The sequence below is a fragment of the Pan troglodytes genome, chromosome 16 (assembly GCF_028858775.2).
Source record: "Pan troglodytes isolate AG18354 chromosome 16, NHGRI_mPanTro3-v2.0_pri, whole genome shotgun sequence".
Lineage (NCBI taxonomy): Eukaryota > Metazoa > Chordata > Mammalia > Primates > Hominidae > Pan > Pan troglodytes.
The window spans coordinates 71995975-72117870 of NC_072414.2; the positions used below are offsets into that span (position 1 = coordinate 71995975).

At 40.4% G+C, this 121896-nt stretch overlaps 1 protein-coding gene across 9 annotated transcripts; it reads left to right on the plus strand.

The window, feature by feature from the left end:
- Positions 1–36657: 36657 nt before the first annotated feature.
- ZFAND6 (zinc finger AN1-type containing 6) lies at positions 36658–121449 on the plus strand. 9 transcript variants are annotated; one of them, XM_063794029.1, is made up of 9 exons: positions 38284–38314; positions 40768–40874; positions 51621–51685; positions 81407–81569; positions 103400–103570; positions 104791–104899; positions 105774–105874; positions 114252–114365; positions 120537–121449. In XM_063794029.1, exons 5-9 carry the CDS (start codon positions 103417–103419, stop codon positions 120683–120685), a joined length of 627 nt encoding a protein of 208 aa, XP_063650099.1. In that variant the 5' UTR covers positions 38284–38314; positions 40768–40874; positions 51621–51685; positions 81407–81569; positions 103400–103416; the 3' UTR covers positions 120686–121449.
- Positions 121450–121896: the final 447 nt, after the last annotated feature.

Below are 121896 nucleotides of genomic sequence, written 5' to 3' on the forward strand. Positions count from 1 at the left end.
AAGGCAGCCAGGCACGGTGGCTCAAGTCTCCAATTCCAGCACTTTGAGAGGCCGACGCAGGAGGATTGTTTCAGGCCAGGAGTTTGAGACCAGCCTGGCCAATATGGCAAGACCCCGTCTCAACAAAAAACATTAGCTGAGTGTGGTGGTACACACCCATAGTCCCAGCTACTTGGGAGGCTAAGCAGGAGGATCCCTTGAGCCTGGGGGGTGGAGACTGTAGTGAGCCAGGATTATGCTGCTGCACTCCAGCCTGGGTGACAGAATGAGACTTTGTTTTATTTAAAAAAAAAAGAGAGAGAGAGAGAATGACAGAATATTCTTATATATTTCAAAATGGTTTGTTTTCCCCTCTCCCTGCTAGAAGCACAAGGGGATTTTTCTCTGATAATCATTGTGAGAACCTGTTAGAACTCCTGGAGGTAAAACTCAAAAGTATGGCGGCCCCCCTGAATGAGTCTTCCTGGAATTAACTGTCAAACTTGCCACTCTGAGTCTCCAGCAATTCTTGAATTACAATTCAGATTTTCCTATCCTGGTACAGGTTCCTGTGGAAGTTTCTATTACAGTAAATTGTGATTCTCTGCATTTGCCTATCTCTCCAATTTGGGGGGCAGCAGTTTGCTATGTGACCTTACTTTTCTAACAGAACAAAAGAAGAGATGTTATTTTTTTTTCAGTTTGTTCAGCTTTTTACTTGTTAGGACAGAGTGCTGACTTCCAAGTTCCATATGTGTCGGACTGGAAACCAGAAGTCAGGAGTCAGTTTTTTAAAAACACAAGTGCTTCTTTTAAAAAAAAAGATTGTCTTTATTTAGAAAGTGTATGATGATTGAAATGTTAAAGCTAGAAAGAATTTATAAATGGGGAAATTGAACTCTAGAAAGGTTGTAACTTACTTATCAGTCAAGGTCTTGGTGGGAAACAGATGGTATGCTTTATTTTATTTCATTTTTATTTATTTTTGAGACATGGTCTCATTTTGTCTCCCAGGCTGGAGTGCAGTGGCGCAAACACAGCTCACTGCAGCCTGGAACTCCTGAGCTCAGGCAATCCTCCCACCTTAGCCTCATAAGTAACTGGAACTACAGGCACATGACACCATGCCCAGCTAATTTTTCTAATTTTTTGTAGAGATGGAGTCTCGCTATGTTTCCCAGGTCAGTCTCAGCCTCCTGGGCTCAAACAATCTGCCCACGTTGGCCTCCCAGAGTGCTGGGATTACAGGTGTGAGCCACTGTGCCCAGCCCTAGATGGTGTATTTTAACAGGGCAATTTGAGAAGAGTTTAAAAAAGCAACTATATATACAAAAGGTATGAGCATGGTTTAAGAAAACATACAAGGCACAAGTAGTGCTGTATGCCAGGGCCAGTAACAGCCTGGAGCTATTACCCCCACAAAGGCTGAAGAGGCAAGGGTGAAGGACTAGTTATCAGAACACAGGAAGGGTATCAAGAGGAACAACTGTTAGAAGCTATGACCCCTAAAAGGATGCAGCCAACTCACAACAATATGGTAGGAAGGAAACCTCCCACCTTCCCATCTCCTGCCAATATTGTCCACTGACCAAGCCCAACCAGGAGATGAAGGGCAAAGGTGCCACTGTTGCCACCCATCCAGGTTGGCCTCCTGGGACACAGAGCACAGCAAAGTGGAGAGTGGATCTTCATACTGTGATATCCTTATCTCCCAGAGAGGTATGCTTAAACCAGGATATTCTTTGCAATAAATAGCATTCAAAGTCCTTATTTTGGTCACCTCTGTTACTTTTAGAGAATGCCTAATTTGTACTCCCTGGAGGAAGGATATCTTATTTAGTCCTGGAAAAGTTGTTCTACCCCCACCCGCCAAAAAGGGCAAATGATTTCTTCTAAGGAACATAAAGATAGGAAGGAAAAAGGAGGAAAATTATGGCCAAACATTTATATGCTATTACCCCACAGCTCTTTTTCCCCTCTGAAGCCCTCCATTCTGCTGAGGTGGCAGCAGAGGTAAGCTCGGGGTACAGGTCCCTGGTCCAAGTCTTTTTGTGTCAGGGGTCTAGCGGCAGGCAGGGAGGCCAATCAACAGGTGCTTTCCCACTTCTGCCAGCATCACTGAGACCCTTAGGAAGACAGTCTGGGCTCAGGAGCTGGGCCTGGAGCTCCTCCAGGACCTGCTTCTCTGGTAAGTGTAAAGCTGGTGACACGAGAAACTTGGGCCATATGGACCAAGAATCCTACTCCCCATATGCCTTGCAGAGGCTGCTGCAAGCCCAGGTTTAAACAGTGATGCAATGTAGCCTCCACTCCTCCCTCCCCAGCACTCCCACATTCAACCATCACCAAGTCTCGTCAATTCCAATTTCAAATAAATTTCAAATTCATCCACTTTCCTTGATCCCTCGTGCCCCAATCCCAGTCCACAGCTCTTTTGCACTTTTGCACTTGTCTTCCTGTTGTTCTTCCTGCTCCCATTTTGTCCCGTCTAGGCTTTCTCATTACTTTAAGGAAGAATTTCAAAATCCTTAAGATGACCTTCAAAGCTTTACGTGATCTAGTCCTGCCAGTCTCTCTGGAGCCATCTGATGTTCACTTTTTACTCCTGATCTTTCAGCCATCCTAACCCTCTCTTCTCTCCTCTAACACAACCTCCTTCCTGCCTCAGGGCCTTTGCACATGTTATTCTCACTTAGCTCATGCTTCAGGCTTTAGTTTAGTAGCCACATCCTGTTTTCTTCTTTTTTTTTTTGAGACAGAGTCTTGCTCTGTTGCCCAGGCTGGAGTACAGTGGCGCGATCTCGGCTCACTGCAACCTCTACCTCCCTGGTTCAAGCAATTCCCTTGCATCAGCCTCCCGAGTAGCTGGGATTACAGGCACACACCACCACGCCTGGCTAATTTTTTTGTATTTTTAGTAGAGACGGAGTTTCACCATGTTGGCCAGACTGGTCTTGAACTCCTGACTTCAGGCAATCTGCCCGCCTCAGCATCCCAAAGTGCTGGGATTACAGATATGAGCCACTGCGCCCGACCCACATCCTGCTTTCTTATATTGACATAGTAACCTGTAATGTTTTTCTTCATATAATTTGTCATATTTTAAATTATATGTTTATTTTTTTGATTATTTGTCTCATGTCTGTCTGCCCTACTTATACTTGTTTTTTGAGATGGAGTCTCGCTCTGTCACCCAGGCTGGAGTGCGATGGTGCGATCTCAGCTCACTGCAGCCTCCGCCTCCCAGCTTCAAGCCATTCTCCTGCCTCCGCTTCCCAAGTAGCTGGGACTACAGTCACGCGCTGCCACGCCTGGCTAATTTTTGTACTTTTAGTAGAGGCAGAATTTCACCATGTTAGCCAGGCTGGTCTCGAACTCCTGACCTCAAGTGATCCACCTACTTCGACCTCCCAAAGTGCTGGGATTATCAGCGTGAGGCACCGCACCCGGGCTGCCCTACTTATTCTTTGTGTGTGTGTGTGTGTGTGTGTGTGTGTGATGGAGTCTTGCTCTGTTGCCCAGGCTGGAGTGCAGTGGCGCAATCTTGGCTCACCGCAACCTCTGCTTCCCGGGTTCAAGCGATTCTCCTGCCTCAGCCTCCCGAGTAGCTGGGATTACAGGCTCCCACCACCACATCCTGCTAATTTATGTATTTTTAGTAGAGACGAGGTTTCACCATGTTGACCAGGCTGGTCTCGAACTCCTGAGCTCAAGTGATCCACCCACCTCAGCCTCCCAAACTGCTAGGATTACAGGCATGAGCCACGACACTCAGCCTGCCCTACTTACACTTCTTAAAGGCAGCTCCAGTGTCTGATTTGCTCATCACAGCATTCTATATTCCTAGAATTGTGCCTGGCGTTTAAGAGGCCTAAACAGACATTCTTTAAATCAGGGGTTCCCAGCCTCCAGGTCATGGACTGGTACTGGTCCACCATCTGTTAGGAACCAGGCCACACAGCAGGAGGTGACTGGCAGGCAAGCGAACAAGGCATCATCTGTATTTACAGCTGCTCTCCATCACTCGTATTCCCACCTGAGCTCTGCCTCCTGTCAGATCAGCAGCGGCATTAGATTCTCACGGGAGCACAAACCCTATTGTGAACTGCACATGCGACAAATCTAGATTTTGCTTTGAGAATCTAATGCCTGATGATCTGTCACTGTCTCCTGTCACCCCCAGATGGGACCGTCTAGTTGCAGGAAAACAAGCTCAGGGGTCCCACTGAATCTACGTTATGGTGAGTTGTATAATTATTTCATTATATATTACAATGTAATAATAACAGAAACAAAGTGCACAATAAACGTAATGCACTTGAATCATCCTCAAACCATCCCCTGCACACACACACGCCATCCCTAGAAAAACTGTCTTCCACAAAACCAGTCCCTGGTGCCAAAATTGTTGGAGACCGCTGCTTTAAATGGATGGAATGAATGAATAAAGGTGCACTTTACAATGTAGGTTTTATTATTGTTTAGGTATGGCAAACCCAACAGACAACTGCCATTGGAAAGATATTTTGTTATACTCCCAGATCCCATAAGAAGGGGGCATGCCAGCTGGGCGCAGTGGCTCACACCTGTAATCCCAGCACTTTGGGAGGCCGAGGCAGGCAGATCATGAGGTCAGGAGATCGAGACCATCCTGGCTAACATGGTGAAACCCCGTCTCTACTAAAAACACAAAAAATTAGCCAGGCATGATGGCAGACGCCTGTAGTCCCAGCTACTCGGGAGGCTGAGGCAGGAGAATTGCTTGAACCCGGGAGGTGGAGGTTGCAGTGGGCCGAGATTGTGCCACTGCACTCCAGCCTGGGTGACAGAGCGAGATTCCATCTCAAAAAAAGAAAAGGAAAAAAAAGAGGGGCATGCCACACCATGGGGAACACACAGGAAAGCACCAGGGCTAGGCTGAAGGCAGAGGGAGAGAGAGAAAAATGTGGACAAGAGCCTTTGTTGTGGTTTCTATAGGAAGGAATCAGGGAGACAGTGTTGGAATTGGCTGCTTTGAATAATTACAAGGGGTTCTGGGGTATAGGGGCTATCTTTAGCTATTTGGTACCTGGCCCTGGAGTTATTAGGACAGGGAGTGTGAGAGTCCAGTAAAGGAGATGGTTGGGAGGGGGGACTCTGGATTGGTTGGTTTGTATTTGAATAACCCTAGGAGGGCAGTCCCTCTAGAGTCAAAGAGGACCCAAGATGTCAAAGCATCAGAATACAGAAATAAAAGACATGGTTAATATAAGGGGCAAGACCCAGTACTTCATTCATACAAATGCCCCCAGGGATTGGTCTTTCATACACACACATGTGCACACACAGACACACACACAGACACATCCCTCCTAATCATGGGACTGCTGACTCAGAGAAAGAAGCCCCTGGGCAAGGGTTATCGAAAGAGGTATTCAAGTATGGTTCTCTACTTTCTTTCTAGGAACAGCATGAACACTTCATCCCTCTTGTTTCCTTTCTAACAGGGATATTAGGAAGAGTAACTACCTCCCCAGCTGGAAGCTGGTATATCTCCCAGCAGGGCTGGGCTTCTATTTCAGAAAGAACACGGCCACTTTGCTGGAACCAGAGCAGTGGCACAATCCGAATCCTGGCGGAGGGCAACAAGTCAGCTTCATGCTCAGAATGTGCTTCTCTGAAGGCCTCTGAATTACCAGGAAGAATCTAAGTACAAGCAGACATATTTCTCCTGGGCGTGGGGTGTGGGTCAGCGTTCTCAGTTGCAGACCACAGAATCTGCCCCAGCTAGTTTAAACAGAAAGGTATTTATTACGTGTTAAAGACAGATCACAGAATCACTGGAGGCCCTAAAGAAATAGACACTAGAATGAACCTTCCGGAAGGACTCCCAAAACCACAACACAGAACTGTGCAGCTAAGGGACCTTCTGCTTCTGCATGATCAAGAAGCTTCAGAAGCAGGAAGCTGCCACCCCAGCCACCTCCACAAACTACCTCCCAAACCAGGAAATCACTGGCAGCCTCCAGTTCCATACAGCCTCTACCACCATTGCTGCCACATTGCTCTCCCTACAAAATTCAACACCACATGCAGGTACATTTGGTTGGTTGAAAGTAATTGCCATTTTGTACGGTAGCTACAAGGGGGTATGGAAATGCCATTTGTAGTCCTAGCCTCTCAATTAGAATGGATGTCAGTATACTAATCCATGTGTATACCACACATGGTTTGGTCCTTTCCCTGGGCCTGGTGTGTCCTTAGAGGATCAGAACATGTTTACTTTTTTTAAAAAAATTGTGAATTATTCAACAAAATTCTGTCCCTAAATCTCAGTGGCTATGGCTTGGCTGCCCATGGTCCAACTTTCTAGATATTCAAGGCCAACCTGCCTAGATGTCTAAAGGTTACTGTGCTCCTAGCTCCTGTTGGCATACACCATGGCTTCTTAGAACATACAGCCAAACATTTATCCAAACTTTGGCCTGGCACAGTGGCTCACACCTGTAATCCCAGCACTTTGGGAGGCTTAGGTGGGCGGATCTCTTGATGTCAGGAGTTCAAGACCAGCCTGGCCAACATGGTGGAACCCCATCTCTATTGAAAATACAAAAATTAGCCAGGTGTCGTGGCAGGTGCCTGTAATCCCAACTACTTGGGAGGCTGAGGCAGGGGAATCACTTGAACCTGGGAGGCAGAGGTTGCAGCGAGACGAGATCGTGCCACTGCACTCCAGCCTGGGCGACAGAGTGAGACTCCGTCTCAAAAAAAAAAAAAAAGAAAAAAAATTGTCCAAACTTCAATGAGAGATTGGGATTTCACAGTATTTTTATCTAGAACATAACATTTCCCAGTTAGAGTAATCAGTACTGTTTGCTACGCCAGTGCAGGAGGCTTAGCAACTGTTCTTGATTTTCTCTGTTCCCTGAGGCTTAGTAAATAGTTCTCATAACTGGGAAGAAACACAGGTGGGAAATACCTTGTTGGTTTAGATAAAGGCTTAGAATTTATAAGCAAGAGCCCTAAGTTCAGATTCTGACTCTCCCATAATTTATATGTGTAATTTTGGTCAAGTCATTTATCTTCATGAAATATACATTTTCTCATCCCTAAAACGGGCCTTTATGAAGTAGCAACTACTTCATAAAGCTGTTGAGAAAAGCAAAAGAGATAATGTATCTAAAAATGTTATGTAAACTGAAAAAATATTGTCCTGAGCTAGTAATCAGGCTCTATCTCATGAACTAACTCTCATGAATTTTTTAGAGCTGTCTGGAGAACTGTGTTGAGAAGGATTCTGAGGGGTACATCCAGGTTTATTGGGAAAAAGTACTACTGTTGGGTAAAAATGCCTGCTGTGATTACCAGGGTTTGTTGGCATTGGAAGGGCACTGGTAAAGACGGTGTCACATATTTGACATTACCACTCTAGATAAGCAGGTGTTGTAATTAGCATCATAATGACAGAAGTCATCTGGAGCAGCCCTAAGAAGACAAAGAAGCAGCAGCAGCATTCAAGAAGCGGAATATCAGCTAAAAGAGAATGTAGCCTAAAGAAACAAATGACCTATTTTGCTAGATGAGGAGTTGGTTTCCCAAACAGCAAACTCCAAGCTGAGCCTTGGTGGGTTAGGAATAGAGCTGAACATTTAGCTCCTTCTCTACCTCCTTTGTGAGTTCCCATTCATCTGCCATTTCTCAAGTGTCCAGGCCAGGTCCTCTTCCATTGTCATGATGCCAACTTGCAGAGTAATCTTTTTTTTTTTTTTGAGACAAAGTCTCACTCTGTCGCCCAGCCTGGAGTGCAGTGGTGCAGTCTCCACTCACTGCAACCTCCGCCTCCTGGGTTCAAGCGATTCTTGTGCCTCAGCCTCCTGAGTAGCTGGAATTACAGGCACCTACCACCATGTCCCACTAATTTTTGTATTTTTAGTAGAGATGGGGTTTCACCATGTTGGCCAGACTGGTCTCAAACTCCTGAACTCAGGATATCCACCTGCCTCGGCCTTGGGATTACAGGCGTAAGCTACCGTGCCCAGCAGCAGAGCGGTCGTATCCACTCCCATGGCTTTAACCACCTCCATGAATATCTCTGCCCCAGATTTCCTAAGCTCTACAACTGCATATCCAAATGCTATCTGTACATTTATACTTCGCCTATATGAGACCAAGTGTCTAGTTGCAAGCAACAGAAAGCAACCTTCGTGAATTTACACAGAAAAAAATGTTAAAAATATTAAATAGTTCACAGAATCTCTGAAAGGACACCAGGCAACACAGCAAAAAACGTCAAAGATCATGCCACAGAAGTGTCATCAGTGGACAAAGTCATAGAATCCTGGGCCACTAATATCACTGACATTGAATACTAGATGCTGCAGCTGGAATAGGTGCCATGCCAGCCTCAGAACACTGGCAGGATAAATTCTCCTGCTGCCCCCCTCACCTGAATGGATTCTGTATGCCATTAGCTTCCAAATCAAAGTCTGAGGGAGAAGTGTCTGAATGACAGTGACTAGGCCATGTGCCCGTGCCTTGGACGCAAGGAAATCTGAGAAAGTATGAGTTGGGCATTTTTCGCTTTATGGTGGGAGGTAGGCTCTGCCTTATAAAGTTTGGAAGAGGGTTTAAATGCTAGATGGCCCTTTTGGGCTAAGATGATATGGTGGAGCCACAAGAGGGAAGGAGTCTGGTCCCCTAAACCACCATGTCACCTTGTTGCCATGCTGATCTGAAATACCTGCATCGGACTGTCATGTGGAGCAAAACAAAAATAAAATAAAATAAACCCAAAACATCTATAGTGTTAAGCCACTGAAATTGTAGAATTTATTTCTTACGGCAGATAGCAGTAGTATCTTAACTACCATAGTGGCCCCAAATCATTTTAAATTTCCACTTGATTGCCTCAGCAGATTCTTAAATTCAGGAGTCATCCTCTTTATCCTACACCTCCAGATTTGCTCTCCTTTGTTTCCAGCCTCCCTAGCCCTCAGTCAGAAGCTTGGCTGTCACCTTGCACTCCTCCCTCTGCTTCACCCCTGACATTCAATCAGAGACCAAATTCTGCAGATTCCTGCTGTCAATTCCCTCCTCAGCTTTTCCACTTTTACTGTCTTGGCCCATTCACCAATTCTCATCTCTTTTCTGCTCTGACTACGGGATCAGTCTCTGAATGTGTCCTTGCCTTTACTCTGCCTCAGCTCCTGTTCATTCATCCATTCATCCATCCATCCATCCATCCATCCATCCATCCATCCAACCATCCATCCAACCAACCATCCATCCATTCAACCATCCAAGCATTCATCCATCTAAACATCCAATCATCCATCCCATCCATCCAACCTTCCAATCATCTATCCATCAACCTATGCAATCATCTATCCATCAACCTATGCAATCATCTATCCATCAACCTATGCAATCATCTATCCATCCATTTATCCATCCATCCCATCCATCCATCATCTATCCATCCACTTAATTTATATGTATTAAATACATTACCAGGGGTTAGACAGTATAAATGTTATAATAAATGAGTCCTTGACAGAGGACCAAGTGTTGGGGAGATCAACGCTAATGAAATAGTCTCACTAATAAATATGTAATTACAGGTGCTATGAAAGAAAATTACAGGTTGCTGTGAGAACATCATAATGGGGCTCTGAACTGGTTAAGAGGTCAGGGACATCCTCCTTGAGGAGGTGACTTTTGAGCTGAGGTCTAAAGGCTAGAGGAGGTAAATTGGTCAAGGAGATGGGGACTATGATCTTTCAAGCAGAGGGAACAGTGAGTGTGAAGACTCTGAGGCAGGGAGGAGCTGGACACATTTGGGAAGCCAAAAGTCCAATGTGGTAGAGGAACCAGTCCTTTTTATCATGGTATTCCCAGGACCTAGCAGGGTGTCTGACACATAATAGGTGTTTCAAGAGCTTGTTGAAGGAGCCCATGAATGAATGAAGAGATGGGTGGTGGAGACAGATGGATAAAGAAATGGAACTGTAATCATGGCACAATGTACCACTGAAAAACAGAGCTGCAGCCTCCTTGCTGGTCTCCTTACTTCAGGTTTGGCCACCTCCAATCCCTACTCCACCCTATGGCCCCAGGAGCTTAGGCCATTATAGCACTTATCACACTGGATATAATTGACTGGTTATTGTCTCCCTCCTCCTCCATAATGAGCTCCACAGAAACTTGTTTACCAATAGAGTCCCAGCACCCAACCCACTGCCTGCAAAGAGGAAGCATTGCATATAAAAATTTAATGCGTTGGTAGGCATAGGAGGCAAACACCCAGCATCAAAGTCAATTGGGCAGGAGAGGGTGGAGTTGAGAATGAGTAAAACACAGTCAGCTGCCAGTGTCAGCCAGCACAGGAGGGGCTGAGAGCCAAGTGGAGCACTTACATGCCAGTGGCATTTGACAGTCATATATAGAGACAAGCCTAGAGCCTGCAGAGATGAGCAAGAAAGCAGGTGCAGGAGATGCAAGGAGGAGCTGCAGGGCAGGCCCACGTCAAACAGGGGATGGCATCCTTCTGGCCTTTAAAGAGCTTGGCTTACACCTGTCAGGTCACACAACGCCCTTCAAAAGAAGGCACCCATACCTCCTGACACTTAACTTCTTTTGTTTTTTTTTTTCTTTGAGACGGAGTCTCGCTCTGTCACCCAGGCTGGAGTGCAGTGGCACGATCCCGGCTCACTGCAAGCTCTGCCTCCTAGGTTCACGCCATTCTCCTGCCTCAGCCTCCCAAGTAACTAGGACTACAGGCGCCCGCCACCACGCCCGGCTAATTTTTTTGTATTTTTTAGTAGAGATGGGGTTTCACCGTGTTAGCCAGGATGGTCTGGCTCTCCTGACCTCGTGATCTGCCCTCCTTGGCCTCCCAAAGTGCTGGGATTACAGGCGTGAGCCACCACGCCCGGCCTTAACTGCTTTTTCTACTGCATCTTGGCTGTGTGTGTGTGTGTGTGTGTGTGTATAATGCATCCCCTAGGGGGACATCCTGTTTCTAGCCTCTGCACCTTCCCAGTGCCCAGCCCAGTGCCTGACTCAGTGCCTGAGTAAATGTGCGTTGGAGGAATGAACAGCCAGCAAAAGAGAGAAGACATTGGGCCTGGCAGCAAAGCAGCTGGAAGGGAGGCCCCTAAACAAACAGAGCCTCTGCCAGGAAATCTAACAAACAAGGCCCCATGGACGATTGTGAGTTGTTGTTTGAATGCTTCCTGTTTGCTGGCTTGAAACCAGACTTCCTACAGTGTCTATTCTGGTCCTCTCACTTTGACTTACCGCTTTTCAAAATGATCAGTTTCACCATTCATTCTGCCCTTTTGGCTCCTAGTTTCTGCAACAGACAGATTGAATCTTCATGCATTTATTCATGAAACACTTCTGGAGTCCCTATTATGTGCGATACACTAAGTCACCAGACTCAGGATTCTATGAGAGAACCTGGTGGGAAAGACAGCTACAAATAAAAATTCACAATCTAGAGTGATAAGAGAACGAAACACCAGGGTGACACTGGGGAGCAGACACTCACACCAAAATAATATATGATTGTGTTTTTCCTGAATTCATTTCCTCATATATGAGTGACTAATGAACAAGATTGGAGGTATTTGGGTCAGGAATGCCACTAATTGTTTCCCAAACACCCAGCTGTGTGGTCATTCAGGTCAGCTGGGAACAAACACCAGCCCAACAGTGTTCAAACTTCCAAGGACCAAGCCTGGGGGCTTTGCCACAGCACCAGCAATTACTCATTTGGCATGCGGCCACTCCTCACTCAGCCCCAAGGACCTCAGTCCTGCACTAGAGGGGTTTCCTGGGACAATGCTAAAACCAAACCAGTTCTGGGCAAACTGGGACAGTTGGTCACACTGAAGTCTGTGTGCTTTGCTGAACTTGCAGGTCTGCACACACGCCAGGACAGCTGGTCTGGATCGGGGATAATAGAGGGAGAGGCATTAACTGCTGTGTGGAATCTTAGCCTCAGCACCTGCCTCTCTAATCTGGCACCCTGCCAGCCCCAGCTCCTAAGATGCAGGCCACTCACACTTCCTGCCTGCTGACTCAGCCACACCTCAGCTGCTTAGTTAGTCCTGATGGAGGCAGGACAAGTGGCCTTGAGTCAGTGAGGAGGGTGGAGACCCTGCTGCTCTTCTTCATCACTCTATCCTTAGCAGCTAGCATGGTACTCCATGGAGCAAGGGTTCACTAATGAATGAGTTAAGAGTGGTCTTATGGCCGGGCGCGGTGGCTCACGCCTGTAATCCTAGCACTTTGGGAGGCCGAGGTGGGTAGATCAGGAGGTCAGGAGTTCGAGACCAGCCTGGCCAAGATGGTGAAACCTTGTCTCTACTAAAAATACAAAAATTAGCCAGGCATGGTGGCGCACGCCTGTAGTCCCAGCTACTTGGGAGGCTGAGGCAGGAGAATCGCTTTAACCCAGGAGGTGGAGGTTGCAGTGAGCCGAGATCGTGCCATTGCACTCCAGCTTGGGCGACAAGAGTGAAACTCTGTCTTAAACAAAAAAAACAAACAAAAAAAAGAGTGGTCTTAGTCTCTCTCTGTTCAGTGGGGCTTAAAGTCTCTGACTCCTGCCATGTACTCCCCTCTACCCGCCTCCTAAATTCTCTTCTGTTGCAACTGAAATACGGGACACCAAGACCCCAGGGACCAACCCAGAAAATGCATGCTGCCTGAAACCCAGCCGTTTCTCACTTTCCCACTCCATGGGGACTCTTTTAAGGCTGCCCAGGCCCCTTTGGCCAATATCTGACTGCCACCTGCCCCCTTCCACCCTGAAGTGGCCTTGCCTTTTGCCTGCCAGACTTCCCATGTGCTGGAGTTTCCTGGGCAGATCTCCGGCATGTTGGCTGATCCACCGCCCACAGCCTCGGGTCTGGCAGCTGCCTAGATGGGGATCCTATGTTTTACATACGCCTCCTGGGAAATCTGCATGCTGACTTTTCTGAACTTCTGAGCTGACAATGCTTTTGGGTTCTATCCCCACCCCACCCATCTGCACCCTCAGGGTCAGTCACCATCAGTCGGGTGATGAGGGGAAAACAAGGTATTAAGGGAAGTTCCAATCTTTTATTTTTCCCCCATCAACACATTTACCATCAGCTAGCACCTGAGTCCCTGGAGAGCTGTGAGGAGGGTGTAGGAGGATCACGGGGCTATTTGTAGACACAGCCTCAGAGCTGGAGGGAACTGTCTGGGTCATTGAGCCCAGCCTCCCACCTGAGCAGGAAAGCAAACTTGCTGTACTCTGTTGATAAATGGGCCTTAAGCTTTTGCTTGAATCTGCCTTCATGGGTCGCTCACTCCCTTTCTGGGGTGTGGTTCATGGTTAGATTGTGCCTACTGTTAGGATGTTTTCCCTATATCTCTTGCAGTAAAATGAGCCCCTTGTTGTACATGTCAAATTCCAATGTTGCACTCCTGGATTCTGGTAAGCTTACCCTGTCGGTACCACTGTGGGTTGAGATGAGATCTCCCCCTAAGGATGGGACGTTTCCCATCATTGATCCATTGTATCAATCAGGATCCCGACAGGTGCACTCAAGTTAGGATAACATGAGGAAGATTTATTTTCAAAAGGACTACTTACCAAGTTATGGGTGGGACAGACAGGAACCCCAGAGACAGTGCAGTGATCTGCCTTCACTAGCAGTGGAGATCTTACTTGTTAGGCCTGATGGATCAGGGGACAGACTGGTAGTTTCTGGAACCCACAAAGTGGAGTCATGTATAGGAGCTGTCTATCAGAACCACCTAGGGGCTTTCCAAATGCACTCTCCACTCCCAGACTCCCCAGGAGAGTTTCCTAGAGCAACTACAGGGAATGCAGGCTGGTTATCAGGGCCTGTGAAGCAAAGAAGCTGCATTTGTCACCAGATGTGAAGGCTGAGTTTGGGGCTAAGAAAGAGCAAAGTTGGAGGGGTTAGGACTCAGGCAGGCACTGGCCTGGGGCAGGGAGCCTGGGCAAAGCACAAATGTGGCCTGTGAGAGGCCCTGCAAATGAGATGAGCACCTGGGGCCTATTGTTGCGGTTGACCTCTGGTCTGGCCAGGGCCTGTGTTGCTCCCCAAGATTTCTTTGCCACCCCAGACTCGGGATCCATTTCCTTGAGTAACAGACGGCTCCTATTCTCCTCACTTGAGAGTTCTTTTGTCTGACTGGACTCTTCCCTGTTTTTGTCAGTTCAGATGAGTGACCTTGTTCAGCTGAAGTCTTTTCTTTGGGCCTGGGGCCAACTTTTCTTGGGGCCCACCTGCTGCCCAGTTCCTCTATGATCCAGCTCTAATGCTTCCCAAATTATAAGGTGAATAAAAATCCTTAAGGACCTTGTCAAAATGACCACACTGATTTAGTAGGTCCTGGTGGGCTCAGAGATGCTACATTTGTAGCAAGCACTCAGATAATACTGATGCTGCCCGTCCACACACCACACTTTGAGTAGCAAGCCTTGAACCCAATGGTTCTCAATTCTTGGCTGGAATGAGCTGGAGCTCATCTGGAGCACATGGTGAAAACACAAAGGCCCAGGCCCTTGTGTACTCCAATGAGCTTGGACCTCAGCCAGCTGCATTAGCTCTCAAGGTGATTCTCATATACATTAGGGTTTCAGAACCATTGCTGGGACTCTAGTGTGTTGCAGGTGGCTGGCCTGATTGGGTAGCATTGGTTGCCAACTGCATTTAAGGCCCTGGCACAACTCCCTGCCAAGATTTCCTGGAAGGCTCTTTCCCTAAGGGTGGCTTTATGTTGTCACTCCTTGACATTATGGGTCTCCTGTAGTCCCCCTCATCACTCTCCAACAATAAGTCCCTTTCCTTAAAGCTCCAGGCCAGTGCTGACACTGGTTGTCCCCATTGCCTATAGCAGTGTTAGCAAACTATGGCCCACAGGCCAAACCAGCTGGCCACCTGTTTTGTAAATAATGTTTCATTAGAACAGTCATGCTCATAAATACAAATACAAAAATGCTCCCATCCCCTTTGCAAATAGCATGATCAGGAAAATTGTCTCCCTTTGAAATATAACTTCCTATGAAGCTCCTATTAACCAGAGCTTTGAGAGCATGGCATGTGCCCAGTGTTGAGGATACAAGGCTAGGCCACAGATAATGAACTCTTCCCCAGCAACCCCTGCAATGACCCTCCTCCCTGGGGGTCTGTGGATACTTCCCCTGCCTCCTTCTCCCCTATTTACATGCCAGGGCTAAGAGGGTGATAGACAAGCGTGAAACAAAATTACTTTCCACGTGAAACAGGCTAACCTACTTTGGCTGCCAAATGAAAATGCGAAAAGGTTCAAAAATACAGTTTCTTGATGGATTGAAGATTGTGGAAACGGTGAGAAGGAAATGAGGCAGCCACTAGGGAAGCCCAGAGGAGATGTGGCGAGGCACCTAACATCTCCCTCTTCTACAAACCTTCAACCCCAGCTGGGATGCACAGTAAGAAAATTCAAGCTTCTTGGCCGGGCACGGTGGCTCACGCCTGTAATCCAAACACTTTGGGAGGCTGAGGCAGGCGGATTACCTGAGCTTAGGAGTTTGAGACCAGCCCGGGCAACACGGTGAAACCCCGTCTCTACTAAAATACAAAAAAAAAAAATTAACTGGATGTGGCAGCGTGCACCTGTAGTCCCAGCTACTCGGGTGGCTGAGGCAGTAGAACTGCTTGAACCCAGGAGGCAGAGGTTGCAGTGAGCCGAGATCGCGCCACTGCACTCCAACCTGGGCAACAGAGCGAGACTCCGTCTCCAAAAAAAAAAAAAAGAAAATTAAAGCTTCTTTTAGGCCTCCCGTCATTGCAGCAACTGCACTGTCAAAGCTACAGCATCATCATCTGACCCAACAACCTCCAGCTAAGATATAGCAAGGATCCTCAGCCTGGGACTTGGCTCCATCCAACGCTTTGGAAGGGGAATCTGGCTTGACATTACAGGTCTCCTGCAGGCTCCCTCATCACTCTCCGATGATGGGTCTCCTTCCTCAAAGCTCCAGGTCATTGCTGACATTGGTTGACCCTGCTGCCTAGAGCAAACTATGACCCATGGGCCAAACCAACCATTTTGTAAATAATGTTTTACAATAATGTATCTACAAAATAGCACCTATTTTGTAAATCACGTTTCAATAGAATACAGTCATGCTCATTTATTTACATCAGACCACCCTCCCCCCAGTTACATTTTGGGTTGTGACAACTGAGGAGTGCTACTGGTATCAACTGGGTAGAGACTAGGATGCTGCTAAATATCCTACAGTTCACAGGACAGCCTTCATAACAAACAATGATCCAGCCTCAAATGTCAGCAGGCCAAGGTGGACAATACCTTGTGTATTGTTTATGGCTGCTTCTGAGCTAAAATGGGAGAGTCGAGTAGATGTGACAGAGATCATATGACCTGCAGAGCCTAAAACATGTTCTATTTGGATTTTGTACTAGTCAGGGTTTTCCATAGAAACAGAACCAATAGGATAGAGAGAAAGGAAGACAAAAAGAGAGAGAGATTTAAGGAACTGGCTCATGTGATTGTGGAGGCTGGCAAGTCCAAAGTCTGCAGGGTGGACTGGCAGGCTGAAGACCTGGGAAGAGCCAAGGTTGCAGTTTGAGTCTGAAGGCTGTCTGCTGCAGGATTGCTTCTTCCTCAGGGGAGGTCAGTCTTTGTACCATTCAGTCCTTTGACTGATTGGATGAGGCCCACCAACATCGTGGAGGGCAACCAACTTTACTCAAAATCCACTGATTTCAATGTTAATCTCATCCAAATGTACTCTCACAGAAACATCCAGAATAATGTCTGACCAAATATCTGGGTACTGTGGTCCAGCCAAATTGACACATAAAATTAACCATCAAAGCCAGGCGCCGCGGCTCACACCTGTAATCCCAGCACTTTGGGAGGCCAAGGTGGATGGACTGCGAGGTCAGGAGTTCAAGACCAGCCTGGCCAATATGGTGAAACCCTGTCTCTACTAAAAATACAAAAATTAGCTGGGCGTGATGGTGCGCACCTGTAATCCCAGCTACTTGGGAGGCTGAGGCGATGAATCACTTGAATCCGGAAGGTGGAGGTTGCGGTGAGCTGAGATTGCATCACTGCACTCCAGCCGCGACAGAGCAAGACTCTGTCTCAAAAAAAAAAAAAAATTAACCATCAAAGGCTTTTACAGAAAAAGTTTGTAGAACCCCCGGAGTCACACCTCACCAGAGCTGAAGACTTGTTGGATTGACCTCATGAGAGGATTTTAGGTGGGCGTGACTTTGTATGTCAAGGAGAATGGAGAGTAAGCTGTGATCAGAACGCTGTGGTCATGCCTCCATGGCTCTAGCTGACTCCCCCAAGGGCAAAGTCCACCCTGACCCTCCCCTATGGACACAGTCCTTAGTTTACAATGTAATTTCACAATTTTTTAAATTTGAAACGGCCCTTTAAGGTAGAGTCTGGGGAGATGATACTGTTTTACTGATAAGCAAACTGAGGCCCAGAGAGGTGAGGTAATACCACACAGGGAGTTCGGGTGAGAATGGTGATCTCCTGGTTCCCAGTTTGGTGTTCTTGGGAATCACAATTCACTCTAGGGTGACCAACTGTTCTGTGTTGCTGTTGTTGTTGTTTGAGATGGAGTCTCGCTTTGTCACCCAGGCTGTAGTGCAGTGGCGCGATCTTGGCTCACTGAAACCTCCGCCTCCTGGGCTCAAGAGATTCTCCTGCCTCAGCTTCCCGAGTAGCTGGGACGACAGGCATTTACTACCACGCCCGGCTAATTTTTGTATTTTTAATAGAGACGGGGTTTCACCATGTTGGCCAGGCCAGTCTTGAACTCCCCACCTCCCGACCTCAGGTGATCCGCCCACCTTGACCTCCCAAAGTACTGGGATTGCAGGGGTGAGCCACCGTGCCCGGTCCTGTTCTGGTTTTTATAGGCCCAAGAGATTTCCTGGAATGCAGGATTTTAGGTGCTAAAACTGGGGAAATCTGAGGCAAACTGGGACAAACTGATCACCCTACTTTGCCACCTCAGGGATGTCTGACCTCAGTTACCCTAGCACTAAGTAGAATTAGCCAGCCAGGAGCTCAAGGCCCTGGGGAGACCCCTCAGTTAGGTGTGATGTGAGCAGACTGCCAGCACGGGCACCGACCGGTGTGTGTCCCTTTTCTCCAAACTTGAGAACAGAAACATAATGGCGGCTTGAAGGGGGCTGGAAGGAGCTCTAGAACCCAGAGGTGAGACCTGCCCCAGCCTGCACCCCCTTTAGCAGCCAATGCCCCTGCTTGCCCCTAAGTTTCTCCATCTCTAAAATGATGATCTTTGGGTGCACCTAATAAATACTTACATTTTTAAATTATACTTTCTTCTAGCACCGGAACTAATATTCATTCATTATCATAGACTTGGGGGGAAAAAAAAGAGGAAAAAAAAGTTTTAACATCTAAATTTTCACTAATTCTAGTTTTTTGTAGATTTTTTTTCCATGTACAAAATTTATGCTTACTTTCACTCACTAGTGATTATACTATACAATTTTATTAGGTTTTTCCTTTTTTTATAACCTTTTCATTTTTAAAAAAATTCTTGCTAGATTATAAAATTGGTGAAAATATGAAAAACACATGAATAAAAAAGCCAATAGTAATCACCTATAATGCCACATATGTAAATATATATACACATATATAAATATATACACATGTGTATATATAAATATAAACACATGTATATATAAATATAAACATCTATTTTCCTAGGCATATATGTGTTTACATTTACACATGTGTATGTGTGTATATATTTAAATATGTATATATATTTACATATATTTACAAATAGGAGATATTTATAGATATTTTTAAATACACATATATATACACAATACATGTGTTTATATAAACATACTTTATGTATCTGTTTATAATTTATTTTTATTATAAAATTAATATATCTTCATTAGAAAAAATTCAAACACTCATAAATAAGCTTTCTCTTAGCCTCAAACCCATCCCTCAGAGATAATAACCCCTATTTTCAATTTGGTATCTATCTTTACAGGCATTTATTTCATTTGTAGGTATACATGTGTCTACATTTTTAACACAGATAGGATCTTAACATAGTACTGTTCTGTGACTTGCCTTTTCACTTAAAATATTATTGGCATATTCACAGAATGTTCTCTCCTGCTTTATTCACTTAACTTTCAAAGATAACTTCTAGACTTTTTATAAACTGAAGTATTTTACTGAATGGCTATAGTTGTTAAACCTCACTTTGGCACTTCTTTGTTATTTCTGATTTTAACTTATTTTTTAAATTACACAAGTAGTATGTAGATACATTCACATTAAAAGAAATTCAAACTATAAGGAAGAGGCCAGGCGCAGTGGCTCACACCTGTAATCCCAGCACTTTGGGAGACTTAGGTGCCTGGATCACCTGAGCCCAGGAGTTTGAGACCAGTCTGGGCAACATGGCGAAACTCCATCTCTACTAAAAATACAAAAAAACTAGCAGGGTATTGTAGTACGCACCTGTACTCCCAGCTATTCTGAAGGCTGAAGTGGGAGAACTGCCTGAGCCCGGAAGGCAGAGATGGCAGTAAGTTGAGATCCCACCACTGTACTACAGCCCAGGGGATAGAGCCAGACCCTCTCTCAAACAAACAAACAAATTCAAACTATAAGGAAGAAAAGAGAGCAGTTTGCCTTCCTCTTTTCCCCACCTATATTCCTGTCCAGCAACAGCCACTGTAACAGTCTCTCTTCTATGCATTTACATATATGAACATATTTATCTACTGGAATCACACTGTACCTATTGTTCTGCAACCTGCCTTTTACATACATGTAGAAATCTACAGAGCCTTCACCGGCCTATTCAATGCCTTTACTGGATTTAGAAAAAGGCACTCCTTTATCAAATAAATATTTTTTAAGTTAGCACAATCTGATTAGCTCTGCCAAGGGTGCTTTCCAGAGTGTGGCCTGGCTCTGGCATGGCCTGGCTGTGCACACACTCTCACCCACTTATACTCTGAACTCCCTGAATGCCAGTGTGCTTGAGCCTCCAAAGAGGGCACAGTCCACCTCCACATGAGGAATCCATGTCAGATTTGGAGTTAGGCAGGAGGCAGGGATTGGAGCAGCAGGTGAATAAGAGGAGACTTCAGTGGGCTCCTAGAATACATGTGGGACTGGTTTTAACTACATATGCATGTGTGTGCTGGTGAGTGTGAGTGCATGCTCTGCTGAGTGTGTGCATGGCTATGTGTGCCGGTACTAAACTACATGAGCACAAGCAAGCTCTCACGTCTTGGTATATGTCTAAGATGTCAATGAAGTTCCCTTGTGCAGTGAACAACCTAGACAGCAGTAGGCAGCATCCCTGGAGATGGACTTGTTTTTAACAGCTACATAGCAATGCATTAAATGGCTGTATCATAATTTAGCTAGGTGTTCCCTTTTTGATGGATATTTAGCTTCCCTCCCTCCCTCCCTTCCCTCTTTTCCTCCCTCCTTTCTTCTCTCCCTCCCTCCCTCTCTCCCTCCTTTCCTACTTCCCTCCCTCCCTCCTTCCTTCCCTCCTTCCCTCCCTCCCTCTCTCCTTCCTTCCTTCCCTCCCTCCCTCTCTCCCTCCTTTCCTACTTCCCTCCCTCCCTCCTTCCTTCCCTCCTTCCCTCCCTCCCTCTCTCCTTCCTTCCTTCCCTCCCTCCCTCCTTCCTTCCCTCCTTCCCTCCTTCCTTCCCTCCTTCCCTCCCTCCCTCTCTCCTTCCTTCCTTCCCTCCCTCCCTCCTTCCTTCCTGTCTACCTACCTGTCTATTGTTATTACAAACAATGGTGTTAGGAATTTCTCTGCACTCACTTCTTTGAGTATTTCTGTAGCCTAGACTACTAAAAGCACAATTACTAGGTCAGAGGTAGGTGCACTTAAATTTTAAAAACTATTGCCTTCTAGTATTTTTGTGCCCCAAACTGAACGACTGACAGTCCTTGTTTCATCATGACCTTTCTGGCTTTAAGTATAGTTAAAACAATTTTCTAGCTTTGAAGCTAAGATATGGTATCTCATTGTTTGTTTCCTTTGCATTTCTTTGCTTACTAGCTAGATTGAACATGTTTACCACTTTGTTTGCCAATTACTTTTGGTTGCTTGCTAATCATCTATTTGTGTCCTTACTCATTTATCTATTGCAAAAGACCATCTAATTTTAGCCATGACTGGATTAGATAACTAATTAGATAACTTATTGTTTACTAAGCATTTTTTTTGTGCCAGACACTATGCTAAGCACTTTGCACAGACTATTTTTCATTTAATTAACTTAGCGAAGAAGATATTGTTATCTCCACCTAAAGATAAGAGACTAAGGCTTAGAGAACTAGAACAACATAGATCACTCACCTGGGTAAGTTGAAGGTGCCACAGTTTGAGCCCAGCACTGACTACTCAGTCCTCTAACCACTCAGTTGTATTGTCACAAGGGTGTCTTGAAACTTCTTTAACATGTGATTCATTGACTGATTCATTCATTTAATGAACACTGATTTCCCACACTGGGGCAAGCACATATCTGCCTGGCACCCAGGCCACAGTGGGTTTGCAAGGTGCTACCTATAAGCTCTACACATATAGTGTGGCATGAATGCTAAGCTTTGGACTGATAGGGACAAGCAGAGGGAGCTGTTACTAGAACCTGGAAAGAGTGGCTGGGTGGAAAAGGCCATTGACAGGAGAATGGCTTTGGTAGAAGAGTGTCACCAATCTTTTATGACCAGCAGCACTAGAACCAGAATGAACACCTATCCTGACACTCCTCCCTCCCTCCCATCTCCTGCCAGTGCTTCCCATGCACCAGACACCACTGGAAGCTAAAGGACAAGCATACTCACTGAGGAAGTCCATTTGGGTCAGCCTCTCAGGGTACAGAGTTGGGGAGGGCATGATAAAATATATCTAGGCTGGTTGTGGTGGCTCACGCCTGTAATCCCAGCACTTTGGGAGGCTGAGGAGGGCGGATCACTTGAGGTCAGGAGTTTGAGACCAGTCAGGACAACATGAGGAAAACCTGTCTCCGCTAAAAATACAAAAATTAGCCAGGCATGGTGGGAGGTGCCTGTAATCCCGGCTACTCAGGAGGCTGAGGCACGAGAATTGCTTGAACCTGGGAGGCAGAGGTCACAGTGAGCCAAGAACTCCAGCCTGGGAGACAATGAGGCTCTATCTCAAAAAAAAAAAAAAAAAGAAAGAAAGAAAAAGTATATCTAGAGGGACAAACAGAAGACATCCATCACCTCGTCTTCTGCACGTGTGGTGGATTCCCAGCAATAGCTGGGGATCCAACCATTTTGCTCACTGGACCAGGTACACCTTAATAGTGGCCACTTGTGGGGTCTACCGGGCCAAGGCCTAGACAAGGCAGGTCACTGATGCAAGTTCATTGGAGAGAAAATGGGTTTGCAGGGGTGTTTATGGGGTTACTGAGAATTTTACTCTTTTAATTTATTTTAACTTTTAGGTTCAGGGGTACATGTGCAGGATTGTTATATAGGTAAACTCACGTCGCGGGGGTTTGTTATACACATTACTTCATCACCCAGGTACTAAGCCTAGTACCCAATAGTTATATTTATTTATTTTCGAGACAGGGTCTTGCTATGTTGCCCAAGCTGGAGTGCAGTGGCACAAACATGGCTCACTGCAGCCTTGACCTCCCGGGCTCCCAAGTAGCTAGGACCTCAGCTCCCAAGTAGCTAGGACCACAGGTGTGTGCCACCATATTTGACTAATTTTTTAATTTTTTAATTTAGCAATATGCATTTAAATTCATCCATCTTTTCACATTTTGATAGCTCACGTCTTTTTATTGTTGGATACTATTCCATTGTACAGATATATCACACTGTATGCATCCATTCACCTATTGAAGAGCAACTTGGTTGCTTCCAGTTTTTGGCAATTTTGAATAAAGTTGCCATGAACATTTGTTTGCAGTTTTTTGCAATGGATAGACATTTTCAAATCAGTTGGGTAAATACCAACAAGCGTGATTGCTGGATCATACGGTAACTCTATGTTGATCTTTGTAAAAAAATTGCCAAACTCCCATTCTAGGTGGCTGTATAATTTTGCATTTCCCATCAGCCATGAATGAGAATTCCTGTTGCTCCACATTTTTGCCAGAAACTTGTGTTTTAGGTTTTTGGATTTTAGCCATTCTAATAGGTGCATAATGATACCTCTTGTTTTAATTTGCATTTCCCTAATGACAAATGATGTTGGACATTTTTTTCCATATGCTTATTTGCCATGTGTATATATTATTCTTTGGTAAAGTATCTATTCAGATATTTCACTCTTTTTTTTTTTTGGAGACGGAGTCTGGCTCGGTCGCCCAGGCTGGAGTGCAGTAGCGCGATCTCGGCTCACTGCAAGCTCCGCCTCCCGTGTTCACGCCATTCTCCTGCCTCAGCCTCCGAGTAGCTGGGACTACAGGCGACAGCCACCGTGCCCAGCTAATTTTTTGTATTTTTAGTAGAGACGGGGTTTCATTGTGTTAGCCAGGATGGTCTCGATCTCCTGACCTCGTGATCCGCCCACCTCGGCCTCCCAAAGTGCTGGGATTACAGGCGTGAGCCACTGCGCCCCGCCTAAAGTAGTATTTAAATCAATTAGAAGCCATAAGAAAGAGTAGAATTGATAAGTAAATACAAGATGGTGGCTGGGTGTGGTGGTTCATACCTGTAATCCCAGCATTTTGGTAGGCTGAGATGGGAGGATTACTTGAGCCCAGGAGTTTACGACCGGCCTGGGCAACATAGGGAGACCTCGTCTCTACAAATAAAAATAAAAATAGGCCGGATGCTGTGGCTCACGCCTGTAATCCAAGCACTTTGGGAGGCCGAGGCAGGCATATCAGCAGGTCAGGAGTTCAAGACCAGCCTGGCTAGCATGGTGAAAACCCGTCTCTACTAAAAATCCAAAAAATTAGCTGGGCATGGTGGTGCATGCCTGTAGTCCCAGGTACTCGGGAGGCTGAGGCAGGAGAATGGCTTGAACCCAGCAGGCGGAGGTTGCAGTGAGCCGAAATCACACCACTGCACTCCAGCCTGGGCAACAGAGTGAGACTCCGTCTCAAAAAAAAAAAAAAAAAAAAAAATATATATATATATATATATATATAAATAAAAATAAGTTACCTAGGCAAGGTAGTGTGAGCCCGTGGTCCCAGCTACTCAGGAAGCTGAGGTGGGAAGATCACTTGAGCCAGGGAGGTCGAGGCTGCAATAAGTCGTGATTGCATTACTGCACTCCAGCCTGGGTGACAGAGTGAGATCCTGTTTTAAAAACAAACAAAAAAAAAGATGAAACTTTTTTTTTTTTTTTTTTGAGACGGAGTCTGGCTCTGTCACCCAGGCTGGAGTGCAGGGGCGCCATCTCGGCTCACTGCAAGCTCCGCCTCTCAGGTTCACGCCATTTTCCTGCCTCAGCCGCCCGAGTAGCTGGGACTACAGGCGCCCACCACCACGCCCGGCTAATTTTTTGTGTTTTTAGTAGAGACGGGTTTTCACCATGCTAGCCAGGATGGTCTCGATCTCCTGACCTCGTGATCCACCCGCCTTGGCCTCCCAAAGTGCTGGGATTACAGGCGTGAGCCACCACGCACAGCCTGAAACATTTTTAAAAAGATAACATAAACAGATAATCCTTTGAATCCTAGTCAAGGAGCAGGAATAATTACAATTAGAATGAAGAAAGGGCTATACGATTAGGTATAGGATAGTTCTATGTGTTGAGAATAGCTAGCCTGGCCATCACAATAATGCTGTTAGATGTCCTGCCTGAATGAACCCAGTGGGATGTTCCCTGAGAGGCATTATGGGGCAGCATTCCCTATCCTCATTTGGTTACTGTATCAAGTGCTCGGTTTTGCATCTCAGAATGCTGATTTTGTCATCAGATCCATTTCTCACAGGCAGACTCACAATAGCCAAGTTCATAAGACTGATGTATAAATCCAAGTACCAATTTATAAATTAAAAATGAGAAATATAACTGAGGCTGGAAAACAGCCCAATCATATTAATCACAACAAAGGAAGTCTGTTAGATAAATTGAGCATTTCTAATAATAAGACATCCTTGTGAAGAATGTAAACTAGATAAAAATGTTCATTTTACAATAAGGATCACCTTGTCAGCTGGACCAGCATATGTGAAATTCAGCCACTGAAACTGCCTATCCCCTGGACCGTGCTGAGATGAACACTGCTGATTATTGCATCTCTGACTCTCCTTTGTCTCTGTTTCTATGAGGACCAACCTTACCCTCTTTATGATTGACACTGGCTTGTTTCAGATAGGTCAGTGCATTCTAAAGGCAAATGAACAATGGCAGTCCTAGGAGCCACTCCATCATTTTAGTTACAGAGCTCATGGACATAGATCCATGGTCTGCAGACAGGTTCTGGGAGATACGGGAACTTTCTAAACTAGATGGAAAGCTTTACATATAGTTTTTGCAATTTTCTAAGGAGAGAATCTACAGGCTTCATGAGACCCTCAAAGAGGCCCACAAACTAAAAACAACAATTACAATCTTCAAACATCTCTACTATGATCTTTTTGAGTTGGGTTTGCAGTTTAATTCTCAGTAATTTTATCCTCATGCTCAGAAGAAACTCACATTTGCCCCGGAGTGCTGACAGCACAAGTATATATTAACAAATAAATTTGAGGCCAGGTGCGGTGGCTCATGCCTGTAATCCCAACACTTTGGGAGGCCGAGGTGGGCAGATCACAACAAGGTCAGGAGTTCAAGACCAGCCTGACCAACATGGTGAAATCCTGTCTCTACTAAAAATACAAAAATTAGCCGGTATAGTGGTGCACGCCTGTAATCCCAGCTATTCAGGAGGCTGAGGTAGGAGAATCGCTTCAACCCGGGAGGCGGAGGTTGCAGTGAGCTGAGATCGCACCACTGCACTCCAGCCTGGGTGACACAGCGAGACTCCATCTCAGAAAAAAAACAAAAACAAAAACAAAACAAATAATTTCAATGAAATAGGCAAATTTCTATAAAAATACATATTATCAAAATTGATAAAACATGGAGTGAAAAACCTGACTGGACCAGTAAGTCAGGCAGAGACTGAGAAAGTTTTCAAGCATAATATTGGAAAGCAATCTCACACATGGAAATATGTAGTATGGAGAATGCAAGCATCATGGGGAAGACTGGAAATCATAAACATACTCATTTCTGGAACTGTCCATGGGCCCATGGGGCAAAGCAATGGGTATGCCTGCATCCAATCATCTTAAAGTATAGGGGGAACTTGGGACCTGGAGAACAGGGGAGAAGGATTTAGTCCAAGTGAGCCTTTGAGTCCATCTTGCCTCGCTTGCTGCTGGTGGAGGGAGAGTATTTGAATACTAACCCTTTCAGGAGCAGATCTTTTCAGCCCCTTCCTGTCTTGCCCAGAGGAACTACTGCTAAACAAGAGAACACAGATGAGTAAGACTGCCGGGGACACCAGCGGATGAAGCAACAGAACTAACAACGAAACAAACAGCATAGACTCCCATGCTGACTTAGTTGGCATTCTGGTTTTCTCTCTCTGAGCATAAGTATCCTTTGGCCTGAGTAAATTTCCTGGAATTATCATAAAAGGGAGGATAAAAGAGGGTAAGGGAAGGTAAAATGGGAGTTTAGAATCACTTAACGTAAGCTCATTTGATACTACTGATGAATTGGGCTATATCAGGTAGATATAGATGAAAAATCTAAACTAAAACATTAGCAGATGTAATTAAACAACATAATGAAAGAAAAACTCACTATAGTTGTGCTAAGCATATCAATAATACAAGAAAAATTCAATAAGTAAGCCTATTAATATACTACTTTAAAACTATAGATCAAATATAAAAATGATCATCTTTGGCCAGGCATGGTGGCTCACACCTGTAATCCCAGCACTTTGGGATACTGAGGCAGGTGGATCACAGGGTCAGGAGTTCGAGACCAGTCTGGCCAACATAGTGAAACCCTGTCTCTACTAAAAACACAAAAATTAGCCGGGGATGGTGGCACATGTCTGTAGTCCCAGCTACTCGGGTGGCTGAAGCAGGAGAGTTGCTTGAACCCGGGAAGCGGAGGTTGCGGTGAGCCGAGATCGTGCCACTGCACTCCAGCCTGGGCGACAAAACAAGACTCCATCTCAAAAAAAAAAAAAAAAAAAAAATCATCTTTATGGAAGGGGAAAAATCAGTCAATACAACTCAATAGCCATTTCTAACAAAAATTAATTATAAAAATAGATGGTACCTCTTTAGCATCACTTTTTAAAAAATTGCAATAAAATATACAGAGCCCAAAATTTACCATCTTAACCATTTTTAAGTGTACAGTCGGTGGCATTAAGGACATTCACTTTCTAGTGCAGCCATCACCGCCATCTATCTCCACAATTCTTTTCATCTTGCAAAACTGAAACTCTGTACATATGAAACAATGACTGTCCATTCCTCCCTCCCCTCAGCCCTTGGCAACCATCATTCTACTTTCTGTCTCTATGAATTTGATAACTCTAGGTACCCCATCTAAATAGTCATACAGTATATGTCTTTTTGAGACTGGTTTATTTCACTTAGCATAATGTCCTCCAGGTTCATCAGTGTTGTTGTATGTGTCAGAATTTCCTTCCTTTTTAAGGTGCAATAATATTCCATCTCATATATATACACCACATTTTGTGTATCCATTCATCTGTCAATGGACACAGGATGCTTCCACCTTTTGGCATTGTGAATAATGCTGCTTGAATATCCGTGTATAAATATCTCTTTGAGACCCTGCTTTCAGTTCTTTTGGTTATATGCCCAGAAGTGTAATTGCTGAATCATACAGTAATTCTAATTTTTTGTGGCTGTACTATTTTACACACCTACCATCAGTGCATAAGAGTTCCAATTTCTCCACATCTTTGCCAACACTTATTGTTCTGTTTATACAGTAGACATCCTTGGAACACATTATTATTATTATTATTATTTTGAGACGGAGTCTTACTCTGTCATCCAGGCTAAGTGCACTGGCGCAGTCTCGGCTCACTGCAACCTCCGCCTTCCGGGGTCAAGCAATTCTCCTGCTTCAGCCTCCCAAGTAGCTGGGACTATAGGCGCACGCCGCCACACCCAGCTAATTATTTTTGTATTTTAGTAGAGACGGGGTTTCACCATGTTGCCCAGGCTGGTCGCGAACTCCTGAGCTCAGGCATTCCGCCTGCCTTGGCCTCCCAAAGTGCTGGGATTACAGGCGTGAGCCACCGCGCCTGGCCAGAACACATTTTTTTTTTTCTTTTTGAGATGGAGTCTCGCTCTGTTGCCGAGGCTGGAGTGCAGTGCCTGCGATTTCGCTCACTGCAACCTCCGCCTCCCAGATTCAAGCGATTCTCCTGCCTCAGCCTCCTGAGTAGCTGGGACTATAGGCGCGCGCCACCATGCCCAGCTAATTTTTGTATTTTTAGTGGAGAGGAGGTTTCACCATGTTGGCCGGGATGGTCTAAATCTCTTGACCTCGTGATCCACCCACCTCGGCCTCCCAAGGTGCTGGGATTACAGGTGTAAGCCACCATGCCCAACCCAGAACACAATTTTTTAAAAAGACATTTATTCCAAATAAATCAGCATTTGCCAGAAACTAGTCTATAATGGAATGTCATATCAATATTATCATATCAACAACATGATATAATATATCGATCAATATTGTCATATCAATAATATCAATATTATTTAATTTTGCTTTAAAACTCTGGCTACATCAGTAAGACATGAAACATAAATAAAAAAATAAATATTTTAAAGAAAAAGAGAAAGTACTATTTTAGTTATATTAACAAAAAACAAAGCAGGCTGGGTGCCTGTAATCCTAGCACTTTGAGAGGCCGAGACAGGCGGATGGCCTGAGGTCAGGAGTTTGAGAACAGTCTGGTCACCATGGTGAAACCCCGTCTCTACTAAAAATACAAAAAAAAAAGCCGGGCATGGTGGGGTGAGCCTGTAATCCCAGCTACTCGGGAGGTTGAGGCAGGGGAATTGCTTGAACCAGAGAGGTGGAGGTTGCAGTGAGCTGAGATCGTGCCACTGCACTCCAGCCTGGGCGACAGAGCAAGACTCTGTCTCAAAAAACAAACAAACAAACATACAAACACACAAAAACAAAGCAATCAACTGAAAAATTATTTAAAATATTTTTTAAGGATGGGGTGTGGTGATATACATCTGTAATTCCAGCACTTTGGGAGTTTGAAGCAAGAGGATGTGCTTGAGCCCAGGAGTTTGAGACCAGCCTGGGCAAAACAGTGGTAGCCCGTCTCTACAAAAAATTTTACAATTAGCTAGGCATGGTGTTGTGCACCTGTAGTCCCAGCTTCCTGGGAGGCTGAGGTTGGAGGGTTGCTTGAGCCCAGGAGGTTGAGGCTGCAGTGAGCTATGATTGTGCCACTGCACTCCAGCCTGGGAGACAAAGCAAGGCTGTCTCAAAAAAAAAAAAAAAAAAAAAATATATATATATATATATATATATATATACATACACATACACTATATATATATATTTTTTTTTCTAACCAGTTTAGTGGTTAGGTATACAATAGATATACAGAATTAAATAGCGTTGTAATATATTATCAATGACTAGCTTGAAAATATAAAAAAATTTCATCCACAGTTTCAACAAATCATAAGTGAATTATTAACAAAAAAATAATGCTCATAAGCATTTCTCTTTAATATTTCACTGTTATATTAAGTTAAGGAAACAAAAATATGAGAAATGTTTTTTTTTAAAAGCTGAATAAATGAGGAAAAAAGACAGCAGATTTCTTTTTTTCTTTTTTTTGAGACAGAGTCTGGCTCTGTCACCCAAGCTGGAGTGCAGTGGCGCGATCTCGGCTCACTGCCACCTCCGCCTCCCAGGTTCATGGCATTCTCCTGCCTCAGCCTCCAGAGTAGCTGGAACTACAGGCACCTGCCACCATGCCTGGCTAGTTTTTTTGTATTTTTAGTAGAGACGGGGTTTCACTGTGTTAGCAGGGTTGGTCTCGATCTCCTGACCTCGTGATCCGCCTGCCTCGGCCTCCCAAAGTGCTGGGATTACAGGCGTGAGCCACCGTGCCTGGCCCGACAGCAGATTTCTTAATGGGCCATCCAGATACTGTGAAGATGAAAATATTTCTCCCTGCTCCCCCAAATTGTTTTTGGCAAATGCAATTCCAATTAAAATCTTGGCAGGATATTTCTTAAACAACTGATTAAAGTATTCTAGAGTTAACCTAGAGGCATAAACAGATCAGATTTTCAAATAAAATTCAGAAAAAGAGCAATGGATAGTAAAAAGACAAGCTCTAGTAGACACTAAAGCATATTATATAGCAATGAGATTAAAATGTCATGGGTCTTGAATAAAAACACGCTGTTGAAGCAAAAATAGCAAGAATTGTGGAAAAACTCAGATCTAGAATTTATTATGTATAAAAAGTTGACATATGCTAAAGAAGGCCTCACACAAAACCATGGGGAAAAGGAGAGTTGATATATTTGTTAGAACAATTGATTAGAGATGGCCAGGTGCAGCGGCCTGTAATCCCAGCACTTTGGGAGGCCGAGATGGGTGGATCATGAGGTAAAGAGATCAAGACCAGCCTGGCCAACATGGCGAAACCCTGTCTCTACAAAAAATATAAAAATTAGCTGGGTGTGGTAGCACGTGCCTGTAGTCCCAGCTACTTGGGAGACTGAGGCACGAGAATTGCTTGAACACAGGAGGCCGAGGTTGTGGTGAGCCGAAACTGCACCACTGCACTCAAGCCTGGGTCACAGAGAGAGGCTCTGTCTCAAAATAAAACAAAACAAAAGAACAATTGGTTAGAGACTTGGAAATGGAGCAATTTACATGCTTATCATATACCAATTTTTTTTTTAATCAAACTTCAGAAAAACAAGTTTCTAGTCTAACTAGGGAAGAGGCAAACAAATTTCATTCTTTCTTTTCCTTTTCTTTCTTTTTTTTTGAGACAGAGTCTTGCTCTATTACCCAGGCTGGAGTATAGAGGCACAATCACAGCTCGCTGTAACCTAAACTCCTGAGGTCAAGTGATCTTTCTAACTCAGCTTCCTGAGTAAGGCATGTGCTGCCATGCCTGGCTAATTTTTTTTTTAACTTTTAGTAGAGAGGATATGTTGCTATGTTGCCTAGGCTGGACTGACAAATTTCAATTTAACAAGGGAAGTACTATTGCAGAAGGAAGAATAAAGTGTGTGAAACACAGAAGAGGGGCGTCCTAATTATGGCTAGAGGAATCAAGACAGCCTTGACCAATGAGCAGGCATTTATACTGGGTTTTGAGGGATGAATGGGAGTTTGATAGGGATAAGAGAGAATACCCGTACAAGGGTGAGGTCATAAAAAGGCCCAGCATCCTGAATGTAACGAATAGAAGGAGGTGGGCAGAAGCATGTCCATGAGTTGAGGGAGCTGCTTGCCTGAACGCCTACTACAAGTGTAGTACTCTTTCAACAATTTTAAGACACCGTGTCAACATGATGGTAGTTTAGACCAGCAGTCCTCAAAGTGTGATCCATGAACCTCTGGAGGCCCTTGAGATCCTTTTAGAGGGTCTGCAAGGTCAAAATTATTTTCATTGTAATGTTAGGTCATTATTTCTCTTTGTCATGAGCGTACAGTGGAGTTTTCTAGAGGCTACATGATGTGTGATATTGTAACCGATAAAATGTAGAGGCCCGGTGCGGTGGCTTATGCCTGTCATCTCAGCACTTTGGGAGGCTGAGGTGGGCGGATCACGAGGTCTGGAGATTGATACCATCCTGGCTAACACGGTGAAACCCTGTCTCTACTAAAAATACAAAAAATTAGCCGGGCGTGGTGGTGCATGCCTGTAGTCCCAGCTACTTGGGAGGCTGAGGCAGGAGAATCGCTTGAACCCTGGAGGCGGAGGTTGCAGTGAGCCGAGATCGCGCCACTGCACTCCAGCCTGGGCAACAGAGCAAGACTTCGTGTAAAAAAAAAAATGTAGAGGAAAATAGGAGACTCAATCAAGCTGTCTTGTGCTGAGCCAAACATTAAGGAGGGCCTGTGAAACCAAAAGTTTGAGAACTTTGATTTAGACTCTGATGAAAAGCTATTAGAGGAAACACTATTAACAGAAGTCAAGTCCGTGAGAAGTTTTTCTAAAAGTAGCTCCTTCCCCATTAACCAGAGCTTCAAATTCTGTTTTGGTCCTATCCTTCCCTAGAGTTATGTTAGAAGTGGGTGTGCCCTTGGAGATAGTTTTGAAAAGGTAAATTGGAAAAGTGGATTAAAACCATCAATTCTTTGCAAGCTCCCTGTTTCAAAAGATAGAATTTATCTCCCTACCCCTTGAATCTAGGTCAGTCTTATATCATTCTTTCATACAATATAGCAGAAGTGTCATCATACGACTTCCAAGGAAGACCAGGCTCATGCTCCTGTATTCCTGAAAGTGCTGTGCTCTGAAAGACTATGAGGGAAGAGAGGCCCCAGCTAAACAGCCATCACAGCTCATCTGTCACCTACAGCTTCTCCATGAGAGAGTCCAGGCAACACTAGCAGCAGGATTGCCCAGTCCACCCACAGAATCAAGAGAGATAATAAACTGTTGTTTTAAGCCACTAGGTTTGGGGTGTTTCTTACGGAGCAACAGATACTTGATAGAGTTGGGGACTAACTGCCTGGCCTCAAATGCAGAAGTATGTATTTTATCTCCTGGACCAGGGTTTCTCAACATGACATGATTGACATTTGAGGCTGATAATTCTTTTTTTGTTTGTTTTGAGACGGAGTCTCACTCTCTCGTCCAGGCTGGAGTGCAGTGGCGCGATCTCGGCTCACTGCAAGCTCCGCCTCCCGGGTTCACGCCATTCTCCTGCCTCAGCCTCCCGAGTGGCTGGGACTACAGGCGCCCGCCACCACGCCCGGCTAATTTTTTTTTTTTTTTTGGTATTTTTAGTAGAGATGGGTTTCACCGTGTTAGCCAGGATGGTCTCAATCTCCTGACCTCATGATCTGCCCGCCCGCCTCGGCCTCCCAAAGTGCTGGGATTACAGGCATAAGCCACCGCGCCTGGCCGAGGCTGGTAATTCTTTGTTGAGGGGGGCTGCCCTGTGCATTACAGGATGCTTAGCAGCATTCCTGCTGCCACTAGATGACAGTGACAGCTCCACCCAGTTGTGACAACCAAAAATGTCTCCAGACATTGCCAAATGTCCTCTGGGGGACAAAATCCCACCCCCCGCCTTTAGAACCATTGTCCTAGGCCAAACCATTCTGAGAATAAGAATCACCTGGGGGGTTATTAAAACTAGATTTCCAGACTCCTCCCCTAGAGATTCTTATTTATTGTGTCCAGATTATGACCTGCAATGTGAATTTTTTAAATGCTCAAGGTATTCTTATCAGAGGAATGTGAGAACTGCTACAGCAGAGACGAGGAACCAAAAGAGGTCTGACCTGCTCATTTTGTGTTTCAGGAAGATCCTTCTGGAAGCGGTTGGAAGGTAAATCGGGTAGGATGTGGGGGGATGTAGAAAAGAGAATAGAATTGGAGGCTATTACTTAAATTCAGGTGAGAAATAACAAGGGAGTTGTATAGGGCAGTGGTGGGGGGGGTGCATTCCAAAGATATTTCTAAGGCAGAATCAGTGAAATTCATGACGAATTGGATATTGGGGAGAGGAGGGCTTAAGAAAAAAAAAATGAGGCCAGGCGCAGTGGCTCATGCCTGTAATCCCAGCACTTTGGGCGGCCGAGACAAGCGGATCATGAGGTCAAGAGATTGAGACCAGCCTGGCCAACATGGTGAAGCCCCGTCTCTACTAAAAATACAAAAATTAGCTGAGTGTGGTGGCAGGCGCCTGTAGTCCCAGCTACTCAGGAGGCTGAGGCAGGAGAATCACTTGAACCCAGGAGGCGGAGGTTGCAGTGAGCCAAGATTGCACCACTGCACTCCAGCTTGGTGACAGAGAGAGACTCCATCACAAAAAAAAAAAAAAGAAAAAAAAGAGCAAAAATTAAAGAACTTTTATACTTCAAATGATATCATCAAGCAAGTGAAAAGACAATATGCAAAATGGGAGAAAATATTTGCAAGTTACATATCTGAAAAGGGACTTGTATCTAGAACATGTAAGAACTCTTATGACCAACAATAAAAAGACAAACAACCCAATTAAAAAATGGGCAAAGATCTGAATAGACATTTCTTCAAAGAAGATACCCAAATGGCCAATAAACACATGAAAAGATGTTCAACATCATTAGCCATTAGGGAAATGCAAAGCAAAACCACAGTGATACACCACTTCATACTCACTAGGGTAGTTATAATCAAGAAGATTGATTATGACAAATGTTGGCAAAGATGTGGAGAAACTGAAACTCTCACTCATTGCTGGTGGTTATGTAAAATGGTGTAGTCTCTATGGAAAACAGTCTGGCAGTTCCTCAAATGGCTAAACAGAGTTACCATATGATGCAGTGTCTACCTACTCCTAGGTAGATACCCAAGACAAATAAAAACAGGCTGGGCGTGGTACACCTGTAATCTCAGCACTTTGAGAGGCCAAGCTGGGAGGGCTGCTTAAGCCCAGGAGTTTGAGACCAACCTGGGCAACATAGTGAAACCCCATCTCTACAAAAAATAAAAAAAATTAGCTGGGCATGGTGGTGCATACCCGTAGTCCCAGCTACTTGGGAGGCTGAGGTGGGAGGATTGTTTGAGTCCAGTAGTTGAGGTGTCAGTGAGCTATGTTCATGCTACCACACCCTCACCAGGGTGACAGGGTGAGACCTCATCTGTTAAAAAAAAAAAGTCCCTATAAGAACTTGGATAAAAATGTGAACAGGAGCACTATTCACATAATGGGCAAAAAGTGGACAACAACCCAAATGTCCATAAATTAATGAATAAATGTGTTATATTAAATATCAATACAGTGAAATATTCAGCAATAAAAGGAAATAAAGTGCTGATACATACTACAACACGATGAACTTTGAAAACCTTATGCTAAGTGAAAGTAGCCAGTCTCAAAAGACCACATATTATATGACTACATATTTATGAAATGTCCAAAACAGGCAAAACTAGCCAGGCATGGTAGTTTGCACCCATAGACCCAGCTACTCAGGAGGCTGAGGCCAAAGGATCACTTGCAAAACTTAAGGGACACACAGTAGCTTAATGGTTGCCTAGGGGTGGAGGTGGGGCATGGATTGGGGGAAAGGGGAATGTGACTGCTAATAGGTACAAGGTTGTTTTTTTGTTTTTTTTTGAGATGGAGTCTTGCTCTGTCACCCAGGCTGGAGTGCAGTGGCGTGATCTCGGCTCATTGCCACCTCCGCCTGCCGGGTTCAAGTGATTCTCCTGCCTCAGCCTCCCAAGCAGCCGGGACTACAGGTGTGCACCACCAAGGCTGGCTAACTTTTGTATTTTTAGTAGAGACAGGGTTTCACTGTGTTGACCAGTCTGTTCTCTAACACCTGACCTCAAGTGATCCACCTGCCTCGGCCTCCCAAAACCCTGGTATTACAGGCATGAGCCACTGCACCCTGCCAAGGTTTCTTTATAGGGTGACAAAATGTTCTGAAACTGATTTGTGGTGATAACTGCACCACTGTGAATATACTAAAAACCACTGAATTGTATAATTTCTTTCATTTTTCTTTTTGTTTTTTCTTTAGTAGGAGACAGAGTCTTGCTATGTTGCCCAGGCTGGAGTGCAATGGCCATGATCCCATTACTAATCAGCACAGGAGTTTTGACCTGCTCTGTTTTGGACCTGGGCAGAGTCCTCTTTCTTAGGCAACTTGATGGTGCCCCCCACCCTCTGTGGACACCAGTGGGTAAAGTGCACTACTGCCCAGAACTCCTGGACTCGAGCAATTCTCCCAGCTCACCCTCCTGAGTAGCTGGGACCACCGGCATGTGTCACCGCGCCCAGCAAATTGTATTCTTTAAAAATGGGTAAGTTGTAATGATACGTGTGTTAAATCTCAATAAAGCTTGAGTTTCTAGCTTTAATAACTGGAAACATGGTGTCACCATTAGCCAAAATTGGGACTACAGGAGGAAGAATATGTTTGGGGGAAAATAAGCCTTGGACATATTGAATGGCTGTGATAAGCACACAGTGAATGTCCTGCTCTGGAACACAGGAAAGAAGATGGGGCTGGAAATAATAATGCAAATACACAATCATTTATTGAGCACCTGTTACATACCAGGTGCTGTGAATATGTTGTTTACGTACACTGACCGGTAGGTTGCATATGTATACTGTTTATTGTTTCTGCTCCCTCTCTTCCCCTGTGTAAGTCAATGAGAGGAGGGCCTTCATCTTTCTTAATGCTGTCTCCAGCACCTACAGCACAGGCTGGCAGAGAGTCGGCATATAGCATTTACTGGGTGAATAGAAATGCAGTATCTTTTAACCCTCTTAACAATCCTTTGTGGTAGGTTTTTGTTCCCATTTCACACAATTTTCTTAAGAGCGCAAAGCTAGTAAGTGACAGTGGTCTGTCTGCATTCCACGTCACAATGCAATACTATAATCTCTCAATCTCCCAGAACGAATCTGGAACAAAGGAAAGCAGTAAAGGTCATGTAAACCCAATTTCTGCAAATTCATAATAACTGTATATGAAAATCCAACTGGGTTAGGTGCTGGAGTTAATACAACGACAAACTGGACAAGAATCGGAAGAAAAATACATTTAAGACAAAATCCGTAAGACTTGGTGCATAACCTTGCTAGTTCAAGAAGCTCTTTCACACATATTATCTTATTTAACCCCCACAAATAGCCTAACAAGTAGGTTTTATTACCATTCCAATCAGGCTTTTGTCCTCCACTTAAACTGTACTCCCCAAGGTGACTTCTGTGTTGCTAAATGCTCAACAGGTACTCACTTCAGGCACAACATTTAAGGGAGCACCAAAAAACTAAGTGATCAAGATGAATAACATTTTTATTTTTTAAAATTAAAATTAATGCAAAAAAATCCATGAATAACAAAATACCAACATTTAAAATAAAGAGGATTCTCAGGACTGGGCTCGCCTACCTGGATGCCCCAACGAAACCCCTCATTCACAGTAGGATTGAATGACCTCGAACTAAAGTGTCACGTACTTCCTGCTCGTGATGCTCGTGAGCCCGAACGAAGGCTGAAAAACTTCAGGGGGAGCCATTCTGCCTATCACCCCTAGTTCCAGCGCAGCAGCCCAGCGTGCACCACGCAGGTGGGAACTGACCCCGTGCTTTTGGAACAGGCTGGAACTGGGGGTGCTTGTGCCTATGCATGTATGTATTGCACACGTGTGCATGCACGCTTCTCGTCTTGCTTCTATTTCCAAGTCCCAGTTCAGGACAAGGCAGAGAACTGCTTTCCAGTATGCGCCCTGAGCTCGGACTTTGCGCTTGCAGACTGAGGCGCCGGCCTGCATGGGAAGACAGAAGCTCAGAATTCCTTCCTGCACAAGTGGCAGGTGGAGTGCAACTCTTTTTGGTGCCTCAGTCCGAGACAGGGACACGCCATTCCCTGCGAGGTAGCAAAGGTACCTGAACCTACATAACCAAGCCCTTAAAGTCTCCGCGGCACCTCTTAATCGCCTTCCCGTAGCTATTGGAGGTAGAGAAACCGCGGCGGGAAGCGCCCCCAGAGAGGGCAGTGGAGCAAGGGACACTGGAGGTGCAGAGGGCGGAGGAGCATCTCCTTTCTCTCCGCCCCGCCTCTTTTCCTGCCTCCGGCCAATTGCCGTGCGCTCCGAGCCTTGACCCCGCCTCTCCCCGCCTCCTCCGGCCTGCGGCCCCGCCCGCGCCGGTAATAATTAGCGTGCGGGCGGGGCCCGCCGCGTCAGCCCCGGGAGCCGGCCAATCCAGTGGCTCTCCTCCGCGGTCGCGTCATAGCCCGAACAACCAAACAGAAAAGTTTAATAAACAGCGGACGGAGGGGCCGGCGGTGGCGGAGCCGGAGCAAGCAGGGGTTCGGCGGCATTACCTGTACCCATTCACCGGCGGCTACCGGCGACGGCGGGCAGCGCGTCAGGCGGAGAGAGCCGCCGCCAGGTGAGGACCGCGGCCCGCGGGGCCCGGCTTGCCCGGCGCTGCCCCTCCCCCGCCTGCTCCCTTCCCCCATCCGGCTGCAGCTAGGCGAGGCCCGCCCCCGGCCCCTCCCGGCGCCGGAGAGCCGGAAGCGGAGGGCGGCCGGCCGGCGCAGCAGGTGGTGGGCCCGCGGGGGCCGCGGGCGAGAGGGCGAGGACCGCGGGCGAGAGGGCGAGGACTCCCGGCTCCGGGGGTGGGGGCCGGAGATCGGCGGGTTCACCTCAGACGGCGCGCGGGCGCCCGCGGCCGCTTCCTGTCAGGGTGGTCGCGCTGGGGTCGGGAACCTCAGTTCTTCAGGGCCGCGGAGGCCGCGACGCGCGCCGCCCCGAGCGGGTTGCGAGCGGGTGGCTGGCGGGGGTCGGAAGGGCCCCGGGCATACTGGGGCGCGTCAGCTCCCCGCCTCCTCCGAGTCTCAGGTCCTCTTCGGGATGTTTTTCCACCTGCGGTGTTTTTCAGAAACCAGCCGGAGGCAGCCCGGTGTCTCCAACTCCTGACTGGCACCGGGAAGGGAATTGGTCTCTTTTTTTCCTGCTTGGGTTTAGCTTGCTTAGGATTCTAAATTTTTTGTCTGCTCTTTTGAAATAGTTATATTTAAGTTTTAGCTACCTAAAAAAGTATGAAAGAATATTGTGTTTGAAATATTTTTAACTTGGTTTTTAAGTCATGTGCTAACTAACCCACACAGTTGGGACGCTATGATTTACCTTCACATCTCGGAAGTTGTAACCAGTTGTGAGGAAGTTAGGACCTTGGGGTTACCTAAAGATAATTTATATTAAGTTGTTGGGCCATAAAAACTGGGCAGAATTGGCCACGCGCGGTGACTCAACGCCTGTAATCCCAGCACTTTGGGAGGCCGACGCGGACTAATCACGAGGTCAGGAGATCGGGACCATCCTGGCCAGCATGGTGAAACCCTGTCTTTACTAAAAATACAAAAATTAGCTGGGTGTGGTGGCGGGCGCCTGTAGTCCCAGCTACTGGGAGGCTGAGGCAGGAGCATCGCTTGAACCCGGGAGGCGGAGGTTGCAGTGAACCAAGATCGCGCTACTGCACTCCAGCCTGGCGACAGAGGGAGACTCCGTCTCAAAAAAAAGCCGGGCAGAATTAATGATTTTGAAGCTCCGAGAAACAGGATTAAATTCCTCTTTCAAACCGATATCGGAATTTGATTTTTTAAAAGTGTAAAATACCACAAACTTTTAAGGTTAGTTGTTCAGTAACCATGTCACCAATTTTAAGGCACTTTCTGAGTTTTGTATAGTTTCTCCAGAGCCCTAGGGGAAATGTTTTGCAAAATATGCACGTTTAGCTTTCCAAAACAAGTTGTCTTTTTTATTTTTACTTTTTTACGTTTTAAAATGTGTTTAAAGGGAGACATCACCAATGTGCAGGAGAAAATACAGGGGTCGGTGGATTTATTATCTTGTAGTGATAACTTTTTGGGTGTATGCGTATGTCAGAACTTACACGTTTTACACTTCAAATATGTGCAGTTTATTGTCAACTATATGTCAGTAAAGTTTTTAAGAAGTAACCAAAATATATTTAATACTACAAAAAAAAACACAGTAAAGTATAAACAGATAAAAACATCATAAATCCTTGACGACTCCCCCCAAACCCAAAACTGGAACATTACTAAAACTTGCATTTGTCTATGAGTTTCTTATCTGTGCAGTGGATTTTGTGTATGTCACTTCCTTGACTTTTTGAAAAATAGTTTTATCATATGTTTGTATGCCGAAACTGTGTGGCATTTAATTTGTTTTTCTTTTGAGCTTTATAAAAATAGTATGTGGCTGTAGTTTATTTCATTGCTTTATGATATGTTAATCTGCCATAACTTACGGGCACTTCGACCGTATTTTTATTGTTTTTTATTTTGTTTTGCTATAAGCAGTCTTGCTCTGTGAACATTTCTTGTTTCCGGCTCTTGGTACACAAGTACAAGAATTTCTCTAGAGTAAATACTTAATGTGGATTGCATTCGACGGTATTAGGTAATCAGGACTAGAATAGATTGAATTACCTAGAAATAAAATGAATGAAAAACATTAGGATTCTCTATTATGTTTAAATAGAAGATTCATAGCCGTAGTGATTGAACTAGTTCAACCTAGTTGAACATTTGCATGAAAACCCAAAATTCCTGTTAACCTATGTATAATGACTCTCTTACTTTGAAGTCACATTGTAAAAAGTCTGGCACTGTTTGGTATCTCCTTTTCAATGCAAAAATAGTATAGTAGAAAAAACGCTGGATTGTATGTAAAGTAAATTATCCTTTCTGCTGTTCCTCTCCTCCCCTCTAATCTCTAGCAAATTACTTAAAAATTTCTCTTGTGCCTTAGCATACTCATGTAAAGGAAACTTGTCCTAAGCTTATCCTTCCACTTTTGCACAGACTTTAATTAAGGAAAACACCTGTCAAATGTCACACCCTTTAAGGGAAAGCATTAGGACCAAGGTGTTATTCTGTGGAATTAAATTTTGTATCCTTTGGAAGATTTTTGGAAAAGTTGTGTGGTGGTTCAGGATTTGTTAACTCCATATTTAAATATGTTTCAGATTAGAGAATGCCCACAAGGTGTGTTTCCCGAGGATCTGTTTCATTATGCTAACAGGAACACAGCGACAAATTAGGGAATAGTATCTCCTTACTATCCTGAAGATAGGTGTGTTTTTATGTGTTTCATGTTTCATTCATGTATGTAAGTGAATTTACATGTAATTTTGAATAACCTTTTTGTTTGAAGGCATGGGAGTAGAGATGGTTTCATTTTTTTCTGTATGTAGCTTGCAGACAAATATCAGGATGCTTTGTTTTGGTAGGGCTGTATTCTGCTTTTAAAAACCTTATTTTTTATTTAATTATAAGGACAATGTGTATATGGGGTTTTCCCTCTCAAACTTGAGAAAGAATAGAAAGTTACTAAGAAAAGCCACCTATAACACCATGATAGATAACTATTGTTAACATTTTGTCAGGTATACCCCTGGTCTTTATGTGTGTATTCTTAATATCCTAAACTATTAAGAGTCCATTCTAAACACTCTCAGCCTGGCTCTTTCTTAAGAACTTACCGAAATGTAATCTGCCTCACCATCTTATTTCATATAAGATGATAATAGAAGTCATCTGTTACCATTGCTTCAACTTTTCTACTCTTCTGCTTCATTTAAATGTGTAAATTTGTAAATTACAGTATCTTACTCTCTGACTCAAAACCTCCCAGTAGCTTTTCAATATACCAGATAAAATTGAAACTTCTTACTGTGGCTTATATACCTCAGACCAGCAAAGTCCACTAGAAATACAACGTTAGTCACAAATGGGAGCTACATTAAGTAATTTAAAATTTTCTGGTAGCCACATTATGAAAAAAAGAGAAACAGGTGAAAATACGTTTTATTTAACCCAAAAAATATTATTTCAACATGTAATCAGTATAAGAAATTGTTGATGGGATAGTTGTCTTTTTTTAGACTGTCTTTATAATTTGGTGTGTATTTTCCACTTAAAGTACATCTCAATTCAGACTAGCTACATTTCTTTTTTTGTATTTTTTTTGAGACAGAGTCTTGCTCTGTCTCCCAGGCTGGAGTGCAACGGTGCGATCTCAGCTCACCGCAACCTCTGCCTCCCAGGTTGAAGTGATTCTTGTTCCTCAGCCTCCCGAGTAGCTGGGACTACAGGCGTGCACCACCAGGCCCAGCTAATTTTTTTTTTTTTTTGAGACGGAATCTTATTCTGTTATACAGGCTAGAGTGCAGTGGCACAGTCTCGGCTCACAGCAACCTGGGTTCAAGCGATTCTCCTGCCTCAGCCTCTCCCCAGTAGCTGGGACTACAGGTGCGTGCCACTACACCCAGCTAATTTTTGTATTTTTAGTAGAGAGAGGGTTTCAGCATGTTGGCCAGCCTGGTCTCAAACTCCTGACCTCAGGTGATCCACCTGCCTAGGCCTCCCAAAATGCTAGGATTACAGGCGTGAGCCACTGCACCCGGCCTAAATTTTTATGTTTTTAGTAGAGACCGCGTTTCGCCATGTTGGCCAGGCTGGTCTTGAACTCCTGGCCTCAAATGATCTGCCTGCCTTGGCCTCCCAAAGTGCTGGGATTACAGGCGTGAGCCACCATGTCTGACCCAGACTGGCCACATTTCAAGTGCTCAGTAGCCACATATGACTAGTGGTTACCCACATGGACAGTTCCATCTTATAAAAGTACTATAACCTAGTTATCTGTTGGGTGTAACTTAAGTTAGTTTATTATTTTTTTCTTATTATTATAAGTAGTGTGATAAATATCATACGAGCTACTACTGTGTATTTGTCATTGTTTCTTTCGGATCTAGACTGTCTTACAAACTGAATCATAGCATATGAACATTTCTTAAAGTCTTTTCATAAATATTGCCAAATTTTGTCCTTAAAAGTTTGACTAACATCAAACTTTAATATCAAATTTGACTAAAAATGTGACAGAATACACATTTCTTGTATATCTTTACCAGCATTATCTGTCTATCCATCTACCCTCCATCTTTCCTTCCCTTTCTATAGGAATCATCATATATTTCTTTAATTAATTATGATGGTAAATAAACCTGGATATTGGACATCTTCTAGTTTATCTTTTGCCCATTTTGGCTGGTGTTTTATATTTGTGATACCCTTTTAAACCTTTTATATTTTTAGGGTTTAGGATAGCAACTCTGCTATATACTGCAAATATACATATACACACAAATATATATACACATGTATACGTACACACACACACACACACGTATGTTTGGTTTTTTTTAAATGTTTTTTGAGACACGGTCTTGCTCTATAACCCAGGCTAGAGGGCAGTGGTGCAGTCATGGTTCACTGAGGCCTCTACTTCCTGGGCTGAAGTGATTATCCCACCTCAGCCTCCCGTGTAACTGGGATTACAGGCGTTCCCCACCATGCCTGGCAATTTTTTGTGGAGATGGGGTTTTACCATGTTGCCCAGAATGGTTTCAAACTCCTGGGCTCAAGCAATTCACCTGCCTTGGCCTCCCTAAGTGCTGGGATTACAGGTATGAGCCACTGGGCCTGGCATGCAAATATTTTTCCTGGCTCTTCATTTACCTAACAGTGTTTTCTTTTCTCTTGCTCTCTCTCTCTCTCTTCTTTTTTTTTTTAAACAAAACAAAACAAAAACAGGCAAGGGTTTTTACTTTTTAAGAAAATTAGGTTAATACTTTCTTTTATGGCTTCTACTTTGCTTTTATATTTAAAGGCTTCTCCTACCCAGTTAAGTTTTCTTCTAGTTCTTTTACGGTTTCATATTTCACATCTGTCTTTTTCTGTTCATCTGGGATTTATTTTGACATATGTGAAGTGAAATAACCTCCCTTATTTTTCCTTAAAAATTTTGGCCCCACTAAAAAAAAAAACAACTTGTTGCCTTTAAATAAAGCTACCTTTATCATATGTTAAATGCACATCTTCTTGGTTCTTTTTAGGTTTTATTGAAATATCAATGATTTGGTACCAGTGCACACTTGTATACATGGGGCATGGTATTTTCATTTTGTAAACAAGTGTGTTTCTGTTATTAAGTCTCCCCCCCATCCCCCTTTTTTGGTTGTTGCTTTGTTAGTCCTCAGATTTTTTTAGTTTATTCTTTTGGGGCTTCAAATTAGTTTTGGTTTTGATTTTTTTTTTTTTTTTGGAGACAGAGTCTTACTCTGTTGCCCAGGCTGGAGTGTGATGGCATGATCTTGGCTCACTGCAACCTTTGTCTCCAGGTTCAAGTGATTCTCATGCCTCAGCCTTCTGAGTAGTTGGGATTACAGGGGTGTGCCACCACACCTGGCTAATTTTTGTGTTTTTAGTAGAGATAGGGTTTCATCGTGTTGGCCAAGCTGGTCTCGAACCCCTGACCTCAAGTGATCTACCCACCTCGGCCTCCCAAAGTGCTGGGATTACAGGCGTGACCCACTGTGCCTGGCCAGTTTTGAGTTTTTTAACTTAAAAAAATTGCAACTTTTACAATATTTTATGTTTTATAATGAAAAAATGTAATCCTATTGAATGTTCCTCTGAGCATAGCTTTAGCTATATTACTTAAATTTTGATGAGTAATATTTTTATGTTTATATATTTAAAAACCCCTGCAGTTGCAGTTTTTATTTTTTCAACAAGTATTTAAGCACCTGCTCCATCTAGACATTCTGCCAAGTGCTGAGGACACAACTATGTACAAGACAAGGTCTCTTGCCTTCATCCAGTTACAGTCTGTCAATATAGACAAACCAACGAATAAAGAATTTTCAGATTTCGACAAGTGTCTAGGAAGTAAATAAATAATAGAAGGTGCTAATTGGATGATCTGAGACTGTCTCTCTGAGGATGTCATGTTTAAGTTGATTGGTGGTACCAAGGTGTGTATGGGAGTTTCTTTAGCTTTCCCAATCTATCAAAACATAAAAAAAAAAAAAAAAACGGAGTCTCACTCTGTTGCCCAGGCTGGAGTGCAGTGGTGTGGTCTTGGCTCGCTGCAACCTCTGCCTCCTGGGTTCAAGCAATTCTCCTGCCTCAGCCTCCTGAGTAGCTGAGATTACAGGCATGCGCCACCATGCCCAGCTAATTTTTGTATTTTTAGTGGAGATGGGGTTTCACCACAGTGGCCAGGCTGGTCACAAATTCCTGAACTCAGGTGATCCACCCACCTCAGCCTCCCAAAGTGCTGGGATTACAGGCGTGAGCCACCACGCCCAGCCGAAATGACTAAGTTTTTTTGGCAAAATATTTTGTGAAAATTGCTTTGCAGGCCTGGCTGAGATCACTTGATGTCAAGAGTTCAAGACCAGCCTGGCCAACGTGGCGAAACCTCATCTCTGTTGAAAATACCAAAATTAGCTGGGCGTGGTGGCCGGTAGCTGTAATCCCAGCTACTCGGGAGGCTGAGGCAGGAGAATCACTTGAAACTTAGAGGCGGAGGTTGCAGTGAGCCGAGACTGCACCACTACACTCTAGCCTGGGCGTCACAGTGAGACTCCGTTTCCAAAAAAAAAAAAAAAAATTGCAAACAGTTTGAAGCCTCTTCCCCATCTTCCAGCTGGATCGCTGCTCCAAAGCTTGTCCTGTGTAGAAAATTTGGAACTTTGATTCTGAGTTCTAAAATCAAGAAGTTGAAGGTAGTTTCCCATGTGAAGAGAACTGCTGGCACAAATGGTACATATGCAAAGTGCTTGACTTGACTTTGAATTTGACAGAAGATTAGAATGACTGGTGTTTACTGAGGGAGGACAGTGGGACAAGCTTTGTTTCAGGACTTGTTTGGGAGACTTTTATTTTTTATTTCCAAATGGTAGGGCTGCTTCCACCCCTCCTGCCTTCCTATGGAGTTTTGATTTTGTAATCCAAATCGGTCTCCTACAAATAGCATATATTATTTTACCCCTTGTTACTTTTCTTCATTATTTCTACTGTGTTTTCAGTTTTCTCTACTCAAGACCTTTGCATATGCTTTTGTTTTGCTTAGTTGTGATTTCCTTGAGGAATCCTTCCTTGATGCCACAAAATAGGTTAGGTCTTTCTCTTGGCTTCATGTGCTCATTTTATATTGGGCTTTTCTTTCATAAACATTTGTAACAACTCCAGTTCATTAAGTTTGTGTGAATTGTTTTAGCGTCTATTTCTTCTTCCAGATCCATACAGTCTGGTAGCTACCATCCACTTGTGGCTATTTAAATAAATTTAAATTTAATTTAATATTAAAAATTCAGTTCCTCATTTGTATTAGTCACATTCTAGGTGCTCACTCAGTGGCCTTATGTGGCTAGTGGCGATTGTGTTGGACAGCAGAGATACAGTCTTCTGCAATAATAGATATTTATCTTAATTTATAGTCCTGTGGCTAATGGCTACCATATTTTATTTAAATAGTCACATCTGACTATTGAGATATGGCAAGTCTGAACTGATGTATTAAGTTTGAAATAGGAACTTGATTTCTAGTACAAAACAATATCTCAATTTTTAAAATATTACATATTGAAGTAGTGATATTTTACATGTATTGTGTTAAAATATACTATTACTGTTAATTTTATTTCTTAATTAAAAAAATTTTTTTTTCTTGAGACGGAATCTTACTCTGTTGCCCAGGCTGGAGTGCAGTGGCACAATCTCGGCTCACTGCAACCTCTGCCTCCTGGGTTCAAGTGATTCTCCTGCCTCTGCTTCCCAAGTAGCTGGGACTACAGGCGAGCACCACCGCGCCTGGCCTGTTTTTTTTTGTTTGTTTGTTTGTTTGTTTGTTTTTGAGACATGGTGTTGCCTTTGTCGCCCAGGATGGAGTGCAGTGATGTGATGTTGGCTCACTGTAGTCTCAACCTCCCTGGCTCAAGGGATCCTCCCACCTCAGCCTCCTAAGTAGCTGGGACTACAGGCGCGCCACCATGCCCGTATAATTTTTTAAAATTTTTAAAATTTTTTGTAGAGATGGGGTTTCACTGTGTTGCCCAGGCTGGTCTTGAACTTTTTTTTTGAGATGGAGTCTCGCTCTGTTGCCCAGGCTGGAGTGGAGTGGCACGATCTCGGCTAACTGCAGCCTCCACCCCCCAGGTTCAAGTGATTCTCCTGCCTCAGCCTCCGGAGTAGCTGGGATTACAGGCGAGTGCCACCACGCCTGGCTAATTTTTGTGTTTTAAGTAGAGACTGGGTTTCGCCATATTGGCCAGGCTGGTCTCGAACACCTGACCTCAGGTGATCCGCCCACTGTGGCCTCCCAAAGTGCTGGGATTATAGGCGTGAGCTACCGCGCCCAACCGGTCTTGAACTTTAGAGCTCAAGTAATCTGTCTGCCTTGGCCTCTGAAAGTCTTGGGATTACAGGCGTGAGCCACTGTGCCCAGCCAATTTTTAAATTTCAATGTGACTACTAGGAAATAGAAAACCACATGTGGCTCTCATTATGTTTCTGTGAGACAGCACTGGTCTGACTCGACCATAAGTTTCTACAGTGGTAGGGACTATATCCATTTTATTTACTGTGGTATCTTCAGCGCATAATAGACGTTCAAAAGATTTGGTGAATGAATAAACTAACTCTGTTAACTTTTGAATGTTATTGCATAGTTTACAGAGAATGTTACCTATTCAGCTTTTGCTTTTCAGAATTGTTTTCTTTGTGACTGATTAAAATGGTTGAGAAAAGCTCTTTCAGTAGCTATATAAAGAATGAGTCTTCGTCTTTTATGTAATATTTTATTTATTTTTTTCTGGTTTAGGCCTCCAAGGAGAGAGAGAATTTAAAGTTGGCCAGTCTATTTTCTCTTAGTTTTTCTATGTCTAGCACTTTTTCTTAGATGATCTATGATATGTTGTTTGGCACATGAAAATTTATGACTTAAAATCTTAATAGTTGAGTATTATAAATGCCTTCTCTTTTACTTTCGTCTCACTATTGTGATCCCTGTTTCTTTTTATTTTGCGTTAATCAGTGACCTTGTTTATCCCTTGAGACCTAAAACAAAGCAATGTACTGTTTTTTTGTAGAAAGATACCTTATCCTATCAGCTTGGTTTATGCTTGCTTATCTGTATGTTTCCTTAATGTTTCCTTTGTGTTCAGTGTTTGACCGCATAGGCCATTCATTCAGACTCCCCAACTCCTCATACACACCTTGTAATCTTTTCCCTAAGGAGTCAGGAGAGATACACCAGGAATTGCAAGCTCAAATATATCTTACTTTTGTAGGCAATGTGTATTGGCCAGGGAAATATTTTTTTATTTTTTGTTTTTTATTTATTTATTTATTTAGAGACAGAGTCTTACTCTATAGCCCAGGCTGGAGTGCAATGTCTGCTGCCCGGGTTCAAGCAATCCTCCTGCCTCAGTCTCCCAAGTAGCTGGGATTACAGGCGCCTGCCACTGCACAAGGCTAATTTTTGTAGTTCTAGTAGAGACGGGGTTTCACCATCTTGGCCAGGCTGGTCTTGAACTCCTGACCTTGTGATCCACCTGCCTCTGCCTCCCAAAGTGCTGGGATTTACAGGCGTGAGCCACCACACCTGGCCATATTTTTTTATTTTTTATTCCCCATTGAGGTGTTTTTCATAGTTTATCCTTAGTGATCCCAGTTATGTTTTGCTAATGTCAGGGTGGTCTTTTTATCAACTACTACAATAAACCACCAGTCGTGCCAGAGAAAATGCCCAGGATTAATTTCTTTTGTAGGAAGAGCAGTTTGAACTATTATGGAATCCTTCAAAATTCTAAGAAAGTGTTTGCCCTGTTCTGTATATATTCTGCCAAAAGTTGTTCCTAATAGTCTAGATATTGATTCTTTATGTAAGCAGGGTCTTTTTAATCAAAAGTGAAGTGGGACCAAATTGTTCAGTGGCTTGTTCTCTTCTAAATTGTTTTTAGCTGATAAGATTTGGGAAACTTTCTGGGCTTCCACAAATAATATACAATACATCCTTTGAATACTTGATGCTTAAAAAGTGTTGTTACTGCATGCAGTCAGGGAGCTCCAGAGCTTTTTGCAGGCTCCTTGTTCCTGAGAAGCAATATTGTTTTCATATTATCTCGGTTATAAATTTTATGATTGTGACATTGCTTTCTTTTTGTTTTTGCTGTTGTTTTCTGCTGCTGCTGATTTAGAAATGAAATAAGCTAACTCTTAATTTTAACCTGTTTGCTACCTAAAATGATAATCATCTTGATGTTCTTTCAAGCAGGTCCCAGAGATCTTAAAACGATCCGGAATCACTGAGTCCACAGTTCTTTTTTCTCTTGGTTATGTATAGATGGAGAGTGGTCTTGGTGTTATATTAGTGTATGATTCGTATTTGTTTCATAATTAACTTTGAAGTGAAAAATTGATGCGAGAGCAAAGGTTTATTTGGTTTCCATAACTATCTACTAATTTTATGCTTGCCAGATTTTAAGATTAAACTGTTTGCCATCTCTCTTTTTTTTTTCTTCCCATAAAACCTTTGGCCATCTACAGTCACTTTTCTTCAAATCTTATGCTGTAATTCAAGCTGTATATTCTTTTTGCTGATTGCTTCTGTACCTCCTCTGCTTCCAGTGTTCTTTTGCAACAGTGTCCACACAGTGGGAAGAAAACCTGAACTTGACTCATGAAGTGCGGGCATTCAAAACAGTGAATCCTTGCAAAGGATCTTGGGAGTAGACCCCTGTGAATTGGTTCTTTCAATTTGTCCACTTAAAGGGCATAATAGATTATGCAGCTGTTTGGGCTTCAGCAGGGTATTGCTCCATATTCATGTCTAGTTGCAATTATGTGAATTTTCAGTTTGTTACAAAGACTTCCCTTTGTATTCAAAACAATTTTGTTGGCTTTGTGTTCTAATATTTGAATTTTCTCTGAGGAAAAATAGTTGCAAGATTTTGAACTTTGAAAACTTCAAATTAAAATGTTTAAAGGTTTTGTCACTTTTTCTTTTCTGATGCAAACCATACATTGAAAGCATATTTTAAGAAGAAGTCACTCTAATAAGCTTTAATTTCGAGTTTATGAATCACAGGATTTTTGGTAGAGGTAAAAACTATACTTACACCGTAAATTAGACATTGAATGCCATTTAATCAGTCAGATAATGATTAATGTTAGAGTAATGTTTGATGGGCCAAGCTGCTAAAACGTAAGCAGTTCTAATTAAAATATATAAACTTATCACGTAAAAATAGCAAACTTAGTAATGTATAAAGTGACAGTAGGTCTTTTTTGCTTAAAAATCAGAGTTCCTGTGTAGTGTCTCTTCAGGATCTCTGTAGTAAGAATATTATTTAACGTAGCTTAGTGAGAAGTTTAAGAGGAGTATACCTTTTACTTTAGGGTGCCCATGCCACTTTGAAGTTATGGAGTGCAAAGTAGTTTCCACACATTAAAAAAAAAAAAGATGAAAAAAACTTAAACTTTTCTAAATTTTATACCTGAACATGTCATTAGAACATGTGCCTTTTGCTTTTAGATCTCTGTTTGCCAATGGTTAAGCATTAACCTTGGCAAAATACTCACGTCAGATCTGTTAAATGTAATAATATTTCTGCCCAGTATTTTCTTCAGTTTTAAGTAGAAATATCAACCTTTGATGTCACTGAAATTTCTACTCTGTTGTGATACTGAGAACATAAATGTCAGTGAGTTTGATAGACAGCTTAGAAATGAATCTTTTGCATTCAGTATTTTAGTGCTGTATATTTTCACTGAAGTTATAGTTTTCTCTTTAAGTCTTAGAAAAAAACATTGGTTTGTTCCTCTTAGCAACATATTGTAATGGATTTTCTGTTGCCGTTTTACAATTTTCAGGTAAAATGTGAACTCTATTAAAAATAATCTGTCTTTAAAGCATAACTTCACCTTCATTGCTCCATAAAAATAAATGATTTAGATTAAAAGCATTGTATTTTAAACAATTGGTCACAGCTGCTTCTGTGAGATTTTCATTTATGTTACTTAGTTTATTTTTCACCTAGACAAGGGTGAGCAAACAGTATATGATGGGAAAACTGAAACCTTATGTACTGTTTCTTTAAGAAACCAGCTTATCCAGGGGGTTTTAGTGTGTCTAACCTAACCTGCTAGCAAGGAAAAGTTCTTTAAAATAATGGATATTAGCCGTATCCAATCACAATTATCAGTTTCACTAACAGGGAGGAGATTTTACTCTTCAGCCACTAGAATTGGAGAAGGTGGAGCTTGGTATTCAGGTTTGGTTGCTTTGGAGTACAGCTTCAAGTGAAGTTAATCTGAGGTGAAGCAAACAGAAAATTGTGGAGGTTTTGTTGGTAGGATTTTTGTTCTAATCTTTTTATGATCCTTTATTTTATAATTTTGCTCCTTTATGATTCTGTGTGTGCTAGGTTCTGTCATTGTTTTTATTTTCTGATGCAAACTGAACACTAAAATTAAGCAGGGAAGCAGAACAAAAGGGCTCTTTGGACAGGAAATAGGTGTTCAGAGAATCAAACTTGACTTTCTCCTATCATTATTTTTAGTTCAGAATATGAGTGTCATTAAAACATCTTAGACTCAAAATCATCTCCAATAACAGGCTTTTTTTTTGAATTGGTTGTTTGAACAGTCAGTTGTCAGTTTTTATAAATGACATCTTGAGGAGATTCATTTGATATGTCATTTTCCTTAAACTTAAAATGTTAAGTTGCTGAAAGATAAATGTGATAGGCTTAAATAAGTCTTTTTTAGTAAATTGAAATGCCAACTGTTTAATTTTTTAACCCCAGCACAGCACCCCTTTTAATTTCAGTATATTTTAATATAACAATATGTTGACATTTTTAATATGCTTATAATTTTTAATATGCTCATAATTAAAAAGGCCATTGATGAACAAAGTGAAACTGCTTTCTTCTTACTTCATTCAAACTCTTCATTTCTTTCAAAGGTGGAGATAAGTAATTAACATTTCAAAACAGGAAATGAAAGGATTTATATTTTTAAAAGCTATAGGTAGGCTACTACAACTTTTTTTTAAAGTATCTGATTTATTTACATTTCTTATTTATGACGTAATTGTAGTGTATTTCAGTACAAGAATATTTTTTAGAGACTGTTTTCTTTATATTGTTGCTCTTTGTTCTCATAGAAATTAAGGTATAAATTGCAATAATCATTGCAATAATCAGACCAAATGCCAGCTAAGCATTTTCAGCCATTGTATTTGCTATGCTACTTGTTCCGGATCATGCAAAGGTTTTTAAATTAATGCTTTTCTGCTATATCTGTTGTTTAAACAATAGTGTAATAATAATGAAATCAAGAAAAGTTACCTATCTACCCACCAGCAGATGATTGTTTGGTCATCTCATTTTTTTCCTGTTCCCTTCTCTATCTTATATTCTTGCAGTTTTCCAATAATTATGAATCTGTGCAGTTTTATGTTTTCACTTAACTATCTGTTGAAATTGTTTTCATTTCAGTAACTATGTAATTCTCTTAAATTGATGTGACCTGAATTAACCTAGCTTTTTGAATTGTCTACTTTTAGGTTCTAATTTTTCGTCATTTTTAATAGTATTACGTTGAACACACCTGTGTGTAGCTGTAAAATATTTTCCTTTTTAAAAAAGATTTCTTTTGGAAAAATCCTGGAGTGGCTTTACCTAGATCAAAGGATAATGAACCCTTCACTGGCCAAATTGTTTTTCTAAAAAGTTATACCAGTTTATATCGACACCAGCAGAATATGCTTCAAAGTTTTTCTGATGTGTAGCCTCTTAAATGTTCTGTTAAAGTGTGCCTATGGAGCTCTCTGACTTGTTGATTAGTTTTTGCTTAAAAGCCTATTTTCAACACCATTTTCCAAGATGTAGATGGATATAAAGCAATTTTTCTGGATATTAAAATCAGCTGAGGGAAATTGGAAACACTTTTACCCACTTAAGTGAGCAATTGTGTCTCTGTTAGATATTTTATATACTTAGTGTATGTGTTGCTATTAGTAAGTATGGGGCTTAATGTTTTACACTGGCTTTGTTATTCAGGCTGGCTTTTCTTTTTCTTCTGGTACGCACATACCAGAAGAAATATTTTCTTTCAAGAAAATATATCAGAAACATTTTTAGGAGGAGACTGGAGTAGTGCCAGTTAACATTAGGAGACTGGAGTAGTGCCAGTTAACTTTACCTGTCTCAAAAACATGTATGAATAACCTTTGTCATTATTTGTGCGTTTCTTAATTTTGAGTTTTTAAAAATACACTTTGGAAACATAACTTTTATGAATAATTACAGGCTTTGAAATGGTATATCAGCATCTTTCCAGTATTTTATAGGTTTCAGTTAAAGGTAAGAACTTAACTTTACACACATATAGTGGTGCTAGACATATGTTGTTTCTATTTGTCTTTAAGAGCATGCTTTGTTGGCATTGACCACAAATTATGTATACTTTTACTAGCTCGTCTGTTAAATGAAATAGGCATAACTGGCTTATAAACTAGTTGAGTAACGTTCCAGAATAAACTTAAGTTGTGTTAAAATCAAAGACAATTCTAAGACAATCCTATTTTTTCTTACAAATGGGGAGTAATGATAAGCCATAGGCTGGGCTATAACTCACTGATGCAACCAGTAGTTGAGCATGTATGGTATGGAGTTAGTCTAGCTCATTTTGCAATTTAAATAATTTAACTTACTTTGTGTCAATTTTTATTTCAATTAAATGATAATTTAGTATCTCTGACTTTCAGAGCTGATGCTGGTATGTTTGTCATTGTGTTTGTTTCAGAGGGAAGTTTTTTTTGTTAATGTCTACTTTTATTGTTTGATTTTTTTTCAGATACTTTGGTGTTGAACATTTGGGATAGAAGAGAAATTTAAAATTAAAAATTTTCCATATTTCTATCACAAATATTGGTAATTTGACAACATGTAATTTGATTGTCGTCTTAATAAAATTTAATGTTATTGCTACCAAATAGAGATAAAGGTAATTGTAAATACTGTAGTGAAAGTTTAGCTGTTGATTACATTTTGCTAGGTACCCCAAGGTAAAGAAGTGATTTTTTTTAGTGGTTACTGTAACTGTAATTCTGCAGTACTACTGATCTTACATTGACAGATTTAGGGAATATCTTTTTGGTTTCCTAGGGAGTGTGGAAACTAGTTTTCTACAAGGAGAAGAAAACTTTTAAATTGACCTAGGTATTTGGGTCAAGATATGAAAAGTGATGGTTGCGTTTTATTTCAAAAATAATGTATTCAAAGTCTCTGTTGTTAGACGCCATTCAAGAGGAACATAGTGATTTTTTTCCCTCCAAATAATATGAGGAAAAAATTTAATGGGCAGTAAGTTGATAAAACTTGAAAGAACCTAGAGCCATTTTTGTTTAAACCTATTAATGCTAATTTTTGAACTGATGTGTCTATGAACTTGTTTGACTAAATTTGGTTTTCTGTGTTTGTATGCCATTGGAGAAAATGAACTCGAAACAGTTTTGTGGTTAGTAGTGCTTTGGTAGAAGAGAGCAGATCCATCTATCCCTGTTTATACCTTTTTTCCCCTCCGCAATATAAATACCCTGTGTCATCTGCTACCAATAGATTTTTGTAAGTACTAGATTTCTCAGCAACATTTAGTGCCATTGACTACTTTTCCTGCTTGAAACTCTTCTCATTATTTTCATGATACTGTCTGTGCTTTCCTCATTAGTGATCTCTGTGTCCTTTGCAAATGTTTCTCCTTTACAACCATTAAGTAATAGAAGTTCATAGGATTTTGTTTTTAACTCTTCTCTAGACTTCCCTTTTGATAATCTCCAGTCCCATATCTTTAATTAGCATACTATACATATTAATGGTTCCAACGTCTGAATCTAAAATCCAAAACTTTTTTTGTACCTGAGACCCATATTTATCCAGCTCACCAAAAGTCATAGCAAATGGGTGATACTGCCACCCAAGCCAGAATCTGATTGTCATTCTGATTCTTCTTCATCACCAGTTAGCCACAATTAGCCTATAAATTTTAAATTCAGTGTCTCTAGAATCAATCTTTTTTTTTCCTTCACGTGTTAGCGTAAGGCCACACGGTATGATTTCTTAGATGACTAAACACCCCCCTAATTGATCTTCATTTCCATTTTAGGCTCTGTATAATCCATTCTTTACTGTGCAGTCATATCTGTTTTTCTCTGCTTCATATTTGTTAGTGAATACTAGCTAGAGTGAAGAATAACACCAGCTGATTCTGTGCTAAACATTCTCTCAGATGGTCCCCACGCTAAGTACTGTTAGTCTTTTCGAACCAGTAAGTCAATTTAGAAAGGCTAGCTAATTTGTCTAAGGTCTCCTTAGCTGGTAAGTGACTAGCATACTTTAAAACTGAGGTTTGTCAGACTGGAAGTCCTTTCCTTTACACACTGAGCTGTGTGCTTTCCTGAGCTTACTTCTCTATTCCTTTTTTCCCTCACATCATTCCACTTCACTCTTTAACCACCAGCTATTTGTAATTCCTTCTTCTAAGGCATAGTGAAAACTTGCTGCCTGTCTAAAAATGCTTTAAGGGAAACAAACATTAAAAAAAAAAAGTATTTCTGACAGATTTTTGGAACACTTTGATAAAGGATATTAAACATTTTAGCATCCCCAGGATACAAGAAGATAAAAGAATGAGGCACAGGCAAAGTAAAGGTAGTTTTCCTTATGCACATAGTTTTGAGTTTCATAGCTGTTGAATTCCTCACGTTTAATAAAAGCTTGAGACCAAGCTGTGTAGTGGGAAGATTAGGCAAAGTGCAAAAGCACTTTAAGCTATTTGAAATGCTAACAACTCCTTAAATAACTATTGGCTTGGACCTTGTGCTCATTCTGCATCCGGGTGTATAAAGCACCTGCCTGTGAACAAAAGTCAAATAACTTACTGAGTAACTTATACATAGGGTAGAGAGGCTACATAGATTATTTTGCATCAAATATTCTATCATCAAAAAAGTTAAATACTGCAGCCAACATTACTTACAAATAAAATTGACGTGAACAGAAAAATAGTTGATTTGGAATCATTTTCATTTAAAATATTTTCTCTTTGTCCTCTGTGCCATTCCCCCTCTAACATATTTTAAAGCAAAAGGACCTCTATTGGACCAAAAAAAGAAAAAGTAGCCTTTTTATTCATAGCTTTGAAAGCAACTTGGTGGTAAAGGAAAAAGGTCAAATTGATGAAACTTCTGAAATACAGGTAAATATTACCAATGTTTGTTTCTTTGAAGGGATCAAATTATTAACTATAGTTGGGAATTAAAGGTAATTATAAGCATAGTAAAAATCCATGAATTACCCATTATAAGAATAGGAGTGGTCTGTCTTTCTTTCTTTCTTTCTTTCTTTTTTTTTTTTTTTTTTTTGGATACAGAGTCTTGCTCTGTCACCCAGGCTGGAGCACAGTGGCGTGATCTCGGTTCACTGCAGCCTCCACCTCCCTGGTTCAAGCAATTCTCCTGTCTCAGCCTCCCAAGGAGCTGGGACTACAGGTGTCTGCCACCACGTCTGGCTAATTTTTGTATTTTTAGTAGAGGTGGGGTTTCACCATATTGGCCAGGCTGGTCTCGAACTCCTGACCCTTGTGATCCACCCGCCTCGGCCTCCCAAAGTGCTGGGATTACAGGTGTGAGCCACTGCGCCTGGCTTTCAAAACTTTTAATGTGGCATTATTTACTATCCATAATAGTCTTTTGCCATATTTTATTTTTTCAACTTTTATTTTAGGTTCAGGGGTACATGTGTAGGTTTGTTACATGGGTAAATTGCGTGTCACTGTGGTTTGATGTACAAACAATTCCATCACTCAGTGAACATAGTACCTGATAGGTGTTAATAGTTTTTCAACACTCGCCTCTCCCCAGCCCTTTCCTCTAATTGTCTCCAGTGTTTATTGTTCTCATCTTTATGTCCTTGTGTACTCAGTGCTTAGCTCCCAGTATAAGTGACAACGTGGTATTTGGTTTTCTGTCCTGCATTAATTCACTTAGGATAATGGCCTCCAGCCCCATCCATGTTGCTACAAAGAACATGATTTTGTTCTTTTTTATGGCTGCACAGTATCCCATAATGTATATGTACCACATTTTCTTTATGTAGTCCACTGTTGATGGGCCCCTAGGTTGATTCTATGTCTTTGCTCTTGTGAATAGTGCTGTGATGAACATAAACGAGTGCACGTGTCTTTTTGGTAAAATGATTTATTTTCTTTTGAGTATATACCCAGTAATGGGATTGCTGGGTCTAATGGTAGTTGTGTTTTAAGTTCTTTGGGAAATCTCCAAATTGTTTTCCACAGTGGCTGGACTAATTGACATTAACACCAACAGTGTATAAGCATTCCATTTTCTGGGAAACCTCACCAACATCTGTCATTTTTTTGACTTTTTAATAATAGCCATTCTGACTGGCTTGAGATGATATTTTGATTTTGATTTACATTTCTCTAATGATTAGTGATGGCAATGTTGAGCATTTTTTCATGTATTTGTTGGCTGTATTTATGTCTTCTTTTTTTTTCATTTGCTCAATTTTTTAATTTTATTTTATTATTATTATACTTTAAGTTTTAGGGTACATGTGCACAGTGTGCGGGTTAGTTACATATGTATACATGTGCCATGCTGGTGTGCTGCACCCATTAATTTCGTCATTTAGCATTAGGTATATCTCCTAATGCTATCCCTCCCCCCTCCCGCCACCCCACAACAGTCCCCAGAGTGTGTCTTCTTTTGAGAAGTATGTGTTCATGTCTTTTGCTCGTTTTTTAATGGGATTATTTTTTGTTTGTCAGAGGTGCATAGTTTGTGAGTATTTTCTCCTATTCTGTAGATTATCTGTTTACTCTGTTCTTTCTTTCCTTTTTTTTTTTTGGAGACGGAGTCTCGCTCTGTCGCCCAGGCTGGAGTGCAGTGGCGCGATCTCGGCTCACTGCAAGCTCCGCCTCCTGGGTTCACGCCATTCTCCTGCCTCAGCCTCCCAAGTAGCTGGGACCACAGGCGCCCGCCACCATGCTTGGCTAATTTTTTGTATTTTTAGTAGAGACGGGGTTTCACCGTGTTAGCCAGGATGGTCTCGATCTCCTGACCTCATGATCCGCCCACCTCGGCCTCCCAAAGTGCTGGGATTACAGGCATGAGCCTCCGCACCCAACCTACTCTGTTATTTCTTTTGCTGTTCTTTTGGTATACATTAAATAATAAAAATGTAAAATAATGACAATAGCTTTTGAATGTTATAATAGATTTATGTGATATATAATTTGAAAAGAATGTTTTCCTTAGCTTTTTTTTTGAAATGGAGTCTCGCTGTGTCGCCCAGGCTGGAGTGCAGTGGCGCAAACTTGGCTCACTGCAAGCTCTGCCTCCCAGGTTCACGCCATCCTCCTGCCTCAGCCTCCCCGAGTAGCTGGGACTACAGGCGCCCACCACCACGCCCAGCTAGCTAATTTTTTGTATTTTTAGTAGAGTCGGGGTTTCGCCGTAGCCAGGATGGTCTCGATCTCCTGACCTCATGATCCACCTGCCTCGGCCTCCCAAAATGCTGGGATTACAGGCATGAGCCACCTGGCCCTTAGCTTTGAGAAACAGAATACACAACCGTTTTTCTGTTTTTTTTCCCTTTCTTTCTTTTTTTTTTTTTTTCTTTGAGATAGAGTCTTGCTCAGCCACCCAGGCTGGAGTGCAGTGGTGCAATCTCCAGTCACTGCAACCACCATCTCCAGGGTTCAAGCAGTTCTCCCATCTCAGCCTCCGAGTAGCTGGGATTACAGGCACCCACCATCATGACCAGCTAATTTTTGTATTTTAGTAGCGACAGGGGTTTCACCATGTTGGCCAGGCTGGTCTTGAATTCCTGACCTCAGGTGATCCACCCACTTCGGCCTCCCGAAGGGCTAGGGTTACAGGCATGAGCCACTGCACCTGGCCTACACAACCAGTTTTCTTAAATTTTGTATATAATTGTTTAAAATATATACAGTAGTTGCCCCTTATCCATGGGGGATACGTTTGAAGACCCACTGTGGATAGTACCAAACCTATATTTGCTGTGTTTTGTCCTATACATAAATACCTATGACATAGTTTCATAAATTAGACATAGTAAGACATTAACAATAATAGAATAATTATACTGTAATAAAAGTTATGTGATATCATCTCCCTCCCTCTTTCTCTCAAAATATCTTAGTATCTTCAGGTTGTGGTTGATCTCAGGTAACTGAAACAGCCGACAATGAAATATTGGATGTATTAGGTCATTCTTGCATTACTATAAAGAAATACGTGAGACTGAGTATAAAGAGAAGAAGTTTAATTGGCTCATGGTTCTTCAGGCTGTGCAGGAGACATGGCACCAGAGATCTGCTCAGCTTGTGATCATGCCTCAGGAAGCTTACAATCACTGCGGAAGCAAAGAGGGAGCTGGTGCATCACATGACAAAAGCCAGGAGCTAAAGAGAGAGTGGGGTGCGGAGAGGTACCACACACTTTTAAGCAGCCAGATCTTGTGAAAACTATCTCAAGGACAGCACCAAGGGGATGGTGTTAAGCTATTCATGAGAACTCCTCCATCCCCATCATCCAGTCACCTCCCATCAGGCCCCACCTCCGATACTGGGGATTACAGTTGACCATGAGATTTGAGTGGGGACAAATACACAAACTTTATCAGTCGATAAGGGTGGACTACTGTAAGGTTATCTTTTCTCTGAATGAATACTAAGTCTCAGTAGCTGTAGGAATTTAAAAAATACATTTACTTTTTGTAGAAAAATTTATTCTTTGCAGACTTTCAAATGAAAACCTACACTGAAAAGGTGACATTGATTGCCTAAAATAATTGTTTCAGTAACAAATTTTTATTGAGTTGTGTGCATACAGCCTAGTCAGATAGTCAAACTAGTTACCAGTCAGATGAGCTTGTAAAGTACTGTAAAATGGTCCTTTTCTGGAGGAAACTCATATACTGTTTGATAAAAGTAGGGGATATGAGTATTTCCTATCTGATAAGTCAGTGTTAAAGACTTTAGACAAATTTAATGGAATTTAATTGAGCAAAAAACGATTCAAGAACCAAGCAGCTCCCAGAACCAGAACAGTTCAGGAGGACTGCAGAGTACCGTATTGTCAGATAACATATTGTCAGATAACATTTATGGTCAAAAAAAGGGAAGTGACATACATACAGCAAAGGGAAGTGAGGTACAGTAACAGCTAGATTAGTTACAGCTCAGCCTTTGCCTCATCTGAACACAATTTGAACAGTTGGCCACCTATGATTGGCTGAAACTCAGCTACTGTGATTGGCTGAGACTTGGCTACTTATTACAAGAGTAGGTTACAGTCTGCTTACATATCAAGTTAACTTTATAGTTCACTATGTAGAGAGAAACTTTGGGCCAAACCTAAAATATGGATGGAGGCAGCCTCGGGCCAGACTTAATTTAGTTTAATGTCAGGATCATATATTACTGAGTGCAAAATTGTGTTTGTTATAGATGATTGCTGTAGAAGTTCAAGTGGGAAGAAAGATAGGTCAAGATAATAAGAAAATTAGAAAAAGTAAAATCTGAGACATTCCTTGAAGATTTGTCAGATAGGTTTGAGACTGGATGTACACTAAAAGCTTTATTTACCCGGAAAGAGGCAATCCTGGAATGGCAAAATGGAGGGAGTAATAGATTCTGGATATGCCAACCAAAATTTTGCTGGTTTAGCAGGTGCCATTTAAATTCTCATTTTTCCAGTAAGCTCAGGTGGGGAAGAGGCATGGAGTATACATAGGATATGGGAATGGTGTGACTGTGAGCAGTGGTGAATTATGAAGGCTTCTATGCAAATAAGTGGTAAAAACAGGGTTTGGAATATTAATTTAATTGCAACTCATATTGGACACTATCAGACACATTAACTTTTTAAGTTCTCACAATATCATGAGATGGGTATTATTGTTGTGCCTATTTCACAGATGATAATGCTAAGTTATAGAGAGATAGGAAAAATTGACAAAGGTTAAACAGGTTTATAGACAGGACAAATTGACAAAGGTTATGTGGCAGAGCCTAGATTGAAATTGGGAAGGCTGACACCAGAGCATGATCTTGCTATTCAGGTTTACTTAGAGAGGGAAGGTTTACTTAGGGAGAGGAATTCAAGGCAGGGAGACTACCAGTTGTTGTTTTTGAAGCTCCGTGGTAATGTGAGTAATTTTACTAATGTTCCTAAACCTTTGGGTTTGGTATCTCAATATCACTGTCAAGTGACTTTCTGGGAAAGGTAGGAAAGATTGACAGATGGATATAGCAGGGATTATTCATTCTTATTTTAGTGAGTGTCAAAGGATGGAAATTGGTAAGAGTTCCAGATATTTAAGGAGTTTATTATGAGGATTGGACCATGCTTCCCCCCTTGTTTTGCTGAGTTTATATCTTCTGGTTCTTTGATTTCCTATGAACTAAAAATCAGAATTCCATCTTAGAAATTTATTATTCAATTGAACTGCCCTCACCTCCCTTAATTTTCTTTTATAAAGTTTTCTCTGAGGTGGATATGGGATAGAAAAAATGATGGTGGACTGAGCACCTACTATGTATCCTATACATATATACATATGTTATTTTATTTATTTATTTATTTTGAGATGGAGTCTCACTCTGTCGCCCAGGCTGGAGTGCAATGGCGCGATCTCGGCTCACTGCAAGCTCCGCCTCCTGGGTTCACGCCATTCTCCTGCCTCAGCCTCCTGAGTAGCTGGGACTACAGGCACCTGCCACCACGCCTGGCTAATTTTTTGTATTTTTTAGTAGAGACGGGGTTTCACTGTGTTAGCCGGGATGGTCTCAATCTCCTGACCTCGTGATCCGCCCGCTTCGGCCTCCCAAAGTGCTGGGATTACAAGCATGAGCCACCGCACCCGACCTATACATATGTTGTTTTAAACCTCCCAGCCCTGTGAATTGGTGGTGGTATTATCCATAATAATAAATTCTGCACAGGTTTCTTAAGCAACTACTGGGTGCTATGCTAAGAACTTATGATATGTTGGGGAAACATGCAGAGAATTTATGTTAAATGATAATGAGGGAGAAAAGAGACCAGATTATCATTGGAGCAGAGTCAGAGAAGACTGTAAAGTGGCTGTGCTAAGACTTAGAAAATAAATAAAACTTAACCAGAGTGAGTGAAAGGGATGTTAGGTAAGCCTTGTAACTTCAGAGAAAAGCGTGTTCATGGAGATGATTAAGCATGGAAGTTAGGCAGGGCACAGTGGCTCATGCCTGTAATCCCAGCACTTCAGGAAGCCAATGTCAGGAGTTTGAGACTAGCCTGGCCAACGTGGTGAAACCGTGTATCTACTAAAAATACAAAAATCAGCTGGGCTTGGTGGTGAGCATCTGTAATCCCAGCTACTCAGGAGGCTGAGGAGGTTGCGGTGAGCTCAGATCATGCCATTGCACTCCAGCTTGGGCAACAGAGCGAAATTCCTTCTCAAAAGCATGGAAGTTGAGAGCTTTAGGGCCCAGGAGGAAAAATGGCAGGTGAATGAGGCTTCATAGACAAGATGAGCTAAACCTATTCTCTTAGTGATGGAAAACCTTTGAATTACTGATTTGGGGCGTGGTCTGATCATCCTGAGAGGATTTAAATATCCTCTTAGGCAGTAAAGTGGCATGGGTTCAAGATTGTGCAGCTAAGAAGAAACAGCTCAGATCTGAATCCAGGCCTTGTCTCAGTATTATAGCACTCTGCTTCTTATGAAGTCTGTTTAAGCCTAGATCAGGGTTAGGCATGATTACAGCACACACATAGTTGCTGCAAATCAGTTCAGAGAGGCAAGAGATTAAGTGAGATTTACGAAGTGTAGGTCGATCATCCCAGATTCGAAATTTGAAATACTCCAAAAATTGGAAATTTTCTGAGTGCAGACACGATGCTGAAAGAAAATGTTCATTGGAGCATTTCAGATTTTGGATTTTCAGATTAGGGATGCTCAACTGTTAAGTATATAATGCAAATATTCCAAAATACGAAAAAATTTGAAATCTGAAACTCTTCTGGTCCCAAACATTTTGGAAAAAGGATATACTTCCTAATAACTGAGGCCTAACTGGCCAAGAAGTGGGAGGGAGGAGGGCCTAAACCAGATGTAATGGCATAAAAGGGTTAGATGAGGATTATTGATTTAATTACTAATTTACGTGGGGGCAGTGTGTCAGAAATGACCAAGGCGTTAAGCCGGGTTGGCAGAGAGAATGATAGTTTCCTTGAAAACAATGCTAAGTTAGGCAAAGCTATTTCTTGGAGCAAGTTCCTGAGCTATGTTGAATTTTGAGATTTAGAATTTTCTCTTCAAGTCATTGAAGGTTTTTGCTTTTACTAACCTGCAGATTTGACTCTGTATTAGACTCTGAGGATACAGTGATAAATAATACATGCTGTCCCAGCATCTGAGGATGAGGTGAGTGTCATCCTGCATCGTCAAGCCTCAGAATGTCTCCTAAGCTGCAGTCTGAACCTAATTAAGAATTTTTAAGTCGGTTAATCCTGCCATGCCCCCTTGGTTCCTATACCAAATACAGTTCACTACTCATCCCTTTTGCTCTAGAGCTCTATTCTGTAGTGAACAAGATACTTAACTCCTCACAGAATCTTTGTTTCCTGCCCTAACTGAAGCTTTCATCTTTCAAAGAACGCCACTTTCCTCCTGGTCCTCAAGTGTTGGCTGCTGATTCTTCCATACTTCATACCAGGAGGTTAAAAGGGGAGTGAGTTCTGTGTTTTCAGACCATTACTCTTCTGTCAAGTATCAAGGCTACTCCTGTTCATTATCTCTTTTTCTTCTCTCCATCGTTCTTTCACATTCATTTAGAATTTTTGTACGTGGTTTAAGTTCTTCACTCTGTTCAGGTGACTTTCCACTACTGTGAATGCTGGGATTTGGGTCTGTTTTATTCGTTACTGTATCCTCAGATCCTAGAACCGTAGCTGGCACATAGGAAATGCTTAATTTTTATTGAATACATAAATTCACTTAAATTTCAAAGTAAATTAATTTTTTTAACTCCTATGACCTTTGTCTCCAGAGCTTTCGTAATCAACTCCCCAAATCACGACCTTAATCATTGCTTAAAACAATTCCACTTCTGAACTTTTCTGGTCATACAATTGAAATACATATTAATTATGGAAAATTTGGCAAATGGATAGGCAAAAACAAAAAACACTCATCATCTAACTAGTTAGCAATAAAAATGGATAAAAATATCTGTATATTTTTCTAGCCTTTTTTCTGTAAACATGCATACCTAGGTTTAATTTTTTTAATGGGGATCATATTGTACATACTGTTTTTAAAATCCTGGTGTGTTCTGTGTGTGTGTGTTTAACTTAAGGATATTTTGTGAAATCTTTACATGTATAGTCATGTGCCACATAATGACATGTTGGTCAGTGATGGACTGCATATAGACTGTGGTCATGTGTGATTATAATACTGTATTTTTACTGTACCTTTTTTATGTTTAGATACACAGATACTTACCATTGTGTATTACTCTCTTCGTCTCCAGACCTATAAAAAAAGGTAGTTTATCTGCACCCATACCAGTAGACATATTAATTTTTTTTAGTTATTGGCAATTCATTGGTGAAAAAAATTTTATTTTATTTATTTATTTGTTTTTGAGATGGAGTTTCCCTCTTGTTGCCCAGGCTGGAGTGCAATGGCGCGATCTCAGCCCACTGCAACCTCCGTCTGCCGGGTTCGAGTGATTCTCCTGCCTCAGCCTCCCAAGTAGCTGGGATTACAGGCATGCACCACCACACCCAGCTAATTTTGTATTTTTAGTAGAGATGGGATTTCTCCATGTTGGTCAGGCTGCTCTCAAACTCCCGACCTCAGGTGATCTGCCCGCCTCAGCCTCCCAAAGTACTGGGATTACAGGCGTGAGCCACTGCACCCGGCCTAAAACTTTTTATATTGAGGTATAATTTACATACCACAAAATTCACCTGTTTCATAAGTGTTCAGTATTTTTTAGTAAATTTATAAAGTTATGTTGTTACTACCACAGTCCACTTTTAGAACATTTCTGTCACCCAAAATATTCCTTGAACCAATTTGTAAACAATCCCCTTTCCTACCACCCATTATGGGTAACCAGTAATCTATAGATTTGCCCTTTCTTGACATTTCATATAAATGGAATAATAACATACATGACCTTAAAATGTTATTGAGGTACATTCATGTTGCACTATCTGTCATTAGCTTAATCTTTTATTGTGATAAAATATACATAAAATTTACCATTTAAACTGTTTTTAAATAGACCATTCAGTACCATTAAATACATTCACATTGTTGTATAACTATTACCACTTTCCATCTCTAGAACTATAAAAATTGTCCCAAACTGAAACTGTACCCATTAAACTGTAACTCCCAATCACGTCTCCCCCAGTCAGTGGTAACCAACATTGTTTCTGTCACTGTGAGTTTGACCATTCCAAGTATTTCACGTTAAGTGGAATCATACAATATCTGTCCTTTTGTAGTGTGGCTTATTTAATTTAGCATAATGTCTTCAGGGTTCATCCAGATTGTAGTATGTATCAGAATTTCATTCCTTTTAAAGGTGGAATAATACTCTCTATATATACATACCACATTTTGTTTATCCATTCATCCATGTATGGACACTTGGCTGCTTTTATGCTTTGGCTGTTGTGAATAATGCCACTGTGAACATTTGCGTACAAGTGTGTGGCATATGTTTTTGTTCTTTGTGGGTAGAAACCTAGGAGTGGAATTTCTAGGTCTTAGGATAATTGCATGTTTAACTTCATAAGAAATGGTCAAACTGTTTTCCCAAGTGGCTGTAGTTTTTTACATGCCCACTAGTCGTGCTTGGGAATTCTGTTTCTCTTCACCCTCACCAAAAATCGGTGTGGTCAGTCTTTTAAATTTTAACCATTTTAGTGGATGTGGAGTGGTATTCTATTGTGGGATTAATTTGCATTTCCTAAATGACTAATAACAACTCTGATTTGGAATGCTTAATATCCTACTTTTCTGACTGTAGCCTCCTGTCATTCCAATGCTCATTCTCCTTTTCCCAGCACATTTATTCTTAAGCTTTGAGCTTTATCAAGATCTCTGGTCCCAGCACCTCTTGTTTCATTCTCTCCTCTAGCTTCAGTTCCCTCTTCAATCACTTTTCTTCCAGTATTCTTAGCTTTGAATCTTTGACCAGTTTTGCCATCTACTCTGCTTCTAAGTGCTATCAGAGAAAATCATATAGTTTTGTTTTGACACTACTATGAATTTTTTTGTAACTTTTAATTTATATTTATTTTCAAACTTTTACATAGTTATCGCATGTACAGTACAAGGAGCTTTCATACATCGTTTTTCTAGATTCCCAATTGTTATACTGTGTCCTGTTTGTTTTATCATATTCTTACTTTCCTTGGGGATGTATTATGCATGCATATATAAAAATTAAATTAGTATGCACATACTATATATGCATTGTATATATAATACATATGCATGCTGTTTTTCTGAATCATTTGAGCGTAAGCTGGAGACTTTTACCCCTACATACTTCAGTATATATTTCCATAGAGCAAGAATATTCTCTTACACAGTGTGATTAAGTTATCAAAATCAGGAATTTTAACTTTTATGCAATAATATTATTTAATATACTGTCCTTATTTAGTTTTGTCAGTTGTCTCAACAATACCCTTTATAGCTTTTTGTTTTGGTTTGCTTTGTTTTTTTAAGCTTTACTACAAACTTTATACTTTACAACTCCAGCTTGGACTTGTCCATCCTTTTTGATCCTAACCCTCTACCATTTTTCTGTGTGCTTATCTTAAACCTTCTCTATTCTTTAAGACTTTGGCCGAGCACAGTGTGGTTCATGCCTGTAATCCCAGCACTTTTAGGGCCAAGGTGGGTGGATTACCTGAGGTCACGAGTTCAAGACCAGCCTGACCAACAGGGTGAAACCCTGTCTCTACTAAAAATACAAAATTAGGGGGTGTGGTGGTACACGCCTGTAATCCCAGCTACTCAGGAGGCCGAAGCAGGAGAATTGCTTGAACCCGGGAGACGGAGGTTGCAGTGAGCCGATATTGTGCCACTGCACTCCAGCCTGGGCGATAAGAGCGAAACTCTGTCTCAAAAAAAAAAAAAGACTTTGTCCTCACTCTTTCCTTATGCTTTATTGTTACCATTGACATAATTTTGTGAGTTTTCTCAATTTCCTGTCCCTTCTTTTCCTTAATTTACAAATACCTGTATCTTCATTTACCCTCTTTTCTTTATGGAAGATAAATTCTTTCTGGATAAGAAAATTCTGTTACGTGTGCTGTAGATCATTGCTGTCTAATATGGTAGTTAGTAGTGGCTATTTAAATTTATTAAAACTTAGCTCCTTAGTTGCACTAGCTCCATTCCAAGTGCTCAGTAGTTCCACAGGGCTGGTGGCTACTTAATATATTGGGTAGCACCTTTATAGATTCCCTTCTTTCCCAACATTTGAGGGATTTTTCTTTATCACATCTTTATCCGTAATAGACCCACCATGATCTTGCCCTTGCTTATCTCTGTATCCTCATCTCAACGTGTACTGTACTTCAGTCACAGTAAACTACCAGCATTTTCTCCAAATACATTGTTTCGGGCCCTTTTCACTTTTACAGTTGTTATCTTCCCACATCTTCCTGAAAGACCTGCTCATAATTGACAACTCCTTCTGTTCTTCACTGATCACACCAGATTGCAGTAATTCAACATATTTGCCTTTGGTACCAAAGCTGTGAGATCCTTTGTGAGTAGGGGCCATATTCTGTCTTTGTGTGTGAGTGTGTGTGGTTTTTTTTTTTTTTTTTTTTTGAGACAGAGTCTCTGTCACCCAGGCTGGAGCAGTGGCACGATCTCCTCACTGTAGCCTCCATCTCCTTGGTTCAAGCAATTCTCCTGTCTCAGCCTCCCGAGTAGCTGGGATTACAGGCTGTGCCACCACCTGGCTAATTTTTGTATTCTTAGTAGAGATGGGGTTTTGCCATGTTTGCCAGGCTGATGTTGAACTCCTGGGCTCAAGTGATCTGCCTGACTCAGCCTCCCAAAGTGGTGGGATTACAGGTGTGAGCCACCGCTCCCAGCCTAGCCTTTGTGTTCTCTTGACCTAGCATTCAACTGTATGTTGAATTGAAATGAATATGTAATCTCTGCCTTCTAGCTGCTTACCATAGGCTGATTGATGATCACTTGTATAGACTTCCATGCCTATGGAAATGGAATAGCTTTCCTTGTAATACTGCCTGAGCTCTGCTTTCCACCCAGTCCGTTTTAGCCTACTTGAGCCCTGGACCTTGACTGCTGTCTGGATGCTTGAACTATGTTTTCCTTTTTATTTTTCTAATCATCTAGAATCCAGCCTAATTCTCCACCCTTGTAGGTATTTATATTTTAAGAGTATCAGTCTACTTGTGACTCTGTTGAGTGCACTATGTAGAATCATGGTATCATGTTTTATTTAGTCTGGAATATCCTTCATCCTCATTCAAAATATTAAGGTGAGTCTCCCACCATAAACCAAAACAGTCCTTTCCCTATAACGAAGCTAATCACTGTATAACTTCTCTTCCTTGTTTCTATTTGTGTTGTTTCATATTATATTGTGACTTGTTAATTTGTCTGTTTTCCTGAGTAGCAGCCATTCCTTATTCAAATCATACTGCTCAGAAACTTTTTCATTTCAGCTTACGTAGCTATTAAGTAGTAAAGCAAGAATTTGAAGCCAGATGTACATTTTTTTTTTTTGTATCCTCAGTAACTGATAGCACCTAAGTACTCAAGAAATGCCTCTTGAATTGACCAGTGACCACAACTCTGTCAGAATCTGCATCTCATTCTTTTTGATGTCTTAGCATGTTCAGGTGTTTGGGCTTTGGAGTCAGACTCTCTGGGTTCAAATCCTTGCTTTACTGCTTACCAGCTGTTTGACCTGAGCAAGTTCCATAATCTCTGTAGGCCTCAGTTTCCTCATTCTAAATAGTTACTACTACCTTTAAGGGATATTGTGAAGATGAAAGGAGACAATGCAGATAAAACATTTATCATGGGACCCCTCAATTCTGTTCTTACTATTTGTCCTGCAATTCTGACTTACCTACTAGCTCTTAGTTAATCCTGCTCCGTGCTCATCCCATGTTTTTGTTTGTTTTTTTAACTGGCAGAGCCAGTGAGACATCTAAGTGAATTTCTAGTAGGCAATAGCAAAAGCAACCCTGGAGAACGGTCTGAGAAAGAGTCATATTTGGGAGAGATTTGCTCAGAACTCCTATTTAGAACTTTGAAACCTGAGCTAATGTATATAAAAAGACAAATAGCAGGTGATGGGATTTTGAGATACCATTCTAGGAGCCATGTATCTTCAGGCAACCCAGTTTTCAAATATTTTTTATTGGCCTTCTAAATTTTTGGAATATTTTAGAAATAATAACTTTTTGACATCCTTAAAATACAGAGTCACACATTTGGAAGTAGCACAAAAATTTGAACTGCCTCTTTGCCGCAACCCACTAGAGGTTTATGTTTTTCTACTAAAATATTCTATCTTGTTGAATCACACATCCTAGGTTTTGATTTAGAAGATATGGTCACCATAGGTGTTACTTGACTTGGCCACTAGGAGGAAGAGAAGTTGCCAAAGGAAATACTTGCAAAGAAAGATTTCATTAGTATTATATTTTCTATTTAGTTGTTAAGGGGTGTGTGTGTGTGTGTGTGTGTGTGTGTCGGGCACACGTGCGCATGTGTAGTTTCTCACCCTGTTAGGTGATCAGAATGGGGTGAGAAGGAAGGAGGAGGATGTACGTGAAAATCTAGAGGTGTTATTGAGAAGACTGAGTACCACAAAAAGCTCTGAATCTGGATGCCTAATGGATGATTTGTATGTGATTAAACTCCAAGCCATATTTCATTCTTCTAATCATTTTGGTAGTTTTCTCAGAATAATCAAATGTTCTTTTGAAAGAAAAGGTTACCAGGACCTTTTGTTCATGTGCTTTCGCAGAGTTCCATTTAGATAAAATGGTTAATTTTTATAATGTTATGAAAACTAAAAAGTGAACTATTTTAGAGAAAAGTAACACTGAAGATTGCCAGTTTGCCATCGGTATCCTTGATTTGCTCTTCTTCATCTCTAATAACAGATATTTTAAAAAAACCTTTTTTTTAAGAGACAGGATCTTGCTCTTGTCACCCCAGCTGGAGTGCAGAGGCACAATCATAGCTCACTGTAACCTCAAACTCCAGGACTGAAGCAGTCCTCTTGCCTCAGCCTCTTGAGTAGCTAGCACTACAGGCACGTGACGCCATGCCTGGCTAATTTTAAAATTTTTTGTAGAGGCAGAATCTTGCCGTATTGCCCAGGCTGGTCTTGAACTCCTGACCTCAAGCGATCCTCTCACCTCAGCCTCCCAAAGTGCTGAGATTATAAACATGAGCCTCCACACCTGGCCAATACATATATTTAATATCTCACTTCGACTGTTAATGTTAATAGCTGATAACATTCTTGAATGTAAACATTTGCTCCCTGATAATGAAGAAATGCTTTGTTTCTGAGTAGAGGTGATGTTTTTGTATTTAGTTTTCTCCACATATGTCTGTCCCACTTGCAATGGATAGTATTTATCTGCAAAATAACTGTTAACTGGAATGAATTATCAAAGAAGATTTATAGAAAAAATTTGGTTTGTTGGTGGTTGGGAAAAAAAAAATCAACTGGCCAGCATGGTGGCTTACACCTGTAATCCCAGCACTTCAGGGATCAAGGTGGGTGGATCACTTGATCCCAGGAGTTCGAGACAAGCCTGGGCAACATGGCAAAAACCCATCTCTACAGAAAAAAAAAAAAAAAAGGATTGCTTGAGGCCGGGAGGCGGAGGTTGCAGTGAGCCAAGATCGTGCCACTGCACTCTAGTCCGGGCGACAGAGTGAGACTCTGTCTCAAAAAACAAAACAACTGCGTATTCTCATTAAACAGTATAATAAACTGAATGTGCTTTAAAACAAATCAGTTATTCATTGTTAACATGTTTTATTAGAGGGGTAGTAACGTTTTAATTCATTCAAAGTTCTAAATGGTAAGAGAGGGGGGAAAAATTATTGTCTCATCATTCAGGCTGAATTAGTGTCTTACATTTTGTATCCCTCAAGGCTGTGCCACGTAATCAGTGGTGGGTGAATGGGTTCATTGACGGTGTTACCCTGGAATATTTTACCTTGGCAACATTGACACACTACAATACCAATAGAATTTTTAAAAATTGTTTAAATTTGAAGGCTACTCTTAAAAAATAGCTATTATTTTGAGCATTTTAATTTTGTGGTAAAGAAGCAAAAATGTTTTAAATGAATTATATTAAAATACTTTTATATTAAGCTCTCTGAAGAAGTCTTTTGGTCTCAAAATACCCAATTTACTGTGAGTTAATATTTAGGCTTTATGTTTAAATATTGGCTACTACAATTTTTTTTTTTTTTTTTTTTGAGACAGAGTCTCGCTCTCTCACCCAGGCTGGAATGCAGTGGCATGATCTCAGCTCACTGCAACCTCTGCCTCCTTGGTTCAAGCAGTTCTCCTGCCTCAGCCTCCCGAGTAGCTGGGATTACAGGTGTGCGCTACCATGCCCAGCTAATTTTTTTTTTTTTTTTTTTTTTTGTATTTTTAGTAGAGTCGGGGTTTCACCATGCTGATCAGGCTGGTTTCGAACTCCTGACCTCGTGATCCGCCTGCCTCGGCCTCCCAAAGTACTGGGATTACTAGCGTGAGCCACCATGCCCAGGCAGGACTTTCTTTTTTTAAAATATACAAGTTTTTGTCTAGAAAAGGAACTCTTTAGGAACTTGAATTATTTTGTAATATAAATGTAATAGATGAGCAAGAAGGTTGTATCTGAGGTGTGGGGAGGGAGGTTGCTTTCTCTATATTCTTTCAGATAATCGGAAAACATGAAGAAGTGATTCCTGGCTGGGCGCGGTGGCTCACGCCTGTAATCCCAGCACTTTGGGAGGCCGAGACGGGCGGATCACCTGAGGTCAGGAGTTCAAGACCAGCCTCAACTTGGAGAAACCCCGTCTCTACTAAAAATACAAAATTAGCCAGGCGTGGTGATGCAGGCCTGAAATCCCAGCTACTTGGGAGGCTGAGGCAGGAGAATTGCTTGAACCTGGGAGACGGAGGTTGCGGTGAGCTGAGATCGCGCCATTGCACTCCATCCTGGGCAACAAGAGCGAAACTCTGTCTCAAAAAAAAAAAAAAAAAAAAAGTGATTCCTGCTTGAAGAAATAAGCTGTGCTGCCTTTATTTGAGAAGTATATTTTGTTGAAATGCAATAAATTACTTAATGGCAGTTACACTTTAAAATCTAGGATTAGCAAAAAATGTTTAGTAGAATTATAAGCTTTATTTATTGTAAAATAATAACGTATTAAAAAGGCAGTCCAAGTTGGTCTTATTTAAGGTACCAAATCATTTTCAAGGTATTGAAATGATGTAAAAGTGGATATAGAGGTAAAAGATGGAAAAATGAGATAATTTGCTTACAGCTAAATGAGGAGAATTAGGCCGGGCATGGTGGCTCACACCTGTAATCCCAGCACTTTGGGAGGCCTTGGCGGGCAAATCACTTCAGGTTGGGAGTTTGAGACCAGCCTGGCCAACATGGAGAAAACCCATCTCTACAAAAAAATACAAAAATTAACCAGGCGTGGTGGCGGGTACCTGTAATCCCAGCCACTCAGTAGGCTGAGGTATGAGAATCGCATGAACCTGGGGGGTGGAGGTTGCAGTGAGCCGAGATTGTGTAACTGTACTCCAGCCTGGACGACAGAGCAAGACTCCCTCTCAAAAAAAATTATAAATAAATAAGGAGAATTAGAAAGATTATTATTTTGTTTTTTTTGAGACCAAGTCTCGCTCTGTTGCCCAGGCTGCAGTGCAGTGGCACGGTCTTGGCTCATGGCAACCTCCGCCTCCTGGGTTCAAGCGATTCTCCTGCCTCAACCTCTCGAGTAGCTGGGATTACAGGCATGTGCCACAACACTCAGCTAATTTTGTATTTTTAGTAGAGACAGGGTTTCACCACGTTGGTCAGGCTGGTCTCGAACTCCTGACCTCGTGATCCACCTGCCTCAGCCTCCCAAAGTGCTGGGATTATAGGCATGAGCCACCGCACCCGGCCTAGAAAGTTATTTTAAGACATCTTTAAAAAAATACTTAGTGGAAAACTGATTCTTGGTGAAACTGAACTCATTAGTTTTGTGGCTTCTCTTGGTGTAACTGAAATTTCTAATACTTTTACTAATTTAACTGTATAGTACTTTAAGTCAAAATGACTGTTTCCACTCCTTTGTCCTATTTTGTCTTTTAAAATCAGCTTTATTAAGGTACGTTTACACAATGAAATATACTAATTTTTGGTGTTCAGTTTTAGTTATGATTTATGTAGTTGTTTAACCACCAACACCGCCACAGTCATGACGGTAGAATATTTCCATCACCCTGGAAAGTTTCCTTGTGTACTTTTGAAGTCAATCCCATCTCCCTACCCTGTGGTCCCTGGATCTGCTTTCTGCTATAGTTGCGTTTTAATTACTTTTTAAGAGATGGGGGCCTCACTATGTTGCTCAGGCTGTACTCAACTCTTGAGCTCAGGTGATCTTTCCTCTGTGCCATCATACCTACTCGGTTTATAGTTGCATTTTTGTAACTTTTCCTGTGAATAGAATCGTCATTATGTAGTCTTTTTTCTTTCACTTAGCATAATAATTTGGAGATTCACCCACATTGTGTTATCAGTAGTTCATTACTTTTAATTGCAGAATAGTATTTCATTTTATGGATATATCATACTTTGTTTATCCATTTACCATTAGATGGGTAATTTGGATTATTTCCATTTCTTGGCTGTTAAAATAAGGTTACTATGAACATTTCAGTACAAGTCTTTGTGTAGACATGTGTAAAAATACATAGGGGTGGAAACTTTGCTGGTTTTTTTTTTTTTTTTGAGACGGAGTCTCGCTGTGTTGCCCAAGCTGGAGTGTAATGGCGCTATCTTGGCTCACTGCAAGCTCCGCCTCCCAGGTTCACACTGTTCTCCTGCCTCAGCCTCCCGAGTAGCTGGAACTACAGGCACCTGCCACCACGCCCAGCCAATTTTTTGTATTTTTTTTATTAGACACGGGGTTTCACCGTGTTAGCCAGGATGGTCTCGATCTCCTGACCTCGTGATCCTCCCGCCTCAGCCTCCCAAAGTGCTGGGATTACAGTCGTGAGCCACTGCGCCCGGCGAAAATCTTTTAAATTAGTGGAGTGTGGTGGTATGCACCTGTAGCGTACCCAGCTACTCAATAGGCTGAGGTTGGAGGCTTCAGTGAGCTGTGGTCATTCCACTTCGCTGCAGTCTGAGCAAGAGTGTGGCCCTGTCTCAAAAAATGACAACAAATACACTGCTTAGTTGGTAGAAAAGATAGAAAAATTTATATTAAACCAGAAGGCTTTTATTTCAGGGAAAGAATTGAATTGCCAGCTATTATTCTCTTTTATTATTATTTCCTACTCACCTCTGCCAAAAAGCTACTACCTTTCCTTTAAACCTCCCCTAAGAAGGTATTCCTTATTTAAAACTCTTATTTACAAGAATATGCTAGATTTTGAATGGGTTAGTTGAATCTTGTCCATGTCGCAACACTTCTGTCCCCCATTCCCTAGTATTTTTCTAACTTATACTTGGATTTATTGTTTGGAGCCTTTTTTCATTTCTTTGCATACCGCCTTCTTTCTTTTCAAGGTTTGGGACTTAATGCAATTTAAGTTAAGGGGAATCTGTGGAGGAAGCTACAAATCAAGGTTTATGATTTGTAATGTCATATTAGGGATTTGCTAGAAATTCAGCTGCATGACCATGCTGATTTGACTAATGACTTAATGAAAGCCTTTGAATTGAGCTGTAATTGCAGACTCATATGCATATGTTATAATCTTCTTAGAAGTGTAGGTGTAAGAGTTAATTTGGAAGATGATGGATACTTGAAAACTTGCTTCCTACGCTCCCAAATATATTATGTTTGTATACACACACGTGTCCATCGATACATCTTTTATTTCCTAAGTTAGTGATTTTAGGTTTAAATTGGCTTACATTTTAGGTTTGAATTGGTTAAGTTTCATTCACAGTGTGTGTTATTCTGATCCTTTTATTACAACATTATTTACCTGCAGCATTTGGAGAATTGGAGTTTAAATTGAGATATGTGGGGAAAAAAAATTGGAGGGCTAATAGAGAGATCTGGCAGAGGTAGAGGAGTTGATAGCCTGGTACCTGAGAAAATGGGAGAGAAGGCAGGGATTGGGATTGAGATAAAATGGTTTTGCTTGTTTTGTAGTTTGGCATTCAACAAGAACCTATTAAAATGCTTACTTTAAACAAGGCAGTGTTGGTGCTCTGGAGTTAGAAAGATTAACCTGATAAAGAGACTGTCTGAAAGAAGGCCACAGCTTAGAGACTGTCTGAAAGAAGACCACAGCTTAGCAACAGGGCCCAAGGCCTGGAATTAGCTAAACTACCAGTAAATACTGTGCCGGCTGGGCAGGCTGAGCGCGGTGGCTCACGCCTGTAATCCCAGCACTTTAGGAGGCCGAGGTGGGTGGATCATGAGGTCAGGAGTTCAAGACCAGCCTAACCAACATGGTGAAACCCCCATTTCTACTGAAAATACAAATATTAGCCAGGCGTGGTGGTGCACGTCTGTAATCCCATCTACTCAGGAGGCTGAGGCAGGAGAATCGTTTGAACCCAGGAGGTGGAGGTTGCAGTGAGCCAAGATCGCGCAATTGCACTCCAGTCTGGGCTACAGAGCGAGACTCTGTCTCAAAGAAAAAAAACAATTGTGCCATAGGTTGCTGATACCTGATGTAGGAATATCTAGATTAGTATAGGAAGCTAAAATAATTCATTTCATTCTTCCCAGAGTTGGAAGGGTTGGAAGACTGTTGGAATTAGGTGATGTGAATTAGGTGATGTGTTCTGACACTCCACTCCTTTCCAATGTGAATTGTTTGTGCGAATTTCCTGGTAGAGAGACTGCTGTTTTGGGCCGCTCAACAAGTTAAAAAAAAAAAAAAAAAGTATCGTCACAAGATGCAGTCAAAGCTGTGCTCTTAACAGTTCTTAACATTTCTTGCAGTCTTATATTTTATAGTGGGTGAGGTGGACGACAGTGGAAGATAAAATGTGTGGAAGAAAAATCTTGTCTAGTCATTGGAGAAGAACTCAAAATAATGTGATCTGTAGCCATCATTATTTCTTCTTGCATGTTTTCTTTAATCATTCATATTCTACTTCTGTTTTCTTTTTCCCTCCCTCTTTCTGTTCATTTCATTTTTTTTTTTTTTTTTTTTTTGCAACTGAAATGTTTGTGTATTAACCATATGTATGTTAGTCTCAGTAATTAACATTGTGGACTCTTATTTTTGCCAGGTGCTCTGTAGTGAATATGTAGTGTACTTTGCCAGCTTTTAATTGGCATTAGAGTTTTGTTTAGAGTGAGAGGTTTTTAAAAATACTTTCCGTATTTGTTATTGATCACTCTTGATTTGGTTCTGTTTTGCTACCTGGCATAATCAGAACATAACTTAATTTGGGCTGGCCACGGTGGCTTACGCCTGTAATCCCACCACTTTGGGAGGCCGAGGCGGGCAGATCACCTGAGGTCAGGAGTTCGAGACCAGCCTGACCAACATGGTGAAACTCCGTCTCTACTAAAATACAAAATTAGTCGGGCATGGTGGCGCATGCCTATAATCCCAGCTACTCAGGAGACTGAGGCAGGAGAATTGCTTAAACCCAGAAGGCGGAGGTTGCAGTGAGCCGAGATCGCGCCATTGCACTCCAGCCTAGGCAACAAGAGAAAAACTTTGTTTCAAAATAAATAAATAAATAGATAGATAACTTAATTTGGAGTTTTTAGCAAGGAGACACACTTGCTACTGCCTTCTCAATGGAAGAATAGCAGAGCTTTACTGGAGAAGTCTTGTCTCTGTTCTTTAATTCCAGTGTAGTTTTGGGAAGGGTGCAGTAGAATAACAAGATTGGGAGGAGGTAGACATTCACCTGACTTAGATCTGTGAGTCATACCTTATCATCAGTGGAAAGGTTTATGTCATTTGGCACTTACATTTGGTATTTTAAACAGGAGCACTATTTCTTATTACTCAGTTATCATAAATCAGTTTAAACTGCTGTTGGATTGGATGGAGTTTGTGTGTGGAAACAAGATAGGGAATCTGGTTCTTTCAGCTATTTAGAATCCTTGGAACATCAGGTTCAAATGTTTACCAGGTTTTATTTTGCAATAATTCAAATTTATGGAAGGTTAAAATAGACATGTATTTCCTATCCCAGTCCCTGGGCTGGCAACTGAACTAGGCCTGGTACTAGTCTGTGGCCTGTTAGAAACCTGGCCGCACAGCAGGTGAGCGCGTGGGAGCTAGCATTACCACTTGAGCTCCGCCTCCTGTCAGATCAGCAACACTGGATTCTCATAGGAGCACGAACCCTCTTGAGAACTGCTCATGAGAGGGATCTAGGTTACATACTGCTTATGAGAACCTAAGGCCTGATGATCTGAGGTGGAACAGTTTCACCCTGAAATCATCCCGCCCACCCCTACCCCCTACCCCAAAAACACACACGAAAAATTTGTCTTCCACGAAACTGGTCCCTGGACCTCTTAGTAAGATTAACCCATTGTTAACATTTTGTGCTATTTAGTTATTCATTCTCTGTCATATTATTTTTTTCTGAATCTTTTGGGATTAAGTTGCTTACATCATGTTCCTTCACAGTGTGATATTTCAATGTATAGTTTTAACAACAAGGACCTTCTCTTGTATAACTGCATTACAGTTATTAAATTAAGGAAATATGCAGTTATCTAATACACAGTCCACATTCACATTTACTAGTTTTCCCATTAATTTTTTTTTTCTTTTGTGTGTGAGATGGGGTTTTGCTCTTGTATCCCAGGCTGGAGTGCAATGGCTCACTGCAACCTCTGCCTCCCAGGTTCAAATGATTCTCCTGCCTCAGTCTCCCAAGTAGCAAGGATTACAAGAGTGCCATCACGCCCGGCTCGTTTTTGTATTTTTAGTAGAGATGGGGTTTCACCATGTTGGCCAGGCTGGTCTCGAGCTCCTGACCTCAGGTAATCCACCTGCCTCGGCCTCCCAGAGTGCTGGGATTACAGGCGTGAGCCCAATAATCATTCTTTAGGGATTTTTTTTTTCCTGTCCAGAATCCAACCCATAATCATTCATTGCATTTAGTTGCCACATCTCTTTATTCTCCTTTAATCAGGAACATTTCTTTAGCCTTTCTTTGTCTTTAATGACACTGACATTTTTGAAGAGAGTGACAGACCATTTATTTGTAGAATCTCCCTAAATTTGAGTGTATCCAATGTGTTCTCATGATAAAATTTAGGAATGTGGTTTCGGCAGGAATGTTATACTTGTGTGCTTTTCAGTGCATCACATTAGGAGGCACATGTCCACTTGTTTCCTTATCAGTGATACTTACTTAGATCTTTAGGTTAATATGATACCTGCCAGGTTCCTCTACTTAAGTTAATATTTTTCCTTCTGTAATACATAATTTGTGGGAAGACACTATTAGACTCAATATATACCAGTCCTCATCAAACTTTCATTCACAAAGAGTTTTAACATTCTTTGGTAACTTTGTCTAAATCAAATTATTACTATGATGGTAATAATTCAGATATTTAATGGGTTTAGATATTTAACCGGGTTTAGGTATTTAATTGTAGGAGCTCAGTACTATAGTAGGAACCGCTTTGAGCTGTTGGATTCTTTAGCATTATAAAGTGCTTTGTGTTGAGCAAGAATGTCTCCTGAGACTTCTATACACTGTTTCAAGTTCTGTACTCTGTACCACGTGAGATGAGCCTGCTTTTTTTGTGTCTCTCTAACTGCCCTTCAAAATGTGTTCTTTTTTGTCTTTTCGATAGGTTACTTGCTTTAATTTCATATAGTCACTTCTTGTAAGAGATGACTTTCCTGAATTTATAACCATCCTGTTGGTTTTCTGATAACATTCATTCATCAGTATCACACTTAACATATGGTATCCAAATCTGGATACTAATTCCAGATACAGTTTGATCTATCAGTACAATGGATCACTGTTTGCCTGTAATCTAGCTTTATGCTCAAGAGCACCAGGTTTTGGAGACAAATAGATTTGGCTTCAGGTCCTAGCTCTGCCACTTAACGAGCTCTGTGATCTTGAACCAGTTCCTAACATCTCCAAACCTGTTTTGTCATCTGTAAAGAGTTGGTAATAGTAGCACCTGACTTTTAAGGATGGAATGAAGATTAAGCGTGCATGTAAAACTCTCAGTGGTGTCTGTTATATCGTAAACCACCTATAAAATGTAAATTATTTTTATGCAGAAAGCATGCTTCTGTTTTATTGCCCAAGATTGGTATAGTTTATGTTTTAGCCCTTGTACTGCAGACTCATTTAAGCCTGCGGTGAAATCAGAGTTTTAATCAGTTCTACTGAAGCAAAGTTAGACTCTTGGACAAATATTTTAACTTATTATGATAGAATACCTTTCATATAACTTATGAGATTTTGAATTATTTTTAAAATATTCATATGTACAATATAAGTCGATTATAGAGAAACATTTGAGTTACTTTGAATAAACCCTAAAACATCAAGTCATCTCTTACAGCATAGCAAATGTTAAATATTTCAGCATTAATTAATAGTTTTAAAATTAGGCTATGAAATTGGAGTGTTTGGGTATTTCTCATGGTGTTTTTGAATTATGTTGCTAATATAAACAGTACATTTACTATGTTCATGACATCTTTAAGTTTTTCCTAAAATTTACTATAGAAATTTAGACCAATATACATATTAGCCCAGTGTACATATAGGGGAAAAGTAGTTATCTGAGTATTCTAGGATGTTTTAATTGAAGTGTACATATTTTGCTTGAAGTTTACTTACAGTTGTATTAAAAAATGCAGGTGAATAGGAAATGCATTGAAACATCAAAGCCTAGAATCTATCTCTGTATTGTGGCTTTCTGATACTGTTATACATTAAAGTTTAGATATAATGTGTTAGATTTTTTTTTTTTTTTTTTTTTTGAGACGGTGTTTCCCTCTGTTGCCCAGGCTGGAGTGCAGTGGCATGATCTCAGCACACTGCAACCTCCACCTCCCAGGTTCAAGTGATCCTCCTGCCTCAGCCCCTCTAGTAGCTGGGATTACAGGCATGTGCCACCATGCCCTGCTAATTTTTGTGTTATTCGTAGAAACGGGGTTTCACCATGTTGGCCAGGCTGGTCATGAACTCCTGACCTCTGGTGATCTGCCTGCCTCAGCCTCCCAAAGTGCTGGGATTATAGGTGTGAGCCACTGCGTCCGGCGTGTGTCAGATTTTTAAATGGCACTTTTTATGTAGCAATATAAATTTTTTAAAAAATTAAATCTTTTGGCCTGGTGCAGTGGCTCATGCCTGTAATCCCAGCACTTTGGGAAGCCAAGGCAGGTGGATCACCTGAGGTCAGGAATTTGAGACCAGCCCTGCCGATGTGGTGAAACTCTGTCTCTACAAAAAATACAAAAATTAGCCAGGCGTGATGGTTGGGTGCCTGTAGTCCCAGCTACTCAGGTGGCTGAGGCAGGAGAATCTCTTGAACCCGGGAGGCAGACGTTGCAGTGAGCCAAGATCGCACCATTGCATGCACTCCAGCCTGGGCAACAAGAACGAAACTCTGTCTCAAATAAATAAATAAATAAATAAATAAATAAATTAATTTATTTATTTATTTCTGCAGTGCAAACTGTCATTATGACTGCCTATGTAATATATATTTGCTAATGGGATGGAGAAACAAAGATTTTTATCTTGTAATTATAGTTAGTTCTTAATTTACAGACTTTCTGTATTTTTGGTATTTTGAAAGTTCAGTTTAGTAGGATAGTTTTTTTTTTTAATGGGAACAAGATTTTATTTTCTAGGCAAGGCTTCTAACACTTGATTAACCTGTAGTAATAATGGTACTGTAGAAATTTTAATCTGTCAAGAAATGTGCTATAGACCATAGAAAATGTCAGCAACATGGCTCCTCCTGCTGTCACAAAACAATCTCATTCTCCCTAGTCCGGTGCTATGACATGTATACTTGAGACTCTAAAGGCATTCCACTGACTGTTGGTAAAAGTGTTCTTTAGTTGGTAGCTGTTTATTCTAAATAAATTAGCTAGACTTAAGGAAAACAGAAAAATACCTACTTTTGCTTACTTTGGATAAAATGATTATATAAAGTAATCCTTACTCACCTAGTCTGTGGCCAGGTATAGAAAATCTATGGATTAGTTATATGCATATTGTTAATAATGTCAAATACCAATTGGAATGTTTTTATTTTTCACTTTTTCTTTAGCCACCCTTTTAACCTAGCTATAATAGCGAAAGCACTCCTTAAAATTTTAGGTGTTTAAAATGTGGTACATAAATTTTATATGTCTCAACTCTGTTTCATGTTAAATGTGTTACAGGAATGAATCTGAAGTCTGCTGCAGTAAAACACAGAAGGCTTTAAAATGTTTTCTTGCATAAAATTCAAAACTTTTAAGTAGCTGCTTATGAGAATAGGGAAGGCAGAAAGCTAATGTCTGTCTCAAGATACAGGACAGCTGTTTGCTCATCAACCTCAACTGTGTGAGTAGAGACTTAAGCCTGTAACCCTATGTAATTGGGCATAGTAACTTAATTTTTTTTTTTTTAATTTAAAATGCTTGAAGATAGACCTAAGTCATCATGATGAGACATTTTTAGGGTGTATTTTTTCTGGTGGGTAGGATACTGAGGGTGGAGTGGGTGGTAGATTTTTATTTATATAATAATTTGTGCAATAACATTTATAACGTTATTAGTGACTACACATCTTTTTTCAGAATTATTATAAGCATTGGAATCTGCATTACTAATTTATTATTGTGAAGCAAAAGATTGTAATTCTTTAGATTGCTGTTTATTTTGCAGTTGATTTCAGCCATTTAAAGTTAATATTTTGATCAAACAGCCATAAAAAAATTACTTGGGATTATGATGTTTGATATTAATATAGAAAATTGCTTCTGGAAATAATAATTTAAATTATAATAATTTTAAAAGCTAATATTTTAAAAAATAACTTCATTTAGTCAGAGAGTATATCAAAATACAAGCACCCTTGTTCCCTAAATGCAGTTGAAAGTTTTTTAAATTTGCCAATTTTATTTTTTAAAGTACTTTGAATAATAGAAATGCCTGTGGAAGAAAAAAATTCTCCTTTTCCTTCCTTTAAGGTGTTAAAGTTAACACCTTAAGAATCTATGGTAGGGTGGTGTCTGTTTTTTTCCTACCCTCCTCCCCCCCACTTTTTCTTTATGGATTTAGGAGTGAGACTCTTAATTGGATGTTTTTTCTCTCTCTTTAGAAGAATGCATTGTTTGTACAGATGGAGTGATTAAAATATACAGCATTGTATTGAGCAAAATGATGAGCATGTAGACAGAGACTTATAAAATCTTGTTAACTGTTCACTGAGGCATGGAGTAGAAGGAATGTTATGCAGTGTATGCACTAAAATGAAATTACTTTCTCTTTCATAACACAAATGTGTTGACTGAAGGAAAATCAAAATGGACTATCTTTAGAATCAGTGAATGAGAAAACATTTAGAAAACGTGAAGAATACACACTGAATATGGATATCCTTTTTTTTTTTTTTTTTTTTTTTTTTTTTTTTGAGACGGAGTCTCACTCTGTCGCCCAGGCTGGAGGCAGTGGCACAATTTCTGCTCACTGCATCCTCTGCCTACCAAGTTCAAGTAATTCTCCTGTCTCAGCCTCCTGAGCAGCTGGGACTACAGGCATGCGCCACCATGCCCGACTAATTTTTGTACTTTACAAAGAGGTGGGGTTTCACCATGTTGGCCAGTCTGGTCTCAAACTCCTGACCTCCAGTGATCTGCCTGCCTTGGCCTCCCAAAGTGCTGAGATGACCAGTGTGAGCCACCTTGCGCGGCCGAATATGGATATTCATAATGAAAGTGGTCAAAGGATATGTGGCAGAAATGGAGGGACACATGTTGCTGCATTCAAAACTAGTGAAAAACCCAAAGGTTTCACTTTGCCCCATTATTTTCTTTTCTATATTGGTCAGTAGATACATAACACTGTGTAAATCTCCAGAGGTTATCTAGTTCCTAATCTTTCAGTATTTCTAGAGAAGAAATATTTATAATCTTGTTTAATGATTACAAGGCTCACTTTAATGCAGTTTTAGGGTCTGTAATACAAAATTTAATTCTTAATTTACTGCCATTTGGCATTTCCCTTGAAAAGCCAAGTTTAATTTGGTGCTGCTATTCTGTGAACAGTACTTCAACACCCTTCCCTCCTCTTTTTTAATTAGTGTTAAAAATAAGGAAAATTCAAGGTGAGACAGAAGCCTTTGGAACATACTAATGAAACTTTGATTTTTAAAATGAGATTAGGAGAGAACACACAATAGGGAAGAGAGTTGCTTTTATCACTGTAGAGGGTTTAGGGGGAAATTGTATGATAGTAAATTGGTCCCAAATTTCTTTTTCTCTCTCTGAGATGATTCTCTGTGTTCTGTTCTATATTACTCTTCTCTCAAGGGGATAAAGTTAGAAGCTAATTAACTTTACTAGGATAGAAAGTACATGTAGGAATATGTGAGCACCATATATAAAACTCATCTACTTTATTCCCTCTTCCTTGCTCTACCCTTTACCTTACCACAATAGTGTAGGCTTCTCATTGATCCTGTACCCAATTCTGTCATTTGGTTTTGCTTAGATTTGTAAATGTATTTGAGCTTGTTTTACTGTTGTATAATGCAGTATATTAAAATGAAGTTTTTGGGCTATATAAGGCCATGTAACATGGTCATGTACACAGGCTATAGAGTCTGGCTGCCTGAGTTCAGATCCTAGCTGTCCCTTCTAACATCTCTGTGATACTGAGCAAATTTCTTAAACCTTCCTGGGCCTCAGTTGTGTAATCTGTAAAATAGATACAGTAATAATTTGCTACCTGGTGGGATATTGTGAGGTTGAGTGAATCATCAGTGCTTGCAAATTATTATCATTATTAAACCTGTTTGTTCTTTGAGAGGAGGAATACTAGGTAGCATATTATAAATGCTCAAAATAATAGATTCTAAGGCTTTAGGATTAAGAATTTGAACATTACAAAGTAGGATATTTTCAATTAAGGTATCATAAGAAACATCTCCAGAAGAGTAGAATAGAAATCTTTACTCCCGGCTGGGCGTGGTGGCTCACGCCTGTAATCCCAGCACTTTGGGAGGCCAAGGCGGATGGATCACAAGGTCAGGAGTTCAAGACCAGCCCGGCCAACATAATGAAACCTCCGTCTCTACTAAAGATACAAAAAATTAGCCGGGCATGGTGGCTGGCACCTGTCATCAAAGCTACTCGGGAGGCTGAGGCAGGAGAATCGCTTGAACCCGGGAGGCAGAGGTTGCACTGAGTGGAAATTGCGCCATTGCACTCCAGCCTGGGCGACAAGGCAAGACTCCATCTCAAAGAAAAAAAAAGAAAAAATCTTTACTCCCCTGCGTTCCTGTCTCAATCTGCTGTATGCATTAGCCCCATTTCACATCCTCAGTAGCTACATGTGACTGATGACTACTGTGTTGGACAACACTGTTCTAGATAGTTGGTTTCACTAGGTAATGTATTTGCATTAAACATGACATTTATTGATGACACAGTTCTCTTTGTCTGGAACATGAAAGATTGGTTCTTGCATCAGATATAACTCCACCAAGAAAGAGAAGAGGAAGCAAAAAATATTTCTTCAAGAATCTTGGTGAAGGTTAGGTGTATTTTCTCTGGGTTTTATGTAAAGTGATTTTTTTTTTTTTTTTTTGAGATGGAGTCTTGCTCTGTGGCCCAGGCCACAGTGGTGCGGTGCACAGGAGTGCAGTGGTGCGATCTCGGCTCACTGCAAGCTCTGCCTCCTGGGTTCATGCCCTTCTCCTGCCTTAGCTTCCAGAGTAGCTGGGACTACAGGCTCCTGCTACCACGCCCGGCTAATTTTTTGTATTTTTTAGTAGAGAACGGGGTTTTTTAGCATGTTAGCCAGGATGGTCTTGATCTCCTGACCTCGTGATCCGCCTGTTTCGGCCTCCCAAAGTGCTGGGATTATAAGCATGAGCCACCACGCCCGGCCATAAAGTGATTTTTAAACAATTTATAAAATTTATTATAGTGTAGTTATTTTTATTTTTCATTTTTATTTTTGAGATAAGAGTTTCACTCTTGTTGCCGAGGCTGGAGTGCAGTGGCATGATTCTCCTGCCTCACCCTCCCATGTAGCTGGGATTATAGACGTGTGCCACCACACCCAACTAATTTTGCACTTTTAGTAGAGACAAAGTTTTACCATGTTGGTCAGGCTGGTCTCGAACTCCTGACCTCAGGTGATCCACCTGCCTCCCACTCGGCCTCCCAAAGTGCTAGGATTACAGGTGTGAGCCCCCGCGCCCAGCCTTGCAGTTACTTTTGAATAAAGGTATTGACAGTTGAGTCAAGCAGTGTTGCAAGTATTGAAGTCTGTCAGTGACTGCTTCTCAGATTAAAGTGAGCCATCTGTTTATATGTGATATGGAGATGAAAACTGATTTTTACATTTAAATGCTAGTAGATTTCTTATCTAGAAGCACCTTTGAAGACTAACAATGTTATGGGTGGCACATTAATTTAGAGTCTTTCAGGAAGGACTAGGTTTCAGTTAGTGGTTTTATTGTGAGATAAATTTATCTGTTTGAGATGATTCCACTAAAGGTTAAAAGTAGTCTAGATTTCAGCACTGATAATCACTTTTACTTTGTGCTTAGAAATAGTGTAGGTGTTAGGGGAGATACCAAAGGATAGGAACAAGGTATTAATGTTATGTTCTAAAAGAAATCACTGTTTACTGGATTCTAGTCAGGGACCAGAACACATGGAAATAGAAATCCATTCTACCTAAGGAAAGAAAAAAGGATTATTTTAAAAATCTTTGGAAAATCATATGTAATTGAATCGCAAGTATATAGCCTTGGTACTTTTTATGTGTGTGCTATTCTGTCTCCTCCCCACCTCCATCCATGACTTTAGATAGGTTCATTGGGTCAGTGTTCATCCAGGTCTAATCAGCTTGTCTGGAGGGTTTATCCCATGGTACTAAAAGGTCAGCAAGAGCTGATTTATAGGTATACAGATTGTCTTAGAAGGGAATGTTAGTAGGGAGGCAGTGAATGGCATGTGTAACTTCAGTTTCTTCAACTGATTACAAAGGAACGTGTGTGAGAATGTTACCTTCCTTATACAGATTTGGTGAGGCCTAAGTCAGATAATCTATATAAAGTGCTTAGCCCAGGGCCTAGTACATAATAGTGAGTAGACATTTTCAGTGAGCACTTACTCTAATACATACCTAATTGTGTAGTTTCCTGACCTGGTTTTTTTAATTTAGGGAAAAAATTTGGAGAATTTGGTGGGATTAATTGGTAACTTGTGGATATTCACTCAGAACATCTCAATTCAAAGTGCCTGACTGAAATTTAACTCTTGTAACTAGCGGCCTAGATATGCTCTGAAGTGTTCATGGTATAGTATATCAGCCCGACCTCAGATTGGCTTACTGTTGAGCATTGTTGAGTTTGCTCTTAATCAAGAACTTAAAGTGTCCAAATTTTTTAGCCATCTGAGCCCCTTTATTTAATTGAAATCTTTTGCAGAAACCAGGTGTGTGAAAACACCAAAAACGAACTGTTCTATTTGAAGCAGAAATTTGTAACCCATTCTGCCTTCTCAGTCTGCTTTCTCCCTACCCTTTTCCTCTGCCTCAGCAATCTTTGATAGAACAAAAGCACACACTTAGGAGAAATAAACTTTATGAAGGATTGCCTAAGTGATAAGCCTGAATGATAAGTTCATTATTATTATTGTTTTTTTTTAAGAAACAAGAGTCTTGCTCTGTCACCTATGCAGGATTGTAGTGGTGTGATCTCAGCTCACTGCAGCCTCAATTTCCTAGGCTCAGACGGTAGTCCCACCGTAGGCTCCTGAGTAGCTGGGACCACAGCTGTGCACCACCACACCCAGATAATTTTCTTATTCTTTGTAGAGACGGGGATCTCACTGTGTTGTCCAGGCTGGTCTTGAACTCAAGCAGTCCTCTCGCCTTGTCTCCCAGTATGTTGAGATTACACACGTGAGCCACCACCCCTGGCCGGATTTTATTTTTAACTCTGGCTCCATGAAGACTGGCTGTTAACTGAAGGTGGCCGTGAGACTATTGATTTATATTAGAACTAAATACCCAGAGGCTGGGTGGGTGGTTCACGCCTTATAATCCCAGCATTTTGGGAGGCTGAGGCGAGTGGATCATTTGAGGTCAGGAGTTCAAGACCAGCCTTGGCCAGTATGGTGAAACCCCGTCTCTTCTAAAAATACAAAAATTAGGTATGGTGGTGTGCGCCTGTAATCCCAGCTACTTGGGAAGCTGAGGCAGGAGAATCGCTTGATCCTGGGAGGTAGAGGTTACAGTGAGCCGAGATCGCGCCACTGCACTCCAGCCTGGGCGACAGAGTGAGACCCTGTCTCAAATCAGTCAGTCAGTCAGTCCATCCATCCATCCATCCATCCATCCATCCATCCATCCCAGAAACTTACATTTTACTTTTCAGGTATTATTGACCATATCATTTTGTGTTTTACTTGTTGTAAACTATAGATGAAATCCTCTTATGTTATCTGGGATAATATTTCATTGTACTTTTCTTGAGTCGCTGATTTTGTTTTTCTTAAGTAGTCATATTCTTCTTTGCATTAGCTCCTTGAAATAATAGAGTTGAATGGCTTCCAATTAGCAAATAGGCCTTTATGGGCATACATTTTATTTATTGACAGTATTTCTAACTTATTTTTTTTAACCATTTTTACTTGGATTGACTATTTTTGCCTACTTTTGATATCATACAGCATGCATTTTTAAAGTCACCTAGAATTCTTTTCAGAGCAATTTAAAGTATATAAAAAACAGTAATATTTAGTGAACAGCACTTGTTCTAAAAAGCTCCCCTTTTCATTCTAAGGTGGTGGGATTCCCTGTTGCTTGTGTGTTTAAGTTCAGACTCCTTAGCATGGAAACACAGATTTTGTGATGTGGCCTTATTCTAAGATCATTTCCCACTATCCTATAGTCTAGGCACACAGAAGTCTCCCCTGGTAGACCACATACTTGCTTTTGTCCCTCCTTTACATTTATAAATATTGAGCGTAAGCACATAGTAAATTTTTGTTGCCAGTTATCCAAAGTAATTGATACATCATTTTATAAACTTTTGAGAGGAGGATGTTAGAAACCATTCCATCACACTTTTAATAAAAAACGGTATCATCTCAGGTAGAAGTGAGGCCTATTCACAGATCTCCTAACAGGTGATTACTGTCTCTGTGGCAAGGAGAACTTTTATGAACCTGCCCTTTGTGAGCTATGGGTAAATAAGGAGTCTTGGATTTATGACTGCAGCTACTATTAAATAGCGGACAGTTTGAACCTCTCTCTCTCATGATGAACTGCAGATATGTGACTTAAATAAGCCACCCAATTCTGAACTGAGCTTTATATTGCAACTTACGGGTTAAAGTATTTTCACAATCACCGTCCCAGTTGACCCCCTCAAAATTCTATGAGTTAGAAAGGACAGGCATCATAACTATCTTAAATGAAGTACTTCAGGCTAACCACTTATCTAAGTAGGAAGTTTATATTCACAACCACCTTGAAGATGAGTCAGTTCTTTTTTCTTTTTACTACACATCAAGTTGTCCCTGTATATATAACAGTTGTTTTGTAGTGATTTGTAGTTAAACTTCCTTTCATGATGCATTTGTTAGTCATCCCTACAAGGTGTGTTACATTTTAACGGAAAGAAAATCAGTTTCTGAAATATCTTGCAATCATTTCTGGCATCCATTTTTATATACCTCTATGAAGTGAGAGTGGTGTGTTCTAAAACTTTGTGGTTTTGATACTTAACATTTTGTGGTTTTGTGGCTAATAAAGTTGTAATTTTGGAGTTAGATGTGATGTTTGTGCAGATACGTGAAAATCAGACATTAGTATTTCTGTTCTTGTACCTACATTGATGAGAGCAGAACTGTGTGTCCTAAATATCTTTTATAGTGTTTAATAGCTAGCGGAGTGATAGGTACGATAAGTTTATCAGGATATCCTTGAACAAAGAGCTATGACAAAAGAAAGTACTTGCTTATAGTCATGGAATTTTGCTATGTCTTTCCTGATAATATCTCTAACCAAAATAGTTGTGAAATCATTTATTCATCCAGCATGTATTTGAGTACCTCCTATGTGCCTGGCATTAATCTAGAGCAGGAATTGGCCAACTATGACCCACTCACCAAATCCATTCTAGTAACCCCTTATTGTAAATAAAAGTTTTATTGAAACACAGCCATTCCTATTCATTTACTTATTGTCTGTGGCTTCTTTTTTACTATAAAGGCGAAATTGAGCAGTTGTGACAGACTCTATGGCCCACAAAGCCTAGAATAATTGCTCTCTGGTGCTTTAGAGAAAAAATTTGCCAGCCGTAATCTAGAGTGCTGGGAATATAACTCTGAAAAAACCAAATACCAAATAATTTTTTCTGTATGTTAAATTTGTTTTTTTTTTTTTTTGCTTTCATATTATAGGCTCTTCGTGCCTAGAAACTTATTATTTGCTCATTATGCATATTTTAATTCATGTTGAAGGACAGTGTTGATTATTACAAGTAAGTTGTTTTCCTCTGAATTTGTGTAGGTATCTTTTTCCTCAGTAACCCTTTTCCCTGAAATGGGAGACTAATTAAGAACTGTGTGCCCAAAACCTCTGCAAGGATAGAGACTTCAGTTTCCAGTATATGTATAAGAAACTAGAATGAGGAAGGCTTTACTCTGGGGTGACGTATCTCAAAATAGGTGAAAGAAGAAAAATACAATGAAGTGTAATCAGAATCAAGATTTAATAAAAGGGCCGGGCGCAGTGGCTCACGCCTGTAATCTCAGCACTTTGGGAGGCTGAGGTGGGTGGATCACCTGAGGTCAGGAGTTCAAGACCAGCCCGACGAACATGGTGAAACCCCGTCTCTACTAAAAATACAAAAAAATCAGCCAGGCATGGTGGCGGACGCCAGTAATCTCAGCTAGTCGGGAGGCTGAGGTAGGAGAATCAGTGGAACCCAGGAGGCAAAGGTTGCAGGGAGCCGAGATTGCATCACCGCACTCCAGCCTGTGCAACAAGAGCAAAATTCTGTGTCAAAAAAAAAAAAATAGATTTAGTAAAAATAATTTGTTTCATCAGGAATACTCAGCAAGTGAAACTGGTTTTTTGTTTTTTAACTGTGAGAGTATGGTGATGAATATAATGACTACTATTAGGTAGTCATTACCTAATGACATCACCATATTATGTGACATATCCTTGTCATATAACGACAACTATACTATTATAGTATGGTTTGGTGCCACTGCCTTAATGGCATGTTAAAGCTCTAGCTGTTTTACCCTTCATTGCTTTTACACTGCCAATGCAAATGTCAACACAGTGAATAAGACGAATAACAAGTTCTTGTTATTATGAAAATAGGGGCTGGGCGCAGTGTTTCATACCTGTAATCCCAGCTCTTTGGGAGGCTGAAGCGGGTGGGTCACCTGAGGTCAGGAGTTCAAGACCAGTCTGGCCAACATGGTGAAACCCTGTCTCTCCTAAAAACACAAAAAATCATGATGATAGGCACCTGTAAATCCCAGCTACTCAGGAGGCTGAAGCAGGGGAATCACTTGAACCTGGGAGGCGGAGGTTGCAGTGAGCCAAGATCGTGCTACTGCACTCCAGCCTGGGCAACAAGAGCAAAACTCTGTCGAAAAGAGGAGAGGAGAGGAGAGGAGAGAGGGGAAGTGGGGGGAGAAGATGCGGTTGGGAGGGCGGGGGGGAGGGGGAGGGACCTCTGAAAGGATCTCAGGAATCCCCAGGAGTCCACAGATATGCTTTGGGAACTACTGATTTAGAGTGTGGACTCCAGCCAACTGCTTGGGTTGAATCCCAGCTCCTCACTTACTAGCTGTGTGTCCTTGAACAGTTTACTTCTCTGTAAAATGAGAGTGGTGATAGTACCTACTTCATAGGACTATTATGAGGATTAAAGGGATTGGTATTTATAAGTGCTTGGCACATAAAGTTCTATATAAGTATTGCTCAATAAATGGTAAAGCAAGTTTTCTTCTGTAAAAAATGTGCAGTTTCATGAGCAGAAAAGATACAAATTTAGAGAATGACCATATATTAAACTTTAAAATTAGGGAAGGACATTCATTTACAATTGAAGATTTGCCTTAGGGGGAGAAGAGATTTTTTAAAAGGTTTTGGTCGGAGGGGGTGGGGGGAAGTACAAAGTCTACATAGTTGAATTAAAAGCTTTAAGGGCAAAGAGGGAATAAAAAGGCATAGATAGATCGATCGATCTGTGATAATCTTGAGAAGAAAGAGAATGAATGTCCCTGAATGTGGAAGCCCGTGGGAAAATTTGAACGGGTTTCCTCTTTTTGCAAATAAGAATATTGGGTGGCCTTGTGCTGGTAAAAACTATGCCTTGTTCTTTAAGGTATGCGATATGAAACCTAGGTCAGTTTGAGAACATGAAATTCACTGCAACTTAATTTTACTATAAAATTACTGTTTGGTATGCTAAATTAGTCACATTGCTAAATGAACCTCTTTCTGAGCAGGCTGAATGGAAAAGATGTCCAAAAGCTTGGAGCATGAGGCCAGGCATCCTTGTTTTTTTGTTGTTTTCTTTTTTTTTTGGAGTCTCACTCTGTTGCCCAGGCTGGAGTGCAGTGGTGCGATCATGGCTCACTGCAGCCTCCGCCTCCTGGGTTCAAGCACTTCTGCCTTAGCCTCCAGAGTACCTGGGATTACAGACGCCTGCCACCATGCCTGGCTAATTTTTGTATTTTTAGTAGAGACAGGATTTCACCATGTTGACCAGGCTGGTCTTGAACTCCTGACCTCAAGTGATTTGCTTGTCGGCCTCCCAAAGTGCTGGGATTACAGGCGTGAGCCACCGCACCTGCAGGCATCTTTGTTCAGTGCACGAACTGTATAGTCATAGGTGGCATACCTTGCTGACAGATCTAGATCTCTTCTTAAACAGCAAATTCAATTTCTTTAAAAGGAGCCTTTCTCGTTTTTTGCCTTGGGATAAATCCTTGGCTACTAGTGGTGGTGTGCAGGTAAGGTGGCAGGGCAGTTTCATTCATACATTCAATCAATATTGAATGCCTACCATTTACCAAGCATTATTCAAAGCATCAGTGAACAAAATGGACAAAATCCCTGCCATTAGGGAGGTAACATTTTAGCAAAGGGGAGACACAATATAATAGTAAATTAAGATTAGGATAAGGACGTTGAAGAAAAATAAAACCGGAATTGATGCTGGGGACAATTTTAAATAGGTGGCAAGGGAAGTCCTCCTTGAAAAAGGTAACATTTGAGCAGAGACCTGAAGGAGGTGAAGAACCTAGTCATAAGGATTTCTGGAAAGTAGAAGGAATAGCAAGTACAAAGGCCTCAGACAGGAAAATACCTGTCATACCCAGCAGCGTGTATGGTAGGAAGGGGAGTAAAAGAGGAAGTCATGTAATGGGGGACCAGATCATGAAGAGCCTTTAAGTCATGGTAAAGAATTTGGCTTTTAACGCTTTGTAAGTTGGGAAGCCACTGGAAGATTTTGAGTAAGCAAGCAGTGTGATTGATTTAGATTTTAATAGGATCACTGGCTGCTGTGTTGAAAATAAAGTATAGGGGGGCAAGAAGCAGGGAGATATATATACCAGAAGCTATGTTACCAATTGCTGCATAAGAAACTAACCCAAAATTCACTGGCTTAAACAACAAATATTTATTATCTCACACAGTTTCTGTTGGGAATATAGAAGGGCCTCAGCTGTATGGTTTTGGCCCAGGGTGTTTCACGAGGTTGCAGTTCACATGTCAACCAAGGCTGCAGTCATTCAAAGATTTGATCAGGGCTAGAGAAGATCGGCTTCCTGGTTCACTCATATAGCTGTTGGCCAGAGACCTCAGCTACTCATCACATGAGCCTTTCTCTATGAAATGGCTCTCAGCTTCTCCAGAGTGAGTTACCAAGAGAGAAAGAAAGCAAAGCAGAAACCACAGTGTCTCTTATGCCCTAGACTTGGAAGACATGCCATTACTTCCATGGTATTCTGTTGATCTCCCAGACCAACACTGATAAAATGTGGGAAGGAACTGCATGAGGCCTGACTACCAGGAGGCTCAGGGAATTGGGGCAGACCACCTTGGAGGCTGGCAACAAACAGACAGAAAATGACATTTAAAAATAAGATATACCATTTATAGTAGATTTTAAACAAATACCTAGGAATATCTAAAAGATATGCAAGACCTCATCACAGAACACTATAAAACATTATGAATCTAAAGGAGAGCTAAATAAACTGAGAGATATACAGTAGTATTTGCACATCTGTAGATTCAACACAATTCCAATAAAAATCCTATTGGTTTTTACTTTTTAAGTGGAAATTGACAAACTGAATCTAAAATTTATGTGGAAATGCAAAGAGCCAAGAATAGCCAACACAATCATGAGGAAGATTGATACTAGATACCAAAAAAAACTGTATAATTTAGAACAGGATAGAGAAATAAACGAGTAGAATAGAATAGAGAGCCTAGGAAAAGACCCATACATGTATGAGGCCTAATGTGTGGGCAAAGATGAGACTGTAGGGAAAAGATGATCATTTTAGTAAATGATTTGGGGTTAATTAAATATCCATATGGAGAAAAGCATTAATCTTAACTCTTAACCTCATTCCATACCAAGAAAATCAACTCTAGATGGATTGCAGATCTGAAAGTGAAAGGCTCAGCTTCTCATATGCCCAGCCTTGGCTCAGGTATTCACCCCTGAGACAGGCCTGGCCCTGGGATGGGAGGGGTCAGGCCTACCCAAGCAAATGAAATGGTCTTCCTGCAAGAAATAGATGTTCTATTACCTAAAAGAGCAAGGAAAGAAAACATAGTAGGCAGATTGAAGCTGTCAGCTTCAGTAATACAGATACCCTTCAGATTCAATTGTTGAGTAATTTCATAATTAAGACACCACAGATATATTTAGCTTGGTGTTCTAAGTGGAGATGGGATTGTACCAAAAGTGTTACTATCATTTATCACATCATGGTTATAACTCCATATAAATCATGTCTGGAGATACACATTTGGATGAGACATATATTGCCTTTCTAATCCTTTCCCTTCATTGGGTGATGAACATATATCAGTCATCCCTCAGTATCTGCAGGTATTGGTTCCAGGACCCCCCTCATCCCACCCCTGCAGACACCAGAATTTGTGGGTTCTTAACTCTTGCAGTCAACCCTGCGATACATTTGGGTATGAAAAGTCAGTCTTCCTTATTGACAGGTTTCACATCCTGGGAATACTGTATTTTCAATCTGAGGTTGGTGGAGTTGCCGGTAGCCACCTAAGATAGGAATGTCAATCAGAAGTTTTCTAGAATCTATCTTCAGATGCAAACAATACAGTGGCCTCTTGGTGAGATTTATTTTACTGGTATAACTATAGCAATATAGGATAAGTATATAGTGATATATCATATTGCTATAAGGAAATTTTTCTCATAAGTTTTTAATAAAGTTTTCTTATAAGTGGGAGGGGCTCATCTTACCACTTTGTGCTGTGGTACTAGTTCAAAGTTTAATGTGCATTCTTATTTAACTAGACGTGTATTTTTTCTTCTCTTGAAACTAATAGTGAATATTCCCAAATTGAAAAGGCCAAAGATTGCTTATAAGATCAGTCATGTAGCTAAAATTGAAGGTGGTCTTGAATCGGAGAGTACAGGCTCTGCCTAATAGGACCTTAGCTGATGGGTTTTAATTTGGGGAACATGAGTCCAGTATTGTCAGATCTTCCTATTTTTCAACAGAAGAAATCTGGAAAAAACTGCTGTATAGGCCAGGCATGGTGACTCACACCTGTAATCTCAGCACTTAGGGAGGCCGAGGGAGGTGAATCACCTGAGGTCAGCAGTTCGAGACCAGCCTGGCCAACATGGTGAAACCCCATCTCTACTAAAAATAAAGAATTAGCTGGGCATGGTGGCACATGCCTGTATTCCCAGCTACATGGGAGGCTGAGGTAGGAGAATTGCTTGAACCTGGGAGGCAGAGGTTGCAGTGAGCCAAGACTGCACCACTGCGCTCCAGCCTGGGCAACAAGAGCGAAACTCCATCTCAAAAAACTGCTATGCAGAGAAACTACAAAGCACAGTCAGTACAGTAGTCCAAAATCCCTATACTTTTATCAGACTGACTAGCATTCATCCCAAGTGTTTTGTATCAAGTCATACTTTCTGATCTGTTGGCTTTATGAGCATTCCTGGATTTTTTTGAGACAGAGTCTCGCTCTGTTGCCCAGGCTGGATTGCAGTGGCGTGATCTTGGCTCACTGCAACCTCCGCCTCTTGGGTTCAAGCAATTCTCCTGCCTCAGTCTCCTGAGTAGCTGGGATTACAGGCACGTGCCACCACGCCCAGCTGATTTTTGTATTTTTAGTAGAGACAAGGTTTCACCGTGTTGGTCAGGCTGGTCTCAAACTCCTGACCTTGGGAGCTACCTGCCTCAGCCACCCAAAGTGCTGGGATTACAGGCGTGAGCCACTGCACCTGGCCAGATTTTTTTTTATCATCTCTGCAAAAAGGTTACTGCTGCCCCTTACCATCCCTCATGTCTGTTTATTACCCATGTGATAGTTGGAGACCCGAAGGCTCAGAACTCGGAATTACTGTATGCAACAGGAAACACTAATCTCAAGCACCTATGCCAAGTTAGGTAATTCCTCTTTTGATCAGTTAATAAGAAAAAATTAGAGTGTACCATAAATCCTATTTTGCACTCTTCTGGGATCCATTTGATACAATTGCAAAGAGAATTCACCCATTCTGAGTGGTTAGTTTTCCAGTGATTTGAAAAAAGGCGGAGTGTGACAGGAGCTTGTCTTACCTTTGTGTAACACTTTGTGTTGCGGTGTCGTACTAGTTGAAAGCTTAATGTGCATTCTTATTTAACCAGACATATTATGTGTATTTTTTTCTTTTCTTGAAATTATTAGTGAAGGTCCCAAAATGAAAAGGCCAAAGATAACTTATAAGATCAGTCAGATAACTAAAATTGAAGGTGGTCTTGAATTGAAGAGTACAGGCTCTGCCCAGTAGGGCCCTAGCTGATGGGTTTTAATTTGAGGAACATGAGTCCAATATTGTCAGATCTTCCTATTTTTCAACAGAAGAAATCTGGAATTATGTGACATTCCCCAATTTTTGAATGCTAGCAACTAATTTTTTTAAAAAATAATAGGTACTGGCCAATCAAATATGGCTATGGGTCAGATTTAACTCACGTTTGCTAGTTCACAACTTCTTTGGACTAATTCATCATTATAAATTATATTTTCTCCCTATTTTTTTCGGGAGGAGGGAGAAAAAGAATGAAGTGAAAAAAAGTATGCATTTTATAACTGCCTTGGGCTGTTGGTCATTCTTGCTGAATAACTGTTTCATTATATAAATTATGAATATTGCAGTGTGAAACATTCTACATCAGTTTTCTCCCCTTTTCAACAGAATATAGCCGTTTTTTGCCTGACACGAATACTTGTGACAATAATGAAGTGTGTTTACGCAACAAAATATTTTGTGGGGTTCATGTTAGGCATAAAGAGGGTTTGAAGAAGAAACTTAGAGTTTAGCTGGGAACAGAGTTGTATACCAGTGAAGTATTTGAGTAATGGTACAATTAAGTGCCCCAAAAGAGTGGTACAAGCAGCTTCCTTAAGAATATAGAGTAGAGGAGGCTTGAGGTGGTCAGAAAGGGGCCCAGAAGAAATAGAATTTAAGCTGATTTCCTGAAATAGATAGGATTATTACAAGCAGAGTACAAAGGTAGATGGGATATACTAAAAAAGGTGCAATATGAGCTAGAAGCTTGTTTCCAAGAGTGAGCATGATTTGTTTCAATCAGATGGAAGCAAAAGACCCTCTGCTTTTAGGAAGAATAGAGTAAGAACAGTTATTGAAACTTTGCTATGTGCCACACACTATTTGGATGCTTTTCATATGCATTATTTAATCTGGTTAGATAAGTGATGTAAGTGCCCTCTTAGAGAGTTGAAACCAGGGAAATTTAGTAACAAGTCCAAGCTTTTACAGGTAATAAAATGGCAAAGCTGGGATTCCAGCTGCTGCCGACCTGACTCCAAGCCCATTCTGTTTACATACAGCATAGTTTCTAGGGAAATTAGGCCGCTCGGGTTAAATTACGTGAAGCACGAATGCTAGGTTGAGTACTCCTCTCTGGGACAATTATTATACAAACTAAAACCGAAGTAATATGATGAGAACTGGGTGTTTTAGGAGAATTTCAATAAATGTATTAGGAGGAGGGGCAGTAAACTGTTAAAAATAACCCAGGTATGAAAAGCAATGAGAACCATAGTTGGGATGGAAAATAAAAGAGGGTGAAACATTTCAAAATAAAAATTATTGGAACATGGTGACTTACCTTTAGGGAAGGAAGCACAGGAAAGTAGGTTTAATTGACATGTGTGTGCTGTTATAATTGAGTTTATGTTGCCATCATTACTATTCTTTTGTCAGAATTTTAATAATTGGTAATGAATTTTCTTTACAGTCTTAAAGCATTTAATCTTGAATTTTTAATCCTGCTAAGAACTTCCTAGGTAAAAAGACATAAAGGAAAAACAAATTTTTTCAAGAGCATGGTTTTAGCTAATTAAAGCTGCATAATATGTTAACATTGAATAAATAAATGGAATTTAAAAGGTATACTTAAATGAAAGTAATAAGAATTAATGAATGCTCAGAAAATTATAGGTTTTCAGGGATATGATGGACTTTGACAGTTCTCTCTTTTGTTGTTGGTTTGTTTTTTTGTTTTGTTTTGTTTTGTTTTTTAGATCAAAAGACACTGACTTAGCTGCTTACCAGATAGGGGAACTTGGGCAAGTTACTAAGTCTTTTTGATTATCATTTTTTTTTGTTTGTTTTTAAAATAGGGATATCAACAGCACCAACATCATAGGGTTCTTGAGAGGATTACATGAGATATAAATAAACAATAAAAAGAGTTCCTGGCACATAGTAAACTCTGAATAACTGTTAAGTATTGTCTGGGATGTTAGAGGGAGTAATAGGTTGGGGATTTGACTACGAATGTTATGAACAGTCAAAAGTCACATTTTATGAATTCTCTTCAATTCATAGGCTTTTGTTTATTATACCATGCTAATCATTTTTAAAGTGTCTGGTAGAGTGATCTTACTCTCTGTCTCTGGATTTGTGGTTTTATAATTCAACAATGAAGCAGTTAAGGAATTGTTCTGCCTTTTCTCCCCTTATCCCTTTTCCTCCCTGATCATTTGAATGCCAGACTGATTGCCCCAAAAAGGTATAGTAGCAAAGGGAGGGAGGCAGGACTTCCAGTTTCTTCGTAGCTACTCCATCTATGCCATTACACATTCAGATAAACTAAATTACTCTTTATGGTTTTTCGTCTTTTTCAGTCTTTCTGACTCTTCATGTAAAGGTACATTTTATGGTCTAACGATTAATAAATAAGACTGATTCTTTTTTTTTTTAAGAATCCTGTGAGAAACCCTTTGTGCCTCTTGAGTTATGAAAATCATTGTTAATTTGATGCCGTGCAGGCAGTTTGACTTGGGAAAATTGGTAGTGTTACAAGTTTTCAAACTTTAATCTTAATGTTTTGAAGTAATTGTAATGAAAAGCTTAGTGGTCATATTGTACTTTCATCTATGACTTTTTACTTGAGTTTTTATGGAAATATATTTATCTTTTTACTGTTTGGTTGCTAGCCATATATTTACCAGTATCATTGGGAGAGTTCCTTTAATTCCTCTCTTATACTTTAATGTTGTTAATAAGCAGTATAGCATAGTTGGTGGTTTAGACTCGAGTTCCCCAGTCTTTTTTCTCTATTTTTTCCCTAAGGAGCCTTTTTAGGTTTTTTTTTTTTTTTTTTCTTAAGTGGCCCCCACCTCCAGAAGATTTTAACTCCAGAGAGATATTGCAGGTCTGTTTATGTATTTTATGTATATCTGTGTTTTATACAAGAGTAAGGGTTTTTGTGACCCTTTCCTCCAAAAATCAGTGTTTTCTCCCTTGAGGGGCAAACTATCTATACTGAGAGTGCACGTTTTATAAGCAGTAGATTCTCAAAATTTTGGTGTAAATATCCCGAAGGGCTTTTGTGTGTGAGAGTTATATCTAGTGAAATCATATTAAAAATTAAAGCTGAGAAAATGTTTTAAGTACTAGTTTGTTTTAAAATATTTTATGAAAAATAACCACTTTCCTCTCCCCCACACTTGTTAATGAGAAGAGTGGCATTGTTAACACATTTTTGCAGATTTTTAAAAAAGTCTGCCTTAATAACAACATTCTAGTAGTTGCTTTGGCATTCAATCTGTTATAGTGTTATAAAGAAAATCTGGGCTCATATGTATTTGGAAAGAATATTTTAATAACATTATCAGATAATTAGAGGTTCTTTGATATTACACTAAAACTTGACGATAGTTTCTTAAAGGATGGTTGCAGTGTGAAATTGAAACCATACAAGACAAGCTTGTTCAATCTGTGGCCCAACACAAATTCATAAACTTTCTTAAAGCATTATTTATATATTTATTTATTTTAGTTCATCCACTGTCATTAGTATTAGTGTATTTTATGTGTGGCCTAAGACAATTCTTCCACTGTGGCCCAGGGAAGCCAAAAGATTGGATACCCCCATATAAAACTTTTTGTCCTGTTAAATTAAAATTCATTGGCTTTTCACTTTGAATGGATCTTCTGTTCATGAGTAATTTCTTACTATTTCTTGCTAAGCAACCAACATTGGTTGCTTAGAAAATACTGATTCAGTGTCTTATGATGATATTTCAAATATTGATATAGTAGCAACTAATCACATTTAATTAATATCACCATGAATCTTATCAGAAACTCTCAGAATATTGGAGATGCTTGTCAAGGTTTTTTTCACTTGACTGTTGTCTTTGATAACAAATACTATTAGATGTTTGAAGTGATGAGTGCACTTTGTTCATTTACAAAAATGTCTACTGAATACTCTTTTTTTTTTTTTTGAGACAGAGTCTAGCTCTGTTGCCCAGGCTGGAGTGCAGTGGCGCCATCTTGGCTCACTGCAAGCTCCGCCCCCTGGCTTCATGCCATTCTCCTGCCTCAGCCTCCCAAGGAGCTGGGATTACAGGCTCCTGCCGCTATGCCTGGCTGATTTTTTGTATTTTTAGTAGAGACGGGGTTTCAATGTCTTAGCCAGGATGGCCTCTATCTCCAGACCTCGTGATCCTCCCGCCTTGGCCTCCCAAAGTGCTGGGATTACAGGCGTGAGCCACCGTGCCCAGCCTGAATACTCAGGTCTTAATAACCAGTTTATTAGTCATTCTTTCAAATAAGAAACGTGTTCCATGAAAAAGGCAATTCAGTCAGCTCACAACTCAAACAGTTGCACGGTGCTTTTTCTTCAGTCTTCATACTTCTTTACACAACAGGAGTGCTTCATGCATGCTTCCCGATTTGTCATGTAAAATGTTAAGATGTGTATTCAGGGTCAAGATTTAGTAAAATTAACAATTTTTACTGTGAGAGCATGATGATGAAGAGTTGACTACTAGTACAGTTGGGTGCCACTGCTTTGATTTGGCTCCTTGATAAGGCTTCATCTATTTTTTTTCCCCCACAATTGCTATAGCAGCATTTGTCCATATGGTGAAAAAGGCAAATAACTCACTAGTATTATTATGAAAACAATTTTGACCTCTATAGGGGTATGTGAACCATACTTTGAGAATCATTGACAACTTAATAAGTGATGGAGCTGGGATTCAATCCAGGTATTGAATTGAGTGTGTGTGGGTGTGTGTGTGTGTGTATGTATATATATGTGCGTGTGTGTATATATGTATGTATATACGTATATGCATACATACTATATATACGTGTATGTATATATACACACATATATATACATAGAATCCCAGCTCCATCACTTATTTTATTTATTTATTTATTTTTGAGACGGAGTCTCACTGTGTTGCCCAGGCTGGAGTGCAGTGGTGTGATCCCGGCTCACTGCAACCTCCGCCTTCCCAGGTTCGAGCGATTCTCCTGCCTCAGCCTCCCAAGTAGCTGGGACTACAGGCACACGCCGCCACACCCGGCTAATTTTTTTGTATTTTTAGTAGAGATGGGGTTTCACCATGTTAGCCAGGATGGTCTCTATCTCCTGACCTTGTGAGCCACCGTGCCCGGCCTCCATCACTTATTAATTAGCTACAGGACCTTGAGCAATTACCCTGATACCAAAATCAGATAAACATAAAGAAAGCTGCAGACCAGTATTCTTCATAAAATAGGCAAAAAAGGGGAAAAACCCAAAAATATTTGACATTAGCATTTCTATACTGATTATTTTTTAATGTGATATGTGTGTGTGTATGTATGTATATATACATATGTATATATTTTACAGGGCTGTAGAAGAAAGAGGGTTCTAAAGTAGCATTTATAAAAAGAAAGGTGGCAAAGGTGGGATTCTGAAATGACTTGTCATCATGGAATAAGAAAGATGCTTGCCAAAATCCCAAATTGTGTTCATAGGCTAAAGGTTTAACTATTCTCAACAGTTTTAGGACTTTTTTTTTTAAAGGCAGATGCTAAGCCTGCATCATAATTCAGTCAAGTGCATTATTGCTCTTGGTTCTGAAATACGTATAAATCCTCACTACCCATCAACAGTCTTCAGATAATGTAGGGGAAGAGAAATCAAGTTGCTAACAGTAAACTGTGAATGCTTTCCTTGGGTGTTTACCAGTTCAAGGAAATTTCAGTGGCAAAACATTTCCCTTCTTTGGTTAGTCTCATTCTTCATGATCTTTGAAATAGACTCATCTGTAATACATATACACCCATTTCGGAGTAACCTTCACTTAGGAGATTGTTGTTTTTTAATAAGAAAGAGAGCCCGTTAGTACCTTCTGTCATGTTATTCATGCCAAAGAACCAGTTGCTTTATGGGAGAAATGGCACATGGGGTTCTTCCATCTGCTGTAATTGATTATTGCTTTCATGTGGTTCCCAAACAATTCCCTCAGTCCCAGCATCACTTGCCTGTCTGACTAATGCCTCTGTCCTGTTAGTTTTTAGTATTTTTTAGTTATAAATACTTAAAAAAATAAAAATTTCCACCAATTATGCAAGTAATATTTTCATTTTAGAAAATTTAAAAAGTAAAGGTACAAATCAGGGAAAAACACTAGCTTCACCATCCTGGGATATGCTCATTACTGTCCTTTTTGATGATTAATGGGTGCTCCTTTTTTCCTACTTGGCAAAATATAGTATACGCATTTCATATTATGCCTTTTCATTTATCATCGGTATTTCCCTCAATCAAAAAGTATTCTAAAATATTTTTAATGACTGCATAACTTTTGTCATTTATATATCATGCTTTTTTTAAAAAAACTACATACATTCTAATGTTATTGTCAGTTTATAAAAATTATAAATAACACTGTGAAGCACATCCCTTATATTTTATTATTCTTTTTCTGATTATACTCTAGTCATTTTGTTGAAGACCCTTAAAGGGGAATGACTGGTTCAGATAGCAATATTTGTCTTTTACAGGGTTCTTGAAGTGAATTGCTAACTTGCTTTCCAAAAAGATTGAACCAATTTATTATCATTTTACAAGCATTCAGCCGAGTTCTCCATATCTTCACCAGAAATGATACTATGTGAAATGCTTTTGAAACAGAATAAATAACGCACATTAGCACATGAACTTCCAGCAAAAGTTTAAATGCTTAGAAATTAGATAGTATAACATACATCAAAACTTATAATGTATATCTCTTAATACTAGGAGGGTCCAAACTGAGCTAGACTTAATAAGTTATCCTTAACCTTCTGGGGGTAGAGTCTTCAAAACAGATTTCTTTCTCTAGGAGTTCTTTATACTTTCTGAGCCTGTACAGACTTGGCTTATGTAGAGTGGGTAGGAGATAAAAAGTTCAGTGTGTGTCCTTTTGGTTTTTATATTTTTCTCTCCTTTTTCGCCCTATGTCTTGGGACAGTTACGTAGAATAGTTTGATATATGTGGGTTTTTTTCTTTATCATATAAAAGCAGTTTTGGATAATGTGTGATTGGAAGTTATGTGTCTGAGTTCTTTGCTAATTTTATGTAATTTTCAGGTGTGCAACTGAGGAACATGGCTCAAGAAACTAATCACAGCCAAGTGCCTATGCTTTGTTCCACTGGCTGTGGATTTTATGGAAACCCTCGTACAAATGGCATGTGTTCAGTATGCTATAAAGAACATCTTCAAAGACAGAATAGTAGTAATGGTAGAATAAGCCCACCTGGTAAGTAATTCTAGTAAAACCCATCTATATGCATAATTGAAATACAAGTGGCTATTTCGGTATATCCAATACCTTTTTCTGCTCTCACATTGTATTTATATTACCATATTCATATCAGTAAAATTTCTCATTACACATTGTGATTATAATCAGTAGTGAGGAGTTAGGAATGAGTATCATCACTCATTGAAAATACTGTAAATTCATACCATAATCTTATTTCTGTGGCTGTGGAATTCTATTACTTTATTAAAATAGAGAGGACACCTCAAGTATCTTGGAAAGTAAGGGAAGAGAGTGATAAAAGAACCTTTGTTCTTTTATCTGGTGTGACTTACAGCTCAAGTAGTTGTTGAAGGAAGGAGTGGATTATTGATAACCACAGCTCAGTGGACTTGAGAGGAAGCTTTACTCCATTAGGAAGGAGGAGTATCGTGGATTAACTCATAGTAAGGGATGTTCAACCCCAGTTCACTAGGGTTTTTTATGCCTTTTTGTGTCAAAGGATATTCTTGGAATTGAGGTGGTCTTTTGTTTCAGTACTTGTGTAAGAAGGATCATGCGGATTCCAAGTATAAGCTTTGCAAAAAGGAAAGTGTTCAGTGTATTCGTTTAGGATAGATCTCATGTAGGTTAATGCCTGCATGTATAGATTTTTGTGGTTAATGAAAGTGTAGGCTATTACTTAGTTCATTTAATATTGTGTGTGAGATCTTGTCTGTTTCTGTTCAAGCCAAAACCTACAACCATTTTACCAAAACTCCAAATTTGCTTAAGGCTAAGATCAAATGAGTATAAATTGTTTTAAAATTAAGTCATCATCTACATTTATAACCTAATGTACTGAGCATAGATTTTAATTCTGAACCTATATTCTTCACTGCTATGTCATCTTATTTAAATATCTCATTTGTACTCTAGTACTTGGAAGATGTTTTTGAATTAAAGCATTTGGGCTTGGGTGCTATTCAGTCCTAAGAAATAGGAGTTTATTAATGTATACAATTTATAGATGGTTTCCTTCTTGGTTTAAAATTAACATATTTTTCACTGGCAAACCGTTGAAAAATTTTTAACTAAAAATAATGAACCAACATACTACATATTAAAAGAAAATCTCTATACTGTGTTCTGTGGAAAATGGATTTTGATTTTTTTAGATAAGGTCTTAGACTGCTGAGCATATAGAATCACTAATACGAAATGTGGTACTGTTACAGCAACCTCTGTCAGTAGTCTGTCTGAATCTTTACCAGTTCAGTGCACAGATGGCAGTGTCCCAGAAGCCCAGTCAACATTAGACTCTACATCTTCATCTATGCAGCCCAGGTAAGATGTAGTCTCTGAATTCTAATGAGAATGCTAATAAAAACTAAAGAGTATATTCTGTGTTTGATTAATAAGGAAAACTATGTAAAGCTACTTTTAGATTAACTGGCCTAAAATTTTATCTGTCTGATTATAACTAATTAGAAAAAGCAATTTCTTGCTTTTACCTTGAGGGATCGGGGGTTATCGTTTAAGTCTTAGATTTCTTTTTCAGGCATCTTTTTCTTTCTCATAATATATCCTGACCTACTCCTGAAGTCCTTTGGAAGCATGTTAAGTGAAATGTTAGTCTTATTCTGCAAGTATTACTACCGTGTATTAAAAAAATACACTCTTGTCACAGATTATCTTTGTTTAATATCATGATGTAGTACTCATTTGTTTATATTGTAATGTGTATATATATATTTTTTAACTCTGAAGTCACATCATTTAGAAGCCTGCATACAGCAATACTGGTTTCATTTTTATTCTGCTTTTAGGAACCAATATATTAAGTTCCTACACTGGGGTTCCTTTTTTCCAGTTCATGATAGGAGATGTTCAGTTTTGCTATGCCAGAATATCATTTACAGCTTTGTCTTAGGGTTCTTTAAGCATGTCTTTATCATGCTAGTTTTCATTTAGTGAATTCATGTGGTACTTGAAATACACAAAGGACATATACACTGTTGCTTTGTTTCCAAGGCAGTAAAATTCTGGTCCAAATTGGTCTCTAGTTTTAAAGCTCTATGATTATGTTTAAGTTATTTAAAAAAAGTATGTCTGTGTTCTCAACTTAATCATCTACTTAGATATGTTGAACTCTTACTGTGTCACATTAATGTTCATGTGTAGAGATCACCTTTTAAAATGAAATATTTTGCTTTTCTAGCCCTGTATCAAATCAGTCACTTTTATCAGAATCTGTAGCATCTTCTCAATTGGACAGTACATCTGTGGACAAAGCAGTACCTGAAACAGAAGATGTGCAGGGTTTGTATATGAACTAGCGTGTATTTTGTTATTTGAGTATTATAGGCCAGACGCTATCCTAGGTGCATGTATAAAAAAATTGCCAGCTTAAAATACATATTTTTCTGTTTTCCCTAAGAACACAATACTTTATATCTTTAAGTATTTAATTAACATGTTGGGGAGCCATTTCACACTTACATGTAATTTTATCATCAGCATAAACGTTGCAAATTCAAAATTTGTTTAGTTTGGAAAATACAATTAAATGAATGTGTGGCAGTGTTATACTGTTCTCTTTTACTATTTTGGCTGGTTCAGTCTATATACTACTCTCTAAGAAAACTGGGGCTGCTGGTTTGAGGGGCATCTCTTTCTTTTGTGTTTTGACTCATTATCTGAGAGACTGTGTCCATCTTGCCTGGCAGTTCTCCTTTCTTCTTCCCCATGTATGCAATAGTCACATTCAGTTGCTCGTATTCACAGCATGGTATCTATCATGTCTTGCCCATGCTCTTCATATCCCCATTATGAAGCTCAAAGTGATCTAGGAAGACTTTAAAATTTGTATGAAGGCTTTCATAGTAGGGAGAGAGAATGCGGAGTAGGCCATTTTGGAGGCTATTAAATAATCTCTGCTTAATTAGTTGTATTCTAGCAGTGTGTGGAAATAACATGGTAACAAGGAAGGATCTCTGGAAAGATAAGCCTAATGAAGAGCAGTGTGTCATTCTGCCTGTGAGATGATTTACCAGTGAAACTTCATTGCACATGGTGTTCACATGATGGTAACAGATACATCTGCCAATCCTAGTTTAAGTTGGCTAAATTTTTAATTTAGGCCGGGCACAGTGGCTTGTGCCTATAATCCCTACCTACTTGAGAGGCTAAGGCAGGAGGATCGCTTGAGTCTGGGAGTTTGAGACTAGCCTGGACAACAAAAAATTAGCCAGGTGAGGCGGCACATACCTGTAGTCACAACTACTCAGGAAGCTGACGTGGGAGGATTGCGTGAGCCCAGGAATTCAGGCTGCGGTGAGCTATGATCGTGCCACTGCACTCCAGCCTGGGTGGGCACCAGAGCAAATCCCCCACCCCCGGTCTCAAGAATTAAATAAACAAATTTAAATAAGCTAGGTAGTTCCTCTTGCTTTTTTTCATACCCAGCAAATACTTGAACCAGTTTGCTTGTTTGTGTAGATTTTGCTGTAACAAAAGAATATTCTGTGTGGTCAACGTAAATATTCTAGTCCCATCTAGCATATTGTGATAAATTCATAAATGTTTTAAATGAATAATTCTTATTTCTTAGTTACATCAGAAAATTTAAGGAAGGGCAGAAATGAGGAATCTTTTTAAAGAAATAAGGGAAAGACTGGGCGCGGTGGCTCACGCCTGTAATCCCAGCACTTTGGGAGGCTGAAGCGGGTGGATCACGAGGTCAGGAGATTGAGACGATCCTGGCTAACACGGTGAAACCCTGTCTCTACTAAAAATACAAAAAATTAGCTGGGCGTGGTGGTGGGCATCTGTAGTCCTAGCTACTGGGGAGGCTGAGGCAGGAGAATGGCATGAACCTGGGAGGCGGAGCTTGCGGTGAGCCGAGATGGCGCCGCTGCACTCCAGCCTGGGCGACAGAGCAAGACTCTGTCTCAAAAAAAAAAAAAAAAAAAAATTCAGAATGTTGGCAGTGAAAAAAATGTATAAAGCTTAAGAATACAATAGTACTTACAGAAGTTTGACAAAGAATAAAGGTCATAGATTGGTGAACTATCATAATACATAGGAAGTGTTTTTATACCATTTATTTATAAAAGTGTTTCCATTTGTGGTGTATGGAAAGCAATACCGTTTTCTCCACTTAGCCCTGAGTATATCACTTCAAAAGGTGGTCCTGATGCCATATTAGGAGAAATTGTATAGGCCCCATTTTTCATACATGATTTGAATGACTTTTAGGTTAAACCAGTATTAACTTGTAAGTACCTTTAAAAAACTTAGCATTCATAATATCAGCAGCAAATCTTTGATAAATTAGGTATAAGTTTCATCTCAGTTTTAAGAGAGGAGGATTAGGTTCCGGTATGTAAAATCTCTTAACAACCTAGTTTAAAAAAATTTTTAACATATTATTGAATTAAGAATACCCTTTTTATTATAAACATACACAAATATAAACATGTATGTTTGTATATATGTACGTGTATATTCTGTATGTGCACACACTCATATACACTTACATGCAATTGCGATTTCCCTATTGATCAAATTCAAATAACTTTTTTTCCATTTATTTAATAGATGGATGAAAAGAGACAGAGAGAAAAAGTCTCTTTGAGTCAGTCATATGGTCATAAGAGCTGGAACTGGAATCCAGGGACCTAACTTATAGAGGCCAGTATTCTTATGATTAGACAGTCGTGGAGCTTGTTGGACTAGGATGTGGATATGTGTATTCCTGTTAACACATACGTCTCCCTCAGTTCTCAGGGTAGGATCAACTGGTTTAGCAAACTACCCAGGTATCAGTTTTCTTCTTCCTCACTCCATATGCTTCCCTCAAGGGAAATTTTATGTAGATAGGAAAACCATCCCAAATGGAAGAAGGTATATGAGTAGCAGCTATATGTCTAAGCCAGAAGTTTGTAACATTTTGTAATTGGAACATTCAGAACAACTTTTTCTCTACAGGTATTCTGCTTATAATTAGGATATGCTGCCACCAAGTGGGTGGTACTGCTTTCATATTGGCCACATGGCTCTGAAGAATTTTTATGTTTCGTTGAGAATTTAGCATATTGAAGCATGTTTCTTAGTTGTTCTTTTTGATTTAAAAATATAGCAGTACCTTACTTATATAGTGTCACTCAGGAGTATAAGTCAAATTTCCAGTTCACAAATGCTAGCTTTTAAAAGAACTACTTTAAGCATTTTGGTACACTCTAAAACTGTTGAAGAATATGCTTAAATTTGGTCAACCTCTTAGTCCCTCAGATCTTGGGTCATAGTAGAAAAATACTGAATTTGGATTCATAAGTTCTATTTTCCTATCTTGATATGCCTGCTTAACTTCACTGAGCCTTACTTTCATTACTCTTAAAAGAGAATAAGAATGTCCCTCTTACAGGGTATTAAAAGATACTGAGATAATGGAGGTTGGATGAGCTTGTAAGCTGCAGAAGATATTCTTTATATTGCCCAAGTGATTTGGGAGTTGTAGGAGGCCTAGAGTAAGAGAGAATTTTGAAGCTTTCCAACACTCGAATGATGTCATATGTTAAGATGGTAAGGTCTACATCACTGAAGCATTCTAGGAAAGATGAGTTGATGTTAGAGACCATATAGAGAGAGGAATGCTGTGCTTAGTGACAGGATGAACTAGAATTCTCAGGCTCTTTCCTACTTTCGTATAAAGGTTTCTGACTTTATACGAAGTTGAATTGTCAAATCATTGGTTCAGAAAAATCAGAGGGGGACAGTCTCTTTGGACTGATTTAGGAAAGCTGTATGGGTTTAAAAAATCAGGCATTTCTTCTGATTCTAAACAATGAGTGAGAATAGCCAAAGGTATCTTGAAAAATAACAAAGTTGGAGGACTAACAGTTCCTGGCTTCAAAATTGAGTACAAGCTACAGTAATCAAGACTATGTTGTACCGGCATGAGGATAGTCATAAAGGTAAGTGGAATAAAAAATTGAGAGTCCAGAAATAAACTGTTATTATATTTATGGGCCATTGACTTTCAACAATGGTGCCAAAATCATTTGATGGGAAAAGAATAATCTTTTAAACAAATGATGCAGGAACAACTTCATATCCACATTCGAAAGAATGAATTGGACTCCTATGTCATACCATATGCAAAAATTGACCCGAAATACATCAAAGACCTAAAACGAATATAAGAGAACTATAAAACTCTTAAAGCAGGTATAAATTTTTGTGATCTTGGTTTAGGCAGTGGTTTCTTAGATGTGACACCTTAACCACAAGCAACCAAAGAAAATATAGATAAATTGAGCTACATCAAAATAAAGATTTTTGCTTAAAAGAGTGGAAAAACAGCCAGGCGCAATGACTTATGCCTGTAATCCCAGCACTTTGGGAGGCCAAGGTGGGCAGATCACTTGAGCTCAAGAGTTTGAAACCAGCCTGGGCAACATGGCAAAACCCCATCTGTACAAAAAATAGCCGAGTGTGGTGGTGCACCCTTGTAGTCCCAGCTACTGGGTAGGGAGGCTGAGGTGGGAGGATCACTTGAGCTTGGGATGTTGAGGCTGCAGTGAGCCATTAACGCACCACTGCACTTCAGTCTGGGTCACAGAACAAGACCCTCTCTCAAAAAATAAAAGAGTGGAAAACCAGCCTACAGAATGAGAGAAAAAATACTTTCAAATCATATATGTGATAAGGATATATAAATAATTACAATTCAACAATAGAAAACCCATTTTTAAAAATAAGCAAAGGATTTGAGTAGACATTTCTCCAGAAAAGATATACAAGTTTCCAGTAAACACATGAAAAGATGCTCAACAGGGCCGGGTGCGGTGGTTCACATCTGTAATCCCAGCACTTTGGGAGGTGGGATCACCTGAAGTCAGGAGTTGGAGACCAGCCTGGCCAACATGGTGAAACCCCATCTCTACTAAAAATACGAAAATTAGCTGGGTGTGATGGCATGCGCCTGTAGTCTCAGATACTTGTGAGGCTGAGGCAGAGGAGAATTGCTTGAACTTGGGAGGTGGAGGTTGCAGTGAGCTGAGATTGTGCCACTGCACTCCAGCCTGGGCAAAAGAGCAAAACATCTCAAAAAAAAAAAAAAACAAACCATGCTCAACATCATTAGATATGAGGGAAATGGAAGTCATGGGACACCACTTCATACCCACTAGGATGGCTCTAATCAATAACAAAGTATTGTCAAGGATGTAGAAAAATTGGAGCCCTCCTGCCTTGGTGGGGGTGTAATATGGTGCCAGATACTCTGGAAAACAATCTCCTAGCTCCACAAAAAATTAAAAATAATTGTCATATGACCCAGCATTTTTCTCCTGATTGCCAGGAGAATTGAAAACATATGTCCACACAAAAACGTGTACACGAGTGTTCGTAGCAGCATTATGTATAATAAAAAATAGAAACTACTCAGATGGCTGTAAATAGATCATTGGATAAAAAAAAATGTGGTATATCCGTACAGTAGAATATTCAGTCACAAAGAGGAAGGAAATTCTGATACATGCCACAGTATGAGTGATCCTTGAAAAAATGCTGAATAAAAGAAGTTAGGTACAAAAGGCTACATGTTGTATGATTTTATTTATATAGAATGTCTAAAATAGGCTGGTCATACAGAAAGATTAGTGGTTGCCAGAAACCGTGGGAAGTGGGGAGTAATTGCTAATGAGTACAAAGTTTTCCCTTAATGTGACTTAAATGTTCTGAAAGTAGGTAGTGGTAATAGTTTTATAACCTTGTGAATATAATAAAAACCACTGAATTGTATACTTTAAAGAGTGAATTTTATGGTATGTGAAATCTCCCCACCACCCCAAGACAGTGAAGAGGGCTTTTGCTGGAGGATAACTTGTGAGTGCAAACGCATACAGGTAGGAAAAATGAAATTTGAGGAAGAGTGAAAAGACTGTTTGCTGAAGTGATCAGTTCAGGCAGTTATATGTTGAAACTAAAGCTAGAAAGGTTGTTTGGAAGTTGATAAGGTATTCCTTGGTCTTAAAACTCACATAAAAACTGAGGAAACAGGATGATTTCTGGGAATCATAGACTTTTAAAATTAATAGTACTATATCATCTTGTCCGTGAATTCATTTGGTGACTGTTGAAATTCAGGTTGTCAGCTATTAGTTTCAAGTAAGCTGAGGTTACCTTAGCCTCATGGGTATATAAGCGACATTTATTGGTCCCACATTTGAGCTATAGCATATAAGCTTTTAGATAGCCTTCTGATCCTTCACTTAAAAGACTGCATTTGCCTCAGTTAAAAAGAAACCATTGGCCTTCTTTGGGGCTTTAGGGTTAGTACTGTGAAATGTCTTTTGAGATATGCAGTAGCGTTTGTATGCATAGAAGATAGATGTATTTTCACTCTTCTCCCTTTCCAGATCCCATTCAAATTTGTGTCTCAGTAGTTAGACCAGTTTTGTTAAAAACTATAATCTTGTGATAATGTTACTGCCATTAAATGGGTTTTTTTGAATTTTTCTGGAGAACAGGTTAGATATTATGGCTTACAGGTTTGAAAACCAATAAATACTGTAGGTTCATTTCTGATTGCAAGTTAAGCGGTTTTTGAGTCTATATGCATAGCCAGATAGGCTTATCTGATACTGTTCTAGGAGCTGGAGATAAACAGTAAACAAGACATTCAGCCCCTGCCCTCTTGGAGCTTACATTCTAGGGATATTTATTCATTGAAAATAAAAGGTTTGATGTGTCTATATTGTTTCAAAAATAATATGTTCACAGTATTATTAATAGAACTGTCTCCTGTCTGGTTTCAGCATGTCTGAGTGGAGTAACATGCTATAGAGTTTGTCATTAGCACATATTTACTTGTTTGTGGTATTCTGCCTTTTGTCATCTTTTGTTAAAATACGAGATAATGATGGTAGCATAAGCAGGTTAGAATCACAGCAGATGTTTGAGCATGTATTACAATGTGTAGTTCACTGTGATAGGACTGGAGGTTCAGATGGGGAATAAGGTAACCATCCTTCTCAATGGCCTTACGGAGTAGTTGGGGAAATGAGGCACATAAATAAAATAGGTAAGTAATTCAGTTCAACAGATACTTATTGTCGAATGTCTGCTATGTGGTTGGAGACCCTGGGATAGGCACTGATAATGGGATAAATAGGACCAATGTCTCCCCTCAAAGAATTCAAAGTTAAACCAGGTTAAGCCAATGAGGGAATTTTAATATGAAAAGTGCTATACATAGGCTTTCCCACCCCAAGGTTGTTGGAGAGGCAGTGGAGGAAGAGCTGATTATATAAGCTTAAACAAGAAAAACAAGTTAGAGTTAGCCTGATAAAAAGAGGGACAGGAGGGGCATAGAAAGAGTATTTTGTGTGGAAACTACAACTTATACAAGAGCCCAGAGGCAAAAGAGAGTTTGATATGTCCAGGGAAACTGCAAGTCCTTCAGTATGGCTGAATCATGGAGTACTGTTGAGGAATAGTGAGAGATGAGGCTAGAGAAAGAAGGATGAAGAAAATCATGAAGGACCTCTGGGCTTTATCCTGGGGGGTAGTTGGGAGCCATTGAGGAATTCTAAACATCAGAGGGAACACCATTAGATTTTCACTTAAGGCAGATGATTGGATGCAATGTGTGAAGCATGGATTGAAGAGGGAACTCGTGAGGTGCCCAGTATTTGGAAAAGGTGTTAAGGAAAATTAGAGTGAGAAGCTACAGAGAATTGAGACAAGGAAAGGGTATTTGACCTTGGTCTTGAAAAAGAAGAGGACCTAGATCAAATGGGGAAAAAGGAAACCCTTTGGAATAGATTCTAAGAAGTGTGAGCAAAGGTACGTGGCATATTCCCAGTGTAGATTAATGGAGCAGTGGATCCCTGGGGAAAGTCTAGTTGGGGATAAAACTGGAGAGGTTAAGAATTTGATCCATGGCAAATTCCACCATTTTAGAGCAAAATGTCACGTCTGCAAGGTCATATTATATGATTCTGACTCTGGCGACAGCATTCATGAGGGCTAGAGTGGTTAGCAACTGGAGGGAGGCATGTTAAGATTTCAGAGTAGTAATTTAACCCGAATCTTGGTAAATCTGGCTTTGGTTTCCATACATAAATGCATCAACTTATTATCTTACAACATTTTAAAGCTTCTTTGCTTCAATTTGCCTTATTTCTAACATTTAAAGTGCTTTTATGTGAAACATTCTGGGAACTTTAAACATACTTAATATTCCACAGAATCTTGGTTTCACCTTTTCCCTCCTCGTTCTCTGAGAGACCTATGTCATTCTGACCCCGAACAATATTAAGAACTATGCATATGGCTATTGTCTTGCACACTCCCTTAGAATATTCAAGTAGTATTTGTTTATGTGCCTTTTATTGATTAAATTTGTAGTTACTAGAAAAATTAGAAAGTACAGTTAAAACCTAAAGAAGAAAGTCTATAAAACCACTAACATATCATTACATATTCTAGATTATTTTCTACATGCATATATACATACATTTAACAAAAAGGGGTCATATTTTTGTAAACAACTTTGTAATTTAATGACTAGTTTTCTGTGCTAATAAATTCCTCAGTATCCTCTGAATAATAGACTAGGGAGGGTGGGATGAAGAATAGCAAAATCTTACAGAATAATTAAATTTTGCCACCTTCGTATTTTTGTCAGCTTCAGTATCAGACACGGCACAGCAGCCATCTGAAGAGCAAAGCAAGTCTCTTGAAAAACCGAAACAAAAAAAGAATCGCTGTTTCATGTGCAGGAAGAAAGTGGGACTTACTGGTAAGGACCAAATCAAATGTTTAAAATTAAAATGATGTTTTATAATAATGCATAGCTTACTATTATTGACTTCAATTAAGATTGTTCCTGTTGCCTTGAGAGTTAATATTGGATATACTTCACCTTCTGAATTTTCTTAAGGAAATAAAAATAGCTTTGATTATACACCTAAAAGTGAAATGAATAGCTTTTTTAAAAAAAGTTTTATTTCAGTTGAATTTAGAAGTATTAGACAAATAAGGTTAGTGTGCCAGATTCTGTGAAAGGTCAAAGATGTGTCTCCTGCTTTTAAGGAGAGAATATTTTGAAGTACTTGGTAAACTGGAAGTACTTTCTATATATAAAATAGGGCTAATCATACGTTGTTGTGTGGGTTCAGCGAGTTAAGACATGTAAGCAGTTAGCCCAGTGCTGCCACACAGTAAGTAATTAATATATGTTGGCTACTGTAACATAGCTATCAGATGCAGATGGTGGTGGGAGGGAGAAAGAAATGTTCAAAAGCATTTAGCAAAGAAAGTACATGAAGTGCAGTCAGATTGCTCTGGGAATTCAGGGATGAGAGTAACTAATTTACATTTTAAAATGGTGGTTCTTAGAGGCCCAGCAAGGAAAGGACCATGAAGGCAGAATGTTTCAGTGTGTCTTGAACAGTGAGTAGGACTTATAACTGATGGAAATAGGGGCATTTCAGGCAGAAAGAATAACTTGAAGAAAATGAATAGGGCATGTGCAGGGACCATGAATAGGGGAATGTCGCTGTATAGCACATAATACGTGAACAAGAGTGTTGTGTACTGCAGTCCAACAGGAATGAAGAAATAAGACTAAAAACATATACAGTTGACTCTTGAACAACATGGGACTGTAGGGGTCCACTTAGAGTTTTTTCTAATACATTGGAAAATTTTTTGGAGATTTGCAGCAATTGGAAAAAACTCACAGATGAACTGTATAGCCTAGAAATATATTTTTTTAATTAAGAAGAGTTAGGCATGTCTTGAATGTATAAAACGTGTAGATACTTGTGTATTTTATCATTTACGACCACAGAATATGCACAAATCTATTATAAAAATTAAAATTTTATCAAAACTTGCCTATACAATATGCAGATCATACATGAAGCCATTCATAGTCAAGAGAAATGTAAACAAATGTACAGATGCAGTATTAAGTGATAGTGGCAAAAAGTTACTGTAGTATGTACTGTACTTCTCTAATAATTTCATAGCCACCTCCTATTGCTATTGCAGTGAGTTCAGGTGCTGCAAGTATCCACTTAAAATGCCACGCATTTTAATCGGCACTGATCACCTCTGTTTCAGCAGTTTGTCTCTGTAGTAAATTGCCTACCACAGTAAAAGGTAATCTCTGTGGTTCTCATGTATTTTTCATCGTGTTTAATGCAATACTGTAAACTTTGAATAATACCATAAGACTCGTATAAAGTGATATCACTAGCACTAGTGATACTGGAAGTGCTCCCAAGAAGAAGAGAAAAGTCTGACATTACAAGAAAAAGTTGAATTGCTTGGTATGTACCATAGATTAATGTCTGCAGCTGCTATTCTGCCATTTCAAGAAAAATGAATGATGTCTGCCATTTCAGGATAAATGAATTCAGTGTAAGGACTATTGTTATTTAAAAAAAAAAAAGAAATTTGTGAAGCCATCTCTGCAGCTATGCCAGCAGGCACAAAAACTTTGTACTTTTTTATGAAATACCTTTTTATTTTGTATTGACAATGCAGCTTTTATATGGGTGCAGGATTGCTATAAAAAAAGCATACTATGATTCAAGAAAAAAGTGAAGTCATTATATCACAGCTTTTAGATTCTAAAGCTGGAGACTTTAATGCCAGCAAAGGATGGTTTGATTTTTTTTTTTTTTTTGAAATGGAGTCTTGCTCTGTCATCCAGACTGGAGTACAGTGGCACTATCTCGGCTCACTGTAACCTCCGCCTCCTGGGTTCAAGCAATTCTCCTGCCCCAGCCTCCCAAGTAGTTGTGATTACAGGTGTGTGCCACCACGCCCGGCTAATTTTTGTATTTCTTTAGTAGAGACGGGGTTTCACCACGTTGGCCAGGCTGGTCTCAAACTCCTGACCTCAGGTGATCCACCCACCTCAGCCTCCCAAAATGCTGGGATTATAGACTGGAACCGCCACACCTGGCCGGTTTGGTAATTTTAGAAAAAGGTTTGGCTTAAAAAAAGTCAAAATAACAGGAGAAACAGCTTCTGCCAGAAAAGAGGCAGTAGGTTCCCAAACTATTAAGAAAGTTCCCAAACTATATTAAGTTGTTGGAGAAAGAGTATCTGCCTGAACAAGTTTTTAATGCAGACAGAAGTGCCCTATTCTGGAAGAAAAAGGTCACAAAGATCTAAGGAAGAAAAGTGAATACTAGGACTTAAGACAGGAAGAGATCGTCTAACTTTACTGTTTTGCGCAAATGCAGTTGGGTTTATGATCAGAACTGCCGTTACCTATAAAGCTGCTAACCCGAGTCTTGAAGGGAAAAAGATAAACACCAGCTGCCAATCTTTTGGTTGTACAACAGGAACGCCTAAACAATATGAACCCTTTTTCGTGATTGGTTACATAAATGCTTTGTCCCTGAAATCAGAAAGTACCTTGCTAGTAAGAGACTGCCTTTCAAAGTTGTTGGGTTTTTTTTTTTTTGAGATGGAGTTTCACTCTTTTCGCCTAGGCTGGAGTGCAGTGGCGCACTCTCCACTCACTGCAACCTCCTCCTCCTGGGTTCTAGCGATTCTCCTGCCTCAGCCTCCCTAGTAGCTGGGATTACAGGCATACTCCACCATGCCCAACTAATTTCTTTGTATCTTTAGTAGAGACGGGGTTTCGCCCTGTTGGCCACACTGGTCCCAAACTCCTGATCGCAGGTGATCCGTCCACCTCAGCCTCCCAAAGTGCTGGGATTACAGGCACGAGCCACAGCTCCTGGCCTAAAGTTGTTTTGATATTGGACAATGCCCCTGGCCACCCAGAACCTCATGAGTTCAGCACTGAAGGCGTCGAAGTGATAAATGCTTGCCCCCAGAAAAGCATCTCTAATTCAGCCTCTAGGTCAGGGGTCGTAAAGACCTTTCAGGCTCATTACACATGGTACTCTATGGAAAAGATTGTCAGTGCTATGGAAGAGAACCCCAATAGAGGGAACATCATACCATTGAAGATACCATTATTGTTTAGAAAAAAGATGTGAAAGCTCTCAAGCCTGAAACAACAAATTTTTGCAGGAGAAAACTGTCCAGATGTGCGTGACTTCACAGGATGGAAATCATGATAGAGATTGTGGATATGGCAAGAAAGGTTGGGGGTTAAGGATTTCAAGATAGGGATCTTGGAGATACTCAGGAGCTAATAGACACCAAATCAGAAGAATTAACAGAAGATGACTTGATGGAGATGACTGCTTCCAAACCACTGGCAGACAGTGAGGAAGAAGACATAGAAAAAGAGAAAAAGCAGTGCCAGAAAACAGATTGACACTAGACAGTCTGACAGAAGGGGTCTGATTATTCAAGACTGCTTTTCACTTCGTTTGCAACGTGGACCGTTCGGTGATACGAGAACTGAAACTAAAGCAAATGGTGGAAGAAGGATTGGTACCATATGGAAACAATTTAGAGAACAAAAAAGCAGAAAAGTCAGAAATTACATTGTATTTCCATAAAGTTACACCAAATATGCCTGCCTCTCCAGCCTCCCCTTTTACCTTCTCCACCTCTGCCAACCCTGAGACAGCAAGACCAACCCCTCTTCTACCTTTTCAATGTAAAGACAAGGATGAAGACTTTTATGATGATCGACTTTCACTTAATGAATAGTAAATATATTTTCTCTTCCTTGTGATTTTCTGAATAACATTTCCTTTTCTCTAGCTTACTTTATTATAAGAATACATTATATATTAATAATATACAAACATACAACACAAAATATGTGTTAGTCGACTATGTTACCAGTAAAGCTTCTGGTTAATAAGCTATTAATAGCTCAAATTTTGAGGGAACATAAAATTATACATGGATTTTTGACTTGTAGAGGGGTCTGCATGCCTAAATCTGGCATCCTTCAAGGGTCAGCTGTACTGTGGTTAGTTGGAAAGTAGTTGCAGCTATAGATAGTCAAAATGTATTGTTTACCATGTGCCAGGCACTGTGCTGAACACTGCATAAAAATTGGACTTACAGAAAAGAATAGATAAGATTTTGAGCAGAGCTTTGCTTTAGGAAGATTATTTCTGGTTAAGGAATGGTTTGGAGATGAAAAAGAAAGGAAGTTAGAGTTTAATATCAAAGATGCTTCAAGATCAGGTATGGTGGCTCACACCTATAATCCCAGCACTTGGGAGGCCAAGGTGGGAGGATTGCTTCAGGCCTGGAATTCGGGACCAGCCTGGGCAACATAATGAGACCTCATCTTTAAAAGAGAAAATTTAAAAAGATGTTTCAGATTTGCCCATACCTTAGCACATGTACATTTAAAGAATATAAACATGGCCCAGTGCAGTGTCTCACACCTGTATTCCCAGCACTGGGAGGCCAAGGTGGGAGGATCACCTGAGGCCAGGAGTTCAAGACCAACCTGGACTACATAGTGCGACTCAGTCTGTACAAAAAAATTTAAAAAATTAGCTGATCATGATGGCATGTGCCTGTAGTCCCAGCTACTCAGAAGGCTGAGATGGGAGGATTGCTTGAGCCCAGGAGGTCAAGGCTGCAGTGAGCTATGATTGCGCCACTTCATACCAGCCTGAGTGACAGTGAGACCCTGTGTCAAAAAAAAAAAAAAAGACATTTAAAAATATACATATTTAATATTAAAGATAGCCTTTCTAGGGCTGGGCATGGTGGCTCATGCCTGTAGTCCCAGCACTTCGGGAGGCCAAGGCAGGCGGATCACAAGGTCAGGAGATCTAGACCATCCTGGCCAACATGGTGAAACCCAGTCTCTACTAAAAATACAAAAATTAGCTGGGTGTGATGGCGTGCACCTGTAATCCCAGCTACTCGGGAGGCTGAGGCAGGAGAATGGCTTGAACCCGGGAGGCGGAGATTGTGGTGAGCCGAGATCATGCCACTGCACTCCAGCCTGGTGACAAAGTGAGACTCCGTCTCAAAAAAAAAAAAGAAAAAAAGATAGCCTTTCTAAATCTCACAAACCCTCAGACTTCAAGATTAGAAGGGTGAGATTTAGTAATTTTCATCTTGTCCAGTCTGTCTATAAAATGTGTATGTGCTGTTTGCTTCATTTTTCATTCATTATTATGAAGTTACAAATATGTCTTTGAAGTTAAAAATGTGGCAATGGAGGTTAACATCAAATATTAATGTTTAAAATATTGATTCCTATGCTCCATTTCCAACAATTGTATCATACCATAAAATTCTAATTTGGGGGAGCAGGACCAGTTTTATATAAAGACTGGCTGCACCCATTACATCTCGATTTTGGTTTTCACTCCAGGCATTTTCTTAAAATTAAGTAGCATTTATTGTGTGTTTTACCATATGTTCAGAATTAAATTCATTCCTCATTTAATCCTTACTTACTATTATTCCAAAATTACAGATGCAGAAACTCAAGCTCAGAGAGGCTAATTTGCCTTCATTAGTAAGTAGATTCACACTGAGGCAGGCAGGCTCTAGATCCCGTGCTCTTTACCTCTCAACTGCAGTACAGTTCACATCTCCATTGGAGGTTAGCAGAGAAAAGCAAATATCGAAGCTGTGTTCTTCGTTAACAGTTCTTTCAGAGGTATTATTTGATCTTTCTTAAATAAATGCCAAGACTGCCTTCTGACAGTAGGCTTATTCTCACATCGTAGTGTTTGGATTTGAAAAATGTTTTACATTTTCAACCTAGCAACTGTGTTTTTGTTAAGAAGTAATTGTTGCCGTATCACAGGTGAAGAAACAAGCTCAGAGGACTTGCTGTAGGGCAAACCTGCGTTTGTAGATAGGAATAAGAAATGAAGCTCTCAGGTAGTGAATAAGAATGTAGTTTGTGAGACAGTGTATTTAGAATGATTCTTTAGTTTACATTGCTGCCCTAAATATATTGTGCTGTTCAGTATTAATTATGCCAAAGACCTTAATATTTCATCCTTCAACTCATGTATGTGTATTACTCCATTTCCAGGGTTTGAATGCCGGTGTGGAAATGTTTACTGTGGTGTACACCGTTACTCAGATGTACACAATTGCTCTTACAATTACAAAGCCGATGCTGCTGAGAAAATCAGAAAAGAAAATCCAGTAGTTGTTGGCGAAAAGATCCAAAAGATTTGAACTCCTGCTGGAATACAAAATTCTTGAGCATCTGCAAACTAAAAATTGACTTGAGGTTTTTTTTTTCCTAGTCATTGGGAATGTAGAGCAGTGTATCTTGCATGTCATCGGAAGAATAGATTTTTGTTTCGGTTTTGTTTTGGTTTTGTTTTGAAAATGACTCTGAACATTTATTTCCATTGCAATTTCTGTGGCTGAGAAGACTTAAACTTTACAAGTATTATCCTTTTAAGATCATTTTAATTTTAGTTGAGTGCAGAGGGCTTTTATAACAAACGTGCAGAAATTTTGGAGGGCTGTGATTTTTCCAGTATTAAACATGCATGCATTAATCTTGCAGTTTATTTTCTCATTGTGTATGTATATATCGCTTTTCTCTGCAGCACGATTTCTCTTTTGATAATGCCCTTTAGGGCACAACTAGTTATCAGTAACTGAATGTATCTTAATCATTATGGCTGCTTCTGTTTTTTCATTAACAAAGGTTATTCATATGTTAGCATATAGTTTCTTTGCACCCACTATTTATGTCTGAATCATTTGTCACAAGAGAGTATGTGCTGATGAGATTGTAAGTTTGTGTGTTTAAACTTTTTTTTGAGCGAGGGAAGAAAAAGCTGTATGCATTTCATTGCTGTCTACAGGTTTCTTTCAGATTATGTTCATGGGTTTGTGTGTATACAATATGAAGAATGATCTGAAGTAATTGTGCTGTATTTATGTTTATTCACCAGTCTTTGATTAAATAAAAAGGAAAACCAGAATGCTCCCTTGTATTACTTTTTCTCTTATTCTTTCTGGTGGTTAATTTTATTTTTTGGTCTTTTAGTTTTCTACTTTACTAATTTTGTAAGAGAACTACCATTATTTGTCTTGCATCTATTTGTGACTAAGCTTATGATCATGAATTGTAATTTTGTATTTCTCTGAGTTGAAGACCTGAGCATTTCTTCAAAGGCAAGCACTCCTCTCTGTTACTTAAATGTATTTTTTAGTCCTTGTCTGATTCCCTTTTCTACACTGTCACACTCAATTAACATCTAATAGAAGCTTTTTCTTGTAGGATTGGAGAAATTTTAAGAGTATAATTCAAACTGCAGGGCAATTGTAGAATTGCGGAGTAGAAAGACCCTTGAAAGATCATTTGTCCTGTGGTTTTCAAATGTGTTTGGTAGCCGAACGTTTTTAAACATGAAATGTCATATAAAACA

Bases quoted from the DNA above. Each gene is read 5' to 3' on its own strand.
- ZFAND6 (XM_024348982.3), top strand. From the start codon at position 103,417: ATGGCTCAAGAAACTAATCACAGCCAAGTGCCTATGCTTTGTTCCACT. The intron at 103,571-104,790 runs GTAAGTAATTCT...GTACTGTTACAG, and splicing joins TGGTAGAATAAGCCCACCTG to CAACCTCTGTCAGTAGTCTG. The intron at 104,900-105,773 runs GTAAGATGTAGT...TTGCTTTTCTAG, and splicing joins TCTTCATCTATGCAGCCCAG to CCCTGTATCAAATCAGTCAC.